This window comes from Diospyros lotus, chromosome 13 (assembly GCF_014633365.1).
Source record: "Diospyros lotus cultivar Yz01 chromosome 13, ASM1463336v1, whole genome shotgun sequence".
Lineage (NCBI taxonomy): Eukaryota > Viridiplantae > Streptophyta > Magnoliopsida > Ericales > Ebenaceae > Diospyros > Diospyros lotus.
Genome location: NC_068350.1, coordinates 6706229 through 6830771, shown reverse-complemented (window position 1 = coordinate 6830771; position 124543 = coordinate 6706229). Strand labels below are relative to the sequence as shown.

The window sequence follows — 124543 nt, the reverse complement described above, 5'->3', positions numbered from 1 at the left end:
TTGAAACAATAAGCCAAGTAGAGATGGCAATTGCAACCGAAAATCATGGGAAACCGAATCGAAATCGAACCGGTCAATGCAGTTAAAAGTCATTTGACTGTGTAATGATTTGGTTTGGGGAAAAATCGAACACTATTTTAATGGGTATGGTTTGGTTATGGTTTTCATCAAAACCAAACCAAAACCCGAATCGAAACCGAACCGAATGTGTGAGTAACCGAACCAAACCAAATTTAATATAAATATATATATATATAATATAATATGTAAAATATGTATATATAATATATACAACCTAGCCCACCCTAGCCCACTTGCCTTGCCTGCAAACCCTTCTCCCATTCTTTTATCCAGTTCTCCTTCCTCTCTCAACCTCGCCCTCGCTGCCTCTCGCTTTCTGCCTCATTTCTCTTGCTCGTCTGCGCGCTCTCGCCCTCGCTCTCTGCCTCTCTCTTGCTCTCGCTCACCCTTGCTAGGGCTCAGCTTCTCTTACTCTTGCTAGGGCTCGGCCCCTCTTGCTCTCTCTCACCCTCGCTGCCTCTCGCTCTCTGCCTCGTCTTTCTTGCTCGTTCGCTCGCTCTCTGCCTCTCTCTTGCTCTTGCTCGCCCTTACTGGCCCTCTTTTGCTCGCCCTCGCTCTCTGCATCTCTTGCCCTTGCCCATCGAAACGGCTTTATTTTTCATAAGACTCGGACCGCGTCGCGTGGGTGGGATTTTTCTAGAAGCAAATGTTTCGAAGTTTCGCTGCCCAAAAACCAGATGAATTGTCAACTCCATAGTTGTCTACGACAGAAGAAATTTCGCTGCCCAATAACCAGACCCGTACATCCGTAGATGGTTAATCACCAACGCTCTGCTAATACGGGGGAAGTCACTGTATGAACCAAGAAGAGGCGATTGATCGGTAAATTCTGCAACCCACTTCTTCTACGGCAGAAGAAGTGGGTCAGAAACCAGAATTTCTTTTTCCCCAATAACCAGACCCGTACATCCGTAGATGGTTGATTACCAACGCTTTGCTAATACAGGGGAAATCACTGTATGAACCAAGAATAGGCGATTGATCGGTAAATTTTGCAACCCACTTGTTCTTCTTGCTATTTCTGTTCCACGTTACTCTTAAGTTTGTACATGATTGGACTATCAAATTGTTTTTGAGATGCAGTGATGATGTATGTTGTTTTGCCTCAATGAATTGAAAATTATATAGCGGACTTAAACATAGTATTGGTTAATATAATTTTCAATCCAACCGAACCCAAATTAAGAATAACCTAGTTTCTGGCAATGCCATCACATTAGAGCCCTTGATGAAATCTTTCAAGAGAAGTTTCTAATCTCATGTAGGAGATGTTGCCAATGGCTTCAGTGGTGGGTTTGCAATAAATTTGTTCTTTCCCATCAATTTGGTTATATTGAGTTGATACTTGGCCTTGGTCACTTGCTAACTTTGTATGCTTGTCAAACATTGGACACATATTTGTTTTAGGTACATTTTGTGGCAACCAATATTTGGGGAGATTAGTTTCAGTACAGCGTGTGAAGTTATTAGAGTTTGTCTTTATTTATTGTGGAGTTATCAAATTTTTTTATGAATACTATTTGCAAGAATTTGTCTTTATTTGTTGGTATGGATCAAACTAAAAAAACCATGGTTAAAATCGAAACCAAACCGAAATCGAATGGTTTGGTTATGGTTTTTAATTTTTAAAACTAATGGGTTAATGGTTTGGTTTTAATTTTAGTATTTTAAGTTTGGTTTGATTATGATTTTAGCAAAAATTGAAACCAAACCGAACCATTGTCAATCCTAAAGCAAAGTAGGGCAACTCAAGAAAAGTGAGCTTACATACAACTATAATTGTCTATAGATCACCTGACTGATTGATTCAACCTAAATTTGACACAAAATTAATGGGTTTAGATCTAAAGTTAACAACTTTGGATTGTTTATGGGTTGTCCCAATAAGAGTTTGTTGGGTTTGGGCAGCCCAAAAAAATTCAGAACCAACTCGATAAGAAAACAGGTGTAAATGGTCGATACAAAATAAGAAATCAATATTGACTATTTATGACCCATTAATATAAAATATATTTATATGTTTTTGTTATTAATATTTTCATTATTTTTTAAGTTGCATCGTGAATTATAGATGTGCCATTGTGAAACTAATGGCTTAGTTAGTAATTTGTAGATTATTTTATTTTATTTATTTTTAAATTCTTAGTTAATATTTAAATTCAAATAAATATTTAAATTAAAAAACAGGTTAATGGTAGGGTTGTGCATTAGTTTGGTCTAACCGAACTAATTGAACCAATCTAACCGATTTGACTAATTCGATTGGGTTATTAAATAGTCAAATAGTGGTTTAGTTAATTTTAAAAAAAAGTTCAGTTAGTTTTTATTGGTTCGATTTTCGTTGTTAATTTAATCGAACTAACCAAATAGATCAAAATTTCAAAAGAATATTGTTTTGAGAGTATTATAAAAAGAAATCAACCTTTTGAGTTTTACTCGCCCTTCCATCTTCTTTTTCTCGGTTTGACTTGGCCACCCTTCACCACCACTTCTAATCTTCTTTCCCTTGTCACCACCACCATCCCTCGCCTCCTGGCTTACCGACTGGAGATGAAGACGAAGACAAAGGGTCGACTAGCCTCGCAAACTTCGTATTTGACATGTGAATCGGAGACGAAGACAAAGACGAATGGTCGATTTGCTAGAGACAAATACGACTTTCTTTGACACCAACACTAACCCAACATCTCTTTCTTCCTCTGATTTGCACCATCGTGCTCTCCTGTCGACGTCGATGGCCTTTTCGATAAGTTTTTCGACAACTTCTTTTTATATTAAAACCTAGATCTACTAAAATTCAACCATTAGATATTTTTTAATTTTTTGGTATGTGAGTCACTAAATCAGAACAAATTTGATGGTCGATTTCGATAGTCGAAATCTTTCGTGGATGGTGGTCGACGACAGTTTTTTAGAAACGTGTTTTTTAGTTTTTTGACCATAAAAATAATTTTTAGATCAACAAAAAATCAATTGTTGGATCAAACTCATTTTTGTATATATGAATCACTACGATTGGGGAAATCCAATGATCAATTCCAATCATTGGAATCATCGACCGACGACAACAATAAGGTTGAACTAATTTTTGGTTTCTTTGGTTATTTTGTGTATTAGTTCGATTTTTTACTTAGTTCGGTTATCACAATTTAGATTTTGGTTAGTTCAGTTTCAGTTAGTTGGGTTAGTTGGTTAGTTCGGTTCGATTACTACATGCAATTCAGTTAGTGATTTTTGATCGAGTTGATTCGATTTGGTTATAACTGATTGCACACCCTTAGTTAATGGGTCAACTTAAAATGTACATGTTAATGTAGAACCCCATGACCTAAGCACTTACCACTAGAGCTAAAAGCTTAAGCTAGTCGAAGTAGCATACCCCACCCCATTTTGCAAGAATCACTCAGAGTTCATCACTAGCACCTCAGTTCGTAATCCCTATTCCTAAGATTCGAACTTGAGACCTAGCTACTTCTCTCCCGAGCCTTGTCCTTCGCGGTTGTGCCATTTCAACTAATAAACTTAAGCTATTAGTTGAGTCAGCCATTTAATCCTATAAGCGTTATGGGCAGTGCCATCACCAGGCCAAGGCTATCTCCCGGGAATTGCCAATGTTAAACCCAATAGTTAACCGTAACAAGTATTTAACATGTTAACCTATTTACTTAATAGATTTAGGTTTAGGTTAAGGGTCCTTGACCTAAACTAATAGATTAACCTCAAGTTAAAGCTTAACTAATCACGACTCATTAGTGACCCGACCCGACTGAACTTGACCTATTTATCTATTTATGTGTACACTTTTCTCGAACAACCAATGTGCCAAATCACATGACAATGCTAGTTTATGCAATTATGAGCTATTGCAATGATTTTTAGTTCTAATTTTACAAAATATTATTGTTGTTTCATTCTTATTATAGCATTGTTTTTGAATTAAAATATTGTAATTTTTGTATTTTATCTAAAATTAAAAAGATTTGGATTGATTAATGATTAGCACGATGATTATCTTAAATATGAATAATAATAATTTCACTAATAAATTAGAATGGGTCCTTCTTTGGTCCATTCAAGACTATGTTGTCATCTTAATTTACTCGTTCTTGTTTATTTATTTATTTTCTTACACATAAAAGTAAATAAATTAAATTGATTCAAAAATATAAGTTCAGGCATATAATAAGAATAACAAAAAGTTTAGATTGTCATAAAAAAAAGTCAAAATACATATATTAAATTAATTTTAAAATATAATTAAAACAACAAAAATTCAAATAACTACACAAAAAACATAAAAATATAAAAACAAAAATATGGCTTTGGCCTTATATATTCTGTCGTTACATATAAATTTTTTAACATCTATTCGTCAGTATAATTTTTAAAATATGAAGGATACATATGCAATATAGTAAGGTATTATGAAAATAAGTCTAATTAACTCTTAATCGGTATCTTACGTTAGTAACCTTTTATGATTAGATTTATCAATAATAAGATTTGATTTAAGTTATATGAAATATTTTCTTAAAAAAATTTCAAATCACAAACTATTTTAACCAATATAAATTAATTTAATTTAATTTAGTAAACTACAAAGATTTAATAAAATTTGTTATAATAAAGGCGCAGTCAGCTGCCGTTGTAGCACGTGACAAGAGAGGAGAGAGAAACAGCGAGTGGTTCAGATATCCGGTGCCGACTTTTCGGAGGGGGGAGGATCGGACGGAGAAGGGTAAAGTGCGCTGGGGTGCGCCATACGCAGCAGGGGCGGCCACATTGGCATTGGCGACTTTGGAAGGCAAGCAAGCAAATAGGAATAATGACTAACGAGGCTTTGCCATTGCGTGCAATACAGAGAACGCTTTCTCGCTCCTTCTTCTCCTTCACAAACTTTTTGGCTCATAATTACAATAATGGAAATCTTTTTTAGTTAGAGTTTTGACTCAATCATAACTCACGGAAAGGCTCCAAGAAATCTTATTGGCCAAGGGGTCCTCAAGAGGGTTCTGGGAAATTCCTGCAAAAGAAGATTCAAGAGAGTCATGATATCGCCCCGGGCATAGTCTAGGAGTTGGGGCAGACATAATTAAAGAATCTCTATCTATAACTGCTATATAGTCGGTGAGAGATCTTCTGTTTGATTCTTAGTGGTTGCTTTTGTGATTTATCTTCTTTTTCTTTATGGAGCCGACAAGAAAGGAGCTCTTAAGGTGAGAGATTTCACCTTTGAAAGAGAGTCATAAGATCTATCGAAAGAGTTTTTATTAGGTATTTTTAAAATCCTTTCAAAAGTTACACAAATGATAAGATTTATCTATATAATTTCAAATCTTACTCGATCTCAGAATATCGGAGATGATTATTAACAATCCCCCAACTCCTCTGTAAAGGGTTAAATCGTTATTCTATAAAAGTAAGTTACTTCTACTCGAAAAAGAGTCTTATTAATTTTTCTAAATATGAGAATCTAACTTAAACATCTTAATATTTGTGTGAGCCTTATTTTTTCCAACACCTTAATAGCTTAAAGTAGGGGTGTGCAATCGGTTATAAGCGAACCGAACTGTCCAAAAATTCTTAACGAACCGAATCGAATTGTTCCTAATAACCGAACCGAACCGACCGATAATCCTAGTATAACCGAACTAACCGAAACCGAAATAACAGAAGAATAAAATGCAATAACCGAACCGAACCAACAATAGCCAAACATGAAACCAAAACCAAAACGACTTTCCAAGTCCCCAATCAGAATTTCCAAAACAAATGAGCAAGAATCAGAAATAGCTAGAGAGTTTTCCAATCGGAATTTTCCAGAACAAGTGAACAAGAATCACTGAATCAGAAGAAATACACGTACCTTTGAGTCTTTGACGCAAGAGTTGACGAGCTTCGAAGCGCTTGGGAAGAAAAAGAGTCTGGTCGACGAGCTTCGAAGCTCACGTCGCTGTCGCCGATTGCCCCTCCACCACTTCGAAAGTCGCCACTGCTAGCGCCGTCGTCATGGCCCAGATCTTGGAATAGCCCTCGTCGATTGTCCAAGCACAAGGAAAAGAAGAAACGAAGGCTGGGGATGGTGGGGTGAGGGTTAAGGTTCGATTCGGTTGGGTATGGGTGAATCGCGTACCTTTGAGTCTTCGATTCGGTCGGGTGTGGGTGAATCGCGTACCTTTGAGTCTTCGATGCGGTCTGGTGTGGGTGAATCGCGTACCTTTGAGTCTTCGATTAGGTCGGGTATGGGTGAATTGCGTACCTTGAGATCGCGTACCTTTGAGTCTTCGATTCGGTTGGGTGAATCAGAAGAAATACGCCGTCAGAATCGATATCGTAGTCTCGCCTGCGAGTGGGAGGGTGGGGGGAGATAGAGAAAGAAAGAGAAGAGGGGAGAGTATGAGTGTTGGTCGAGTTGGGTGTGTGGCCCGAACTCGCTGCTCGCAGGCGAGGGTCGGAGGGTGGGGGGAGATAGATAGAGAGAAGAGAGAGAGAGAGAAAGTGAGTGAATGGGGGAGAGCATGAGTGTCGGTCGAGCTGGGTCTGGGTGGGTTCCGTGTTTGGGGGGGGGGGAGGGGACTCACAGTTCACGGTTAGGGCGGGGCTCAACTCACGGTTAGTTCGGTTAACCGAACTGACCGAAAATTTACAATATTGTAAATCGAACCGAACTGACCAATTGGTCGATTCGATTTATCTGAACTTCTGCTCACCCCTAGCTTAAAGACGATTTCCTTACTCAAATTTCACTCAACTATCAAAACTCTTGAGTAGATAATATCTCTAAACTATAATTACAGTTGTAGGTTATATCTTTTAAAATAAAAATTTAAATAAAATGAATCCTAATATAGTAACAATAAAATTATTTTTAAATGAATTAATACTATTTAGAGGAAAAGAAATCTTGCAAAAATAATTAAATTTTATTTTTAAACAATATGTATAAAATAATTTAAAAAACACTTGATTAACTACATTTTATATCAAAGAATAAGAAAGCTTACTTATATAGCAAGTATGCATAACAATAATAATGATAATAATAGCAATAATAATGGGTGGGTTTGACACCAAACGGCCGGCGAACCGTTAGGCTTGGGTTAGTTGAAGCTAATCATTGCCGGCCTTACTGACCAAGTTACCACTCGGATCAATTATGTGGTTATTTTTTGAATTTTGTATTTTATGTTAAATTAGTTATTATATTTTAATTATTATTATTATAATTATTAATAGTCTATTTTTTTTTTTGTCGTTTTTATTCAAATTTTATTAACTAAAGTTGGCATGACATAGTAACCGAGCTTTCATCTATCAACTATTATTTAATGTGATTGTGACACGCTAACAAGATATTTCAATTCACTTATATTAATTTAACATTCTAAGTATATGTGGCATTCAATAGTTTTTTGATAAATTTAAAAATATGGATGAGAGTGTAATTAATGCATAATTTTAGATAAATCTAAAAATAAAAAGTTAAATAATGCTGTTCAACATCTTTGCTTATTGTCATGTATTTAAAATTTACACAAATGGTAAGTACATTGATTAAATAATCTCTAGTATATTAATTGTATAGTTTGGAGAGATTTTCTCAAAGAGAAGTTTGCAATTTTTTTGAGTTTTTTTTTTTTTTTTTTACGTTAAAACTATAGAAGTAGGGGGTTTATATTTTCTTCATGTGAAATGACTGATTAATGAATATCTCTTTATATTGGGATAATCCACATATATATAGAGATTGAGATCAAATAAAGTTATTAATTTTTATGATAAATTTTACAAACTACTCTTGATGGTTGCTTAAAACATCACCACCCTTAAAATTTTAAAAATAACACTAACCTTCTTTGACTTTTAAAACATAGATCAATTTGCCCCTAACGGTTATTAATATTTTCAATAACCCAAAAATACCCTCAATCCTTTATCTTTCCGTCTCTCTTTCTCTTGCTCTTATTAAAAAAAGATTGAACTTCTCTATGTTTCTCTTCTGTCATTTTTTTCAAAACTACTTTAGCAACCAAGGCGACAATTCTGGCTACTTACTTCATCTCCTTCTTACTCTTATCATTAGAAGTTTTACAAAGGGGAAGAAACCCCTTATGATGGGGTTTTTCCCTCCATGATCTTCTAAAAAGGTTTAGTTGATGTAAGAGAGAGAGAAAGAGAAAGATAAAAATTCATTTGGTCATGAGAATGGATGACACAATGACACAAGAATGAAAGTTTCACTATCTTTTTCTATCATTAATCACTCAAATCGAGATTTGGGTTTGAACGAACAATTAATCTAGACAGTTTGGTCAAATAAACTAGATTGAACCTAGTTTTGGGTTCGTTCGAGCCCAGATCTAGTTTTTGGTATTCGTTTTTCGTTCCATGAAACTTAGATTTAGATTTGATTTGGGTTTTCTATTTTTTATTTCTCGTGATTTTTTATAATATGAAACAAAAAATAGAATAAAACACGAAATGAAATTACCCAACTCACTTTCATCCTCATTTTCTTTCTCTAGATATAGGTTCGTGTTCAGGGGTGGAGCCACCTGAGGCCCAATTGGGGCAGTTGCCCTCACTGAGCCAAGATTTAAAAAAAAAAAGTTATTTTTGACAATAATTTATTATTAAAAATAAAAAATTATATTATATTTTATTACTAGAAATAAAAAATAAGTATTAAAAAAAGTAAGTATATAATGGCCTAATAGTAACCATCAAACAGTTTTTATAATTTGTTCATAATTTTATTTTTTTACAATGATGATGTAAATAAAATTAAGTATTGAAGAAAATTGTGAAGCAAAAAAATTAAGTATAGAAGAAATTTATACTAAAGAAAATAAATAAATTAACAAAGCAATAATTGAGCAAATTGATGTTACACAAATTTTTATAGATTCTGGGCTAAGAATTACAATAATGGATTATAATGTTAATTTTTAGAATCAAATTAGAAAAACCTACTTGCAAAAAGGTCTGTATAAGCCTCAAAATCAAAACGATTCATTCTAGTTTGGTTCAATAAATTTGGTGATTGGTTGAAATATAGTATAAGTAAAGATGTCGCATTTTACTTATACTGTTATCTTTTTAAAACAAATAATGGGGAACAAGGAGTGGTGATTCTTTCACGAAAGAGTGGTTCAATAATTTTAAAAAAAGGATAGATTTTAAGTTCATGTTGGAGATGTTAATAATGCACACAATTAAACTCGAAACAACTGCAAAACTTTAATGAATCAAGAGCAAAATATTGAGATAATTTTCTTCAGACAGTTAGAAAAAACACTGTGTGATTATTGAATTCGTCTAAATGCATCAATTGATTGTGTTCGATTTCTTTTATGGCAAGAACTAACCTTTTGTGATCATGACGAGTCTAAAGATTTAAATAATCGATGTAATTTTTTTGGACAATTGCAATTTATAATATAAAAAGCTGTAAGGATCAATTGTAAAAAAAAAAAAATAATATTAATATTATTTTATTTTTAAAATTATATTTTTTGTTTTTAAGTTCGCCTCCACTGAACCAAAATCCTGACTTCGCCTCTATTCGTGTTTTGTCCTTCAAACATGAATCTAGATCTAGGTTTGTGTTTTTCATAGTTTGTTAATTCTTTGTTCTAGTATTTTTTTTTTTGTGGTCCATTCATTAATTATTCATTCCAATGTTCCTAATGTATTCATTCTCATGGTTCTCAAAATCTAGGTTTATGTTTCCATGGTTCGTTCATTCTTTGTTCTAACATTCTTTTTCATTGTTTCATTTTTCGTTTTAGTGTTCTTAATTAATGTATTTATTTTTATGGTTCATCGTTTTAGGGTTTGGGTAGAATAGAAAAGAATTGATTTTGAGAGTCATCAATTGAACATAGGAGAGAGTAATAAAAAAGATATAACTTTAGAGTCACAACAACAATGACCAAGAGAGGAGAGAGAAATAGAGTTGTGTGAGCTAGAGAAAGAGAGAAAAACTGTTTAAACATAAGAATAAAATGGTTAATTTTGATATATATTTAGTTAATTGTAAGAGAGATTTATACCATTTTAGAAAATATAAAAGTGGTTGGTGTAATTTAGACAAAATTAAAAAAGAGTTCATAAAATTTAAAATTTAGTTAATGTTTGTGTTACTTTTTGGTTTTTATGATTGATTGTCCATACCATAAAATCCAAACAAATGGTATAAAAGTGTTAGTTATAACAATTATGAAATACATAAATATGTACGAATATGATTTGTTTTTCACATCAAACAACAATTTATGTTGCTTGATACTGACGTGATACTATCACATCAAGGCAACAATAAAGGGGTGGGCGAAATGGAGGGGAGGAGTTGGGACCCAACTATTGCTCAGATATGATAGTGCCATGTTAACGTTGGACAACATAATAGTGTTGTCTAATGCGGGCAACATATTAAATTTGTAATTCCATATATCTTGTAAGATCTAATTAGTGAATCATAATATATCAAATCACTTATAAGCAAGTGTTATCACAATTGCATTAACATTAATATTTTCCTAAGGAAGATTCCCAATTAATTCATACATAGTTGTTGATCAACAAGACCCTAGTCCCTGTTCACATGGCCACAATCCTTTCTAATCTCTCCTTCCTCTCCACCGACCGGGTTATTCTCCGACAGCCGGAGCAAGGCCCCGGAAAACTGTTCAAGGAAGTAGCCGTTATCACCCGCCATCTTCTCCACAAACGGCGACGTCAACGGATCAGAAGCCAGCTGCTGATCAACCAGAAGCAACCCCTTGTGCTCCAACAGATGCTTATAGTACATATTGTCCAACACCATTGGCGTATCACGATCGTTCCTCGCATACTCGACGGCTTTTGGGTTCGGCACCGGCGACGGGCAGCGCCGTTTTAGGTAGTTGGCGTAGAGAGGGTCCAATGTTGGATCGACCGACGGGTAGAGTCTTCCAACGAGGTTGACGCAGTGGACTCTCCCCACCGAGTGTGCGCCTAGGAGAGCCACGGTGCCTTCGACGTCGATGCCGACAGCCTGAAACCTAGATAGAATCAGAGGTATGCTGTCGTTGTGGTTTGGGATCATGTCGTCTACCATTTCTGCGAAGCTTTGTCGGCTGTCTTTTCTTCCCGTTTTCATGGCTATTCTTGGCCCTCCTAGCTGCACAGAGCCAAAATCATCACGCCCATTAATTAGCGAAAAATAGAACGAGAGCTGGACACGAATTTCAGACAGACTGATCAATTATATTTACATTGGTTGGATTTGAATATTATTGGGACTATCTGAATCCATGAAGACACAGAACCATCCAATTCTGATCATCTAAACTATATATTGGGCAAAATAGCCGATCGAAAGTAATTAATTACCAAGACGAAGGCATCCCTAGCAGAGAGAGCAACGACGTCGGCGCAGGAAACAGTGGAGGGGCATTCATTCTCGAGGGCCTTCTTGATGGTGTTGATGTACTTGAAATTTCTCATCCCGAAGCTCCTCTGAGACGTCTTCTCCGACGCCATGTCGCGGGTCGTCTCCAGTAGCAGCGATGCATCGCATGACTATATATATCTCTCAACAAACAAATTCATCAAAAGTTAATTAATTAACACATGATATATATATATATATAAATTAATTAACTAATTAAAGATGCATGCTGCTGCTGCAGCTGCAGCAGCATATATATATATATATATAAATTAATATAATTACATGAACCATGCAGTCATGGAAGAGATTTCTGATCCATGAAACGGCAGTGTTGCCATGCTTGTTGTAGAGCTGGGTGACTTGTTCTTGGATGATCTCCTCGGCTCTTGGGCAGCTCTCTTTGTAGTAATCCACCTGGAGTAGTTCTACTTCCGCTTCCCCTTAATTCTCAAGTTTAAATAAATACCCACAAATTAAAACACTAATTCTAAGCATTTATGACATTAATTATTAATTAATGGCCTAAAACACATATATATATATAATAAATATGGAATTAATTAGAAGATGGTACATATATACGTACCTGCAGAGGTGAAGTGGCGGCAGAGAAGGGCCAACAAGAGGAAGACAAAGACGAAGATGCTGTTGATGCCCATCTCCATCTCTTAATTTGCTTGGCTTTGACAAACAAAACCAACCCTTATATATAGGGGGATCTTCTTCTGTCTTGTTTATACTTTGGTGGTTTCAAATTTCAATATTCTAATCCAATTTTAAAACATTAATTAATTCTCCACTCCAATCCAAAGTAAAAGTTGAACTTTTTAAATTATATTTTAATAGAGGTAGATAGATGGTTAAAGAACTCCAATTTAATTTAAAATAAAAATAATTAAATGAGCATACGACATATATAAACGACCTAATTTTATTAGAGTTGTTAATCATAAATTAATGGACACTTGATAATAAAATATATAGTATTATTCTTATTCAGTATACATTATCAAGACAAACTAGTTTACATTTTGTTTTATGCTGATGTTCATGTGTAATTAATTGTTTAGGATCCCATCTAACTCCTCCCACATATGTGGTGTAGTAATTTGTTCTTAAGAGAGTGTGGATGGCAAAGGGACTAAGGGCAATTAGCTAGGTCTCCCACTCAGCCACTTTCTTTTGGAGCTTTCGGCAGTGCCAAGACTGCCAGTTTCTTCCCACGCGTGCCAACCCCCCACTTCACTACGCTTCAGTGTGTCAAACAATACCATATATTACTCACGTTATCCTCATAGACCACTCATTAATACTTATCCAACCCCTCTATTACGTACCTTATAAATTATATAATATGATTTCCAAAAAAGACCTTAATTACCAAAAGTTTTAATGAAATGAAAATGATGCTCCAAATGCAACCTTAAGTACATTGTTTTGCAAAGGAGTGAGTGAGTGAGGGGCAAGTTAGTGGCTCTGTATGTTGAAGGGTTTGGTAGGAGGAAGTGGAGTTAATTATACTCACATTGAAAACTATTAATTAATCACCAATTTTCCTCCACAAATTAATGGAGTGCTTTGCTGCCCCTCTTCACACAGATCAGTGGATGGAAGTTTTTATCATATTAAAAGTCCATATGCATTGTTTCTTATTTGTTAAAAGTCAAAATGATCCACTGATCCATGTTTTCATGAATTTATATATTCGGGTTTGATTTTGTTGTTAATTTTTATACATTTACATTTACTCGTCAAATTTTATTCTTATTTTTGTATATAGTTAGTTTAAATAAGAGAAATTAATTGAATATTAATGTTTTTTGGAAAAAAATGGTTTATTTTGTCAAATGATTTAATATATATATATAGAAATGTCCTTTTATATTGACATAAATATATATATTTTTAAAAATATATTAATTTGTATGTCTTCTGTTTTTGTCGATAAACTCAGCAAGCAATCGAGAATTCACCAAACTCTTTTGACAATATGAGTTCGTTGACTTGGATATTATTATTATTATGCATAATAGAATAAAAAATAAAAGAAGAAATAAACATGGAAAACATTTTAAAATACAAATATATAAAATTATATTTAATTTTCTGGAACTGAAATGCATAATCAAATGGCATCTTTTTCTTCTTCTTTTTTTTTTTTAACAATTTCTCAACAAGCAGGGCTCAGATAGTGCACTTCTGACTAATTCCACTCCACTATATTGAATCCAGCCCATATGAGCAGTAGCCCATTAAAACCTCAAAGCCCAGTTGTTGAAATGAATGAAAGGATTAAAAGAGCCCAGGCCCACTTTACTTCTATGCTTATAACTTGAAATTATAGTGGTGATGATCAAGCAGTATGATAAAAATTGCTTCCACTCAGTTTGAGATTCTTAAAATATGCACAAAGGATCTGATCTTCTTTGTTTTTTTATTGCTCATTTCAATGTTTTATGGGAGGTAAGTAACTTGTAAATTGGGATCCTTAATGATGCGAAGATAGGGTGAAGTGGAATAGAGTCCGAGATAAATTAAATTATATTAAGATATAATAATTCAGATATAATATAGAATTCTTCAGATTAATTTTGAATTATCACTATTGCACATTATCTTTGTTGTAGCTTATTCTTAGCTTAATTCGGATTATAATTGTGATGTATAAGTGTTCGTTTATTTATGTATTTCTGTCATTTTTAAGTTATAAATAAGTTTCGTCATGGTGGGAAGAAATTCGAAAGAGGTTAGAGACGGAAACGAAAAAAATTCCGTCTCTAACCAACATAATGTTAATTTATATTTGGACGTCTGCAGATCCTTAACCCTCTCAGGTTTACCTTCGTCACAGCTTACAGCTACACTCTCTCTCTGACCGTCCCCTTATCATCGTTCCACCTTGCCGCCCGGTTGCTTGGTGCTCAGTGCCGTCGATTCACTAGTCCGATTGCTAGGTACCGCCGTCGATTCGCAAACACAAACTCCGATTGCTCGGTGCCGCCATCAATTCAGCTTAAAGGGGTATGATTTCTTTTGTTTTTCTTCTTTTGTTTGTTTCTTGGTCTTATTTCTGGTGATTCTCGTAGTGCTTCATTTTGACTTGAAAGGGTATGATTCCTGTGCGTAAGCTAATGATTTTGCTTTCATTGTGATAATTTGATTGTGTTGTTATAATCTTTCAGAGTGATGGGAACCTTTTCTTGCTAAGGTTGTTGATTTGTGTCACCCTAATTTTGAGGCTGCCTCTGTTTGATCAAATAAACTAATTCAGAATTTTTACAAACTGAATTATTGTTGGTTTCTTTAATTTGGAAGTGAAATTTATCTGGTGGCAGTTAAAAGGGTTGTGCCCACTCTCATTTCAACCCAATAGATGCTTAGCATTTAGCAGAGCTGACTTTGTTATCCATCCCAACCCACCAACTATTGTGCTTTTAACGACTCTTGTCATTTCTCTGTCTTCTCCGTACCTCTTAATTGTACTGATTCAATTTGCTAGGCTTTAGTCTGAGAATGAATTGAAGTGTGAATTTGGTTGATGTGTTAATTAAATGATATTGGACTTGGTTGATGTCCAAGAGACCATAGAGAAGGAGAATGATAAAGTGGAGGAACTTTTATAAATTGTATTATGTTTGATTATTTTTTTTAAAATTTAATATTTATTTTTAATTAGTAATTCATGGTTCGTGGATAATAGAACTTATGTTCATATTTGTTTGAATACATTATGGAACTTATATTTATTTTTAGATTGAATAATTATTTTTTATCATTTTCTATAGTAAAAATTATATTCACAGAAATGCCCCTATATATTTTTTTTACGCATTTCCCCTGCGATTCCATTTTCTACTTTTTTGAAAAATGTTATTTCCCCGTTTCCGTTTTCTATCATATCTATTTTCATTTTCGTTTCCGTGCAATCTAGATATATAATAAAATATTATCAAATTATGATATCATGTTATTACAACAATATAGTATCACAATTATGTTAAATATTTTTTTCTCAAATAAAGTGAATTATATTCAACCTTAAAAGATAGCAAATGTAAACATTGAATTAAACCTAAGATTCAAACTATAAAAATACCAAGTGAAATGTATTTCTTAAACCCATGACATATTACCTTTGAGTGAAGTTCAGCTGTTGTGTTATGGATTTGGGAATTAGTCGAGTCGGGCACTAGCATCTCCATAATATTTCCAGAGTTGGCTCCATGCGCTAATAGAAATGCATGGGAATTGCACTTAACAGGTGTGGATAAAAAGCAAAGTGACCAGAACAATATCGACAGCACACTTCACAGAGAGAGAGAGAGAGAGAGAGAGAGAGAGAGAAGAATGGAGAAATACTTTGGAAACGCGTACAGAGGCGACCCTGGAGTTCCACACGCTGACCAAGATCGGTTCGTCAACATATGGATTGGATCCTTTGCTTTCTCTGCCTTCTCTTGGCTCAATCCCTACATTTGGCAACTCCCTAATCAATTCAAGTACTCTCCTTCGCCCTTACAATTCTATTATTCCATTGTTTGATGTTAGGTTTCTTTTATTCATTGGTGGTTTAAACTGGTTCCTGCTAACTTAACCTTGAGTTGTTGCATCTGGGCTCTGTTTAATTAATTTCGGGTTTATGTTTCTGATAGATGGGCTTGTGTTGTTAATTATGATTGATCCTGCTAAATCTGGTTGACAAGGCTTTGCAAGTTTCATTTGAATAATTGTATGTTATAGCTGTAACAAGAAAGAGTGACTAGGAATAAATTAAAGAACCATTCCCATAATGCCTTTTGATGTCTTGACTATTCATGGGTGAAAAGAAGCTTTAGAAGAAATTAATAAAATTCTTGCTAATCCTACAAGGTGTTAAAAGCATCAATAGAAAATTTATCGTGCCTGGAAAGAAGCTTGATAGTTCCTTCTTGTATAATTGTTATGAAAATTAAGAATCTAGATGGGGTTGTTGCAGGAAGTGAAGGCTGTCTTGGCATATGGTTATTAACTAGGGTTGCAATAGAGTCAAGCCAAGCTTCGCTTTGCTGAGCTTAAGCTTGGCTTGCGAGCTTGTTTCTAGGTGTCATGTACCTAGGGTTCAATCTAGGGTTTAAGAGATAATTGGAAGGAATTGGGGGGAGATACATTAGAAGAAAAGGGAAGGAAATTGAGAAGAACAGAAACAGTGAGAGAGATCAGGGAGAACCGAGAGAAAGAGAGGGAAATTGAGAGAGATTGAAATCAGATTTCATTCGATAATATTCTTGTATGACTTGAATTAGATTGGATAAGCTTTATATACTGATCCAGTAGCTAAGATTTGGTGCCAATTGGGCTACCAAATATTCAAATCAATATAATTGAAGGCAATGGTCTCTTAGGTACAAACCACTACAATTACAATGCAACTAAAGGAATTTCATCTATTATCTAATTATTACTATGTCCTTGGGTCATGACACTAGGCTCGAGTTTGAGTTCGTGTTCACCAGCAAGCTCGGGCTCATTAGAACCTATTATTTTACTTAAATCTAATTTGTTATTTTACTTTATTATATATATATTATATTATGTTAAATGATTAAATTAATATATATAATAATTTTAAACATATTCAGTGTAATTATATTATTATAATAATTTAAAGTTTGATAACTTTATATTAAATAAGATATTTATAAAATTATAAATAAATGTATTAATATATTTATAAACGAATTGTTCACAAGCTATTCGCGAACTTCTAATCGACCATGTTTATGAGTTTTTAATTGAGCTTATTAGTCTTCACGAGTCTCTAAATGTTCGCGAGTTTTAACAAGTCGAGCATTACTGAGTTCAAGTTCGGCTCGTTTACAAATCAAGCTTTAAAGTTAGGATTAAGTTCGGCTTGTTTACCTTAACGAACGAACTTGAACGAGCTTTTGTAGAGCTGAACACCTTAGTTGCTCGCAAACGGCTTGGCTCATTTGTGACCCTATTATTAACAGATAAAAAGGAGTAAACTCTTTTTAGTTATAATTCCTAGCAAGTTCTTTAAAAAAGTAATCAACCATCATTTTATACTAGTCGAGTAAATAAGCATTTGGTCCAAGTTAGCTTGAACATACAGTTTCTTGAAGGAATGTTTAGGAAGTGCTTGGGGCAAATACAAACCATGGCATAGTCACCTCTATTAAATTCCCGAGCCCTATGATGTACATCAGTAGCCAGTTTATAGTCAAGATTACTCATTGCAATTTTCCTTCTAATCTCAGCATATATGTCATGGATGTGTTGGGTAAAATTTCTAGTAGGCTAAAAAATTTGGGCATTTGGGGGTAAGGGTACAAGATCAATAGGTGTGCAGGGGGGGCGGTAAACATAAACAATTTCAAAAAGACTTTTGTTAGTGGACCTATTAACAGAGTTGTTATAGGCAAATTTAGGGCATGTTCTCTTTACTGTTTTCAACTCGTTTTGAGTTTTCAATTTTTCAAAATACTAAAAATGTGTTCTTTTTTCTATTTTCAAAAATAAGAAAAAAATTTGTAAAAAAAACCAAAACAACATTTTGTTGTTTTGGGTGTTTTATGTGAAACACACAAAAATTGAAAACACGGAAAACGCACATAGTGACACAACCTTACCCCCCCCAACCCCCAACCCTTCAATCTCGCATCTCTTATCTCTCTCTCAAGACTTGCCCAAACACCGTGCCGCCCATCTCTGTCACAGTCGAGCCGCCGTCGACCTTGCCCGCCACCGCCAAAAGCTATTGTTGACCGCTCCCCTCCCCCCCGCCATTCGATCTTCTCTCATGTCTCCTCTTTTCTTTCGACTGGCCCCACTATCTCCGTCATTGCCATGAGCCGCCATCGGCCGTGCTCGCCATATCCGTTACCGCTATGAGCAGCCGTCGACCTCGCCCGCCCCTTGCCATTAGATCTTGCTGGTTCTATCCTCTCTCCTCTCTTCTCTCAACCGCCCTCTGCCATTAGATTTAAGAAGATTTGGCCATTGGATCTTGCTAGTTTTTGGTTATGTTGGTCGATAGGGCCTTGGGTGTCGGGTGATTGCCTCTGATCATCGAAAAACACCAGCCACGATGGCGACTGGCAGTGTCGAAGATGTAGGGCGCCAAAGGAGAAGAAGAAAAGAAAAAAAAAAGGAAAAGGAAAAAAAATCAAAGGAGAAAAAAAGAATTAAAAAATTTATTATTAAATTTTAAAAATAAAATTATATATTTATTTAAAATTTTAAAAATATAATATATCTATATTATAATTAAAAATATAAGATAGGATATATTATATTATTAAGTGTATAATTTAATATAAATTAATGTTAAGATGTATGTTAATAATTTATTAATTAAATTTATTGTTTTATTTTAATAATAAAATTTTATTCAAAAGAGTTAATTTTATTATTTAATAATTAAATACATTGAATAAAATATCATAATAACAAAAAAGAAACAGTTTTTCAAAATTTCAAAACATACGCGTTTTCTAATTTTCTATTTTGTGAAACAGTTTTTCAGAATGACAAAAAGAATGTGTTTTCAAAAACCTCAAAACAGACACTCAAAATACAAAACTAAAAATGGATTGAAAACTCAAAATTCAAAATTGAAATACAAAGAGAACAAAACACCACCTTAGTAGTTGGTGAAATCAAGTCCCAATTACTGGGCTTCTCTCTTACAAGACACTTAATCAAGTCTCCTAAACTAGGATGCACAACTTCAAAATGGAAGAACAAATTAATTGGCTTGTCCCATATATTCCATAGTGTCTTCCAAAAATAACTAACAAATTTGACATCTCTATTAGATATAATGGAAGAAGGCAAACCATGCAACTTAACAACTTCTCTAAAGCAGGATGGGAAACAATTGTTGTCTTACTACAAGGAAGAAAATGTGCCATCTTAGAAAACCTATCCACTGCTACTAGAATTGAGTTATGTCTCCTAACAGTTTTGGGTAGACCTAAAATAAAATCCATACTCACATCTTGCCAAGGGGTATGTGGGATAGGAAGAGGAGTGTACAAACCTGTGTTGTTCTTCCTAATCTTAGCTAGTTGATGTGTGACACTGTGAAACAATCCTAGAGACATCCCTTTTTAATGGCAGCTAATAAAATCTATCCTCAACAAGAGTAACAGTCTTATATCTTCCAAAATGACTAGCTAACCCCCCTGCATGCATTTCCCCGTATGAGAAAGTCTCTAAATAAAGTTTGTGGAATGCACAACTTAGTTCCTTTAAAAAGATAACCATCAAGAATGACAAAATCAACAAGGGGTGACAATTACCTTGACTAACCTCAAGGTAAATGGAGCAAAAATCAGGACAATTAGGGTAAGTGTCCTTCCCTTTATCAAAACCAACAACCTTTGTACTCATCACTTGAAGAAAACTAACTACCCAGCTAAGGACATCAACTACTTTGTTATCGAAAACAATGCTAAAGGACAAAGGTGTACTCACTAAGGAATTCTAGTCACTTAGAATGCCTAGAGTTCAACTTCTTTTGAGACTACAAGTATCTTAATGCCTGTTGATTATAATATAGAACAAATTCTTGCGACAATAGATAGTACCTCCAATGGCAAAGAGACTGGACAACAACATAAAACTTTCTTTCATAAGTCGAATATTTCTATTTAGCTTCACTGATGCAACACCCACGTCAAAAGAACAAGAGTAATCCCAATTACTCAAAATCAATGTCAATATTCAATATTATTCATCAAAGTCTATTCTTCAATACATCACTAAATGATTATTTATACAACTAATGGATAAAAATCTATTCTAACTAGGATTCCTTGATATAATCTAATTAAGATAATAAAGATAATCCCAATATAATTAGAATTCTAGGAAATAAAAGAAATTAAAAGAAACTAGGAAACCAATTAAGATAAAGAAACTAATAAAACAATATTAATTTCTATTTTTATGCCTAAAATATTGTTTTCCAAAATATTTGTCTCTATTATCTTCATCAAAGTGTCTTGGAGATTGAACGAAATCATTGTTTTGGATCTATTCTGAATATGTGAAAAGTACAGCTATCAATTATCATGATAGTTAAAAGAGCAGCAGTGCATTTTCTTTTCCCTTGTTCATGTTGATTTCATTACTTACAGTAGTTGCATATGGGCACGTGCTGTTCTGTTAACAAATGATGGCCAATGTGGGTTGTTAAGTCTTAACAAGGATCCAAAATAATACAAGTCTCTAGTTTGGTGGAATGTTAAAATTTTTATATTCAAGGTAGAAAACCAAAATTTTCTTTTTTAAAAAAAATGTTGTCTTCATTATACAAGGGCCCATTGCAATTTTAGCAACTAAAGGCACATATATATACACATATATTTATATGTATTTATCTTTTTATCGTATCTAATCATCCTTTAATCCTTTTCTCCCTTAATGTTGATTTCTTTTCTTATGATAGTTGCATATGAACACACGCTCTTTTAATAACAAATGATGGGCAACATCCCTTGTTAAGTCTAAACAGATACAAAATATTGCACGCCTTTTGTTGGTGAAATATTAAAATTTTTATATTCAATGTTCCTCACCCCCCTCCCCCCCCCCCCCCCCCCAAAAAAAAAAAAAAAAAAAAAAAACAGAGTAATAAGAAGGGAAGAAGTTTTCTTTCTCTTCTAAGTCTTGCTTCTGTATTTACTGCAAATTGGTACACTTAACTGGTTGCTGAAGAATGGATTGCAAACCTCCTTATAGTTTATAGTCACTTTAGTTATTTATATTCATTTGGGCTCTGTGCATTAGTTATCTCTGTTACAATACTGTGTGAAGTTTGAGTGGCCCTGGCCTGGGGATCCATTGGATGAGCTATGAAATCTACAGCAGGCCTGATTCTTGCCGGGTCTCACTTTTGTCTAGAATTTGATTGGCTGGGGGCCTGGGGCCATCCATATTGCAGTCCAAAGCTACTTTTGAGGTAGTATACTGCTGACAAGTTTCCTACAATTGTTTTTTTTGGGTGGGGGGGGGATTGTATGGTTGTGTTTTCATATTGTATAGGTTAGTTTTGCAATATTAATTATGTGATGGAACATGATTATATAATTTATCTTTCATTCACCACCATCACGTGAAATATTTTCATTTGAAGATGGTATTTTTGGAACTTTATCTCATCATTCCTTCATTAAAGGGTTGTGTTAGACTAGAAAGGCATCCATTGAAAAATATTGTCATATTGTTCTTTTGTATAAATTTGTATTTGTCAACATGATTTTTAGAAATTAATTGACATTATAAAAGACGTGCCACAAATCCTAGCTTGGATTTGGATATAGTGAGGTGTGGTTGACAACAACAATAATGGGGTGGATGGGACTGATGCTGTCTATGTGTGCAATCGTTGTTCATATTTATAAGTATCCTTGCTTTGTTCTTGTTCTTCTTTTTTTCCCTTTAATTTTCATTTTCATTTTCTTTTTGTTTCTTTCAAATCACTATGTTACTCTGGGGGATCATCATTCATGCCTTTTCAAACACCTAAACTTGCAGCTGGCATGACAAAGCTATGTTGTTCGAGCATTACCACTGGAAGAAAGCGCTGCAGAAGAAACAGCCATATAAATTCAAGGTACATAACGTTGGCATTGCTCATGTTCTGTTTGAATTGAAGGCTCTAACTGGAACCTTTTGTTTTGTTTTGGTTTGGTTTGTTGCAGTGGAACCAGATGGACAGGGAGATTAGGGACTCGTACTATTTCAATTGGCCTGTCTACTTCCCTTAGATTTTTCTTACTGCCCTCTCTCCTGCCTGTGCCTTTCAAGCCATTTCTTTCATTTCTTATGGGAATATGCTCTCATCTGTTAAGTATGAAACTCGAGCTATGAGAAAATGTACCTTCAACATAAAAAATGGTGGCTTTCTATTGAAATAGTGTATTCTCTTAGAATTGTGGTTTTTTCATGCCCAAGATAGATTGATATGATTGGTTTGTTGGAATTTACTTGCTCCATTCCAACTCAACTCAGAGAGTTAGTAAATGGTAATGGAATGGGAATTAGTGAAATATAATTAAAAAAAATTAGCTTTTCTCCTCATCTTAGTTTGTTTGAGAGAGTAGATGATGGAAAGTAGTAAAGTACAATACTTCTTTCTATTTGTTTAGGAGATGAAGCGAAGCAAATTATCTTTACACCCCTCTAATGGAAACTGTACAACACTTGGATATTCATTGATGCCAATAGAAAAGCTATTTCCTTCTGCCTATGTATGTTTTAGCATTCAAATGATATTACTGATAAAATCTTTGTAAGGTGCCCATACAATAATGGATGATTACTTAGAAAGTGCTTGCTAAATATAATTTGTAATTATAAAAAAAACAAGTAATTCGTGATTTTATGAGACTAAAAAATGTTACCTAATTAATATTTCTCTAGTGGATTAGAGATGTCGATTAAGTTTAAGTTGTAATAATCTCCTTTTCTATTATTCCAAACATCTTTTTCCAAGCTAAAATTCACATCTATAATTTTGGATTTAGTTAGTCAAAACTGAGATTTGTTTTCTTGGCTCACATCCACTTCATAATAATCTTTGTATTGGCTCTCATACTACTAGTCATATCTATTAAGTAATATACCTAAATTTTCTTCAATAGACAATCAATATGAGATTGAATCAGGACAAATTCCCATTATCTAACTTTTAGAACCTCACCATGTTAGAAATTTATGTCAATGTCTCAATCAAACCCAAATCAATCTCAACATGTTTTTAGGTTACATCCACCTAATATATGGTCTTAAATTTACTTTGATACCACTTATAATATAATGAATTATCACTTAAATGTGTTAGTTTAATGAATTAGTGAATTCATAAGACCAAATAATATACTTAATTTTTTTTTACTAAATGATCGACGTAAAATTAAGTTGTGAAAACATAAGAACCTAATCAAATGTATTATAAGAAAAAAGTAAAACATGATATATATATATATATAACTTTATATGAGTTCTAAAAAGAAGGTGGCTTGATCCCTAAGGATACCAACAGGGACCATACTCTTTGAGTACTCTCTTTGGGTATTCAGTCAAAATTCTCTTGATGGAAAGAGTACGAGAACAAAAAAAATACTCATAGAGAGAGTACATATAAGATATTTAAAATATTTGTGGGGTATAGGTATGGTGGTGGAGTAGGGTCCCCTACTCATATTTTATCTTAAAAAATATATGTATTAGTTTTTATTTAATTATTTATTATAAGTTATTAATTAAAAAAATTAAATTAAATATATTTTTACAAATTTAAGATTAAATTTATTTATAACTTCTCGTACCTCTCATTTTTGCACGGACAAAAACCAAGACATATTTATTACATAATATATGAGAACAATCTAAAATATTGAAATTATTACTTTTTAGCCTTTGGGTTTGCATTAATATCAAATTCTTTAATTATCAAATTATTGTGAAGTTATTTAAACCTTACTTATAAATGTGATAGAACAAAATTATCACGTATATATATACCGTGTACATTTATCTAGTGATTACTTATTACTTTCCATAACGTTACGGGTAGGGATGACAATTGCAATCAAAATTATGGGGAATCGAACCAAAATTGAATCGGTCAATGCAGTTAAAAACTATTTGATTGAGTAATAGTTTGGTTTAGGAAAAAATCAAACATTGTTTCAATGAGTATTGTTTGGTTATGGTTTTCATTAAATCCTAATCAAAACCAGAATCGAAATCGAACCGAATGTACGGATAATCGAACCAAATATACATATATAATATATATATTTATTTAATATATTATATATACACATAATATATATATTGATTAATATATTTTTTTACAAGTATTTTAACTAATACATTACGAATATATAAAATATTTAGCATTTATAAAGTAATTAAAAAATAAAAATAAAAATAAAATTTAATTTTAAATTATTTTATTTTTATCAATTAAATAATTATTAATAAAAATAGCTAATTAAATATTTAAAAAGAATAAAATCTAACGTTAGATTATAGATTAAATTAAAAAAATTATGGTTAAAATCGAAATCAAATAGTTTGATTATGATTTTTAATTTTTAAAATTAATAGGTAATAGTTTGATTTTAGTTTTAATAATTTAAATTTAATTTAATTATAATTTTGATAAAAATCAAAATCAAAACCAAAATTAAAACCAAAACCAAAACCAAAACTAGCCATTATCAACTTTAGCTAGGGGTAGGGGTAAAAAAGATAATTTGAAAATATTATTGATACCCTGGCTGGTTCTAGTGGTGGTGGAGGAATATTCCATCAATGAGAGGGGGCATCAATGATGATGCATCCGCACCCCCACTTCATCCAATCCCTCAATACGCACGTGCATAAATTAAGTGGTTGAAATATATAGAATCTATAAAGGGTGTGGTGGTCTACGTTGCACGAAAATAAAAATGGGAAACATTTTTTATAGGAAATGGAAACGTGGAAACGAACGTTTTTTTAAAAAAATAAGCATAAATAGAGTCCGAGAGGGAATAAGAAACGTTTCCGAAACGAAAAAATGACACCTATGAGATATTTCTGTGTAACATAAGTAGTGGTTGTTGGGCAAAACCAAAGCCATGTCTCGATTAAAAGTTGGATTTATTTGAAATAAATTGAATTAAAATATTTAAATTTATTGATTTGATTTAATATTTTTTTATATTAATTTTATTTAATTATTTTTTTTCAAATTTTAATTTTTTAATTTTTGATTTAATTTTTTTAGTTAGAAAAATTGACTGATCAAATTTTAAAACGATATTATTTTTATATTTATAAAATGAGGTTATTTTTTTTATTATTTTTTTAATTTAATCAATTCGATTCGATTTATATTATTTAGGTTTGATTTTTTCGATTATCGATTAGTTCAATTTTTTGGATTAATTGGTCAATTTGATCATGTTTTACTCCTCGATTTGATTTAATCAGTTAGTAATACCGAACCGACCATTTGCACACTATATGCCTTCACATATATAATAACAAAATTATAATTTCCAAAAGTCTTTACATAAAATAAAAACTCACATTGTGCATGCACTATGGTAGAGTAAAGGTAATTAACGAGTTCCCAATTAAAAATAGTAGTTATATGATTTAAACCAAATATATTCTCTAATAGGAGAAGGCTTTTATGATGATGTCCAAATAGAATTGTTATGCTTCTTCTTTTTCCTTAAAAAGAAAATCTCAATTAAGCAATGTGAAAAGGAAATCAAGGTGATAGATCTATAACTTATTTCAAATAATGATAGGAATCACTTCTATTTTTAAGATATTATAATTACCACAACATGTAATTTCTTATGAATTTGGCTATCAAGTGTGTTCTCGGCACTCATTAAGGTATAATTTCTTATGAATTTTTCTCATGATAGGAGAAAAGTATATGCGGTTTATAATTAAATTTGAGAGAGGTCTTGTCACTTTTAATAGATTAAATTTAAAGTGTCACATGTAATTTGTTAAAAATTTTATTAATATTTTAAGTATATCTTAAAATTTTGAACCGTATATTATTAGTTAGGCAACATTTCTCCTAGCAAGAAAATAGAACAAATTAGATTAATTACATTTCAATAGAGTTTGTATCAAAATTAGGCAACATAGAATTTCCCAAAAATGAACACAAATTACATTTATACAAAGCCTCCATTCCGTGCATATATATATATATGTATATATATTAACCTTATCCAAACAACTCGTATGTTTTTACAGTTGCAAGTTGTCGGTGGAGGAACAATCAATAGAACCTCTAGCTAGCTGCTCTGCAAGTACTCTCTCTCTCTCTCTCTCTCAAGATTCTTGTTGAATCACAGAAGCCACGGTTCTAGCCCAGTATCTAAGATGTTTCTTCATATCAGCAGCCGCAGAGACTCTTGGCAACCTTAGGTTTAGCAATGGCGAATCTGGCCTCTTTATCAGCCAAGCTTCTGATAAATATGGCCTCAATATCACAGTACTGCCTCCTTCTCCTTCATTATCGTCTTTCTTCATTTCTGGTTCAGTACTACTCATCTTCAACCCAAGCCTTTGCAGGCCAGGCACCAGGATCATCATTCTAGGGCTCAATTGTTCCTTTCTGAAATTGAAACCCAAGTCCATGAACCCTTTTACTTCTTCAAGCTCAAGCTCTGAGAAGCTCTTGCAGCTCATGGTTTTCGTTAATACTGCTCCTCCTTTGATGTGGCCTTGATTCAACGGTGATGATAATTGTGACCTTGATTTGCTTGTGATGATTGAACTCAATGATCTCCTGGGCTTGGTGGCCTTTAGTTTAGTTTCCTTCTTATCTTCGTTGTACTTTTCATCCTTAATTACAAGAGGAAGAAACATCAGTGTTGGGAAGAATAATCTCAAATCAAGGCTTGTCAAAAGAGAGCTATATAGTTGTTATAAACAAAGGGTTACCCTTTCCCTACGAGGACTACTTTAAGGTCAACAATAAGTCATGTGGCAAAGCCCGAGCATACCTCTAAACAAAGCAGATAATGTCTCACGTGGGACATAAACAAAGCTTTGATCGCATCAATCAGCTTTCAAAGGAGGGAGAGAGAGAGAGAGAGAGAGAGAGAGAGATTATTACCTCTGAAGGAGTGAGAGCAGCTGAAGTTGATGATGAGATTTGATCTTCTTCAAGGCGAGGCGGTTCATGAGAAATGTCGGATGATAGATGTGAAAGCGTTTCCGAAACGGGTTCTGGCTGTTTTAGGATTTTGGGGAGAATTAGTGAAGTGCGATCAGAAAAAAGAATGATTTGGTGAAACCAAAGGCGATCCATGGCTAGACATATGGCACGGTTATCTGCTATGGAAGAGAAAGAGAGAGAGAGAGAGAGAGAGAGAGAGTGGCTGTTTGGGAAGAAAGAAAATGTGAAGGAAAATGCTAGCTAAGATTAAGTGGGCATAGAGGGGGGTGGTGGTAGTGAAAGAAAGAGGGAATATTATCATGGCAAATTAACACATAAAGATATGAGGGGGCCATTGGGACAACAGGCGAGATGTGGCCATATATAAATCATGTAACCTCATCATCATCAGTCACATCTTTGGCTTGTAAATTTAAAGACTAGTTTGCCCATATCCCAAATATGCACACGATTGATTCTGTGATATTGTTCCGTGGTGCAAATTTGGTGCAGTGGGGCGCCACCAACAAGAAATCCAAAGCTACTTTTTTGTGCATTTCATATATAAGCCTCATCAAGCTTGACAACATATTTGCCGCTGTGTTTGAATCTGATTCTTTGATCCTTTATTATTTCTAAGGGAATATTAGCAAATGTAGTGGCCTAAATTAAATTCTATTCTCCATTTGTACGTACGTGGTTTGTTTAAATCAAAGAGAGAAAGGCCTCTTGTATTCTTCCCTTCTAATAGCTATGAAAGAGCCAGCTGAAGGTTCAAATTAACACATCATTGGATAACGAGAAGGGCATAATACTGACCAAGTGTGAAGAGATTTTGGGTAAGTTTATTCTCCAATAATTTTTGTACAATTTTTTTATTAACAAGATTAGATTTATAAATAGGGGTTTAGGGTTGCTTTATTCTGTGTTTCGTTCCTAACACGAGATTTTTTAAATGTCTCAGATAAAGTTAAAGCTAGTATATATATAAATTGACATTGAGTTAGAAGACAACAAATTATATTTTTGTTTCCCTTGTTATAATTCAAGAAAAATACCCCAAAGGACCTTAAAACATTGAGTTAGAAGTTCGTAGGCCTTATATTGATAGAAATCATAAATCATATTTTTTTATGTAAATTCTAACCTATACCAACGAGTGTATATATATATATATATTGTCTATATAAGTCATAATTTATAGTAACAGATTGTACTAGTGCCGCTAATTAGCAAAGGTGCTTAGTTTATATCTGATGACCATATATAAATTCATTAGTAAAATTATACGAAAATGCAACTTCTATTGGCGGACAGATTTTTATGCCTTTTTGTGCATGTCTGTGAATCGATAACATATATATTTACTTAACCAGACTGAATTAGTATATAATTAAGTGACTTTCTAAATGATCAACTTGTGTACAAAAGATAGCTGAAATTTCCCCATACATGGACAAAATTAAGATTCACTCTCTCTCTCTCTCTCTCTCTCTCTATATATATATATATATATATGTAGGTAATTGATCATCTTCAAATGTTGTCTCTCCTCACTTCTGGCAACTGTACCAGCTGGTCTGGCACCCAAGCTCGATCGATCGATGATGAGCCTGCAGCTGCAACTTCTTCTTCTTCTTCTTCTTCTTCTTCTTCTTCTTCTTCCCTCCTCCGTCGTCTAACTTGGGCATGCCACTGCCTTATAATTCCCGCAACGTGCTCTGCTAATGCCTTACTCTTCAACTGTGATCCCATCTGTCAATTACCAAATTGAAGACACCCCCTTTGTCATGCCCATTCAAATTTGAAGTGGCTCGATCTTGTGCCAAGTCCATCGAGTGGGAGTATGAGAAACATCAATTGATGACATTTTAATTAGGAGATAAAATTTAGATGGAATAGCATTTAATTTAATTTAATTTACCTGTGTGACAAGTGCATAGAGGGGAAGTGTGATGTAGCTGCATATAACCTGAACTGACACCCTGAGGAAAAAAATAAAAACATATTATGCTACCAATAGTCGAGCAAATTAGTGTTTGAATTAATTGTACAACACAATTTTTGAACTAGAGATCAAACTTTTTAACATTAATTAATGAAGCAGAAGCATCAAATTAAGATATTGGGGGGAAGAAGATTAATTGGCTCTTACGCAAACACCATTCTCGTTACAAGAATCGTTGTATGCTCATGGTAGCAAGAATCCAATCCAAACTGTATCTGCAAATTCAAAAGAAATATTTAATTAATTAAGCAGCATAGTAGTCTTTAAGTGCCCGTTCATGAAATTACTTTTGTGAAGAATATTGTTATAAAATTATTTTTAAGGAAAAATAGTTCCATGTTTGCATGCCCAGATCATCTGAAAGTACTTTTAATCATTTAGTGTTGATACATATTTGGCCAATTATATATTAAAAACAAAAAAAATGTGTGTTTCCAACAATAAAATCATCAAAAAGGGTAGTATTAGTAATGATTTGTTTGTCCTATCTGGTGGTGATTTGACTAGACAATATATATTCCGTATATCTTTGTATTTATTTTAGCAACTACAAAATTCGACCACCGTGACAAGTTAAATGCAAAACATTAAAAAGAAAAATGAATTGAAGAAGAAAAGGTTACCGTGACCCAGATGAAGAAGGCGACATCGAATGCATTCTGAAATTGGTCCATAAAATGTACAAATTGTTAGAATTCTAAATGAATGATATTGAAAATTAAAGTGCAGAGTTAGAAGATATGATGGTTAATTTCCTAATTGTTAGCAGAGTTTGATGGTGGATGGGACGGATGCATGCATGATGAGGTGGGAGAAAGCACCACGAAGAGAATGAGATGTAGGAGAGTGAGAACAAATCTGGGCCGTGCAAACCAGAAGAGATGATCATCAGGCTGAACAAGCGGTGTTCCTATGATCACATTGTTCTGATTGTTGAGTTGAAGAGCCATTCTTGCTAGTATCACTTCAAGTTTGGTTCCCAACATAAGCACCGTCTACATAAATATTTAGTTAATGGAATCACCTAGCGCAATTAATTCACTAATTAATTTCAAACAAGATATGCTTAATTTAATTACCAGAAGAGGAACATGAGATATCCAGACATAAACGTTCCAACCTGCATTCAATTCAAAACAATATTAATTCTAATTTTATATATATATATATGTATGTAATTATTAAAAGAAAAATAGTAAGCAAAGCAACACGACCAAGGGTTTAGTTGATAACAAGTTATAATTGTAATTTTGTAATTAATTAGAATTTAATAAAATTTATTAGGAGCGAGAGTCTACACATAAATATTTAAGAGACCCTGCCAAAACTATGATTCTTATAAAAGAAAAATAATAATAAATTAAATAAAAATGAAGCTAAAATTAAGCCAAACCAGATACGATATATATATGCACACCCACCATGGACATCCACAAGCATGAAGATGACTACTATTAGCCACATGTGAGGCCTGCAAAATTAACAGAGAAGTTGGCTGTTGTTAATTAATGATACGAAGCAGTTGATGCCATAAGGGCTGAGAATAGAAAATCTAGGCATGGAATTACCTGATGCTGACCACCACTTTAAAGTCTTGCTCTAGAGATCTCTGTATGTACTTTTGGAAATTGAAGTTGTGCCTTTCTGAAAAGTGAGCCTTGAGGATTTCACAAATTAATCAAAATTAACCAAACTAGTTTCTATCTCTCCAAATATTTTATGGAAGATATAATCAAGTTTAATTAGAGCTAATTAATTAATTAATTACCGCTATAAAACCATGTCTCAATGTGATGTAATCAACCTTTGCTACTGAATGGAAGAACTGTCTGAAAAAACATCTCTGTTTCATTTCACAAGTAATGAGTACTGATCAGCCTCTTTAATTATATATAATATATATAGCAGCCATGCATATCCATGCAAATGATACGTAATTAAACTACACTACCGTTATTAACAGTTTTAATCGTATTAGCCATATTAGTCCTATATATGATAATGTATTGGCAATAAACAACCGGCTCCAACTCCAAATTTAATGTTCTCATTCGACGGGCATCACTAGAACTAGAAACTAATAACTTGGGTGTTAATTAAATATATTTGAAGTTACTATATATATATATATATATCAAATAATTGAACTACAAAATGGGAGACTTACAATCCACAGGTGAAGTGATGTTTCTGTAGCATGAGTCATATGTCTTCCCACAAATGTTGTTTGCCTTGTGAATCTGAATCTGTTTGGATCTGATGAAAAAACCAATATATATTATGCTCTGCTAAAACAACTCATAATGATTGGACTACAATCTAATTAGATTAATTAGATTAGATTATTCCCCTTTCACTCTTTAATACACCAAAATCTTACTAAAATAAATGATAATTATTTTTATTTAAACAAAGTGATAATTAAAATATGACTTTAGTTTTTGTCATTTTAAATTAAATTGTTTATTTAAAAATTTTAAGGAATTACATTCAATACCCCTGATTTTACTATAATATGTACAGCAGGTATCTTCACATTTACAAAACTGTTAATGTCTATAATTTCCATAAAATAAGATATACTTGATTTATACTAAACCACAAAACTCTGTATAGTTTACTCTTAAAGTATTTTATGTAAAAGTTATACATATTGATGTGACAAATTATCTATCGCGAAGATATTTTCAAAGACACGTATAATATATAGTTGAAGTATAAAACAAGAAGTTCCTAAGTCCTTGTAAAAGGTCCCAATTAAAGATGTTCAATTAATGGCCCTAATGGCCTACAGCCATTGGTTATTATTGACAAATGATGTCACAAATAAATTTGACAATAATATTTATAAATTAATGTGATATATACAGAAATTTATAATAATTTTATTTAATTAATAATAATTTATAATAGTTAATAAATTTATTGTTAATTTTAGATGAAATTATTATAAATTAGATAAAATTATTATAACTTTACGTGTACTATATTGATTTACGAAAATATTTACAAGAAAAGTCAAAGTCATGTTAACCAAACTTTGTAAAGTCAGATGTATTGAATTATATAATATTGAATTAGTGAAAGATATGTAGTTGAAAATTAGCACCCCATCTCGGACTCTTTTAAGGGTTTCTAGATCTCCCTGTACTTTTCCCTTAGTCATGGGCACTAGAAAAATAGAAAATTGTGTCAACTTGTGTTTGTGTTAATTACATGCTACTAATCTGAGGTCAATGCAAGACGTATTAAGGCAATATTAAAATCTTTCAAACGAAATTCAAAATCAAAATTAATGACAATTAATTAGTAGACTGGGTATTATCTCATTGTATCTTCTCTTAAACCAGTATCCCTTTCTTAATTAATACCTTATAGCTGTACATGAATTTGCATCCATGGAGTAATATTTGCCATAATTTTTCTCTTATTATAGTGCATGTGATTGTGTGAACTCATGGGGTGTCGCAGGATATATAGACCTACATGGTCTGGGGTCAATTTCGTATGCTGGAAAATATAGCAGTCTAATTAATGTTGAAGAATATATATGAATGAGAATGTGTGTATATAATTACCATTTGCAACCTGGTACTCAGTTGTTTGAGTTTCTTCCTCCCAAGCTTTCCACCGCCTCATCTATATATATATATGTGTGTGTGTGTGTGTAATAGGGAAGATGGAAGAATAAGAAAAGACATAATTAACAAAAACAATTTCTAGTTCCAAAATTTAGTCTTTAGATACCCATTCTATCATTTAATTAAGCAATATTCATGAAGTTGTTCACCTAAACTGAAATAATAATACAAGCTTAATTTGGATGGAATTTAATTAATTTTTAACAGTGCTAGTAATTAACTTCACTTAACGAAAATGACTATTAGAAAAAAAATAAAAATAAATTACACAAGACATTAATCATTTACCTTAGCGCTGCCCAAACCCATGGTGATGACACTGTAAACAATTTGCATGGCAGCCAGCACAAAAATGAATATGTGAAGCTGATGAATCCCTTCCATTGACACTAATGGAACCTTTCCCTGCCCAAAATTTTCATCATCACCTCAAATATTTCACCACTTCGTCCATAACGTCCACTGAGAAATGAAAAGCACAAGAAAGGAAAGAGATTTCCCAGCGTTTCTAAAACGCTTGGAAATCATGAAATGGAGATGTTGGGGGCAGAATAATATGCTCAATCTAATTAATTTGATTGTTAAAATCAAATAAACTTTGATTGGATTGGACAGATGTTTAATTTGTTTACTCCAACCAACCAACGATTCCATCGAATAAATCAGCATGAATATCATATTCATTGTTCTTATTATCATTTCTCACTTGCCTTGGAGCTACAAGAATCGGTGGCAGCATCACTGGCGTCTTCGTTGTCGGCTAATCCTCGGCGTGCCAGCATAGTCCATGGACTAGCACTAGTAGTATAATTCATAATGCCCGCCGGCGACAGAGCTCCGGCGAAGCCATTAACAGAGAAATGCTCTTCAGTGGTATGTTTACGGTGGTCTGTCCGCTTCCGGCATGGAAGCATGATATCGGCCAGCCGTGTGGGTATGCAGATGCCGGAAATGTGCTCCTGAGCCACCGCTAATATCAGCGACATGAACCCTAACAACATCAGCTCTGAAAACCAAATTACAAGAGGAAATTAAGATGAATTTAAGAAAACCAAATCAAACGATACAAAATTGATTACGAGTTCCAGAATAATCTTAATTTACCGGATTTCAGCCTGTAGACAGCTTCACAAAGAGCGGTTTTCCGGTGCCTTCTTAGCCACTGTACGTACGTAAAATCAACCAACCAATGGGTCCAGAATTTATCAAGACAAATTAATTTAATTCTCTTCAACAACAAACAAGTATACATAGACATATACGTATAGAAATAATGAAAGTACTGTTACGTTGATGAGAAGGTGAATGGCGTGCTCTAGAAGAATGGAGGCGAATATGATGAAGAAGCAGACGGTGGATAAAGCCCACGTCGGAGTTTGTGGCAGCGACGGTCCCGAAGAGGCTCCGACCGCCATATGGGGTGGCGTTAATGGTGGTTTTTGTTTCTGCTCTGGGATCAAAATTGGCCAGATAAGTATATATATAAACGATGTCGACATCAAGCAGAAGAGATATTTATAAGCAAATAGCAGGAAGAAACAAACTTTGAAGGGTTTTTGGTTTTCAACTTTGTCAAGTTCTTAGTTCACATTACGTTCCAACTTCCAACAGCATGCATTTTTTTTGGATTTAATTTTTTATTTAATACTAAAAATAGAATTCAAAATTAAAAAATAATTATATATTTTTTTAAAAAATTAATTGCTGGTAAACAGAAATTGAATCAAGAGAAAATTCACATATTTATCAGAAATTTTGATAAATTAATCTATTACTCACGTTAAGTAATAATTATATTATTCGATACAAGTAACAAATTAGGTTATAGATATATATATATATATATATATTTCAAGTCTTGTAAGTCTTCCTCAAAATCCCCATCTCTTACATTGTTGTAGCCATCTCCTAATTAAGTAACAAATCACTTTCTTGTTGAATATAATCATATCTGCATTAATTAATTATAAGCTGGCTCTATATATTATTGAGTACTAGTAATATCTTCACTAAATGCATTGACAAAATTTCTTGTGACCACAATATCTTCAAACATTATGTCAAGTTTATCTTTAAGATCCTGCTTAATACCATTACTTTGAAATCTAAACAATAAATATTAAGGTAGCTAGACAAATCACAATTGAATACATACATATATATATATATATTAAAGTAGTGTTTGTTAATTAAAATATAAATTAAAAAATGTAAGATATTGAGACTTTTGTCCTTTCCAATATATTTGTTAAACTTATTTGATGATATTTGAAAAAAAAGTTACGTGACTTCTTATGTGGTGTTTTCTAGATATGTCTCAAGATAAGGATACTTGGATCTTACAGATAAGAAAAAATGACGCATATATCATTCAATGCATTTTAAAAAATTTAATAAACAGTTTGATAAAAATATTATAATATTTTTCAACCTTATCTTGATCATTCTAATATCTTAGTCTGAAAAATATTCTAATTTTATCTTAATACAATTTTATCTTACTCATTTTAACAAACATACTTTAACGCTACCTAAAGTAGGTTTGTTAACCAAGATATGGGTTGAAAAAAGTAAGATATAGAGAACATTTTAGACAAAAGTATTTTTTATTATATTTGTTAAATTTATTTGGTAATTGTTTAAAAAAAAAGTTACTTGACTTCGTATATTGAATTGTTCAGATAAATTTATCTCTCTATCTCTTTCAGATAAATTTATTTTGGACATTACATATAAGAAAAAATGACTTATGTGTCTCCTAATGCATTCTAAAAAATTTAACAAATAATTCGATAAAAATCTCAAAATATTTTTTAGATTTATCTCATTTATTTCATATCTTAGTTCAAAAAATATTATAATCTTATCTTACTCATTTTAGTAAACGCTATCTAAATATGTATAAGTGTGACAGAATAAATAATAAGTATTATATATATTAAAATCAATCAAAATAATACGTCCAAATTTGACACAGTTGAATAGAACAAATTTGAATAAGAGGCATGTAATTTATAACAAATGAAGAAGCATGTACTTGTTAATATTAAAAAGATAAATATAATTTTCAATTAAACTAAAAGTAATCTACAATTGAAGCTACATATAATAAAAATAAAAAGAAATTAAAAAAGTAGCAATACACTAACACTCATATAAATTTAAGGATCATGCTATGGGTACTCCATGGGCAAGGCTCGCGCAAGGGTGAGTGCAACGAGAAATCCCTAAAATCGAATAGCTTGACCATAGGGAAATGAGAAATCCATAAGATTGGTTATACTATGTATCATAAATGACAAAAATACTTCTCACGCTTCATCGTTTTGGATGAGAGGTATTTTAGTCATGCGCCTTATCGCTTTACGTCACCTTAGTGCATCACTTCATCATATTGAGTGAGGAGTATTTTAAATATTTTAATTATATTATATAGCCATGGTGTAATTCATAAAATATTAATAGTATTTTTTTAAATTTAAAAATAAATTAATATAATCGCTTACCAAAAAGGTTAAAAAGCAAAGAAGAATAAAAGTAAAAGCATATTTAATTGGCGACTTGTGAGGAATTTACAAAGATAGAAAATGAGAAGAAGATTGTGGAAAGAAAAATAAACATTGAAATAATTTTTTATTTACACATAAGTATGCTAAAAAATTATATATAAAATTATAATATGATCAGATGGGTCCCATAAAAAATTGTTGTGATTTTTTAAGAAGCATGTGAGGATTAAAACACAGCTTAATCAGCTGCTTTCATAGAAAAACACACTTAACCAAACACTATATTTATAAAAAAATAAATATAAATAATAAATAACTATTAAAGCAAAACAGTACTAATAAACATCTTATAAATAGCTATTATTATGCTTTCAAAAGGGCTCGATTTAAGTTCGCCGTCTGTTTCTATTTGAACGGTCCAGTGGGATGCGAACTGCGGGAAGGGCATTTGGTCTAGTGGTATGATTCTCGCTTAGGGTGCGAGAGGTCCCGAGTTCAATTCTCGGAATGCCCCCATTCCGTTTGCTGTTTTCTTCTCCTTCCAGCTTGGGCGGATCTTTGGGCTCGGCCCAAACGTTTCGGCCCGTTCTCAACCATTTTGGCTTGGCGGCAATTTATTTTTTCTTTTTTTTTTCCTATTTGCTAAGCATAGAGTAATTTATTTGTTCGTGAATTCTAATAATTAATATCCAATAGAACATATCAAGTTTTAACTTCCCTAGCTAATTTACCTGTCCCCTCCCTCTAAATAAATAAAATTTTAGATTTGATTAATTACATGAATTTTAACTTGTTAATATCTTTATATATGATTATATTTTCTACTTTTTGTTTTTCTTTTTCTCTTTTTTTTTTTTCGTGGATAAAATGATTGTATCTTATTTGAGACCAATATAAAGTACATCATGTGTGTTGACGTTTGGAATTGGTCGATTGTGATTCGTCGGCTTGCATTGGTATAATGAATCCGAGAGAGAGAGAATGGGTTATCTGGTTCGATTTGTTAACCCGTCAGCCGATCAATGCAATATACTCCGATGCTCAAGTAAGTGAACAAGTAAGTAAAATTGCAAAGTATCAGTAAGTTGGCCAAGAAAAGCATACCATAACGCTGAAAATAGCTGGCTAATATATAGGAGGTGATGAGATGTCCTCCAGTCTATGCTGTACATCTGCAAATGGTGGGACAGAATATTAAACGCCAGCAGAAACGCCCAAGCAACAGCAAGGTGCCAATAAAGACTCTCATTAATATGGATGGGATCTAAGGTGAATGCGCAAAAATCTAAATGTGGTTATAATGATGTTGCAAAAGGCCAGGATGAGACTGTCGTGGGCCGATCAAATGGGCCAAGAAGGTGGGGCCAAGTTAGGCCTGAATGGCCTAGCTGGGACGGCCCATAGCCCATAAATATTCTCCGGTATATGACCCTCTCGTTATACGAACTGATCGACTAGGCCGACAAACTACAAGAGTTTGCTAAGAGCTTGCTCGAAGTCTGGTTGGGGGCTCGTTCGAATAGGTCGGCGAGCTAGAGGCATTCCTAGGAGCTCGCTTGGCCCTGCGATCCAAGCTCAGGCTCCAGCAATGCGTGAACTCACTTCGACAGATTCAACTCGAGGTCTACTGGACCTTATGCGATTGGGCTGGCCTGTTGCTTTGAGCCCAATCCGTAAAGAATAAAACGGGAAATACCTGTAACAATGCGTAAAGAGTTTTTTACTAAATTTTATTTCCTTAAATCTTCTTCGTTCTATTAATAAATTGGGTAAATTGCAATCAAACCTTATGAGGTTTGGGCATTTGTATGAAAAGCTTTTGTGGTTCAATAATGTGTTCATAAGTCCCTACAGTTTCATTTTTTGCAGTGACATCCCATCCTTAAAACATCTCTAGTTAAACTCAAATTAGGTTAATTATGAGTTTGAGTTTACGCAAATCTCTATATGAATGTGGACCCACAAATTATTCTCTTAGATCATGTTTATTAAAATAAGTAAGATAAAATTATATCAAGATAAAGTTAAAATATTTTCTGAATTAAAATATAAAATGATCAAAGATAAGCTTGTGAAGCATTCCAATATTTTTATTAAAGTGTTTGTTAAATTTGTTAGAATGCACTAGAGGACATATGCGTCATTTTTTTTTTTTTTTTATCTATAAGGACCAAGATAAATTTATCTAGAAAAATGAGAGATAAATTTATTTGAAAAAAATTCTTGAGAAATGAGAGAGAAATTTATTTGAAAAAATTTAGATAAGAAGTTATGTAACTTCTTTTTCAAATGTTGCGAAATAAATTTAACAAAAATAATAAAAAAATATTTTTATTTAGAATACTTTTCATATTTTATTTTTTTTATTTTATATTTTGATTAACAAACGTTATCTAAAACAAAAGTGATGATAACAAAGATGAGGGTAAGGATTCAATATTAAGAATAATTTATAATTAGACCAAAACAAATGTACACAATCATTTTTAATCACCTTTTTGAAAAATGTTTTTAGTCTTTCAAACAAACTAATTATATTCTATAATTACTCAAACAAACTAACTACACTTTATAACTACTTTTTTTTTTCAAGAAAAATACTTAAACTAGAACTGTGATAGAGTCAAAATTGGCTGGATTAAAACTTAAATAAAATGACAAATTTATAAAATTAGTTGACATGATCAAAATTGGTAAAGTGGCTATAGAGTACAATTAATTTGTTTAAGTGGTTGAAAATAATTTTTTTTTAAAAAATTGACTAAATACAATTTTTTTTATTTGAGACATGGTTAACTTTTGCAATTTCCAGTGGTGGTGGTTGAGCCTGGAGAGTGGAGATGAACTCTTCTGATTCAACTGCCTTTGCCTCTTCCTCTATCTCTTCCACTTTGTCCCCTCTCAGGCACTTAATTATCAATTCTTCTTTCTTAATTCTCTTCTAATTAACTTGCCAGACTCTTTATGAATGAATTTGGGTCAATATTAATTAATTAATTAGAAATTTTGATTTCACTTGCAGAGTGCATTTCAACTGGCATTCTTTGCATAGTCATGGATAAGCTTAATTAGGTTGTTGCCTGCACCTTTCACAAACCAACTTCATGTTCAAGTTAATGGCTAATTCTTAGCTATGATTAAGGAACTCATCCTTTTTCTTTTTCTTTTTTTAAATATGAATTTGGGTTGCATTCTTGCTTTTGCGAGATAGCAAAATAATAGAATGAGAATTAATATTTACTCATTTATCCAAAACTTTTAAGACGTTTAGGTGGTGTTCTCTTTGTGTTTCAGTTTTGAGTTTTGAGTTTTGAATTCATTTTGAGTTGTGTTTTGAGTGTCTGTTTTGAAATTTTTAAAAACGAGTTCTCTTTGTTATTCTGAAAAATTGTTTCTCAAAACATAAAATTGGAAAATGCGTTTATTTTGAAATTTTGTAAAATGTTATTTTATGATAATTTATTTAAGAAATTTGATTCAAAATAAATTATAAATTTCATTTAAAGAATTTCAAATATAATACAACTTATATAATTTAATCATATATAATATATTAAAATTACAAAGTACATTCTAAGTCATTTTTAATTTCACTCAACTATTAATTTCATAATAAATTTATTTTTACCTATAAATTAAATTTGATATTAATTTTGAGATTTAAATTATTCACAACATAAATATTTAAAAAATATATAAAACATAAAATAACAAAATCTATATTAATTGGGCGTGGAGACGCGGAAGGGAGAAATGGCAGAAGGCGGTGGCGGGCGACTGGATTTGGGCATGGCAGGCGGTGGCGGTGGCAGTGGCGGTGGCGATGGCGATGGCTTGGGAGTGGAAGGCAGTGGCGGGCGAGAGCGATGGCTGTGGCGGTGGCAGATCTGGGCGTGGAAGGCAGTGGCCGGCGGTTGCTGTGGCAGATCTGGGCTTGGAGGGCAGTGACAGGCGAGGGCGATGGCGATGGCGGTGGCCGATCTTGGCATGGAAGGCAGTGGCGGTGGAGGATCTAGGCTCGGAGGGCTATAGCAGGCGAGGGAGATGGCAGTGGCGGGCGGATTTGGGTGTGGCAGTGATGGTCGTGGCGAGCGATTGCAGTGATGGTCGTGGCGAGCGATTGCAGTGATGGCGGTGGCATGGACGATGGAGGCGATCGAACTTGAATAGAAAAGAAGAGAAAGAGAAGAGACAAGAGAGGTTGAAGAAAATGGATAAAAATGGTGGCTGTTTTCCGTGTTTTGGATGGAGGCTGGTTTTGGCTGAAAACAGCCAAAATGTGTTTTTGGCATTTTGAGTTTTTTGTGTAAATTTTTTGTGTGTTTTGCAAAATGCGTTTTTGAAAATGAGTAAGTAAACGCGTTTTGAGTGTTTTGAAAAACTGAAAATGCCAAAGAGAACAGCCCCTTAGCTTTTAAGATTAAAAAGAGTCTTAAAAGCACAATGAACTTTTGATAATGGGTTAGAAGTTTAAAATTTATGTAGTTAAACTTGTTTAGCAAGATTCTAACTTGCAATTATTGTTGTTATTGTTACATACCAAAACCGGCTCTTCAAGTAATTGAATTTGTATGGTTAAGATCATCTCAAAATTGATCTGATGATTGTGGTAAGAATTCGTGAATTGGCCAGGGTTCTCACTCAAATACTTTGCAGCTACGTGACTCTCCCACTCTATGCCTTGGTCAAACAGGTCAGATTTCCAGAACAACAAAAACTGGCAAGAATATCGTAGCATAAGAATTACTCAAATCCAAGATTTAATAAGAGGCAAAGTAATCAACAGTTAATGTGATTCTTTTATCACTTCTTGATCACTGGTTGCCTGAAGTTTTGCAAACGAAAACAGAGGGTTCAAGCATGAGGCCTCCCACCTTCATTGAGCAAAGTAGCCGAAGGGCTGAAGAATTGGCAGCATGATGCTTACACTTCTCTGTCATGGGGCTTCTTGCTCCATGCTTTCAGCTCCTGATCATCGGGCTGTGTGCTCAAGCACAAAATTGGCATTCACTCATCGACAACTCAGTTGAAAAAGCACAAAGAATTTGAAGTCATAAAGAGATGAATAGGCAGATACAGATTCTAAGTTTGTCAATCATCTCTATCATAAAATCATTATACCAAGTCATGCCTAATCAAGATAAAGAAATCCAACAATCACAAGCAGCTATAAGACTAAGGTGAAATCCGCTACATGAAATTGAAACTCCGATGTCCTCCATTATGCCTGATATATGCATACCATTTTACCAACACATAACTCAGAATTTCTACCTACCCAATGTAACCCTAAGTTCAAAGATATAGGAGTAAATTGACCAAACATTCCCTTTGAAAATACCCTGAACATGCTGATTTTCCTCTTGTTCGAGGAACATCATGAGATAATATTTACAAGAATGAAACCAAACAGGAACATAGGCCCACTGGATAAGTTTTGAAGTAAATAAAACAAAATAATTGACATTGGCCAAACATTCACTTTACAGATTCCCTAGACATGTCATTTTTCCTCTCATTTGAGGCAATATCCTGAGATATATTTACAAGAATGAAGCTAGACAGTTAGTTACATAGGCCAACTGGATTAAATTATTGCTGCTTCATATTATCAGGCCAAAGCAGAAGCTTTGCAGATTGGACACAAGTTCTTCATTGATAACCATTTCCTAATACATCCCACATGGAAGTCATGGTTGCAAGTTTTCAACGTTCCAACTTCGTCCATGTTCTTGTACTCTTCCTGTAAAACCACGGTTATAAACACTTGCAGAAATCACAATCATTCAATTCCTGTGACAAAACAATAAGCCTTAACAGACCCAACAGAGTTTGGCTGTAAAGAAGATGAACACGAGTGTCTCAGCCAAACCCATTATAATAGGGGTTGCCATTCGATGAAATAAGACTCAGCATCCCGTGAGCACAAAATTTTTAACTCCTAGCTCAAGAAATTGACTTTTAAGGATGTTTAGCTACTAACCAGGCAGATTACACATCTTCCCTCATCTTGGAGTTGGTCTGATGAACAATATATTGATTCTGTCAAAGACTTGGAGATCATATCTTCAGACAAGCCTGTGCTAACATTTCCAATTCTTTCCCCTAGCGCAAGTAGTTCCTACTCTTGACAATAATTGACATTAATTTAAGTGTTCTCAGTAACAAAGACAGGGTAACTAGGAGAGGGAATTGGAAAATAACCTCATAGCTCATATTGTCAATGTCCAGCCTCATGTCCCTATGCTGATCAAGCAAATTCCTGGACCCATATAATGCTGAACGATCCACAATCATAAGACCCTGCAAGGACATCAAAGATATCGGCAACAACCAACAGGCACATGGGAGCTCCAAGTCATCGATTCCATATTCAAGAAACAACTTAGGCTTATGCAAGTAATCCTATCGCCAACTATCCCAAGATCTAAATCTTCCTAATATTCTGAACCATTCATGAAACCTCATCAACTATCACTAAAATATTTATAGTTCTAACATAAATAAAATTTTTACAGCAGCTAGAAAATGGAGCTAGACAGAGATGTAGAATAAGGATATAACCAAACACACACACACACGTCCACTGAAAAGGAAGAATAAATTTTATGGAATTTGCCAGATCCTAAGGGAAAAACTTCTTTCCCAAGTTAAAATGTTGCCACAATGTCCATGACCCATTGATATTTCATTTTCTACATGTTTTTGAGGTGCAACAGTTGGCTTTAGATGTTTATAGGAAACCAACAAAAAGTTCATAATTCCACTAGTTCTAAATGTTATTTTTCAACTGGTTTTAATCATTATGATGGGAAAGGAAAATCTAAATCCTGGAAGAGACAATTATAATATCATCCCCTAGGATGCAAAGTTTAGTCCGAGTATAGAGAAAGATTGCAAAAAAAAATGCAATTTTTAGAATGTTAACTCCAAAAAGGGAACTCCTTTCTTGCCCCTACTTCAGTATCCATCTTATCTCTTACTGATTTTTGCCTTTTGATGGTGCAACAGTAGGAGAACTTTAATTGCCAGGGGCAGAGATTCTTCACCAGGACTAGCACAGGAGGGCTTTTCAACATAGAAGAAATGGCTGATCCACCTTACCAAAAGAACTTATACAACTGCTGAAAAATCATTGCAAAAGCACTCTAATGGTGCACGGATAAAAATGGGATTCCAATTTTAACTAGTCTATCGTTGCACCTTTAAAATAGATGGCATACATTAATACTACCATTCCTTTTGGTTTCTTCTTTTTCTTTTCTTTTCCTCTCATTTCTATTGAGAGGTGCTGTTATGGCCAATACCTCTAGACCTCCAATTCATAAAATTTATAAGCATAGGACCAATAAAACCAAAACGGAATAGGCTTATTCCTATTCCAGTTTCTTATTCCTATTTTTGTCAGTTTTTCATTATGACTAAGAGTCCTTGTATTTTAGGGGACTTCAATTTTGTTACTAGTAGTGTCCTAGTAGGAGTCTTCTAGGAAGCGTTTGGTACAGGAGAAATTTTAAGATTCTTGAGAATATTTGGTTGGGAATCTATATTCCCATGTTTGGTATAACTTTTTTATAAAAAGAATCATGAGAAATAGGATTCCCGGTAATGATTTTTAAGCAATTTTCCCACAAAAAGATTTCCATGGGGGGGGTTGGGAATCCAAATTTCCCATGGACTTGGGAATGTTTTTAATAAAGAAAAAGACAAAAACACCCCTTATCCTTTTATAACTCCATACAAACATATTATATATATGTAATATATTTATATATTATATATTAAATATAAACATATATATTATAATATATTTATATTATTTATTATAAAATATTATATATATATTAAAGTAGATATTCATACAAACATATATATTATGTATATATATAATATATATACATAATGTATAAAAAATAATATTTTTTTGACTTTCTAAAGATTTTGTGGGTCCTAATATTTTATATAGTAGAAAGAATTTATTATTTTTAAACAAAAAATCAAATAAGGGTAATTTTAGAAAAAGAATATGAATTTCCAAGAATATTGCATTTAAACCAAACATAGGAATGTAAAATTCCTCGAAAAGAATACTCAACATTCCTGAGAATGTTTAAAACTAACCAAACATAGAATTACACAAATCCTGAAAATCTTTGATTCAAGAGCATTTCCAAGAATTATGAATTCCAGAAATTTAAAAACTTCTCCCGTACCAAACGCCCCCCTAGGGATTGCTCATAAATATTCTCTTGTAAGTGAATGAAGGTAATCTGAATAATAAATAACTTTTTTCCGCATACTTGTATGCAAGAGATCAAAGGGTTCACTCTAACGAGCCCTAACTTCAACATAGATCAGCAAGGACATAAGTCTTTGAAGGGATTAGCTGCAGATTTAGCTAATCGCCCATGGACTTGATCCATTAACAGGTGCATACCACTCTGCCTGCTGATATATTAGGTTAAGAAACAGCAAGCAAGAAAACAAAATCTGACTTCCTATTCTGTCGCTGAACTACTGTAATCACCAGTCCTCACCAAGGCTGCACAACATTGCTTGATTGGTGTTAACCACTGAAGAAAAATAATGCATGCTAACAACGCTTAATTACTCATTCATATCCAGAAGATTATGATAGCAGACTTTGTAAAAATGTGGCACTCTAATGGTAAAAAAAAATGTGATTGCAATGAATGTAGAGAAGCTAGCCCCTCTACAAATTTCCTCAGAAAAAGATGCATACCTCAGGTGTCAGTCGATCACGGAAACTAGCCTCATCAGGAAGCAGCCGGTACCTATCACTTGATATCCTTGTTCGTCCACTACGGTCGCCATTACGCCATCCTATGCTGGACAAAGGCCTTGGTTGTCTAGATGAAAAATTTTCTGCGACTAGCTGTAACCCTTCATCTGAAGTTGATGAATGCCCCATGTGCAAATTGCTTGAGGAAGCTCCTCTAAGAATTGGAGCAGATCTTTGTGAATAACTGCTTCTAACTCCTCGCACAGATGGGTTTGATGTACCTTGCACATTTTGAGGCATCGGAGTTCTACTTGAAATGACATCATCATGGTATCCACCAACATCAGCAGAAGCATTAGTGCTACTGCTTCCTGTTATGTAGTAGTTTGCCTCATGACTGAAAACATTAGCATCTGCAATTTGCCAAAAAGAACTTTGAGAAACAATGGCAAAGGTAAAGAATGCCACAAATATGGACAAATAACAAACCTGGATGCAAAATCCTTCCATGAGCAGCAGGAGATGGGTGAATATGGCTCCAGTCCCTCATTGGAGCATTAGAAGTCTGAGCAAGTAGATCCATAGGACCAGAATGATCAACATGATTGCCATTTGTGTACGAATGGTGCGATGGTGTGCTTGGTAAATGGGTCCTAGCTTGGTTGGATTCCATATCAACTGCAGCTCTGCTTCTAACATTTCTCAGAGTAGGATCACTTCCAATTGAGAGGCTGCTGCTCCTATTATGACTAGAGCCAATAACAGGATAATCCCAAGTTGTATGGTGAGAATCTGTATTTGGCTTCTCTTGCCATATGTCAGATGGAATGGGGAGATCAGAAGAACTTCCAGCATTATAGTATCTACTGGAACTGCCTCTCTCACAGACTGCAGGAACGCTGGGGCTTTTCCGCTTGTATGGCCCTCTTCCATTGCCCAATGTAGCGTCATCAAAACCACCATCAACCCCAGGAAATGTTTGGCCTCCAAAATTTGATGAAGAGGCAGGGTGAGCATAATTTTCGGGGGCCATAGAGAAGCTTCCAGCAGCAGATGGATGCAAGAAAGGATCGCGAGAAGGCCCTGAAGCATCAGTCTGGTAGCATGGCATCTCATTGCTGTGACTAGAGGAAGGAAACCCATTTGACCTAGGAACAGGATTCCAGTGAGGAGCATAATGCACACCATCTATTGACATATTTTCAACAGGATAACCAAGAGAACTGTTTTCAGCAGCACCAGCCCTAGCTGCCATAAGTAAAGAGAAAACAAAAATAGGAGATTTTGAGCATTAGTTGATATAGAGAGTTTTATAGGTGCAAATTACTATAAATTTATCACAGGCAGATCTTTGTCCCAATTATAAGGATCATTTTAAGTTCTTCAAGATATTAATCTGAGCACACTACAATAAAGCACTGCTCCACTTTTAAATAAAGTAAAAGTACTTCTTTCAGCACCTTGCTAGTATAGGAAAATTAATGGATAGCTCACCTACCAATGGAAGGTAGCAAACTAATGATTACCTTACAAATCTGTTAAACCTTTAGTGGAATAAAGCCATATCCTAGACTACAAAAATCTTGCTTGGACTGCAAGACCAAATTACTATGCAAAGTATTAGTGATGTAAAGTCAGATCCTACCCTACCAATCATATGCTTGAACTGTGAGGTCAAATTACTACAGAAAGTACCATGAGTTTATCTGCATACATGCACGGTTGTTTTCATTCTTTTGCATGCCATTTTGTAATATATGGTCTAAGATTAGAAGAATCCTTTAGTGTAGGAAAATTAATGGATAACTCACCTACCAATGGAAGGTAGCAACTAATGATTACCTTACAAATCTGTCAAACCTTTAGTGGAGTAAAGCCATATCCTACACTACAAAAATCTTGTTTGGACTGCAAGATCAAATTACTATGCAAGTATTAGTGATGTAAAGTCAGATCCTACACTACTAACCATATGCTTGAACTGTGAGGTCAAATTACTACAAAAGTGCCGTGAGTTTATCTGCATACATGCATGGATGTTTTTGTTAGAATAGTGTATAAATATTGTACTACATTAGTACACTTGTACTGCACGGTTACTTTCTGTATATAATTAACTCAACAGTATCAATAAAAACAACACAAATCATTCACCCATAGGGTTTTCCATGATATCAAAGCCAAAACCCTAGAGTCACGCTGTGTTTCTTTCTCTAGTGGCGTCCATACTCAATTTTCTCTCTCTTCCCTCACCTGTCCGGGCTTGTTCATCCACTTCTCGGTATCGTTTGAGAAATCCAACCATACCATTGTGCTTAGCAAGGTCCAATTGGCCTGACCTAAGAAGCTCGTTCCCAGAATCGCTGCCTCTTTCGCAGCTGGTGTCACAACATCCAACCCCAAATCCGGTGATGCTGACCTCTGATCTCACTTTTCGGTGGATGTTTCACAGCACCAACCACACCACAGGAACCAGATCTGGCTCATTCACCAGATCCAACGTCTTCGTCACAGCATTCACTAGATCCGGCGTCAGCGTCCCTCTTCCATCATTGACCAACATCCCTCTTTTGACATTGCCCAGATCAACCCTTTTCCATTGCTGACTGACATCCCCCTTCCGTCACTGACCCAGATCAAGAGGCTGCCCCAACAACTGTTCATCGGTCTGTTCGCCTTCCCTCTCTAAAGTCGAAGCGTTCCTGCTCCGATGACACTGCTGCAACCATTGATTTACAATTGTTGCTGCTCCAAGATACGTAGAACTGCCTTCCATCCAAATCATGTCCAGCACCAATTCCTCTATTGATTCAGGCTCCAAATCGGGTACCATTATTACTCCTCCAGCCATTACCTCTGAAAAACTGATTGGTAATTGTTGAATGAATCACGGGATTACACATGATTTGGAGAGAAAGATTGCAAGCAGCCTTTCCAAGAATATATTGGATTCTCTCCAAAGATTAGGAATGTGATCATAGTTTAAAATAGTTTCCTAAATCTGTAAAGTTGTATATATGGTTTCCTTGTTTATTGTGTAGCATATCTTTCCCTTCATAGAACTTTCCTATAGTGTATCCTCTTCCCTATTAATAGGGAATGTATCCTATTGTTCAATACACGATTTTGATTCTAAACTTCCTTTTTGCTCATCGATTTCTACATGGTATCAGAGCCAACCTAAGGAAGTCCTAAAATCATTTTTCCGGCCTTCATTGCCCCTGCTACGATCTTGTTCTTTTCGGCCTTCATTGCCCTGTTTGCTTCCTGTCCTTTCTTGATTAATTATCTTCCTATAGAATGTCGGAGATCATAGAAGCCACATCTCTCACGCCAACAAAAGAGATGATACCTATTGAATCTACGAATGGAGACCCATCTTCTGGTGAGTTGCCCAACATGCATCAATCATACTGATTGGATGGTCGCAACTACTTCCAATGGTCTCAATTGGTAAGGACCTTTTTGAAGGGAAGGGGGGAGATCTCCCACCTCACTGGACCAGCCCCTAAGTCCTCAAATTCTATGTTTGCTGCTTGGGACATTGAGGACTCCATATTAATGTCATGGTTGTGGAGTTCAATGCAGCCCGAGGTAAGTAAAAATTACATGTTTTTATCTACGACTAAGGATATATGGGAGACGGTACAAAGGACATATTCAAAGGTGCAAGATGCATCTGTTGTTTATGAGATTAAGACCAAGATTAATGGCACAAAACAAGGATCTATGAATGTGACAGAATATTATAACAAGATGAATGGTTTTTGGCTTGAATTGGATCACTACCAAGACATTAAAATGGTATGTAGTTAAGACACTATTATTCTAACCTTAATGCTAGAAAGAGATAGAATAGTAGAGTTTTTGGCTGGACTTAACCTTGAATTTGATCAAGTTAGAGCACAGATCCTTAGCCGAGAAAAACGGCCATATTTGAATGAGGTCTACTTTATAGTTTGGAGTGAAGAACATAGAAGGGTTGCCATGTTTAGTGATAATCATATGAAAGGTTCTGCTATGGTTTCTAATAGAATGCAGGGAACATGGTCATAATCGTCTCAAGCCAAGGAGCAATTCTCTTCAAAACAGAATAAGGAAGGCGTGTGGTGATCTTATTGCAAGAAACCTAGACACACATGCGAGACATGCTTCAAATTAGATGGAAAAGAAGTAGTCTTAAGCAAGATGGGAGGAGGATTCAAGGGTTTGCAGGCCAAACAGTCCATGGAAGCTTATTTGACCACTAAAGAAGGAGAAGAAACTGCTGGAAAAGAAGAGGCTGCAAACATACCTGATTTAGGAGGACTAAACATTAAGGAGATCAGTAAGTTGAAATCTTTTTTGAAAACCATTCGCGGGGATTCATGCTCTCTAGCTCAAGCAGGTATGTGCTTCAATTTTGAGAATTTTATTGCCTTCAAAATACCTAAGAATGAGTTATGGATATTGGACTCTGGAGCTACTGATCATATGACTCCTAACCTAAATTTTTTTGAAACATATGAAACCTTGAATTGCTCCAGAAACATTACAGCTGCCAATGGCCAGTTTGCTCCTATTGTTGGGCATGACAAAGTGAGCCTCACTCATGTTTTTAAAGTGTAGCATGTTCTTTATGTTCCTAGACTTTCTATCAATCTTCTTTTAGTCTGTAAATTAACACAAGACCTCAATTGCAGCGTAATCTTTTCACCCTATGACTGTGTGTTTCAGGATCTAGCCATGGGGAGGACGATTGGTGTTGCTAGAGCACACCAGGGACTATACTACTTGCAGCAACAACAGATGATTTCCCTGCAGGAGATCAACCTATCCTAACCCATGTTTCCACATCAAATTCTACAAAAGAGGATGTATGGCTTCACCATCTTAGATTTCCTTTTTCTCTATTGAAATCTATGTTTCCTAAACTCTTTCATGATCTTAATATTAGTGATTTTCACTGTGATGTGTGTGAAAGTGTCCAAAGATCATAGAGTTCCTTATGCTGTCAGTAATAAATTGTCCTTGTTTCTTTTTTCATTGGTGCATTCTGATATATGGGGACCCTAAAAAATTCCTAATTGTTCAGGAGCAAAATGGTTTGTTTCTTTTATTGATGATTACACTAGAATGACCTGGGTTTACCTATTAAAAGAGAAGGCAACCCTTAGTAGTGTCTTACAGTCTTTTTACATGATGATTTTCACCCAATTTGGGGTATCAATTCAAAAATTCCGAACTAACAATGCCCGAGACTACTTTAATCAAATTCTCAACCATTTTTTCCCAAAAAAAGGAATTCTCCATGAATTCTCTTGTGTTGACACCCCCCCAACAAAATAGGATTGCTGAGAAAAAAATGAGGCATCTTCTCAATGTGACTCGAGCTCTTTTGCATAAGAGTTATGTCCTTAAGACCTTTTAGGGTGAGGCTATGCTAACTGCTACCCATTTGATTAATCAAGTCCCCTAGTGCTTGGAAATCTTAGTCTCATCACTGTCTTGCTACTCATTTTCCAGCTCTCTCTCTTCATTCTCCTCTCCCACTTAAGGTTTTTGGGTGTGTGGCCTTTGTGCATGTGTCTAAACAACTTCGGGACAAATTTGACCCGAGGGCTCTTTGTTGTGTCTTTCTTGGTTATTCTTCTACTCAAAAGGGCTATAAATGTTACTATCCTCCCACTCGAAAGTTTGTTATCTCTAAAGATGTTACCTTTGTGGAAAAACAAGCCTTCTTTCATCCTTGTGTTTCTGGTCACCAGGGGGAGAGTCTAGATGGTACCCAGGTCTTGACAAGTTTGGAATCAGTGTTTGTGTTTCTGGTCACTAGGGGGAGAGTCTAGATGGTGCCCAAGTCTTGCCAAGTTTGGAATCAGTGTTTCAGCCATCATCCACTCAATCCTATGACCCCCGGTCCACAATTTCTCTTCCCACTGACACTGAGTCTTCTCTTCCCACTAATTCTTTGTCTCCCTACCTCTCTTACTCCATATCCAACTCAGGTAACATCTCAAGAGTTACTCCCTTCTATCCCAGGTTCTCCTGCAAGGTTCAAAGGGTCAGCCTACATGTATAAAAGGAAGAATCAGCCTACTCAATGTGCTCAGCAAGAACCAATTTCCTCCCCATAGTCAGGTATGGAATTCTCTCAGTCCATTGAACCTTTGTCTACTACTGATTACACTAATTTGGACCTGCCTATTGCCATTTGAAAGGGAGTTAGGAGCTATACTAAACACCCTATAGCCAATTTCATTTCCTACCATCGTTTGTCTCCTAAGCATAAGTGTTTTATCTCTTCCCTTGACTCTATAGCTATTCCTAAGACTATGGAGGAGGCATTACATTATTAGAATTGGGTGCATGCTATGCAAGAGGAAATGAGGGCCCTAGAGAAAAATCAGACATGGGACATGGTGCCTAAGCCAAAAGGGGTGCAGCCTGTGCGTTGTTGATGGGTATTTAATGTTAAGTATAATGCAGATGACACTTTGGAGAGATATAAAGCTAGATTGGTTACCAAATGATATACGCAAACATATGGTATTGATTATTTAGAAACTTTTGTACCAGTAGCAAAAATGAACACTATAAGAATCCTTCTATCCTTAGCCAGTTGTTATGGTTGGCAATTGATACAATTAGATGTTAAAAGTGCTTTCTTACATGGTGATCTAGAAGAAGAAGTCTTTATGGAACCACCTCCAGGTTTTAATAATGGTGTTGCAAGGTAGATTTGCAAGCTAAGGAAAGCTCTTTATGGACTGAAACAATCTCCAAGGGGGCTTGGTTAGACAAATTTTCAAAGGCTATGAAGTCCATGGGGTATTGGCAAAGTAGGGGAGACCATACCCTCTTTATCAAACACTCAAAGAAAGGTAGTCTAACAGCTTTATTGGTGTATGTGGATGATATCACTGTTACAGGGGATGATATTGAGGAGCAACAAGAACTAAAAAAGGATCTAGCTCATGAATTTGACATCAAGGATCTTGGTAAGCTTAGGTACTCCTTGGGGATAGAAGTGGCCTACTCTAAGGATGGCATTTTTCTCTCCTAAAAAAAATATACCATGGAATTGCTAGAGGAAACAGGGATGCTTGGTGGCAGGACAGCATGCACTCCTTTAGAGCCTAATCTAAAGCTGGGAGATTCTAATAGCCCAATTGTGGAGAAAGGAAGGTATCAAAGATTAGTGGGACGTCTGATTTACTTATCTCACACTAGGCCTGACATTGCATTTGTTGTTATCTTGGTGAGACAGTTCATGCATAATCCCACTGAAGAGCATATGCAAGTAGTGAGAAGAATAATATGCTATCTTAAGACAACTCCCAGAAAAGGCTTGCTATTCAAACCAGGAAAGGAAATGGAAGTAGTAGGATATACAGATGCTGATTATGGGGGCTCATTGGTGGATAGGAGGTCAACTACAGGATACTGTGTCTTTCTAACCTAGTGTCTTGGAGAAGTAGAAAACAAAATGTGGTGGCTCGGTCTAGTGCGGAGGCTGAGTTTAGAGCAATGGCTCTCGGTCTATGTGAGCTACTATGGCTAGGGATAGTGTTGGAAGATATGAAAATTCCTAGCAATGGACCTATGAAGCTGTGTTGTGACAATCAATCCGCTATCAACATTGCACACAACCCAGTGCAACATGATAGAACCAAACATATTGAGATTGATCGTCATTTTATTAAAAAGAAGTTGAAATCCAAGGAGGTATGCATGCCCTTTGTTACTTCAGCAAATCAGATTGCAGATGTGTTAACAAAAAGCCTACCTATTAAGAGATTTGAAGAGCTTATAAGCAAACTAGGAATGATAGATATTCATTCACCAGTTTGAGGGGGAGTGTTGAATGAATCATGGGATTACACATGATTTGGAGAGAAAGATTGCAAGCAGCCTTTCCGAGAATATATTGGATTCTCTCCAAAGATTAGGAATGTGATCATAGTTTAAATAGTTTCCTAAATCTGTAAAGTTGTATATATGGTTTCCTTATTTATTGTGTAGCATATCTTTCCTTTCATAGAACTTTCCTATAGTGTATCCTCTTCCCTATTAATAGGGAATGTATCCTATTGTTCAATACACGATTTTGATTCTAAACTTCCTTTCTGCTCATCGATTTCTACAGTAGTGCCAACTATACATCTTGGGCAGCATCTATTGAATTATGGTTTTTGGGTCAAGGATATGAGGATCATTTGACTACAAAGGTAGATGATATTCCTACAGCTGAACGAGTTACTACTAGGAGGAAAGTTGATGCTCTCCTTTGCAATTTACTATGGCAATCTATTGATCCTAAACTTTATGTTATTTATAAAGCTTATAGGACTTGCTATCAATTATGGAACAAAGTAAAAACTCTTTACACTAATGATATCCAACGACACTATAATGTTTTGTTCAACATGGTTCACTTAAAGCAGCACGATCTCAAACATGTTTGAGTTTATTGCCAGACTTGAATCACTTAAAGAGGAGTTTAATTCTCCCATGCCCGTTGGGACTGAGGAGGAATTTAATGTCGAGGAATAGATACAACATAGAGACAAGTTCTTTATGGTACTGGGGTTGACAAGCCTTAGATTTGAACTCTCTTCAATTCAAGATCAAAACCTATTAGTCCCACCGTTCCCTCTCCAAAGGATGTTTTTGCTAGACTACTTCGTGTCTCTTCTCTGATCACAATGCTAGAGAGCCTTTCCATAGACTCTTCAGTTTTGGCCTCCCATACTAGTATTAAAGGAGATAAAGGAGGACAACAAAGTGGTAATTCAAATAGAGAAAACTGCCCCAAATGCAATTATTGTCACTGATGGGGTCACACCAAAGAGAATCGTCATAAATTACATAGTCGACCTCCTCGTGTTACTAATGTGGTTCAGGCTGTTAATTCTGACCATCGATCTGAAGCATCAAAGGGTCAGTCATCGCTGTCTCTTCTCCTAACTGGAGCTAATTATGAGGAATACCTCGAGTATCAAGCCACTAAGCAATCCACATCCTCTATTGCTTTGATAGCTTACATTGGTAATTCTATTGCTTGCTTCACTCAATCCTCCTCACTTGGCCCTTGGGTTCTCGATTCTGGTGTATTTGACCATATCTTTGGTAATCAACGTCTTTTCTCACATATTAATCATTCCACGTCTTCCTTGTGTCACTCTTGCCAATGGCTCTAAAGCAGTTGCCAAGGGCATTGGTCAAGCTCAACCCCTTCCTTCATTCACTCTAGATTCTGTTCTTTATATTCCTAGATGTCCTTTTAACCTTGTTTCAGTTAGTAAACTAACCCATGCTCTTAATTGTTCTATTACCATTGTTGATAATTCTTTTCTTGTGCAAGACCGAGATACGGGACGGATGATTGGTATAAGGCGTAAGTCACAAGGCCTTTATCATCTTTCCATGCCTCCATCACCAGTTGCCTACACTTCTTCTGAGTCTCTAGCCCTTATCTTCAATTGCTTGGGGCATCCTAGCCTTTCCAAACTCCAGAAGATGGTTCCAGGTTTTTCTAGTTTGCCTTCTTTAAATTGTGAGCTGTGCCAACTTGGTAAACATTGTCATACTTCGTTTCCCAAGCATGTCAATAATTGGGCTACGTCCCTCTTTGAATTGGTTCATACCGATGTTTGGGGTCTTAGTCATGTCCTTTATGTTTTAGGATTTCAATATTTTGTAACCTTCATTGATGACTATTCTCGATGCACTTAGTTATTTTTAATGAAAAATCATTCTAAGTTATTCTTTGTTTTTCAAGCTTTTTGTGCTGAAATTCAGACCCAATTTAAAAGCTTCTATATGTGTGTTGCGCAATGATAATGCTCGTAAATATTTTTTTTGCTCTTTTCACTACATTTATGTCTTCTCAGGATATTCTTCATCAATCTTCTTATGCTCTCACACCAACAAAATGGAGCTACGGAGCATAAAAATTGTTATCTCATTGAAACCACCCGCACTCTTTTGCCCCATAATTATGTCCCTTCTCGTTCTTGGGCTGATACGGTTCTTACTGATTTATTTGATTAACTGGATGCCTTCATCTATCTTGGAGCACAAAACTCCACATTCCATTTTATTCCCTACTCAGACCCCCTATTTTCTTCACCTTCATGTCTTTGGTTGCACTTGTTTCGTTCATTATCTGGCCCTTGGGCAAGACACACTTTATGCTAAGTCCATTAAGTGCATATTCTTAGGTTTCTCTCACCTTCAGAAATGGTATAGGTGTTATTCTCCCAACACTCAGCACTACTTCATCTCTGCCAACATTACATTCAGAAAGTTTTCTCCTTCTTCACCTCCCCTAGTACTAAGGGCACTACCATTTCTGAAGTTCCTCCTATTCCTTATCTTGGTCCTCCCCTATAGGTCTATCATTGTCGTTCACATCCTAACCCTCCTGTAGGTATTGTTGATGTTCCAAATGGCTCACCCCCTACTCTAGCATCTTCACCTACCACGAACCTACCACTACTTGACCCTTAGCCCGATATTGTTAGGAAAGGTAATCGTTCTACACGCAATCCTCATCCCATTTACACTTTCCTTAGTTATCATCGTTTAGCTTCGCCCTATTATGCATTTGTGTCTACTTTATCCTCTATGTCTATTCCTAAAACCACCTCCTAAAACCACCTGGGAGGCACTTTCCATTCCACCCTTGTATCTATTACACATTTGGATAAAATGATCACCTTAAAGCTCATCTAAGGGCTACACTCAGATTTATGGATTGGATTATGGCAACACTTTCTCTCTTGTGGCCAAGATTGTTTCTATTTGGTTGTTTCTTCCCATGGCTCCTATGCGTCATTGGTCTCTCTATCAACTGGACATCAAAAATGTTTTTCTTCATGGCGATCTTCAAGAGGAGGTCCATATGGAGCAATTGCCAGGCTTTGTTGCTCAGGGGGAGTTTGGTTTGGTATGTCAACTCCGCTGCTCCCTTTATGAATTGAAACAATCTCCACAAGTTTGGTTTGGACAATTTAGTGCCGTTGTACAAGAGTTTGGCATGATTCGCAGTGAGGTAGACCATTATGTTTTCTTTCATCATTCATCACATGGAAAATGCATCTATCTTGTTGTGTGTGTAGACGATATCGTCATCACCGGAAGTTATCAGGATGGAATTCTGCAATTAAATCAGCATCTCTTTAATCATTTCCAAACTAAAGATTTGGGCAAACTTCAGTATTTTCTTGGTATTGAGGTAGTTTAATCTAAAAATGGTGTTGTCATCTTCCAAGATAGGGGGAGCCTTTGGAAAATCCTTGAAGATACCGAAGACTTGCTGAAAAGCTAAACTATCTCACCATTACTCGGCCAAACATTTATTTCGTTGTGAGTGTAGTTAGCCAATTCCTACAGTTTCCATGTGACAGTCATTGGAATGTTGTGATTCTTATCCTTAGATATATCAAAGGAGCATCAGGGCAAGGATTGTTGTATGAAGACAAGGGGCATACTCAGGTGATTGGTTATTTTGATGTAGACTAGGAAAGGTCTCCTTCAAACAGACATTCTCCTTCAAGGTATTGTATTCTCATTGATGGCAATTTGGTATCTTGAAAAAGTAAGAAGCAAGATGATGTTGTCAAGTCAAGTGCAAAAGCTAAATATAGTGCTATGGCTCTGGCAACGTGTAAACTTATATGGTTGAGACAATTACTTCAAGAATTACAGTTTAGAGAGGTGGTGCAAATGAAGTTAATTTGTGATAATCAAGCAACGTTGCATATAACCTCTAATATAGTTTTTCATGAGTGACGCAGTGTAGGAAGCAATTTGAACCAGTTTCACATTAAAATTGAAGACGAAATCGAATTTAAGAGAAGAATTATGATATTATTCAAAAACTACTCTCTAATATGTAGAGCAAGAATATTTATAGGTTAATCCTAAGCTTTAATTCACAAGAAGAAAAAGAATTCCTAGTTGAATCAGGAAGAGAAAAAAAGAAGTCAAATCCTAATTAAAGTAGAAAACTAAAAGGGCTCATCAAGCTTCTTTTGGACTCTTTCAGGCTGGATGTTCCACGTCACGTCATGAGCCCTTTCAGTTTTCTACTTCAATTGGGATTTCAATTTTCTACTGCAATTAGGATTTCAGTTTTAGACTTTTAGTTTTCTACTTTAATTAGGGTTTGACTTTTGTTTTCTCTCCCTGATTCAACTAGGAATTCCTTTTCTTGGTAAATTAAGGTTTAGAATTAACCTATAAATATTCTTGTTCTAAGTATTAGAGAGCAGCTTTTGAATAATATCATATTTCTTCTCTTAAATTTGATTTCGTCTTCAGTTTCTACATGAAACTAGTTCAAATTATTTTTAGTTTCAACATGAAACTAGTTCAAATTGCTTCCTACGCTGCATCATTAGGCTCCTTTCAGACTCTTTCAGGCTTGATGTTCCATGTCAGAGAGGACCAAACACCTTGAAATCAATTGTCACTTTATATGAGAGAAGATTTTGTCCAGATGTATTGCTACTATTTTTGTCAACTCAGCTGGCCAACTAGTAAATATCTTTACTAAGTTTCTCACAGGTTCTCGCATTGGTTTCATTTGTAACAAGTTTGGTGTATATGACCTATATGCCCCAGCTTGAGGGGAGTGTTAGAATAGTGAATATATATTGTACTTTACACTTGTACTACATATACTACCCTTGTACTAAACGGTTACTTCTTATATATAATTGACTCAGCAGTATCAATAAAAACAACACAAATCATTCACTCATAGGGTTTTTCAGTTTTCATTCTTTTGCATGCCATTGTGTAATTATATGGTCTAAGATTGGAATAATCCTTTAGTGTGACACAATTGATATATGTGACAGTATCAAAATTAAAAAATCAATACCTAAATGCCTGTAAGATTGCTCTGCATGGATATGATTCCAGCTCTGGTCATCATCAGTTTCAAACATTTGTGCTGTGTTGAATATATGTCTATGCCCCATATTGCACCACCTTAAATTTCAGAAGTGCTGCGTTATAGGGCTACTGGAGATGAGAAAGCAGCAGCCTGCACATGAAAATAATGTCAGAAATTGAAGTCATTCCAGCCAAAATACCTCAAAAAATGAATGTGTGCTTTCACGATATAACAAAACAAAGGCCTCAATTTCTGTTGCGAAAAGAAATATTTCATCTCACTGAAATTTATGGATACAAATATACAAAAAACATATATTCACATACATTATCCTGTATGTAGAAAGGCACAAAATTAAGCTAAGCAAAATTTAAAGAACCTAAAAATATACTTGAAAACATGTTTAAAAACAAATTTACAACTCATTAAATGCATCAATTCACTCAATACTATTCTCCAAAGTAACATATTCCACACATTCACAAGCTGTCCAATGGTCAAACTTGAACAACATTAGAACACCTAACAAACTCGAGAAACAACAAGCCAGACAATGCCCATACATTGGGAACAATTAACCAACTCAAGTTTATCCATGCTGGTCCTCCATTTCTTCTTAATAGAAAATATCTTTGTTTAACATATGACAACAGATCTGTTAAGATGGTGAGGCAGCAGAATTTTTTTAATCACAAGCCAATTGAACTGAACTGACTGCAAATCAGATATAGTTTTGATATGCCGGATTCTCTTCGCACAAAGAGCTCTTAGCTCAATGTAGAAAGGGAATCAACATCATAGTCCTCAGGGTTCTAGTATGATGATGAAAAAGAACGCACATTAAGCACCTCCTCAAAAAGAAAATACCTCACCCTACATCATCTGACTTCACCAGCCCAACCAACTTCTAATGTTCCTATTCTCAGGTGAATTCACAACAAGAAGCCTTTATCACACAAGCCTTCATTCACAAATAGAGCACCCTAGCAGGATTGCTTGTAGAAAAGCCATTACTTTAGAATGGAAAACAAAGCCACTCAGCAGAAAGTAAAAGGTCTGGTTGTTTTCTTTTTTCTTTTTTCCTGGCAAGTACATGCCCTTTCCAAGTAGCTCCAATTGCTGAAAGTCAACTAGAGGTGTCAAGGCAGCTCTTCAACAAAGAATGCAATTTTAGATGCAACAGGATCCAATTACAATTGAGCAGAATAACATAAGAGGATCATCTAAAACTATTTTGAATACAGGTAAAAGGAATAACTGTTTAACATGGTAAGCAAAAGAAGGATAATCTTGACTCTCCAAGTGACAACCATTTGGAGATTCATGGAAAACAGTTCACCATATGATGTCCTGAAAGGATGTGATTCTCACCAAGTGATGCCAATCATGATGAAGATCTATTGATCATTTAAGAGGTTCATGTAGCATATTTTATCATAGAAATTGCATTTTTTCCCTTTTTGGTTCTCTGATTAATATGTTAAATAGACACCACAAAAGGGCACAATCCTTGGAGACACAAAGTATAAAACACAAAAATACAAAGTTCTATATATAAACATATAAAACACAAAAATACAAAGTTCTATATATAAACACAAAGTATACAAGGTAAAAATACACAACTATATATCAACACAGAGAATCAACCTCCCCAGGAAGGCAAAGGATTAAACGAAAAGGATGTGGGGTGACTTAACCAAAAATACAAGACTGCGACTTTGAAACCAGTTGTACAACTCCATCAGAAGAAAGCTGAGAATGGCTCCCATACAAGTACCAGAACAAATATAATGGACCGGGACATCTCTGCTCCAAGAAGCCAGAAAGCTCCCTGCCCATCTAGGCAACATCCATTCCACTCTGGAAACTAACAGAACTCATTCCAGAAAGCCTAGCAACTGGACAATGTAACAGAAGATTTTTCAAGGTTTTCCATCCTTCTTACACATGCAGCACAAAATTAAGCCTCTTCCTGAGAATACTAGTAGTGGATTCAAATTCATGAACCTTTGTGCACATAAAAAATGACAACTTAAAAGAAGACTCAGCTATCAGACCCCTTTGTACTTAAAGGTGGAGACTCTCTTCCCCACAAGATCCTGAAAATAGTTATTGAACATCTCATTCTGTAATACCTGACAAATCATAACAAATCAACTCATCTTATGGCTTACATTTCCGAACATCCCCAAAAAGGCCTCAACTACCTCCAATTTATAATCTTACAACAACATGGAGAATATAGGAGACCATTCCTACATCGTATAAGATAGAAATGGCAAGAGAGAAGAATCTTTCCTTTCATGATGAGCACCAAATGCCTCAATCTAGTGCTTTCTATGTTTCTCAACAATCCACCCAGTCCTAGAGACAATCTCCATGAACATTTTCTTAAAAGAATCAAATACTACTCTCATGAAATCAACCCCCCCCCCCCCCCCCCCCCGCGCCGCGTGCACGCGAAGAAGAAGAAGATATCTCCAATCAATTTCTCAAGCCTCCGCATCAATAATAAGGGAATGGTTATAGGGAAGAAGGTCAATCTTTTCTCATCTCTCAATACATGATCCAAAATCCTTGGCAGCTAGTTAGTCACTACAACCAGTGGACCACAAGCAAAGAAATTACAACCAATATTGTGAGGAAGTGATGAGTTGAATACTTTATAACATTCTGCAATCACAAAGGTCACTCGAACTGTGTTTACAATGTGAAAAATTACAGCCAATGCCTCAAATCCAACTGGACAACTGTATGAGTTGCAATTTCATGATACATGTAGCCACAATGATGGCCCAAACAAAGTTTCAGCATTGAGTGAAGAGCTTTATTTTGATGCATAATTTTATCTCTTTATCAGTTGGTGTGCAGTCAGAGAAAGTCGAGAAGTGCATCTAGCATTTTATGCAAAGTAAAAATCACTTTAAAGCTAAAAGGGAAATTTTATTAGACGGCTACAAGACCATTTTTGTTGTAGGGCTCAAAAAGTGGGGTAAAAGAGATGAAGATGTTGAGGTGGGTGCGTGGCCATACATGAAAAGATATGTCATGACGCCAAGGGTAGATTAGGTATAGGATATTACATGTATTAGTTAGTGGTTGTACCTTATTGCTTGATAGTTTGTACCTTTACCAAGAAAGCCTATAAATATGGTTGTAACCTAGAGAATTAGGCATGTTGTTGAATGAATTGACTTCTGATTTTCCCTCTCAATTGTTCTGTTCTCCCTCTCAATTTTCCTCTGTCTTTCTCTATTCTTGTTGTTTCCCTCCATTTCTGTCTAATTCTTCACCATACTCTTCTCAATTTCCCATCCAAACCCTAGGAAAACCCTAGGTCATCACAAGATAGAAGTTTAAAAAAAATAAAAATAAAAAAACATTATACATAATAAGGTCAGAGTGGCAACTATTGAAGGTGCATAAGATGTGATTACAATAGGTTGAACATGCAAGAATTGATGCAGAATGGTAGAAAGAGAAGAAAGTAGAGGAAGAAGAAGAGAAGAAGCTTGAGAATAAGTAGAAGCAAAGCCAACAGAAAAACAGAGGAGAGAAAATAGTGGGAGAGGAAATCAACGCCAATTGTATTCAATGATCAAAAACTGAATAAGTACATCATGGGCCATATTTATAGGCCAAATGTAATCCTAACCATAATAGAATTTCAAATCCAAGTCCAACCATAACTATGAATTAAGATCCTATCAAAACTATAATTATCTAAAAATGAAAACAAAAACAAAATAATGAGATCCATCCTAATCTAAAGCTAATTTCTAAAATCAAAATAGGCAGAATATATCTATCAAAAAGGCCAATGAAAGCACTTGTGACAAGTTGATTGAATAGAAGTTTTTACCAAAAGCGGTAAGAGGAAGATTTAAAAAAAATAAATAAAAAAACTTAATGGGAAATTCTTAAACATGATATAAGGTATGTGGCATTATAAAAGATATGACCATGGATAGAGATTGCTGGAAAGCTAGAATTCAAGCAGCCAAACCCACCTAGTGGGATATTAAGGCCTGTGGTTATCGTCGTTGCCGCTGTTTTTGTCAATTGGTGTGCAGGCACAAAGGCATGTAAACAATTTTTCCTCATGAAAATAAACAGAATGTACTCTGGAAGTTTCAAAGATGGTGACAAGTCAAATTTTGCATTGTTGCTTGGTAACATAGTCAAGAATAAGACACTTGGGAGTGAAAATTTTGGAATACAACCAAATAGAGCAAACAAAAATTCATGCATCAGTAGATATCATTAGTAAACAAACATGTCAGGAGAAACATGTCCTAAAATATGCCTAGGATTTTATTATTATGCATCCCACCTCCTAAAATATGCCTAGGATTTTATTATTATGCATCCCACCTATGGTAATCTCCTCCAATATGAAGCTACACAGAGAAAGTCCACCACGGAAGTGATTACTAACAGTAGAGGTCATCCAGCTTCACATTTGATCTTTAAAATTACAAAGAAGAGAAGACGAGGAAAATAAGAAAGAATCAAAACATTCCCTGCTAGTTGTATCTATCCACCTAGGTTAGTTACCAAACAGGTGACCATGTGCAAAGATTACAACCACCTATAGCATGGAAAAGCCTCCAAGTTTTGCTACATCAGATCAGCTTGAAAGCAATAGATCAATTGCCTAGCAGGCTTCAATTTGAACTATGTCAGCCCTGAAATCAGCAGAAAGACCAGATTCTTCCTCACAAGGCCAAGCTGCAGTAATCTGCAAAGATCCCCAACCCCAGGACAAGTTATTAACTCAATCACAAACTCACTATTTTATGCACAAGATTCTGATATCACAATATCTCCTCAGTACTCCAGCATGCTATACATAATGGTCTCCGATGGATTGCTCCCAAACTATTATTTGATAAAAAAAAATCAGTACAAAAATAAACAACCAGTTGATTCATAAGCAAGGTCCATAGCCCATGCATCAAAATAAAAGCAATAAAATCTCCACAAATGAGAACCACAAGTAGACAATAACAAGTCTTGGGAATCATGGAATTTCCAAGAACATCCGAAATTACAGTAAGATTCAATTGTAACAATCGGTCTCATTAGGATGCCAACAAAGCCCAACTACTCTCAGCGTTGCCAAAATATAGCACCTCTAATGAAAATCTCCAAATTCTAAGGTTCCTAAATACTAACAACCCTTAGATAAACTACAAGGTTTTTACAACAAGAAATCTCTGGAGTGGCACGCTAATGACAAAAAGAAAACTCCACTGGCCAATGCCTAAGCTTTTTCAGCCCTTATATCAACATAAACTTCAGTACCCTACAGGTTCCTCTCCCCAAAGAAAGGCCAACACATTAGACGCTGCAACTGAGTAGATCACTATGATGGAACTTGATGAGAACACCGAATCTCAGACCCAAAATCTGTTCGTCAGTTCTCCAATTTACGAGTGTTGCCTGCAATACCATTTGTAATACAGATGTGGTTAAAGAAGCAAAACTAACTAGTCCATCCACTAAGCTTCATCCTATATATGGCTATGGACTGTGGGGTAATCACAGTTCCCCAAATTAATCTCAACTTAACATTAAGATGAGATTGGGCAAAAAAACAGGTTTTTTACAGCCCTAGCCATAGTAAGACAATCCAGAAGGGTTTGGTCTAGTTAAATGCTTATAAAAAAAATGTAGAAGAAAATGTATCATGTCTCCAACAGAACCAGTTGGAGAACACAAGTTGCTCAGATAGAAAAGCAGGACAGTAAAATAAGTTAAGATCCTACTGTCAGGAATACTAACCTGCCGCAATTATGCCCTCACTCCACATTAACGAGCATGCATCATCAAAAATATGATGCAAATGAGAAAGATACCACCACCACAAGTCCCCAAATCTCAAAAACTCAACTCAACAATGGTCAGATCCCAGCTAGTAGGGCCAGTCAAAATAAATCTTTCTACATCTCTGAGGTCATATCCCGATATACATACAGGCCACCAGTGTCTGCAAACCTGCACAAACAATGACCATCTAAACCTAGTTGTAGGAAGGTAATCCAGAACAATGGTAGCACCAAGGGAGTCTGTACTCAGCCCCTCAATGATAAACTTAACCAAACAATAGGGGAAAAGCTAGGTGACAATAAAAATAAATAAAAAACAACAAATGGTTCGGCTATCAAATGGCACTTGTGCCATGACAATGATGTTAACAATTTAGATAATTTCCTTTACTAAAATCTTAATCATTTTAATGTACAGCCTTGACATAATTATAAATTTCGGATTTACATGATAAAGAATCGATGATGTTTACTAACTACATGCAACCCAACAGTGTATATCAGATTGGCTGAATGATGATTAAGATCAGAAAAGTATACAATCATGACATGGATTAATGAACTATAGGTTTGCTGTAATCTATAGAAATTACAAAAAAGAACAAGGTTGTTCAGATATTGTGAAATAGTCCAGCTCAAAGAAGAAACAAAGACAAAATCAAGCAATAATAGAAGTTTAATTGGTTTAGATGTGATCTGGGAGAATATCCATGACAAAGAAACTGACAATATGATGATGTAGTTGACTTCTATTGCATGATAGAATCACTGGCTGGAGTTCTCCATTCCTTTTGAAATGATGCAACAGATAATCAATGAAGAAAAAAGGAATTAGATGAACATTGGAGAACATGATGCAAAAGCAGAATGAGATCATAATTGAGGACGAGAATCCAACCAAAAAAAAAAAAAATTAACTATCATAGCACGGGACAGTATACATCAAAAACTAATTAGTATCCCTGAAGAGCAATTTCATTCCAAGTTTATCCTAATATCGCAAAATATGGAGGGCAAATCACATCACGGACCACATATGTTAAAAAGACTTAGGTGTCTAACCTACATCTATCTTCTTCTCCTCCTCAAAATTCTACACCAGTCTGCTAGCAACTTTTGAATGCATTGCCTTAAAAAAATTCTCTCAGTTTCAGTAGACCATGCCACTCACTCTATATTACTATCTGTTTCTCAAAGAGTTTTTGTGTATGTACTATCTCTTGAAGAATATTCTAGTCACCAAGACATGGTGTCAGAGCTTAATGATCAGATGCTGGAATTCTCAAGAATTCTGGGGAATAGAACAGAGAGGGGGAGATAGAATTAGGGGGAGAGAGAGCAGAGAACTGGAGGGAAAGAATTCCAAATTGGAAGTGATTTCATTCATATCTTTCATCAGGTGAGATCAGTCTTATTTATACTGATCTCCCCACAATCAAATGGGAAATCTCCCGCCCAACGAACAACCCGCATCCTAAGTGCCAACGCCACTTGCAACAAGCATGTGCGCGTTTGTTACCCCCTTTCCCTCCTATTTTCCCGAATTACAATCAATTATTTAGGCGGTACATGACAATTACCCTCCCCTTGAGGAATTTCTTGTCCTTAAGAAATACAAAGTAAACTCGCTACCCTAGGAAACTGCTTGAGTAAATCTGGGAGATACTCCCATGTGTTGTCATCAGTGGGCAGCTGGTTCCATTTTACCAGCACTTGAATTAGGGGAACCCCTTGTTGATATATAACCCTTTGGTCAAGAATAGAATCTAGCTCTGCTGTAGGCTCCTACCTCCAGTTACCTGTGGGCAAATTGAGACTTGCTGGCTGACTCCCCGCATACTTCTTTAGTAGGGACACGTGAAATACTGGATGAATTTGAGAATTCTCCGACAGTTAGAGCTTGTAGGCCACTTTGCCCAACCTTGCTATGATGGGAAAAGGGTCGTAGTATCTCGGATTTAGCTTAGTTATTTGCTCATCTGTCATGGGCTTAATCTGTGAGGGTCTAAGCTTTAGATACACCTTTTCTACCACAAAAAACTCCCTTTCACTACTTCCCTTGTCCACCTGTTGCTTCATTCTATTCTGCGCCATGGCCAGATCTCTTTTTAGCTACTAGAGAACCTCCTTTCTTTGCTGGAGGTGGTCATCCACTGCTACAACATTAGTAAACTCCTAGGGCACTGGTAAGAGAGAGAGAGAGATGGGGGGGGGGGGGGAGTTGTATCCACAGGGGGCCTCAAACGGTGACATCCGGATGGAGCTGTGGTGGCTGGAGTTGTACCACCACTGGGCTAAAGCTAGCCACTTATGCCACTTCTTGGGTTGTTAGAAACTCAGGCACCTTAGGTAATTCTCCAAGCATTGGTTAACCCTCTCGATTTGCCCATCTGTTTGAGGGTGGTAGGCAGACAACGTGCTAAGCTTGGTCCCCATAGACTTTAGTAGTGTCTGCCCAAAAAGGTTGGTGAATACCTTGTCCCGGTCTGGGATGATAGTTCTAAGAACCCCATGCAACTTGATGACTTGATCAAGGAACGCCCTAGCAACCTCATAGGTGGTGTAAGGATGAGATAAGCCAAGGAAGTGGGCAAACTTTATGAACCTATTAACCACCACCAATATGCAGTCTCTACCCTCTAACTTGGGCAGCCCTTTAATAAAATCCATGGACACTCTCTCCCAAGCTTGTCCTAGAATGCCTAAGGGTTGTAATAACCCCAATGTGGCCACAATTTCATACTTACACCTTCTGCAAGTGTCACAAGTCATTACAAATCTGATCACTGCCTCTTTCAACTTGGGCCAAAAGAAGAGTTGCCTTACCTTGTGGTAAGTATTTTGAATCCCCGAGTGTCCACCCAAGGGAGACCCATGTAGGGCCTTGAGGATCTTCTCCTTAACCTGCGGGCAATCTCCAATCACTATCCTCCCCTTATACCTTAGCACCCCATTTTGTAATGTATCCCCTTTTGTTGTTAGGATCTAACACCAATTGCTCCAGAATCCCTTTGATCTGCTCACCTGAGTCTTAGCTGCTGGCCACCTCTTGGTACCACTCTGATATTAATGCAGTAATGGCTGCTACCTCTCCTTCCCGACACCGAGATAGGGTATTTGCCACCACATTGTCATTCCCCTTCTTATATTGTATAATGTAATCAAGACCCATCAATTTAGCTATACCTTAATTTTATAGTTGCATATGGAGTTTTTGTTACAGCAGGTACTTCAAACTTTGGTGGTCAGTCTTGATCACGAATTGGTTACCCTCTAGATAATATCTCCACTTTTCTACCGCCATTAAAACTGCCACAAACTCCTTCTCGTAGATACTCAATCCCTCATGACTTGGAGCCAATGCTTGGCTGAGGAAGGCTATGGGCCTGTCCTCCTATGTCAATACAACCCCCACACCATTATCACACGCATCGATCTCTTCCACAAAAGTCTTGTTGAAGTTTAGTAGCCCCAACACTGGGGCCTTGCTCATGGCTTGCTTCAACTGCCCAAAGGCTGCCTCAGCTTTCAGTCCCCATCTAAACCCTTCCTTCTTCAACAACTAAGTTAGTGGCCTACTTATAACTTCATATACCTTCACAAACCTCCTGTAATACCCTGTTAAGCCTAGGAATCCCCTCAAGGCTTTGAGGGTGGTAGGTCTTAGCCACGCCTGCATGGCTGCCACTTTGTTCGAGTCAGTGCTAACCCTTGCACCAGAGATAATATATCCCAAGTATTTGACCTGCCTTGGAGCAAATGAGCACTTTGACTTCTTAATGTACAATTGGTTGACTCTAAGGATCTCAAAAGTAGCATTTAAGTGTGTAAGGTGTTGGTCAAAAGTGTGGCTATACACCAGTATGTCATCGAAAAACACAAGGATAAAGCTTCTTAGGTGCGATTCAAATATCTAGTTCATTAGGGATTGGAAAGTGGCTAGGGCGTTGGTAAAGTCAAAGGGCATTACTAAGAATTCATAATGGCCCTAGTGAGTTCGAAATGCAGTCTTCGGGATGTCTTGTGGGCTCATTCTAATCTGGTGATAGCCTGAGATCAAGTTTGGAAAAGATAGTAGCATCCCTTAGTTCATCTAGGAGATCTTCAATGAGGGGAATGAGAAATTTGTCTTTGACAGTCATGGCATTCAACTGTCAGTAATCCACACAGAAGCGCCATGAACTATCCTCCTTTTTGACTAATAGCAAAGGGGATCCAAAGGAGCTGTAGCTGGGATGAATTAGAGAATGTTACAACATTTCTTTAACCATCCTCTCTATTTTTGTTTTCTGTGTTGGGGGGTAACGATAGGCTCAAGCATTACAAGGTTCAAATTGAGGCTTTAGGCTAATGGAGTGGTCATGGGATCGGGGTGGAGGTAAGGTTTTAGACTCTTTAAAAAGATCCTCATATTCAACCAAGAGTAAATTGAGTAAGTCAAGTTGGTTTACCTCCCATGTCTGTTGGGGTGGACTACTGACAACCAACATCAGCTCACTCCTTGCTCCTTGCTCCTCTTCTTCTTCCAATGCTTGGATAGAGAAGAGCTGGGCCACCTTGTTCTTTTTTTGCTTAAGGATCTTCTACAACCTTTTTCCTATAATAATCTTACACATTCCCACTTCCTTGTCGCCTACTAATGTCATCCTTCTCCCTTCCTTTTCAAACGTCACCTCCATTCTATTGAAATCAAAGCATATGGGACTCACATGTTTCATCCAATCCACGCCCAAAACCACATCACATCTGCCCAAGTTGAGCATCCTTAGATGTGTCTCGAAGTTTTCTCCCTGCATTGCCCAACAGAAACTTGCACAGGCCGATTTACTCACCACTTTGCTTTCGATTGCCACAGTCACCTTGAGAGGTTGTGTATTGATTAGGGAACACTTCAACCTCTTAGCAGTCCCTTCATCTAAAAAATAGTGGGTGCTCCCACTATCTATGAGGATCATCAACTTGTATTCTCCCACTCTCCCTTCTACCTTAATAATCTTAGTAATGCCCAACCTTCTCAAAGCATGCAATGGAATCTAGCCATTGTCTTCCTCTCCTTCTTCAGGTGCCTCGATTATTTCTTCCTCCTCCACATTCTCCTCTTCACCTTCCAGTAGAAGCAATTGCTTCTTGCATTGGTGTCCGGGGAAATACCTATCCCCACATTTGAAGCAGAGGTTAGCCAACCTCCTATACTCTATCAACCTATCCCCTTGTATTTTAGGGCCCGGAAGGGGTAAGCTCTTCATCCCCTGCACTCCCTTGAAAATCTCCCTTCCTCGACTCTTCCCAATGGGCGTCAACACATTGTGTGTTCCTCCCCTGTTCATCAGCCTCTGCTTCTTCACAAACGCGTCCACTATCAGTTCATGTAACCTTGCATTGTCGGCAGCATGCTTGAGGGTCTTTGGTTGCAAGACCTTCACCATAGGTCTTAACTCTTCATTCAATCCACTTATAAAGCTAGAGACAAAATAAGCCTCCGTGAGGTAAGGATTATGGTTGAGCATCAATGCCTTTAACTCCTCAAACCTCATTTGATAATCTGCCACTGATCACCCTCGTTGGATCTTGTTAAACTCCTCTACTACATCAATCATCCCTCTTTCTCCAAACCTCTCACATAATTCCTCTACGAACTCAGCCCAATGGCATTCCTCTTTCACCTTAGCCCATCCTTGGTACCAATCATCCCCGGCTTCATTGAGGTAAGCTGCAGCTAAAGCCACCTTCTGTTGCTCTAGTACCCCATACCACTCAAAGGCTCTTTCACACCTTTTAATCCATCATCTAGGGGTGTTACCATCAAACATGGGGATATCCAATTTCGGCATAGGAATCCCCAGGTGGCCTTAGCCCCCAATTACCCCCCGCCTTCTTCCTACTACATTTTCTCCCGTTCCCACTAGTTCCTCCCCAATTTCAGAGGTTTCCAGTCTCCCCAGGTGGCCTTAGCCCCCAATTACCCCCTGCCTTCTTCCTACTACATTTTCTCTCGTTCCCACCGGCTCCTCCCCAATTTTAGAGGTTTCCAGTCTCCTCTAACTCATCCTTTGACCAGGGAGAATCAGATCCACCCTTTCTCTAAGAGGAAAATCTGGGGATAGACTTATCGAATGTTGTCGAGCAAACATCACCATAAACCCCTACAACTGCTCCCTGATCTGCACGCTCACTTCCTCACGTATGTGTCACCTCCTCTCAGATCTAATTAACTGCTCCATCCAGTTTGCGATCAATGGAGATGATCGCCTCGTGATTGCGATTGGATCCGAGCTCCAACTAATCCACTCTTGCCTACAGATTTGACACTATGGAACCAAATTGTTGTAACTGCATCTCCATATTCTTCATCCGCATACCCTCTGCCATCTATCTAGATTCACCACGATCGGAATTAACCCGGACTGACTCTAATACCAAATTGTCAGAGCTTAATGATCTAACGTTGGAATTCTCAAGAGTTTCTCAAGAATTCTGGGGAATAGAACAAAGAGGGGGAGATAGAATTAGGGGGAGAGAACGATAGAAATGAGGCAGAGAGATAGCAAAGAATTGAAAGGAAAGAATTCCAAATTGGAAGTGATTTCATTCATACCTTTCATCGGGTGAGATCAATCTTATTTATACTGATCTCCCCAAAATCAAATGGGAAATCTCTCGCCCAACGAACAACTTGCATCCTAACTGCCCAGCGCCACTTACAACAAGCATGTGCGCATTTGTTACCCTTTTCCCTCCTAATTTCCCAAATTACAATCAATTATTTAGGTGGTACATGACACATGGGAAAAAAAGAAAAGCAGATTAATACCCATCTATTTCAATAAAAAATACAGTATAAAAGCATATGAAAATACTTCACCTTAATTTTAAGTTTAACAACCTAATTGCTTATGAAACAACGGTGGAACTGGTAATTGTTCAAATTGCCTGATTGTCTGAGCATCATCCAAATCATAAAGATGTCCAGGATCACATTGCATACCAACCAATTAATAAAGTAGAAACAACGTTCCATAATGCAGTTCAAACTTCAAAGAAAAAAAAATCAATAATAAGGGCAAGATTGAAAACCAAAAGGTGTCATATTCCTCCAGATAAGGATGCAGCAATTAATGGCTGAATGAAGATAGGTATTAATGCATAGTACGTGAAGCATTTAAATTTTGGCATTGTCACTAGTACATCACCCTGGCAAAATCTTTAAAGGTCCTAGCAAGGATCATCAGTATATGTTCATAATTGAGAATGACAACATCATTGTTTACCTGTGTCAGGACCTTGGGTGTGTTAGCTTACAGTAGGGTTGAATGTACCTTATTATTTCTTAGGAGTAGTAGTTATTTTGGTATTTTAGTTGTTGTATTTTCTATTTTACTTTGTAACAGAATTATCTATCCAGGAGAAGTAGCTATATAAATGATACAGCGTGTAGCGCGAGTGTGAAGAAAATACACCAAAATAAACTCTTGAAAGAACAAACTTCAATGGCCGAAGCTTGGCTTTCAAGAAGACGCAAAAACAAGACTATTTTGCTAAGAAAACCCAAATGGGTTGCTGAAATTTGATTGAGAAAAACTTGATTACAAACTCTAGATCCTAGGCATATTTATAGTATTTGGCTAATCCAAATCCATCTAATATTTGGAAAACAAAATCCAACTAGAATTCTAATAGAAATAAATCTTAAATAAAAGTCAACTAGAATCCTAATAAAAATAAAACCCTAATCAAACATGAAGTAGAATCCTAAATCAAGTAGAAACATGAAATAGAATCCTAAATCAAGTAGAAATATAAAGTAGAATCCTAAATCAAGTAAAATTCTAAAACCTAAGAAGTATTAAAATAACATTATGGCACTACTATTTTGGTGATACTGTTCCGGTTTGGTTGGGTTGGCCTTGGGCCGAGTCTTGATTGGTGACTGCGTTATTAGGTTTTAGAACAACATTATGACACTACTATTTTGGTAATACCGTTCCGGTTTGGTTGGGTCGGCCTTGGGCCGAGTCTTGATTGGTGACTGCGTCAATAAAGCTACTAGAGCCGTAAAGAAATCATTATGTGAAATATTAAATTCAAACTTCTAATTTTCTCTCTCCATGTTCTCACCCTCTCGGATCTGACTACTTTTCCTCCCTCAGCTTCTCTTATTCTCTCTTTATCTTCTTCTGAGTTCTTTCTCTCTCGCCTCCTCTGATTTCCCTCTCTAATTCTCTCTTCTAATTCTTTTAACTCTCTCTCAATCTTTCTCTTTCTATCTCACCTCCTCCTGCTTTCCTTTTCCAATTGTTGAATCTGCCCTAACTCTGCCAAAATTCTGCTTAGTTCTCTGAATCAATAGAGAACTTTCCTTGTTAGCATCTGAAGATCCTGACAAATTGGTATCAGAGTAGCCACTCCTAGATTGGTTTTGTTACAGCTCTCAGGAGGTTGTAACAAAACCAATCGAGTCACAGGAGGTTGTCGATTCAGGTGATCCTTATTGAAGGCGAGCAAACTGAATTTCGAAGAAGTTGAATTGTGGAGATGGATACAGGAATTAAGGAAGAATTTGTTAATGTCAACCAAAAACTGGACAACTTAATGATTATGATTGCAAAGAGGTTTCAGGTTAGTCTTCTAGCTAAATTACTTTCTAAGAAATATTCTGATCCAATTATTCAAAGAAAAAGACCAGTCCCTATGATAGTATCCATACATTACTTGTACATGGAATTAGTATTCCATTAATAGTCCATGGAATCAGTATTCCATTAACAAAATAGAGAGTTCAAGGAGGAAAGAAGTACTAAGAAGGATGTTGTGAACGATGTTTTCCAGTCTCAAGAGTTTCTTCAAGTAAAGTAGTACTAAGAGAAGTCAGAATTGTGGAGAAACAATTCTTTGATTATTTCCGATCTTGAGAAAGATGAGTGTTTTGATTCAGAATGTATAGATGAGGAGGATGACAGCAATAACAATGGTGAAATTGGCAATGAAATTCATTCTCCAAATAAAAATAATAAGGTCCAAGATGTTAAGATAGCAAATCTAAAGGAACAACCAGATTCCTTAAAAAGGAAAGTTTCTGAAGAAGATGCTTAAGATGACTATCTCAGAAGTTTTGATCATGAGATGATTGATTCAGACAATCAACCATTAGGATTGAAAGAAGTTAACAGAGTATTTCTTAAAATTGAGAAAGAGACATATGGTTCTTTTGGAATTGAAATTGAGCCAGCCTTTCGCAATGAGAACTTGGCTCAATCAATTTCTAAAACAAGCAGCGTTGAAGTGAATTCTGTTGCAGTTGCCAAGAAACCAAAAGAAGAGCTAATAAATCATGATGTTCCTATTAAGAGGTTGCAGGAGAAAAATGAGAAATTGTTCGATGGACTGACAAAGAAAGCAAAGTCTATTACATTACCCTTGGTGCCTAGTCCATTGTCCGAAGGATTGGCTAATGTACAAGATTGGCACCTTAGGAGGAATGGTTCCTTTGCCTTTGGCTCCGGAAAAGGCTGAGTCCATGGCTTTGTATAAATCAGGCATCAAGAAGGTTAAGACAATTCCAGCAAGAGAATATCTTACTGCTATTCTGAATGTTTTTTATCCTGAACAATATGATAGTCTTGTTGTCATTTCAGATGACGTAGACTAGTTTCTGGTGCTGGTTTTAGTAGAAGCAAGTAAAGTAGGTACTTCAAGAGAGCCTTGCATACTTGCTAAACAAAAAGATGTTTCCTTTTTCATCCATAAGATAGAGCCAAAGAGAGAGATGAACACTATGTTTGTTTTGCGTGTTAAGATTTTGTATATAAGATCTTTGCTTGCTCGATTTCCATAACTAAAATCAATTAAAGCATGTTCTATTGAGCAATCTAGACAAAAGACTAATACAGAATGCAATGGAAGCTCCAGTTAGGGAAACAACCATGGGAGGTCGCCTGTGCGCTATGATCCTAACAGGAATTCTCTCATTAATGAGAAGATTCAAAGTTTTAAGGAAACTTGGAGACAACATGTAAGTGGAGGAAAGCAAAGGAAAATAACAGAAGAAGTTAAAAGTTTTGTTGTTGGAAACAAGGATTTGCTGCTTTGTTTGTTCATACTCCAGTTGGTGAGCTATAGCGCCAAATTAGGTCTTGGATTCCAGAGAACCTTGAGTTCCTTTCTATCACTAGAGATGATATTGTTGGAGGTAAGACAGGTTAATTAGTACTACTTTCAATTGCAATAATGGATGGGTGGATGGCTGGACTTGGTGTTACAACAACTCCTAGTACTGTTGATTTTGGACAGCTTTTGTCTGAGTACTTAAAGTAAGTCTACGTTTCTCAATTGCTGCATCTGTAGGATATTGCAGATATCTTGGCAGCTAGCGATGCAGAGGATTTGGTGCAAGTGGCTAAACTATGTTCGACTCTCGAGTCTATTGACTACAAGAGAAGGAAGTTATTACAACAAATGAGAAATGATGTAGTGCCGCTAGCACTAGAAGAAGGTAGTTTGCCTGTTTGGAATTTTTCTACTACAGCCGAGGATATAACAAGACAATCCTCTGGGCTCAAAACAGCCAACATCAAAGGTTATGTGATGAGGGGATTAGGGAACATATGTAAACAAAGGTTGTGTCCGATCAAAAGCTTTTCTTGTGGTAACTGTCGCTATTACAAGAGGTGGTTATATTGGGCTTGAATTCAGTGAGGTTACTTTCATTGAAGTTTTGGATCAACTTATGCCTGAATTTGATCTTGAGATAGGGAAGTTGGCCCAAAGAGTTTTAATAAATCCAAGGAAAATTGTCTACTACACTGGAGTGTTTTCATCCAAGGTTATTCCAACAAAGGATGGGAAACCAGCCATTATTAAGCTCATTGAAGCCAAGACATAACAACACAAATACACCTTGAAGGTAGATGCAACTCTAATCGCAACTAGAAGAGCAAGATTTACAAAAGACTTTGGACTGGAGAATATCGGTGTGCTAACAAATCATGGTTTTGTTACTAGTTGATGAGCACATGAGAGCTAACGACAATTTGGTATGCTTACAGAGGTTTTTCAAGATTTATCCATACAAGCTGTGGAAGAGAAGGGAAATTAAAAAAAAAAACTAAGATTTGAACGTTGTAGAGATTAAAAGCTATTTATGACACTGTTTATACTTATTCATTCTTCCTGAGGATTGTTCTAAGAGGTCTTTGCATTTATTGAGGACAAGAAATTTTTTTAAGGTGGGGAAATGTTAAAAGCTTGGGTGTATTGGCTAACAATAGGAAATGTAGCTGATTATTTCTTAGGAGAAGTAGTTAGAAGTAGTTATTTTGGTACTTTAATTGTTGTATGTTTTGTTTTACTTTGTAACAGAATTACCTACCTAGGAGAAGTAGCTATATAACGCTAATAGAGTTGTAAAGAAATCATTTTGTGAAATATCAAATTCAGACTTTTGATTTTCTCTCTCCATGCTCAGATCTGACTGCTTTTCCTCCCTCATCTTCTCTTCTTCTCTCTCTTCTTCCCAGTTCTTTCGCTCGCCTCTTCTGATTTCCCTCTTTAATTCTCTCTTTTGATTCTGTTCTCTCTCTCGATCTTCCTCTTTCTATCTCGCCACCTTCTGCTTTCCTTCTCCAATTCTTGAATCTGCCCTAACTCTGCCTAAATTCTGCTTAGTTCTCTCAACTAAAAGAGAACTTTCCTTGTTAGCATCTGAGGATCCTGACAACCAGGACTAGGAAAAGTCACAAATATGGACCCTATGGCCATTCAGCACTAATTTATTAGTTTTTTCTTGTAAAATATGAGAGAAGCCAGAAAGCAACATTATCATAATCAAATTCCACCTTTACCAATGATGGCAGTCGCATTGGTGACTATTGTTTAGCGATTATTCACAAAAAAACTGTTGAAGTTTGCACAAATTAAGTCTTAAAGTCAGAATAAAGGCATTAAAGAAATCAGAAGTTATGTTTTAATTTTTAAAGCCATTGTAATGGTAACTAACCATGTAACGGTTAGTACCGACTTTTTGTTTTTTCTTTTAAATGTCTTGTAATTGTCGCCTGCTCTATCCTCTATAAATAGAGGGGCCGGCTATGTTTCTGATGCGCATTTTTCTTCAATTTTCAATGTACATGAGTACAGAGAGAAGCCTAGGTTCTTAGACTTTGTAATCTTTGTGAGGGAAGCCTGTGTGATAAGGCTTTGTGTGTGTACCTATTTGTTCTATAGTGGATTTTGTGGTGTCGCCTTCAGTCTAGACGTAGGACTTTGATTCATTCAAAGTCTGAACCAGGATAAACCCTTTTGTCTCTTGTTTCATTTTTGTTTTCGCGTGAGAGAGTGAGAATTGTGTACAAAGTGTTCGGTTAATTACTCAACAACTTGGTATCAGAGCTAGATTCACAGGCGCACAATCAAGATTCACTCAAAGAAGTTAAGACAAAAACTGCAATCAAGAAATGGCTCTATCGGCATCATCCTCAAGGTATGATATTGAGAAATTTAATGGCAATAACGATTTTGCATTGTGAAAAATTAAGATGCAGGTGCTTCTTGGAAATCTTGGATTAAAGGAGGCGCTAAAGGAGGAGTCAAAGGAAAAGGTTGGAGAAGGGGTCAAGATCCTTTCAGCAGAACAGAAGGTGGATATAGATAGAAGAAAAGGCGTACAACACCCTTATTCTAAGTTTGGGCGATAAGGTCCTCCAAGAGGTCTCCAAGATGACTAAAGCATTGGAGATATGGAAGAAATTGGACAGCCTCTACTAGACAAAGACGCTGTCAAGCCGATTATTTCTAAAGGCAAGATTCTTTACTTTTAAGATGAAAGATAATCAGAAATTGCAAGATCATATTGACGAATTCAATAAGCTTTGTCTAGACTTAGAGAATATAAATGTTAAATATGATGATGAAGATAAAGCTTTGGTTTTATTGCATTCTTTGCCACAGTCATATGAGCATTTTGTAGATATCTTGCATCATGGTAGGGCAAAGTTGTCTTTAGATGATGTAATTGGAGCCCTAAATTTTAAAAACTTAAGATTTAAACTGAAAAAAAAGTCCTCCACTAGAGATGTGTTGACTGCTAGATCTAGGAACTCAAAGAGATACCACAAGGCAAAGGGAAAATCTAGGTCTAAGACAAGAAATGGGAGGAATCCAGTTAAGTGTTATTACTGTCATGAAGATGGGCACATTAAAAGAAACTGTCCTAAGAGGAAAAATGACTTACAAGATAAAAACATTTCTGATGGTGGAGCCTTGGTATGTGAATTTGGGTATGGTCGTTCGGATGCTTTAGTTGTGTCACACAAAACTGAAAAAGAGAGATGGATAATGGACTCAGGATGCTCCTTTCATATGACACCAAATAAGCACTAGTTTGTGAACTATCAGGACACTAATGGGGGTAAAGTTCTAGTAGGAAATTACCATGAGCGCAAGGTTCTTAGTATAGGAGATGTTAGATTAAAGATGCATGACAACTCCTATAGAACCCTAAAAGCTGTGAGACATGTCCCTAAGTTAAAGAGGAATTTGATTTCTCTTGGAGAATTGGCTAGGAATGGTCACTGCTTTAAGGGAGAGGGAGAAACTCTAAAAATAACTAGAAGATCCTTAGTGTGTATGAAGGCCTTACAGCAAAACGGCATATATGTGTTGCAAGCTACTGCTTTGAATGGAGAAGCAGCAGTGGCTGGAGAAAAGGCAGTCACACAGGCAAGACTTTGGAACCTTAGAATATCACATATAAGTGAACTTGGTCTAAAGGAATTATCAAATCAAGGGATCTTGGAAAAGGATCAGGTGGTAGGATTAGATAAGTGTGAGTCCTACATTTATGGGAAGTCTACTAAGGTAAAATTCAGTAAACATGCCATATGCTCATCAAAGACACCTCTAGACTATATACACAGTGATTTATGGGGACCTTCCCAGACTCTCACTCATGGTGGAGCTAGATACTTTCTATCCATAATAGATGATTATTCAATGATGGTTTGGGTTTATGTCTTGAAGTCCAAAGAACATACTTTTGAAGCTTCCAAGACATGGAAGATCATGATAGAAAATCAGAAGGGGAGGGAAATTAAGACAATCAGGACCGATTATGGCCTTGAGTTCTGCAATCAGGACCGACTAGGCATAAACCTAGTCTAGAACACTTGAGGGTATTTGGGTGTATTGCATATGCCCATGTAAAACAAGGAAAGTTAGAACCCCGAGCAAAGAAATGTATTTTCATTGGATACCCAGTTGGGGTAAAGGGGTATAAGCTATGGAATTTGGAACCTGAAAGCCAAAAGATCCTCATCACCCGAGATGTCATTTTTGACGAAAATTCCATAGCTAAAGACCTGCAGGAAAAGGACAATGAGGAGCCATCTCCTACAACAGAAATGGTAGATATTGAGTGGCAGGATGAAATCCCAAGCATCAATATTGATAACCCTCAAAGTTATGATTTGGATCATCAAGAGGACGTTGAGGAATCAATGGCAGACCAGGAATTTGACACTTAAGAGGAGAGTAGGGAGGAATTAGATGCTGACAGTGAGCTTGACTTACAAAGGTATAATGTTGCAAGGGATAGGCAAATAAGGCAAAGTAGACCTCCTAAACGTTATGGTTACTCAGATCTAGTATCCTATGCACTCACAAGGGCATCAGAGGCTATTAGAGATGAACCCTTGACCTATGAGGAAGCAGTCTCCTCAAAGGACTCACTTAAGGGGGTTGAAGCCATGAAGTCCAAGATAAACTCTCTTAAGAAGAGTGAGACCTGGATTCTAGTTGAAAGGCCTGAAGGACAAAGAGTAGTGAGTTGTAAATGGCTATATAAGGTAAAGGAAGTATCAAAAGAAAATGCAAAGCCTAGATATAAAGCTAGGCTGGTTGCAAGAGATTTCACTCAAGTCCTGGGAGTGGATTTCAATGAGGTATTCTCGGCATACCTCAATTAGAGTCCTCCTAGCAATGACAGCGCAATTAAATTTGGTTTTGGAGCAGATGGATGTTACAACAACATTTTTACATGGGGAATTAGATGAAAAGATCCTCATGGAGCAGCCAAAAGGGTTTGAATCTAAAGGAAGAATAGAACAAGTTGGCCTATTGAAGAAATCCTTGTATGGACTGAAGCAATTCCCATGTCAATAGTGTAAGAGGTTTGACACCTTTATGATAGAACATGGGTTTGCTAGGAGCTCATATGACTGTTGTTTATATTTTAAGGGGGCATTTGTTAAAATGAGCAAGATAAGGTTAGAATGTATTCTGGATCAAAATATGGAATGATCAAGATAAGGTTAGAAATAAAGGATACAAATGTCTTTTTTTTCTTATCTATAAAGACCAAGATATGCTTATCTTGAGAGGGGGAGAGATAAGCATATCTTGAAAGATCAAGATAAGGGGTCATTAATGATTTTTCTAAGAATTTTCAAATAAGCTTAACAAACATGTTGGAAATGATAGAAGTCCGGGATGCATCACATATCTTGGCTTTTCCATTCCATATCTTGATTAACAAATGCCCCCTAAGCATATATCCAGCAGCATATCAATATAACTCCTATTGTATGTTGCCGATATGCTGATTGCTAGCCAATCAAGGAAAGAAATTCAGCAGTTAAAGCTGGATTTAAAGTCAACATTTGAGATGAAGGATCTAGGAGAGGTGAAAAATTTTGGGAATAGAAATTACCAAAAACAAGCATAAGAGAACCCTATGTCTATCACATAAAACATACTTAAGAAAATTAATTCAAAATGGCTGAGGCAAAGGCTGTAAGTATTCCATTTGCTCAGCACTTCAAGCTGTCAGCAGCCTAATCTCCTACTGACAAGGACAATCAGGAAAAAATGAGAGAAATCCCCTATTCAAGTGCGATAGGAAGCCTGATATATAGTATGGTATGTACACTGCCAGACCTAGCACATCCAATGAGTGTGATCAACCGATTTATGGCAAACCCTGGAAAACCTCATTGGAGTGCAGTTAAATGGGTATTTAAGTACTTGAAAGGATCATTGGATACGGTGTTAGTTTATGGTGGAGCCAAGGTGGAAAGTGAGGCTAGTATCCTAGGATATTCAGATGTTGACTATGTAGCAGATCTGGATAAAAGAAGGTCCACAACCGATTATGTCTTCAAGGTTTGGGATGCTACATTAAGTTGGAAAGTAAATCTACAACATGTAGTAGCCTTGTCAATACATTGCTATTTTAGAGGCAATTAAGGAAGCATTGTGGATAAAAAGATTGCTAGGAGAATTACTTGGAAGGGAGATAGACACTACTATTCTGTGTGACAGCCAAAGTGTCATTTATCTATCTAAGAACCAGGCCCATCATGAACACACAAAGCACATTGATGTGCAGCATCATTTCATTTGGGAGGTACTAGACAAGAAGGATCTTAAGCTAGTAAAGGTAGCTGGTGAAGACAATGCAGCAAATATGTTCACCAAGGCCGTTCCAGCAGCCAAGTTGAAACACTGTTTGAAGCTACTCTAGATAGCTTCAGGAAGCCTAAGCAGTCAAGCTTAGGATATGGAAGAAGGAAGGTAAGGAAGAGGGCAGATGCAGAATCTACAGGAGAATTTGAAGATTGAAGACTCAACTTATGCAAATGGTGGAGAAATTGTTGAAGTTTGCACAAATTAAGTCTTAAAGTCAAAATAAAGGCATTAAAGAAATCGAAAGTTATGTTTTAATTTTTAAAGCCATTGTAACGGCAACTAACCATGTAATGGTTAGTACCGACTTTTTGTTTTTTCTTTTAAATGTCTTGTAATTGCTGCCTCCTCTATCCTCTATAAATAGAGGGGCCAGCTATGTTTCTAATGCGCGTTTTTCTTCAGTTTTCAATGTGCACAAGTAGAGAGAAAAGCCTAAGTTCTTAGACTTTGTAATCTCTATGAGGGAAGCCTGTGTGAGAAGGCTTTGTGTGTGTACCTATCTCTTCTATAGTAGATTTTGTGGTGTCTCCTTCAGTCTGGATGCAAGACTTTGATTCATTCAAAGTCTAAACCAGGATAAACCCTTTTGTCTCTTGTTTCATTTCTGTTTTCACGTGAGTGTGTGAGAATTGTGTGCAAAGTGTTTGGTCAATTACTCAACAACTCCCGAATAGTTTGCCATTCAAATTTCATATGTTACATATGAAGTACAATATAATATTTTAGCACAAAAAAAACCCATTTTAACTTTCCAATGCCAAGAACATGGGTTCCTACATGAGTGCAGTGTATAGTGAGGGCAGCTAAAAGCTACAGTACCACAGCTGAACTGTGCAACTACACGGACTATAGTATTGTAACTAGGGGCAGTCATATTACTGTCAATTTTACCCACTTAAATTTTGATTAAGCTTGTTCTGATCAAGTAGATAAAAAAGAAATATATGGAAGAAATATATGGTCTTACCTTAGATGCTAATAGGTTTTTTACGTTTAACGCTTAACCAAGAGAGCAGACAAAATTACATAAACAGTAGAGCACCAACAAAGATATTACTTTTGGCTTAGTGTTGCCCCTTCATTCAAACAACAATCATAAACTAAGAAACCAAAAAATCACAATGATCAGATGTGCCATGGACAGGACCACCACAGGAGAAATAGGGGAAGACATCCAGTATCGCATTAACCAAAATTATTCAGTCTTATTTTATACTACTTACAATCCAATTCTCTCAGTTAGGCAGAGTGGATTCTCCCAAGTTCCTAACCCAGAATCTATCATCTGCAGCTCTATTACAAAACAAAGTTAAATTCAGTTCAATCCAGCAGAAATACCAATCAGAAAATTAGCGAATCAGCACAAGCACAAAATGGTTGTAAGATATGCAACTCCTTCAAAACTAGAGGGCAAAACTGATAGATCACCCCCTTTATCATCAATCCATACGAAGGGCCAAAATTCTTCCAAGACAAGACATACACACATACAGACGAGCGATCAGAATCGATGAAACAAGAACAACGATGAGAATCGATGAATAAACTACAGAAGAAGAACGACCATACATAAGAAAAATCTGCCAAAAGGCACCCAAACTAACAGCACAAGTCAATCAAGCGATGATCGGCGATGATGACGAGGAAAATCAAACCTTCGACGGTCGATCGGCGGGCGATTACCAGTGAACGATCAATGCGATATGCATAATATCTCTAGAGAGAGAAGGATGTAAATTTATAGAGAAGAAGACGGAGAAGCATAAAGCGGTTGGGTTTGGATTTGGATTTGGATTTGGGTTTGGGGTTGGGGTTTGGGTTTGGTCGCAAGCAAATATATAGAAGAGGGCTCTGCCAAATTGGCTGGACAGCCCACCGTTACCGACAACCGCCTATGCACATATATGTATATATATACACACGCCTATGTAATATAATTCATGATTTAATTATTTTCTTGAGTATTTATTTTATAATTCACTAAGTTTTTATATATTGTAATAAAAGTAAAACATTATTATACATGAATTAAATATAAATTTTTAATCAAAAATAACGATAGTTAATCATCAAAATATGACACAATTTAAATAATATTTATTATTAACTCGTGTCTACTACTTATTTTTTAAAATTTATTCTTCAAAAATTAGTTTTATAATATTAAAAAATATATATTAATTTGGTTAAAATAATATTATATATCTGTAACTTATGCGATATCATTTAACTTATTTATAGAAAAAAAAAAGATATCATTTAACTTAAATTCAAAAAAATAAAAGGATATAAGGTGTGGTTACAGAATTTCTTTTCAAATGAAAATTATATTATATAAAATAAATTAAAAATATAAGATAATTTATTTATATTTAATATTACGTCTAATCTACAATGATAGATTAAGAAACAAAAATAAAAGGTTGAATCCGTTAAGTTAGACACCATTTATTGCAAAATCAACTCTCTTTTTTTCACCACTAAATTTTGAATTAATAATTTTCGTATGATATTTATAAAAAAAATAAAATAAAATCATAGAAGCGGGGGGGGGGGGATGTAAAATAGTTTATGGTAAGAGGGTAATTGAGTAATTGGCTTAGACTTAGATGTCAGGAGGAGGAGGAGCTAGTGGCGTGCAACAGCGTACGATAGGGTTCCGCTCTCTTCATGCAACACGTGTGCCATGATACAAGGGAAAAAGAGAAGAAGGAACTCTAATGGCCGTCGTATATTTTATTTCCTCTTTTTCTGTGGAGTTTTCTGGATGGAATACCAAACAGGAGAAGAAGTTGACGACATCTGAGTTGAATGGATGCATGCACCCTTCAATCTTCCAGGCTGTTTCCGCTCTACGAATTCCAAACGCAACGTGAAAAATGTGAAGCTCTAAGTTCCAGGTGGGGAGCTGGTCGTGCTCGTGGTCATGGTCCCCACTGTGACCAATAATGGCCACTTTTGTCTCTAATTACTTGTCAGAATACATTAATTCTGGATTAATTTGCCTTAATCCACTCTAGTTTGAGTCATATCTCAGTAACACTTGCACTTTACAAAAATTTCTAAGATTTAAATTTAAAATTTAAGTTTTATTCAAGACAATGTTATTTTGATAAATTCGTTCAGTGACCATAAATTTCAAACTAACAAAAAGCTGTCTGGGAAAGATACAAAAATCACAAGAACTATCAAATGCTTAATTTAAATCAAATGAGATTGTCAAAATGATCTAAATTACATAGAATTTGATTAAAATTTATTCTTAATTCTACACAATTATTTCTTTTTTAATTTTTCTTCTTTCATAAATAAAACACACACCCCCTCCCCCTACCCTTTAAATACAAATAGATTTAAATCACGTGGACCTAAAACGATGAGCACAATTTATATTTAGATTCATGTTTAAACCACCTAAAAAAAGAAAAATATCCAAACCCTTTATAACACATCCCTAGCCCACAACTCTCTCTCTCTCTGCCTCGTGAGACTCTCCACTTGGAGAATGTCCAGAAAGGATCACACTGTACACCGCCTTATTTTACAAAGACAATGTTTTAACAACTCAAACTTACAATCCTTAGACACGAGATGGTAAATCTTATCGTTGCTACCAAAATTTACAATCGAGATAAAAAAAAAAAATAATGATTTATAAACTTCCTAGGGAAAAAGTGACAATATGATCATAATGTCTTTAATATATAATTTTCAATGAACCTTAATTGTTTGAGATTGGTGGACGAAGTCAACAATTGCAGCTTATGCATTAGATGCCCCTATCCAATAAAGTTCCTTCTTGGTTTGGTAGAAGCGAGCCAAACAGATACCAAGCAATTTAAAAGCTACTAATTGTGGTACCTGATAAAGAGTTCTACTTCTACATAACAAGCGAGGAAAACTTGTCCTGGAGGACTTGGACTTCGAGTAGCAGCTTAATCTACAGGCCTTTCATTCTGCTTGAAGACACAGTTCAAGCTTTTGTCCTGTATGAAAAATTCGCATAGTCGATAATCTATCAATCAAATTACCCCTTGAGAGCCGAATACAACTTGGCCAGAGGGTATTCCAATAGTTACAGAAACAGGAGGACGCCAATTGTGACAGGTGGAACTATAATGGCACAGCTCTTGCCTTTCTGTTCTGCCGTCTTTATATGGTGTACTGTAGGGTGGCCTAACCTGCAAGAGTTAGTGCATCAGTAAATCTTGTGTCAGTTTAAATGTCAATCGATAAAAAGAATCAAATTAAGTGCGTTTGCTACTACTCAGTCTTGAAACAACATAAAAGGGAACAAATTTTTTCTTCCTTGTGATAAAAGGTAAATTAATTTGACCCATCATTGATACATCTTTCTTAATCCACCTCAACCTCGAAGGATACTTTTAATTTGGATACATTAGGAAAATGCTAGAACACTTCTAACCAAAAAAGAAAAAGGAATACCAAAAGTTCTCACTTTTGGTTGCATGTTACAGCATAAAGGTAATAACTTCACAGAAAAATCCTAGAGCAAAAACCAAGTGAGAGAGAGATCAGAATAAATGGGCATTCAAATGCACAAGAGGCCCGCTTTGAGAGTACTAGCTTAGCTAGATCAAGTATTAACCACTGCCATTTGCATATCGACATAATGACTACGCAGATCTTGTAACAGAAGAATCAAGAGGAGAAAAACTAAAGGGCAAAAAAAAAAAAGAACAAAACGTGAGAGACAGGAAGACAGGAAGAGGGAGAAAAAGAGCAAGCAAGAGAAGTGTTAAAAATCAGAGCAGATTTCTCCAAAATTCCAACAAGCATTTGAAAATCTCAAATTAACTATGAATAAGATTAGACTCGACTTTTACCATAACCTGTAGCACAGTGTATCTTCCATCAGTCCCCTCCCCCCAAATTAGGGATGACAGCGGACCAGATATGGACCAAATATACCTTCATCCTTATATGTACCTGTACCAAATCCTAATACCCATCGGATAATATATTTAATCCTCCATCCCAATATCCATCAGGTAGCAGATATCCATTGAATATCCTCTAGCCATTCAATTTAAATTAAAAATATATATTTATTTTATTTTATCTCAAATTCATAATCAAAATTTAACACAATATATAACAAGAAATGAAAATATATATAAATTCCATATAACATTTTCAATTACATACAATATTTTCAACCATATAAATCCACACAACATAAAATGTTTCCAACACAAACCAAGTCATTATCTAAATAACCCACAACCCAAAACATCTCAAACATAATAAGTAACTTTTGGCGGGGTTTATTGGGGAGTAGGCTGAGCTTGGCTTTAGCCTTCTGTTTAGAAATATAAGTATAAAAACTGTAAACAGAAAAATATATAAAAAAAAAAATAACAAAAACATATATAATAAAATTTAAAAATATTTAACAATTTTATATACAAGTGGGATACGGATCGGATCTAGCTTAACTCCAGCCCCTACCCATACCCACATGGGTTCTTTAATTGTCCATCCATACCCGACCCATCAGATGAGATTTCAAGTGGATTGAATTTGTCAAACATCCATCAAATCAAAAAAAAATTGCCTTCCTACCCCAACTGCTTCAGATTGCACTCCACTCCTCAAATGGAAACACTAAAAACCTCTTACCTGTTACTACTTTGCGTTTGCAGGAACCATGAATACTCCAGTGGAGTTATCTGGGACATAATACCACTTTAGAAAAAAACATCAGTAAAGCATTCAACTGAAATTTGCAAGCAAGAAGTTCAACGATTATTGCACAAAGAAAAAACATTGCACAACGATATGAGAATGGCATTTTCATAATCTATTCTTGGTTCATTAGATGCCATCCACGGGAGTAGATATAACAACAATCTCAATGAAGAAGGAAAGATCCCAACAAAAACGATCAACGTTGAATAACAACTGAATTGAAGTTCTAAAGAAGGGCACGTTCCCTAATGCACAAGGCTGCCTACTTCGCAAGGGCCAGGGGAAGGTCATCTTCTATGCAATTTTACCCTTACTTTGCAAAGAAACTATTTACCAGCCTGATCCCCTGGCCGCCCAATCACAAGAGAGCAATCTTACCATTGCTAGCAAGGCCCACCCTCACAAACTAAAACACAAAAACAAAAAATTGACCTAACAATACCACACCTAAATCTTCAGATCCTTTCCCTTGGAAAAAAATCAACCTTCATCCTCTCCCCCGCAAGCCTATAAATGGTACCTAAATCGATTGGAACTAACAAATCCATATCCAAACCATTTATTAGATGACCGAGTTCGAGTGATCAAATATATATTTACTACCAGGCCCACAATAGATCGAAACCAAATCCAATCCGAATGTTAACTAGATCCGTTGATAGATTCATCTGTGAAATAGCTGATATATGTATGTGAGTGTGTTTGTGTGTATGTATATATATACAGAGAAAGAGAAACACAATAGGGTTTGAACTTTGAATGAAATGGATTTGAGATGGGAGACAATGACAATCAACTTCTTTTAATGGGTTTGAGTATTTGAGATGGGTTGATCAATCTCTTTTAATTATTTATATTTATTATTATTGTTTTTTATGCATAGTATAAACAGTATATTATATATTTAATTTTAAAGGATTCCGATCCTAATCGAATCAAACTAATAAATCCATATCCAAACCATTCATTATATTTACAATTGAATCTAAACTAGGTCCAAGTAATAGAATATAAATATAGTATCAGACCCTAAACCCTAAATAAAGGGATTGGAACCGGAGTTGATCCTAGGTAAACCCAATCCATTTACAGCAACCCAACAATGACAACACCCCCCCCCCCCCCCCCAACCAACCCAAAAAAAAAGAAAAAATGAAGAAAAGAAGGGGAGAGAGAGTTTTCAAAGTTGGCTAACTAACAAAACCCAACAACTGTCTCATCTCTGGAAACATATTCTTTTGCCAAAGTTGTGTGTAATGCAGAATTCAGTTTTGAAGATTAATTTTGGTTGGGATAATAAGACCTACAATGATTCTTTTAAGCAGTCCAGAATATATACATACATAGTCATTCAGCCAAGTCTGGAATGAATGTTTGCATTTCCAGCTCCTTTTTACTTCTCTACAGCAGCAGACCCCTCAGTATTGCAGATGCAAAAAAAAGTTACAAGCCCTTCAGATCCCCCCCCCCCCCCCCCCCCACTTTTCTCTTTTCCTTGACCCTCATTTCACATGGCTAACAGGATTGATTCAGGGAAAAGAAGCAGAAAAATATGGAACTGAATTAGGAGTATAAATTGTTAATAATCTTTACTAAACTCCAATTAGCAACAAAGTCCTGAAATCTTCAATAGGTGATTCAATACAACAATTACATGTGATTAACTCAAAAGAATGGCGAAATTAAAACAATACCTGGAGAGGAATCAAAAGCTCCTTGCAGTGCCTGCCTACTCTTAGCCAACTGCAAACAAAAATTCTTATTGGGCTAAGAATCCTACCAGAAATCAGCAACGCTTGTCTTCTGATTCCTGTTCAGTGAGAAAATTACTCTGCCTTTCCTTCAGACTCATAACTACTATCACTAGATTCATCAGTAAACACATTCTTTATTGTATCCTCCGCTAAAACTGCACCCATATTTCTCTTGAACAAGCCCCTACTCCTACCAAGGAACCCTTCTAGCATCATTTTTGAGTACTTTTCTCTAATGTCTACAAGGGGGTGTTTTTGGAGGAGGAATTGACCATCATAGGCTTCCCTTAGAACAACAGTCTGGGTGTCACACTTCTTAGAGATGTAGAAGATGCCAGGATGCCGCTCAAACACCTTTGTGAATTTCTGAGGCAAGGCTAGTGGCTTACGAAGGTTGCTCACATTCTTGCGTTCAGTTTTCTTTTCCAGGGTAAGATGAAGTAACTCATGAAAGACTCCAACAATTCTCTTCTCAGATATATCTGTACGGGGATCCAAATGGGAGGCATCCGAGTAAGGTGAAGTATACGGAAGACTCTGCCACTCCTCTAACCATTCCATGCATTTTCTCTTCAATCCAAAACCTCGTGTGAATCGAATCGGAAATGATAAGCAGCCATTTTCCATGTCTTTCTTTTTTTCTGAAGCAGCATTTTTTTGCAGTTCAGAGATAGTAAGAAGGTCATCCCACATTAGAAGTCTTAAGCCAATACGATCATCTGAAAGGTGACATAAAGAAAATAACTGTGGGTGATTTGGAATAAAGGAATGCTCATAGTCATATGGCAAGCCCATGTCCCATTTTAGCTGGTCAATTGTTTGTAAAGGAAGTGTCCTTTCTTTGGTGAGCATGAGGAGCTTACAAAGTCTATCAAGAAGGTCCTTCCGACATTTTTGTCTGATGATCAGTTCCTCTTGGTGGAGCTTCAGGGCTTCAGGGGTTAAGCAGAACCAGGGGACAGGTGTGCCACCACTGTCAGGGACATGAAATTCATTGAAAATATTGGGGTATCTCCTGACAAGGGTAGAAAGCCTGTGATCATGTGTAACACCAAGTTGTCCTCGAGAACGAGAGAGGTGGTAGACAGGCACACAACATTGAGGATTAGAAACTATGATGGAAACAATGGTGCAAACTGCCCTCAGATCCCTCTCACCAGCAACAACAGCATCCAACACCCTATCTTTCACCGATTTTAACTTCACATTGACCAGAGTAAACTTTTGCTGGTAAATGAATCCTCTCTGATGCTCATACAGGGAACCATAGCCTCCTGCCCTACCCCTCAACCACCGAAACATGTAAAAGGGTTATAAATCAACACTGTCCAGTTAGATCAGGAAATATGTCCTGGACACGCAACACCATTGCTCCATGTCCTGATGATAGCCAAAAGCACAAAGAACAGAAACATTAGAAGCAGCATTTTGTGCATGGAAAGATAGGTTATTCTAGTGGTATTCCATAATCTTCGTACCTTATTATACAACATCCGCTAACTGCTCAAAATTACGACAAGGTTAATAATTTTCATTGGAAATGTACATGTGTTTGCAATCACTGTGTAGTTTAGATATAGTGGGATGGAGATACTATTGGGACTTTAAATGATCCATGCTTATTAGTTGCAGAACTGTGCTATAGATAGCATAGCAAATTGGCAAGTTACTTTTTCCCAAATATTGATGCATTAAAACCCATGTTTTGATTTTTAAGAACTGCACACATGCATTGTTAACCTAGATCTCACCCCTAGCTATGATCACTCAAATACTCTTTTACGGTCTCTCTAATCCGCAACGAATTGAAACCAGAAACCAACAAGAAAATAATCAAAAACTGCAAACAGCACACACAAGTTTATCCTGGTTCAGTCTCAAAAGAGACCTACATCCAGATTGGCTTTGCCCTTGCTTTCTCCACTATCTTGAATACCAATACATGATTACATGTGCTATAAAACCGAACTCTCACCTAGCCCATAAACCTGAAAGCTATATAGAGTTGTAAACAAGAAAGATATACCCTCCTTCTCACCGCACATACTTGCACAAGACAGATTGTAAACCCACACTGAAAGCTCTGCAAAAGCCTATCTCTCAGCCCCTATTTATAAGCTATAGGGCCAGGAGAAATCCTTCTGACCGACTGCCCAAATGGCAGTTACAACAATCTCGGTCAGCCTTCTAGAAACATTTCCCTCCTAGAAGAACTAATACAGAAAACAATACAACATGATTCTTCCTCTACAATACAAGCTCTAATCTAGTACAAATGTATTTTAAGTTTTAACATGCATGATATAGAAAAAGAGAGATCGCATCTTTCTCAAAACCTCTTCACACAAAGACCCTTGAACTGTTTAGGTTTAAGAGAGGCATCTAGCTGAATTAGAGTCTGGCTAACCTGGTATCATAATCATTTATCTTGGATTAATTGTCCTCGTAATTTTACACAAGAACAGCAAAGGAAGTTAAGGTTTTGAAATGCTCCATTTTAGGTCATAATTTTAGAATTGATTGAGATCCCTTCCCCAAGGTCCTCTCTCTCTCTATATATATATATGTGTGTGTGTGTGTGTGTGTGTGTGTAGATAGATATATAATTTTAAGTGATTTAGTTACATGTGATTTGATATGTGTATATATATATACATATATAGAATGCATAACCTAAATGTTGAACCATGTCTCTTGGATATTGACAACTTAAAAAGCACTTGACATTAAGGTGTTGATGGAGAGTGAAAATAAGCTATAGTGAATCAGAAGTCTAATTTAGGATTAAATTAGACCATCGCCTTCGGGGTCATGATACTCTCAGATTATTATTTTGCTATAACTACACCAGGAGTATTTATCTATATTTGCTTCCACTTCTTGTGGTTATGGAAGATTGTTGATGTTTTGCATTGAGAAAACAGTCCAGAAGGTTAAGAAGAACAAGAGATGTCTCGAGTGTTTGAAGCAGCTAGTTTTATTCTAAATTAGAAGAGTCTAGCTTAGGTGTTTTATTATAAGGGGTATTTCGGTCTTTGTGTAGTCTAAATAAAAACCTTGTAATTACCGCCCATAATGTCTATAAATAGCAGACATAGGGTAGGGCAGTCATAAATGATCATTCATTCTCTATGATCGAGTGCAGTGTGTGTGAGAGGAAAGGCTTGTGTCCAAGAAAGTCTTTATAATCTCCAAGAAGATTGTACTCCGGTGGAATAGAGATGGAAGAGTGAGATATTGATCATTCCAAAAGTCTCTGAATACGAGTGAGACAGCTGTAAAAAAGAGAAGAAATACTTTGTGTAAAGAAGAGCGATTGTAATCTCTTGAGTGCAATGAATTCGTGAGTCAGAGAGGAAGAAAGAGGGACTTCTTGTAACTGTTCTACACTTGGAATTGCTCTTGTTCTTGGTGGCTGGAGGTAGGGCCATTTCCATGGCCTGAACCAAGATAATTCTTGCACCTCTTGTGATTGTGGTTTGATTGTTTCATTTCTGTTTTCATTCCTTTAATTCTGTCTTTCATTACAATTGCATATTTTCTGTTGTTTGAAATTGATTTCGGGTGAGGAGTGTGAGTGAATTGGCAACAAGAATCATTGATTGAGTTATCTAAGAGCCCCTAAACCTAACAAAGATTTTACAAGGGTGTCTTGGTGTATGATATTTGTAAATGACATAGCATAATTTCTTTAATTCCTTCCATTATTAATTAAAAACTTTTCCATTTCTAGCTGGTAGTTTGTTAGGCTGTTATGCCAGGTGTAAAGGAGGCTAGAATAGAACAAAAGAATCTATTAGAGGAGAGAAGATCTACTGTGACAGCACTATGGGTCCTATAAATTCTATGTCAGTCTACTGGAAGAACCATGAATGAATTAACTAATTTCTGATTCCATTCTCTGTATTCTCTCTCTTTTTCTCTCTTTCTTCCTATTCAAACCTCACTCCTCCCTCACGGTTCTCTAGCGCTGCTCACAATTCACATCGAGTTGGAAGTTCGGCTGTGGCCACAACGCAGCTGTGACATTTGGTATCAGAGCATCGGTGCTGGCGCGAAGCATTAAGACCGCAGAAGATGGCCGAAGGAACACGCATGAAGAACATGGAGTCGCAGCTCCAGCAACTCAGCTCAACGGTGGGAGAATTTCAGGATCGGGTGGACCGCTTAGAAGTCAGCAACCAAAAAAATCATGATGCGGTCATAACAGTAGATCGCAGGGTGGAAGGAGGACTTAACCAAATGAGAGAAGATATCAATCAGATGCAGGAAGAGATGGGTAATCAGCTTCAACAGTTTATGCTGATGTTTACTCGCCAAATACAGGTTAGCTTGTCTCCCGATTTTCCTCATAGAGATAGAAACGACCCTATATTACAAATTGAGAGGATGAATCCAGAAAATAGAGCCCGTGAGATGGTGGTCGAGCAAGGTGAGGACGCTGAGGCATTATTAGGTGGGGAACGGGAAAACCGAACTGTACCCCCACCACAAGGGTTTCCCATGCCTCGAATGGAGATACCCGTATTTGAGGGAACCAATCCTAGGTGGTGGGTTCGCAAGTGTGAAAGGTTGTTTGAGTGGTACAATGTACCAAGAGAAAAGAGGGTTGCTTTAGCGGCAACTTACTTTGATGACGGGGTGGATGCATGGTTCCAAGGGTGGACTCAGGGGCGAGAGCACTACACCTGGAGGGAGTTCTCTGAACGTTTGTGTGAGAGGATCGGGGAGAGGAGCATGTCGGACACTATTGAAGAATTTAATAAATTAAGACAAGCGGGTGATGTTGGAACCTACTTGAGAAGATTTGAGGAGTTGAGATCTTTGATGAGTAGCCATGATCCTCACCTAACAGAGGCATATTATGTCTCTAGTTTCCTCAGTGGCCTGAGCGAAGAACTGAGGCCTATGGTAAAGATGATCAAGCCACGAACCTTGGAGCAAGCGGCTGAGAGTGCCAGGTTGCAAGAAATGGTAGTGGAGGCCCTGTTAAAGAAGCAGAAGGTGCAGCAACAAAGAACTGCACACGCGGGGAGTTGGCAACAAGGAGGAAGTAGCAAAGGGGTCGACAAGGAGATGGTGAGGAGTAAGGTCGAAGGAAGGAATTTTGCTAATTCCAACCTTGGTGGGAGGCCTAATGATCCTAGACGGCAACCCGATTCCTGTTACAGGTGTGGGGACAGATATTTCCCGGGGCACCAATGCAAACAACAGTTGTTGTTATTGGAGGGCCGAGGGGAAGAAGAAGTAGACAACGAAGAAGACATGGAAGTAATCGGTGATTGAAACCGAGATTGAAGAAGAAGTAGACTTGGACCATGCCATTAACCTAAAACCAAACACCGAGCATGTAAACATCAGATCCTACCGCTACCCCCCTGCCCAAAAAATCGAGATTGAAAGAATGGTGAAAGAAATGATGAGCCAAACTTTCATTAGACCGAGTCAGAGTCCCTTTGCCTCCCCAGTTTTGTTAGTTAAGAAAAAAGATGGGTCCTGGCATTTTTGTGTAAATTACTGCCAGCTTAACACTCTAACCATCAAGAATAAATTTCCCATACCCCTTATTGAAGACCTATTGGACGAGCTTAACCTGGCCCAATTCTTTTCCAAGCTGGACTTGCACTCGGGCTACCACCAAATCAGGATGAGGCCTAAGGACGTCCACAAGACTGCCTTTCGTACCCACCATGGCCATTTTGAGTTCTTGGTGATGCCCTTTGGACTCACCAACGCCCCGACCACCTTCCAATCCTTAATGAACCAGGTCTTTGAACCCTACCTAAGAAAATTCATACTTGTGTTTTTTGATGATATCCTTGTTTATAGCCCAACCTTGGACCAACATATTAGCCACCTAAGAACCACTTTTGATGTCCTTAGAAACAACCAACTATTCATCAAAAAGTCCAAGTGTGCATTCGGTCAAAACCAAGTGGAATACTTGGGGCACCTAATCTCGGGCAAGGGAGTCAGCACCGATCCAAGGAAGGTGGAGGCAATGCTCAATTGGCCGAAACCCACGACCATAAGGTCTCTTAGGGGTTTCCTTGGGCTTACCGGATATTACCGCAGATTTGTAAAGGGATATGAGATTATCAGCAAACCCCTCACCAACTTGTTGAAGAAAGGGAACTTCCATTGGGGGCAGGAAGCAAAAGATGCCTTTGAAAGATTGAAAGTGGCAATGAGCGAGGTTCCCACGATGGGACTGCCGGATTTCAGCAAGCCTTTTGTGTTGGAAACGGATGCATGTGGAGTGGGAATTGGGGTTGTGTTGATGCAGGATGGCAGGCCAATGGCTTTCGTAAGCCAGGCCCTTAGTCCAAGACACGTAGGCTTGAGTATATATGAGAAAGAGTTTTTGGCTGTTCTTATGGCTATTGAGAAGTGGCGGCACTACTTAGAAGTCGGAAGGTTTGTGATCAAAACTGATCACGGGTCCTTGAAATTTCTGCTACAACAAAAGCTCCAAACCCAGTTGCAAAAGAAAGGGATGGAAAAATTAATGGGGTTAGATTATTCCATACAATATAAGAAGGGGAAGGAAAATGTGGCCGCTGATGCCCTATCAAGGTGTCAAGAGAAAGGTGTTGCAACCCCCATAACCGTGGTGATTCCCAATGGTGCAAGGAGGTAGTGGATAGCTATGAAGGAGATGAACACATCCAGAGCCTGCGGGAGAAAGTAGCCCTGGGCAGCAAGGAAACGAAAGACTACACCATGGTTGATGAACTGTTAAGGTATAAGGGAAGAATTGTAGCGGGCCACAATGAGGAACTCAAGAAAAAAATCCTACAGTCCCTGCATGACTCTCCCCTAGGGGGGCATTCGGGTATCCAAAACACTTACTTGAGGGTGAGGCAGTTGTTCCATTGGCCGCAACTTCAGAGGGCAGTAAAAGAATTCGTGATGGGGTGTGATATATGTAAAAGGTGCAAGCAAGAAAATGTGGCCTATCCAGGGCTGCTGCAACCCCTGCCAATACCGGCACAGTCATGGACAAGTGTGTCCATGGACTTCATCGAAGGTTTGCTAAGATTAGAGGGGAAGGATTGAATAATGGTGGTGGTAGACCGACTTACTAAGTATGCACATTTAATAAGGCTGGCTCACCCCTACACCACCCAAGAAGTAGCCAGGGCATTCATGGATAGAGTGGTAGCTGTGCATGGGGTTCCTCAATACATTATATCTAACCGAGACAAGGTGTTCACCAGCCACTTTTGGAGGGAATTGATGAAGAACCTGGGCATAGGACTCAACCTTTCAACCGCCTACCATCCTCAGTCCAATGGGCAAACAGAAAGGGTCAATCAAAGCCTAGAAACCTATCTTCAGTGCATGTGTGTGTTGCAACCTAAGAATTGGCATAGGTGGCTGGCATTGGCACAATGGTGGTATAATTCCAGCCACCATGCTTCTATAAGGAGAACGCCATTTGAAGCAGTGTTTGGGTATAGCCCACCGACCCTACCAGCTACTGGAGGGCACACCACGGCCCCAGCAGTGGAAGAATACTTGCAACAGCGAAGGGAAGTGCTACAGCAACTCAAACAGAAGCTGGCATTGGCCCAAAATCGAATGAAACAATATGCTGACAGGCGGAGAAGTGATCGAGAGTTCAATGTGGGGGAAAGTGTTTACCTAAGACTCAGATATCCACACCTTAAGTCCATCTCCCAAGGGCCAGTCTCTAAACTCAGCCCTAAGTACTTCGGGCCGTTTCCCATAATCGCTAAGATTGGCAAGGTAGCTTACCAATTGCGGCTGCCAGAAGGGTCAAGAATTCATCCAATCTTTCATGTGTCTTTACTAAAATGGACTACTGGCAAGGAAAGGGTTAACCCCGAGCTACCCGCACTACCGAAGGAGAAGGAAAGAGAGAAGGAGCCCGAGACTATACTGGAAAGAAGGGTGGTCTACCACCAAGGAGCCCCCCTCATCCAAGTGCTGGTAAGGTGGCAAGAAGAGCCCTCGGAAAGGGCTACCTGGGAATATCTCCCCCAATTACTACAAAGGTTCCCAAGGGCAGCCAGCCTCTTGAATATTTCTTGAGGACAAGAAATCGCTGAAGGGAGGGGTATTGTCACGAACAAGAGGCAGGCCGAACGTATGAGAAATTTTGCTGCGGATATTAAGTATAGTTTAGTTATTTTCCTTCCATTATTAATTAAAGACTTTTCCATTTCCAGTTGGTAGTTTGTTAGGCTGTTATGCCAAGTGTAAAGAAAGCTAGAATAGGACAAAAGAATCTATTAGAGGAGAGAAGATCTGTTGTGACAGCACTATGGGTCCTATAAATTCTATGTCAGTCTACTGGAAGAACCATGAATGAATTAACCAATTTCTGATTCCATTCTCTGTATTCTCTCTCCATTTCTCTCTCTCTTTCTCTCTTTCTCTCTTTCTTCCTATTCAAACCTCACTCCTCCCTCACGGTTCTCTAGCGCTACTCCCAATTCACACCGAGTTGGAAGTTTGGCTGTGGCCACAGTGCAGCTGTGACATAGGAGACATAGGGTAGGGCAGTCATAAATGATCATTCATTCTCTATGATCGAGTGCAGTGTGTGTGAGAGGAAAGGCTTGTGTCCAAGAAAGTCTTTATAATCTCCAAGAAGATTGTACTCCGGTGGAATAGAGATGGAAGAGTGAGATATTGATCATTCCAAAAGTCTCTGAATACGAGTGAGACTGCTGTAAAAAAGAGAAGAAATACTTTGTGTAAAGAAGAGCGATTGTAATCTCTTGAGTGCAATGAATTCGTGAGTCAGAGAGGAAGAAAGAGGGACTTCTTGTAACTGTTCTACACTCGGTTTCTAGTGGAATTGCTCTTGTTCTTGGTGGCTGGAGGTAGGGCCATTTCCGTGGCCTGAACCAAGATAATTCTTGCACCTCTTGTGATTGTGGTTTGATTGTTTCATTTCTGTTTTCATTCCTTTAATTCTGTCTTTCATTACAATTGCATATTTTCTATTGTTTGAAATTGATTTCGAGTGAGGAGTGTGAGTGAATTGGCAACAAGAATCATTGATTGAGTTATCTAAGAGCCCCTAAACCTAACAAAGATTTTACAAGGGTGTCATGGTGTATGGTATTTGTAAATGACATAACATTGGTGGATGAAATAAAAGGAGACATGAATATTACCCTCGAGTTTCAAAGGAACATTTAAATTGGAAACTAAATATTTGTCTAGAGTATTGAGGCAGCAACAGCAGTTTTGTTTATATAGGTTATTATGCGGTTTAGAGAGAACGGATGAGCGGTGGACTCACTTGTAAATAACTATCAAGTTGGGGGGGTAAAACCGGTAATATCCAGTTGTGTAATAGCCTAGGATCTGTCGCCCAAATATTTTATAAATAGAGAAGGAGGTCTACGCATAAGAGGCGCATAATTCAGTTGTTTCTCGAGAAAGCTTTGAGAGAGGAAAGGTTGTGTTTTAGAATAGCTTTTGTAATCTTGAGAGAAGGCTTGTAATCGAGGGGTGCAACTGGTGTACTGATATCATTCTTTCTTAATCAAAGAAGGCTGCTCTTGTAGGGTTCTTAAGGCTGGACGTAGGATTGCATATTGCAATCTGAATTAGAATAATCTTGGTGTCTTGTGAATGTTTGGTTTGTGTATTCTTACTCTTAATAAATTTGTTTCTGTTTATTATTTCTGTTGAATTCATTTAATCTGTTCCTAAGATCAAATCCGTGAGTGTGTGTGATAGAGTGTGGCAGAATTCTTGTCCAAGAAATCAATTCCAGTGACCCTAGGTATAACAAATTGGTATCAGAGCATGTTCCTAGTGTCAAGATTCATCAAGATTTCTTCTGTTTTGATTCTCGGTCATAGAATAGTGTCAAATAATGTCTACAACTAGGTATGACATAGAAAAGTTTGGTGGCCAGAATGATTTCGGCTTTTGGAAGATGAAGATGAGGGCTTTACTAGGAAATTTAGGGCTGGAAGAGGCTTTAGACAGTGAGAAAAAACCACCAAAATCTCTAACAGAAGAACAAAAAAGAGAAATGTCTAAACAGAGAAAAGAAATCAACAAGAAAGCATTTAATACCTTAATTCTAAGCCTGGGAGACAAAGTCTTGGGGGGGATGTCAAAGATAACAACCGCGGAGGACCTTTGGAATAGGCTAGAAACCCTTTACATGACCAAGACTCTTTCTACCAAATTATACTTAAAGACTAAGTTCTTTTCCTTCAAGATGGGTGAGAGTCAAAAGCTGCAAGATCACATTGACAGCTTCAATAAGCTGTGTTTAGATCTTGAGAACATTGACATTAAGTATGATGATGAGGATAAGGCATTGGTCTTATTGCACTCATTGCCAAAATCATATGAGACTTTTGTTGACATCTTGAAACATGGTAGGGATAAATTGTCTTTGAATGATGTAGTAAGAGCTTTAAACTCTAAGGAATTGCAGCTAAAGGTAGATTACAAGAACTCAGTAAGTGATGCCCTCTCGGTTGGATTTAGATCAGATAGTAATAATCCTAAACAAAGAGGAAGGTCTAGATCAAAATCTAAGAATGGAAGGAGAAAAATAAAATGTTTTCACTGTCATGAGGAGGGCCACATCAAGAGAAATTGCCCAAACAGAAATAAGGAATCCCAAGAAAGAACCAGCCCAGAATGTTCTAGTACCATGAGTGGATTTGGTTATGAGAGTGCGGATGCCCTATAATTTTTCTAGAAATGCTGGAAAAGAAGCATAGGTTCTAGGTTTAGGGTGTACTCATAAGAAAATGGTATTACTAGGCAACTCTAAAGAGTTAAGGTCAAGGGAATTGGAGATATGAGATTAGGATACACGGTGGAGCTATTCCAAAATTTTTAGAAGCTGTAAAATATGTCCCTAATTTAAAAAAAAAAAGCCTAATGTCCTTGGGAAGGATTAGATAGTAAAGGATTTCTCCTATAGAGGAGAATGAGATTTGGAGTCCTAAGAAGTTGCACAAGAATCTCTTAAAGAGATGAAAGCAACCCTCAAGAATAGGAGGTTATGAGGTGCATGCTTGCATTTATATGTGGATAAGCTGCAACCACTAAAGGATAGCATATGATAAGGTTAGACTGTGTCATTTGTTGAGGATGGCTCACAATGGTGAGCAAGGGACTAAGAAAGGTATCTAAGGCTAGGGATATGATAGGCCACTGGTGTACCGGACCTACCAAAGACGCCACAAACAGAAGCATGTATGAGGTTAGAATAAGGAATTAACACATGCAGGTTGTTACAACCAGCATGTGCGCATGAAGGGGTAGTTTTGTAATCCACATGCTAAGGGAATAATCTGCATGTGCAAGGGAATTTGGTTAGAGTAGGGCTGAGGAGAAGTATAAATAGCTGAGAAGAAGAGGGAGAGAGCAGCTGGTTTTTGATAGAAGAATTGGGAGAGAAAGGGACTCTCGAATGCCCTGGATTGTACTTGTTTCCTTTCTGAAAAGTATTGATAGCTATTGATATTGATTTGTTGTTTGGATTTCTATTGGGGTTCCTATTTAGGAGGAGGAAAAGTTTACAAGTATAAGGGAATAGGAACCATGTAGTTTGGTAAGGTTACCAAATGTAGAAGTCTCCAAATCAGACCTTTCATATGTCAAAATCACATTAGAGATCAGCTTCTAAGATCTAGGGGGACCTATCTAGGCCTTGTCTCATGGTGGAGCTAGACGAAATGAACCTAGTGGAGATGGTGTCCCTAAGAAATTCCCAAGCGTATATGAGCTTGCTGGAATTAAAAATAAACTTGCCGGAAATTGCTTCTGGTATGAAAGGTTAGGTGGAGTAGAGTTGTGGAATAGGTATGCCTAGGTCTTCTGAAGCTAGGGTTCTTACCTATGTGGGAAAACTCTACCAATAGGACATAAAATTAGCTGATGCTAAGGGCAAGGGATGGAATCTGGGATGCTGGAAAATAAAACAGCATGTATAATCCTTTGGGAATGTCCTAAACTAACCTATGAACCAGGGTATAGCAATAGGGAAATCTGGATAAAATTATCATAATTCATTGTGTAAGCTTGGTCTGGATTGTGAGAGGGAGGAAGCTAGTGTTTAAGATAAGCTTTGGCTCTTGCAGTGAGGGTCCTTGTGAACAGTGAGTGGAAAAGGGTGTGTGCAAGTATTGTCTTGTAGCCCATGTTGATCAAAATCCGGGTTAAGCAAGGAAAGGAAAGGAGAATCATCTTGTAGGTAATGAGCAAGGGAATAGAAGATCTAGTGTTGCCTAGGATGGGTAAAAGATAGAACATAAAGTGAGTTAGCAGTTAGACATGGAAAGAGATGGGTTTAAGATACTTGTGCACTGGTTTTGAGTGCTAAGGAACAGGCTGGAAAATAGAACCTCTTGCATGAGAAGAGGGATGCACTCTTGTCCAAATGAATGGCATGGAGCCATGTAAATTTGGGGAGAAATGAAACTTGGACTTAAATGGAAGATCCCTTAGGTTAAAGGGGAGGAGTGCTGTGAAGTGTTTATTTGAGAATTAAGGAAGGTGCTGGAAATGGGGAAAAGTCTAGGAAAAATGTGTCATGACCCTAGGAATTACCCAAGGATATATTAGTAAATATAATAGTAGGAGTTAGCATATAATATACAATCATTGTAATTTCTTTTCTTTCTTTCTATTATAGTGTTTTGTCCAATTCTATAAACAGTTAAACTAGTTGTTATATTGTACATGGGAGTATGTAGGAGGCTGTTAGGCTATATATAAGCCTCAGTTGTGGTTGGATGGGATATGCTTGAATTGATTAATGAAACCCTCATTCTGATACGGTCACCAATCAAAACTCGGCCCAAGACCGACCCAACCAAACCGGAACAGTATCACCAAAATAGTAGTGTCATAATATTATTTTAATACTTCTTAAGTTTTAGAATTCTACTTGATTTAGAATTCTATTTTTTATTTCTACTTGATTTAGGATTCTATTTCATTTTGTACTTGATTTAAGATTCTACTTCATGTTTGATTAGGGTTTTATTTTTATTATGATTTTAGTTGACTTTTATTTAGGATTTATTTCTATTAGAATTCTAGTTGGATTTTGTTTACAAATATTAGATGGATTTGGATTAGCCAAATATTATAAATATGCCTATGATCTAGAGTTTGTAATCAAGTTTTTCTCAATCAAATTTCAACAACCTATTTGGGTTTTCTTAACAAAACAATCTTGTTTTTGCGTCTTCTTGAAAGCCAAGCTTCGGTCATTGAAGTTTGCTCTTTCAAGGGTTTATTTTGGTGTGTTTTTTTCACACGCGCGCTACACGCTGCGTCAGGTGATATCAGAGCGGTTAATCAACCAATCAGATGGCCAATCTTGAAGGTAACGGTAGCAACCAGCCTCGTGACGATGATCAAGGGTTGTCCGCAGTTTGGAGAGCAATCAAAGAACAACGGGAAGTAACTCGTACTATCCAGCAGCGATTAGAGCAACATAGCAACCAATTGGGTACCTTACTACGAGTTGATGATGACAAGAACCTGAATAATGGGGTGAATCAAGCCGGAGCGGGAAGACCACCCATTAATCATGTCCTTGTTAATCCTAGAAGACCAGTGATTGAAGATAGCGATGAAGAGGATGATTTTGGTCGAGCAATAGCTAACCCTGGTGGTAGAAGGGTTAGGAGAAATGCGCATCAGCACAACCACTGGGGCAACGATGAGTATAAACTAAAAGTTGATATTCCTACCTTTAGTGGAGATCTTAATATTAAGGGGTTCCTGGATTGGATCACTGAGGTTGACCGTTTTTTCGAATACATGGAGATCCCAGATGAACGACAAGTAAAGTTAGTGGCTTACAGGTTGAAGGGTGGTGCATCTGTTTGGTGGGAGCGATTAAGAGAAACGAGATTGAGGGAAGGCCGACAGCCAATTCAGACATGGAGACGAATGAAGCAGTTGTTAAGAGGTAGGTTTTTGCCCCCTAACTATGAACAATATATGTTTGAAGCTTATCAAAGATGTGCATAGGGAATGAAGAGTGTGAATGAATATACCTCTGAGTTTCTGCGATTGGCGGAGAGAAACTAATTGTCAGAAAGTGACAATCAACAAGCAGCTCGTTACTTGAATGGATTGAAGCCTGTTATTCGTGATAAAATTGGGGTTCAGATGGTTCTGAGTGTGCAAGAAGCAAGGAACTTAGCTTTAAAGGCTGAGTTAATGTTGAGTGAGAGATCTCGTAATGACAACTATCGTTGGTATAGTGGGAATGAAAATAAACAACCAGCTTTTGATAAAGGCAAGTCGGTTCAAAGAGCGCAACCCTCTAATCCACCCCATACAATCAACCCTAATAAGGCTACAACGGGGGGAAACATTCGAGGTACTACTTCTAATCTTCCAAAATCCCCTAATCCTTATGTAAAGCCTATTCTTTTAAAACGTTTCAAGTGCAATGAGGTTGGGCATCGATCTAGTGATTGTCCAAGGAGGAAAACAGTTAACATTGTAGAAAAGGAAGAGGAAGATGTTGCTGAAGAGGAAGTATATTACGGGCCTGATGGGGAGGATGACGAAGAAGATTATGGACATGGGGAATATACGTGTGTAGTGAGGAAGTTAATGCTATCTCAAAATAATGAAGATACTACTCAACGGCATAAGCTTTTTCGCACGAGGTGTACTGTGAAAGGAAAAATCTTTAAGTTGATTATTGATAGTGGAAGTCAGGAGAATATCATAGGAAGAGACGTGGTGGCAAAGATGCAGTTAACTTCTGAAAAACATCCAAGCCCTTACATAATTGGATGGATCAAAGAAGTTGGTAGAATACATGTGGATGAACGTTGCAGGGTGCCTTTTTCTATTGGTAAGTACTCCGACGAAATCTATTGTGATATTGTTGATATGGATGCTTGCCATATTTTATTTGGGAGGCCTTGGCAATTTGATGTGGATGCTAAGCACTCGAGTAGGAAGAACACATATCAGCTTAAGAAAGAAGGTGTGCGTTATACTTTGTTACCCATAGTGGAAAAGAATCAAACCAAAGCTTCTAAAGTGGAGCTTGATTTCGAAGATTATGTTGTCTCAGCAACCTCAACGTTTGCAAACTCAGGTCTGATTTATCCTGTTAACATGGCAGAAACTCCAAGGTTATTGACTCATATTAGGGTATTTTCTAGTCCCGATGGCTCAAGCATTGCTTCGCAACGCAAGGATTATGGTGTTTCTTCTGATCGACTTGCGACTGTAAAGAAGATGGAGGTCATGGTAGCAAATCCTTTTACAGTTTATTCAAGCTCTGGCATGGTTGAATCGAAGGCAATAAGATCTACCAGATTAGAGAAACGCTCAAGATGGAAGGTTCAACGTTCTCAATCTAACAGTAATAATACAATGGAGGCGGAGGGCAACAAACATGGTGATGGTTGGACCCATGCCAACGAAGATAGGGCTAAGAGGGGAAGGAATGTCTTTGCTCATGTTCCCTTAGCAGAAAAATTCAAGCAGTTCAAGAAGATGTCAAACAAAAGTTGCACAAATAAGAAGTACAAGGCGACAGCTAACAAGCATAGGAAGCACAAGGTATTTGAGGTTGGAGATGAAGTCATGATATTCTTGAAGAATGAACGGATTCCAGCAGGAAGGCAGAACAAGTTCAAGCCAAAGAAGTATGGTCCTTACAAGATTCCAAAGAAGACCAATGACAATACTTATGTTGTGGATTTGCCTAATAATATGGGTATTTCTAAACATTCAAAGTGGCTAATCTCTCTTCGTACTTATCGGATGTGGATTTGTCCAAACAAAATCAAAATTCGAGGTCGAATTTTTTCTCAAGTGAAGGTGAATGATGCTGTCACCAATCAAAACTCGGCCCGAGACCGACCCAACCAAACCGGAACAGTATCACCAAAATAGTAGTGCCATAATGTTATTTTAATACTTCTTAAGTTTTAGAATTCTACTTGATTTAGGATTCTATTTTATATTTCTACTTGATTTAGGATTCTATTTCATGTTTCTACTTGATTTAGGATTCTACTTCATGTTTGATTAGGGTTTTATTTTTATTAGGATTTTAGTTGACTTTTATTTAGGATTTGTTTCTATTAGAATTCTAGTTGGATTTTGTTTACAAATATTAGATGGATTTGGATTAGCCAAATACTATAAATATGCCTAGGATCTAGAGTTTGTAATCAAGTTTTTCTCAATCAAATTTCAACAACCTATTTGGGTTTTCTTAACAAAACAGTCTTGTTTTTGCGTCTTCTTGAAAGTCAAGCTTCAGTCATTGAAGTTTGCTCTTTCAAAGGTTTATTTTTGTGTGTTTTTTTCACACGCGCGCTACACGCTGCATCACATTCTCTCTCTAAAAATTCTCTCAAATCTCCCTCTCATTTCTCTCTATTGCTCTCCCTCAATTCTCTCTAATTTCTCCCCCATTTCTGTCCCATTTCTCTCTTGAATCGTTACGTTTTAGTCCTATTCAATCGAATCCTTCCGATTGCCAATTCCAACCATGTTATGAACCCTAAGTTCATGACAAATGGTATCAGAGCGGTCAATCCTTGGTTGTGGTTCCGATTCATTTGAAGACTAGTGAAATCAATTTCAATAATTCAAGCCCAGGCTTCGGTGATTCAACGGACTTGGCGAGTTTAAGCATTCCAGCGAGTTTAGGGGGGTCTCTCGACTGAGGATTGATTTTCGGCCATTGATGCTCAAAATTAGATTCCGATGCATGGAGGTGATTGACGGCCGTTGTACTTGATTCTCGGCATTTGAAGAGAATTATGGTCAGTATCAACAGGTAAGTTCAAGCGACAATTAGTGTTGAGCATAGTTGTGCGAAGGCACTCTACAATTAAGTGAGCGAGCAACGAGTTGCCCGCTTTCCAGATCTGAGTCGAAAGGGAACAAGGAGTGAGCAAAACTGAGAAGGCGCAAGCGGATCTTGGCTCAAACTTGTAGGTGGAGTCCATTGCGAGAAGCAGATTCCTCCGACTCCTTTGCTCGTTGATTTTCGAACCTTAGGTGGTAGAAATCGATCAATTGTTAAGCAATCCTTGGCGGCAACAGAATTAATTGAACTTTTAAGAGGTGATTCCAGAAATAGCAGAGAGCTGACGGAGCGAGGATCCAACTTTGTTATTTGTTAAAACCAAGTGCTAAAATGATCCAAGAATCACTCAATAACCTCACCGAAATCAATCACGATTCAAACAAAAAGTAAACAATTTAAAACATATTTGAAATAGAATAGAAAAGCAAACCAGATTGCAGAACACACGATATACCCTGGTTCATGCCATTTACATGGCACTACATCCAGCAATCCAAGAAAAAACCAATCCACTAAGAATGTATGAAATCAGTACAAGAATATCACTCACTCGCCTCCACTTGCCTCTCGAATACAATCCTCTAAACGAAGACAACAAGAACTATATTTTCACAGCTCTCTTTCTCGCTTCTCACTGCACTCAAACACAAGGGAACGGAATGAAAACTAATTGATGATCTATCCAACCTCCGCACCCTTCTATTTATAAACTAGAGGGGCGAAACTTCCTAAGGGAAATAACTAACTTATATAAAGTCTAAACTACCCTTATTAATTACAATTAGTTACATTTGAATCTTGCAAACTAACTGCCACCAATCATCTCTATTCTTTCCTGATTTCTTCTAGAATTCTAGCATACAATTACTTCGGGCAAAACAATAACATTATTGATCTCCGACGGTGACTGATGTTAGCGATTAGGTGAAGCAATTCCAGTAAATTACGAAACCGAGCCAGTGGTCGGTGATTGGGCAAGGAAGTGGGTGTTGCAGAAGAGTTAATTGCAATAGGTCTAGCGATTGTGCAGCAGGTTCCTCACGATGGTGCAGTGGGTGTCGTGGCTATTTTCAACGGTCGGTGATTGGGCAGAACCAAAGGAAGGATCCAAGGTGAGTCCAGCAGTCCGGGCGAACAGATTGAACACCTCCGATCAGAAATATCGCCCAATTGGGATTGGAAGGAGTTCCACTGACAAAGGTTACTGAACGCTAAGGATCCCAGTAAGCAATCCTAGACGCAACAAGGAATGGATTGAATAGTTGAGTCGATCCATTCGGGAGGCTGTGCTGGAAACGACTTGGCCAAGTGGTTCTGACAATGCATTTGGTGGCTCTCGGTTTGAAATTCAGTAAGTATTGGTCGGAGCTTGCGAACAAGCAGACAAGACGTCTCCGAAGGAAGGTTCGACGATTCATCGAAGTGGAAGGGTAGGTTGATACACGATTGATTTTGCTGAGGCTGTTGCAGGTGTTGTTAGTATGGCGAAGCAAATTACTCCAGCGAGTTCGATTGCCAATCATAACCGAAGGGGAGAAGTAACTGTCAACTCGGAAGGTGCAATTAGTTTTAACGAAAATTTCAGACAGCAACAGAAGGGAAGTGTGGGGAATTATGATGGAAAGAGCTGCGGTTTCTTGGCCTATTGCTTTTCTAGCCAATAAGATTTCGGTCAGGAGGAGTAGTGCACAAAGGAGATCAGTGGAGCCTCAATTGCAGCAAAAGAATGCTTCATTTTCAGTTGGAATGGAGCCTCAATGGCAGCCAAGGAGGCTGCATTTTCAGTTGGCAGCAACAAGTACAAAGAGACAAGCAATGGAATTCATGAAGAGTGTGAGGAATTTGGCCATATGTCCCGCGAGAAGTTGCAAGAGGTTGCGATGATACTTATTAAAAAGTATCATTACAATTTTCCAATGGAATACTTTGATGATTATCACGAAAGTTTTAACAGGGAGGAATTCCTTGCAGTGGAGTGGAAGAAGGATACTGGTTTTGGTGGAATTGACAAGGATGGTGGCTGTCAGGAAAGTGCTGGCAGCAACAATAGAAAGTCTGAGGGCTTGGCTCAAGTTGTTTGGATTAAAGAATAATTAAATGAGTACTCTGATTCCTTTGGAAAGGAGGTTGTTGATGAGGATGATCCAGATGATAATATCGGAAGTCCAAAACAAGAGATGCTTGAGGCATTCAATCAGTTGGCAAGAATGACAGAAGACACCAAGGAATGTCTAGAATTGGAGTGTGATTCAGCTGCAGTGATTGAGGAGTTAGAAGAAGAAATAATACCTCAGGAAGAACCTACTGAAAGGCTGGAAAAGGAAAGTGGAGAAGATAAGTATGGTATGTGCGGCAATGATCAGGAAACAACTCTAGGAAAGGAGTTTCCTGCTGTTGCAATTGTTCAAATTTCGATTGTAAGTTGCAATATCAGGGCTAGTTTTGGTTGGCAAGGAAGATTGAGTCCCTTACTATCACTGGAAATGGCATGATTGAGCATGAATCTCCGGTGGAAACATCTTCTAACGTTGTGAAGATGTGTGGATTGAGTAAGGAATTTCAAGGACAACTGATAATTGGTGGGAAGCTAAGAGAGATAATTGAAGAAGTCAAAAGTTTGGTAGAAAGGGATGGAACGACAGCTGCTCTAGTGGTTCCTGCTCTAGCAGGAAAATTCATGTTTCTGTCTACTGTATTGACAGAGGAACCGACTGCTAGAATTGGGGTTGTGGCAGCACCTAGTTCTGAAGCTCACAAGCAAGCCTCGTCTAAGTATCTAAGGCAAGTCAGCAATTTCCCATTGCTGCATTTCCAGGATATTGTTGGTAACTTTGCAATAGAACATGGTAATAGGCTAGATGGAAATGCAATAACTGCAGCTAGGGATACTTGCTTAACTTACTTACTTGTATGGGACAGGGATGGACTATCCAAGGAAGCCATGGGTACAGTTAACTCTTCCTTTAGACTCCAAGTTCCAACTACTAACCATATTTGGCCAGGTGTGGTTGATCATGTTTTTCAATGGAAGGCCGAAATTGATTGGATAGCTATAGGAGGAGGTGATTGTATGGGACTTGCATTCGATAAAGTTTCTCCTATGGAAGTGGGGCAACTTAGGCTTGGAGTTGATCTTGGACACTTTAGAACAAGGAAGAAGAAGAAGCCTAGAAGGAGAAAGAAAGAAAGAAAGATAGATCAGATAGCAAAGGCGGGAATTGGATGAAGCAATGGCTACTTGCTGCAAGTTCTTGAGGACAAGAATTCTCTCAAGGATGAGGGAATTGTCATGACCTTAGGAATTACCCAAGGATATAATAGTAGGAGTTGGCATACAATATACAATCATTGTAATTTCTTTTCTTTCTTTCTATTATAGTGTTTTATCCTATTCTATAGACAGTTAAACTAGTTGTTATATTGCACATGAGAGTATGTAGGAGGCTGTTAGGCTATATGTAAGCCTCAGTTGTGATTGGATGGGATATGCTTGAATTGATTAATGAAACTCTCATTCTCTCTCTAAAAATTCTCTCAAATCTCCCTCTCATTTCTCTCTACTGCTCTCCCTCAATTCTCTCTAATTTCTCCCCCATTTCTGTGCCATTTCCCTCTTGAATCATTCTATTTCAGTCCTATTCAATCGGATCCTTCTGATTGCCAATTCCAACCATGTTATGAACCCTAGGTTCATGACAAAAGGCTAGACAAATGGCCATTGGTTAAAGCAGCACATGAAGGCTTAATTTGGGTCGAATAGGTATCTCTAACAGCCATGATCCATGTGAAAATTAAGGGAAAATTGATCTTATAGAGTAGCCCAAGGGAATAGAGGCTAGAGGGAAAGGTAAGCAAGGTTGATTGCTTAGAAGGTCTCTCTAGGAATGATAGTAATTCCCAAGGTGAAGGTATAAGGAATCGGATCCCTTTAGGATAAGTCCAAGGGTTAAAATTGAGTGCATGAGGAAGCTGTGAGTATTCCAATTGTATACCTAGTGAAATGTAAGGCATCCTCACCGGAAATTTGTCCATGAGGACTCTCAAGGTGTAGCTAAGAGTTTAGGTCAGTGTTTGAGAGTGTAGGATAAAGGAGAAGCTGGAAATACTAAGGCATAGAGATTGGAATAGGGTTTGGACAGCTTATGACAGCCTAGGATTACCCAAACTCAAGCATATCTTGATAGGGTGGTAGATAGAAGAGGCACAAGAGAAATGAGCAGTCCTTTGAGTTTGAAGCAAACATAAGAAAGGGAAGACAGTGGTAAAGCCTAAAAGGCCGGTTTTAGGGAGTTAGGAATAAAGTCTAGCAGTGAAAAGGCCAATCCGGGTGAGGTTCACTGTGTTGTGATGCTGTGTAAAAGGATGAAACCTTTGAGATTAAGGAATAACATTGAGTATGGATTTGTTTTATGGTGGAGTGTGCCCAGATGAATAGTTATGAATTTAGGGTATATATATTGCATTTTGTATGCAGCAGGAACCCTAAAGAAAAGTCTAGGTAGGAGGAGTTGAAACAGCCAATGGGCAGTCCACTTGGCTTAAATTCAGTCCCACTATGGAGAGACCAATCATATTGATGTTAGGAAAGTTATTTATTAGGAAAACCCCTTGAGAAGGTAGATAATTCTAATGAGAGTTGCAGTTTTAGTGCAGCTGAAAATTATCCAAAGGTGTTTCACTGTATCAGTTACAGCATTGTTTGTTTTCCTTTAATGTGTTTTGTGTTTTGAATGATCAGGTATATCATGCTGAAACCAAAGGGAAGAGTAGGCCAAGGCTTTGATGGACAAAGAATGAAATGGATCATACTCAAGACAATGGTGGAGAATTGTTAGAGTTTTGTCTAGAGTATTGAGGCAGCAACAACAGTTTTGTTTATATAGGTTATTATGCGGTTTAGAGAGAAGGGATAGGCGGTGGACTCACTTGTAAATAACTGTCAAGTTGGAGGGTAAAACCGGTAATATCCAGTTGTGTAATAGCCTAGGATCTGTCGCCCAAATCCAAATATTCTATAAATAGAGAAGGAGGTCTAGGCATAAGAGGCGCATAATTCAGTTGTTTCTCGAGAAAGCTTTGAGAGAGGAAAGGTTGTGTTTTAGAATAGCTTTTGTAATCTTGAGAGAAGGCTTAGGGTGCAACTGGTGTACTGATATCATTCTTTCTGAATCAAAGGCGGTTGCTCTTGGAGGGTTCTTAAGGCTGGATGTAGGATTGCGTATTGCAATCTGAACCAGGATAATCTTGGTGTCTTGTGAATGTTTGGTTTGTGTATTCTTATTCTTTTTAAATCTGTTTCTGTTTATTATTTCTATTGAATTCACTTAATTTGTTCCTAAGATCAAATTCGTGAGTGTGTGATAGAGTGTGGCAGAATTCCTGTCCAAGAAATCAATTCCAATGACCCTAGTATAACAGAGGTAAAAGAAGACTAATAAAAACTTGGTGGAGGACTCTTAGGTTTGACATGAGTTATAAGGATCTTATAAATTAAAAGGCCATGGACAGATGACTAGCAAGCTAAAATTCATGTAGTCTGTTAGAGTAAGAACACAACACCCTCTGTGACACTCACACTCCACCAAGTCACGGATAGAGTCTCTCAAAACCTCACAATAACAAGAATAACAAGAACACGATATTAAAGAGCATAAACAGAATCAAGAACACCACAAGAATTATCCTAGTTCAGTCTCAAATTGAGACCTACATCCAGATTGGCTTGGCCTTCACTCATCCACTATCTTGTATAGGTTGATTACATGTGTCGTTTGATAGAACACTCTCATAGCTCATATAACTTGAAAACTATAGAGTTCCCCCAGAGAATACACAGCAACATCCCCGCCTCACTCTTCAGCACACAACCAAAACAAACCCACTTGCTTACAAGATAGAATTCCGCACAAAAGCACAAAATGAAGTACCGCCTTAAGCCCCCTCCTGACCCCTATTTATAAGCCATAGGCGCGGGAGTTACAACAACAGAAAACTGACTGTTACATAACAACCGGCCAGTTGTCCTTCTAGAAATGTTCCTTTTAGAAGACTTTCCCAAACCAACTATACAGGACATAAACATCACTAATTTTACATAGACTTTCATGTTATCTACATCACTAATCTAGTACAAATGTTCTAACATAGTCAACCGCATATAGTTCAACCAAGCTTGAAAAATTGTTCTATTTGCAAAAACATAGATAACATGACTTTTGAGTGATTGTAATTAGAATAAATGAGTCCTCTCTAGAGAAATATTACTAGACTTATCTAGATTGGCTATGGATATCGGATGTAGATATAAGTCTCTTGTAGTTGCCTTACACTAGATTCATTGATGCATATAAAAAATCAATCATGTTAGGAATTGGTTGTTAAGGGAGTGATGCTAACAAGGTATGTATGTTGAAGAGTTTAAGCAACCTTTTGAGAAGGAGTTGGTTCCACTTGTAGTGAAAAGCTTGAATAGCAATAACAATCCAAAGTTTGTGAGATCAAAATAGCATTGTGTTAAACCCTTGGGTAGAACTCACCCTCAAAAGCTAATTGTTAAGGGGAGGGTGCCTAAGAAGTTATAACCCCACACCAAAAGCCTGAACTTCCAATGTGGGACATCCTATACCCTACAGTGAACCATAATACATTGGTTCAATGGCTTCAAGTCCAATTGAGTCAATTAGTGTGATGGTATCAAAAATATTAGGAAAATATGACTCACATCGAAGCAAGTTCCATGGGGGTAGCAAGTGTTTTAGATCAAAGATATAATACAACAAGCTCATATTCATAGCATATTTTCTCCAAGGCAACCTTAGCTTTTTGGTGAAAACCCCAAGCAATGCATTCAAACAAAAAAAGGACAGATCACACAACACTATAAATTCAAACAATTAAAAGGTAAATAAATAAATCCAAAGTGCAACAAAAATTATTCCTACCATATCAATCAAAAAAGATCACACTTTTTTCCTTATCTTATTCTCCTTTCCTTCTTTTTCTTGTACATTGGCCCTTCTAATTCATGGCAATTGCATTCAAAATGCTTCCCAAGTTAAACCCCATAGAAATTGTCAAATGTTTGGTTTTGACCATATAGTAACTGAACCAAAAAAAAAAATCTTTATTCAAGTAACTTTGAAATATTTTACTCAAGTAGGAAGAGACCTACTTGATGAAGGGAAGCTTGAAGCTTGATTTATTGATCTCTCAAATGGGGTATTTATACAAGAAATATCCTACAATATCTCCTAAAAGATAGGAAAGAATTTTTGAAAAAAAAGGGGTACATCTGTTACAGCAGGTACAGCAGGGTTTATCACTTGATTTTAATCACCAACTAACTTTATTTCTTGATTCTTATCTCTTTATTCTAATCTCCTCCTTATCTCTTTATCCTAATCTCTTAATTTCAGCCATAGGATAAGAGACCATAATTTTTTACTCTTGAATCCTCATTCTTCATTCTCAGTATTCTTCAACAGCAACTGTACCATGGTAGAGTTATAGAAGGTCTGCTTCTATACAGAGTGATTCACAATTGCGTACAACAAATTATTGACAGAATATCCCTTGTGTCATTACTTTAGACATCCCAGGCAGATGAGCCTGCAGAAACTCAATTAAGAAAGAACCTCACCTGCTAGAGTACCATGTCCTCCCCTTTAGTGTCTTTCTCGTACACAGAGGATACAGTTATCTGTCTATTGCAAAGATATTGGCCATTCATCACCTGCACAACCAGAAAATGGTCAATCTTTTAAGACTACTGCTAATTTTATCAAATAAAAATCTCACTGAACTTAACTCCACCAGAAACTCAATACAAGATTTAAGGGTGATGTTTTCACTTAACTAAACAAACATCTTTACTTAGCCAAAAAAAAAACTGAACATCTTTCAATCTCATTAGATTTAGCTCTCAATATAGTAACTTTATACCGTAGCAAGGCCTGCCTATTCAAGAAAATATATAGAGAATATTTTCTCCAAGCCCTTGCCCTCACTCCCAAGATATAAATACAGCAAGCTCATAAAGTTTGATAAAATTCAGTTTACTCAAATTTGGCCCAAAAACATACAACAATCTCATAAACTTTAATACAAATGATGACATAACATGTATATCATCAAGGTTTTGCATCTGGTGGATTTGGCCTGCAAGGAGTGGGGCACGAACGACAATTATGGCCCTTTTGCCTACACAACGAGCATTGCACAGCTGAACGACCCTCCTTGGGATCCATCCCATTGTATAGTTTGGATGACCGGGGTTGACCTCTGGTAGCCCGCCTTCTATGAGGATCTGGAACCAATGTGGGATCACTACCAGGAGACCAGTAGGCCTTGTCCTCAATGGGCTCAAGCGTCAACTTCCATGTCTCTACATATGCATCCAAGCTGTAGAAGTGACTTACGTGCTGCTTCCAATCTAAGTTCACACTCTTGAAAGCAGCTATGGCATGGGAACATGGATATCTCCACAGCTGCCATTCTGACAAGAACATGTTTGGGAGTTAAGCCTCACCTGATGGTGCTTAGGCCCTCTATCATTATTCCGGTTCCTTGCAGTCTGCACATCAAATATGCCCCCATCATAATCTAAGTGGGTGACCATGTGTAAGTTGGACTTGTTATCATATGCTGCCAACTGGGTGCGTACTGCAGGTGTATATTCATGGCCTGCTGCCTTTTCTGTCATACTATCATGATTTTGTTGTGCAAAGTAAGGTGCCACTCCATAGAAGGTCACTGGTCGACAATGTTGCCAACCACTAATAGATGAACCAAAGGACCAAAACATACGGGGAAAAAACCTCCACACCTGGCAATGGATGGGAAGATGTCTGTATAACATAAATAGTCCCAGGATTAGCTCTAGAAATGGCTCGCATAAGAGGGTATAAACCATTATATGACTTTTCCCAATCACCAAATAGTAAAGCAATGGCTCTCTGCTTCGCATCCCAAGCCTTTCTATAGCTAACTCGATACTGATACACATCAACAATATGTTGTTGCAACATTGAAATGGCCAAATCCGGCTGCTTTTCAACCACACCCTTCACCACATGAGCAAGAAAGCTAGAGTCCAATTGTCGATGGTCAGCGCTCATGTTGGCATTCACACAACCGTGTGAATCCTTTAGTACTACAATCTCCCAATAACCTAAGTTCGGCTTCCTCGAAGCCCTTAATCTCCACAAGCACGTCTCAAACAACTTGCACTTTATAGACCAACATTGGGAGTCTGAATTTGAGACCACATACATCCGTCGATCCCACACAAAACACGTCTTCACATAGTGCATCAAGTTCTCTTTGGTGTGAAATCTCAAGCCTTTTTGAAGTTTGCCACTAACATGAGAATAAACATCCCCTACACCATGCATTTCATTGTCCCAAACTACTCGGCTAGCCAAATCCACATTTGAAAATTCAAGCACAGGACAACTAGCATGTTGGACATGGGGTCCACCACCCTCATCATTATCACAATCATCCTCATCTCCTGATGCTTCCAAAGTCGCGTCAAGTGCATCCACATCTTCATCCTCACTGCAGAAGAAATTGCCATCAAGGGGGGTGACGTGTGCTCTCTCAACCACAGAATCACCTTCCTGATGAACCATTTTCGCCACATTACAATAATTGTCCTCGCTATGACGACGACCTCCACTAGAGTTTGCATGCATGGCACCAACACTCCGTACGTTACACTTACCATGGACAGTCACAAGAGACGACAACCCAAGACTAGTGACAAGGGGTTTGATGATGGGCAAATCAACTGTCCTAACCTGTGGTCTACATGAAGGTGCACTGGCCATCTGCTCAGTTGTTTGACAACCTTGCATTTGAGTATTTTGTTGCTCTTGCTGCCTCAATTCCATCTCTAAACCAATATCTAGCCAAGCAATGCCTAACCCATCCCATATTTTCATTGCCATCTCCAAAGAGGTGTCATTTCATATGGTGAAACACTCCCACATCCCATCACGACACACTTTAATCTAGCCACAACCTTGATGTCATAATCGCCCACGTCAACTCCACATTTGTTGCATATTGTAGCAAGCAATTCATCATATGTCCCCCCACGTCGTATGTAGAAGTGCACCTCATGTCCACCAATGTATTTCATGCCACGGTGGCATCCTCCCACTTCCCATTCCAAGAACATTGGATCATTATCATCTCACTACCCATCTTGCACATATTGTTCCACATAATACTCCTTGTTAGAAAATGCTATTCCATACATGCATATATCTATGCGTTCATTATTTTTCTGCATTTATTCAAAAATTTTATTTGAATATAAACAACAAAACTCTATTTATTAATTTTATTCACCACATATTCTGCTTTTATAGCATTTTATTACTGCAAAATAAATATATATTCAACATTTTCCATTATTTTTCAGCATTTTCATCAAAATTCCCATTTATTTTCAGTAAAAGAACCATTTTCCCAAGATGTATGCAAATAAACAAATATTTTCATCTATTTTGATCTTACAACCATATGTGTAAGCACATACGTGCATATAACCATATGCATGTAGAAACACAAAATAATCTACCAAGTTTGAGTTTAAGCAATCACCTTGTGCAACGAGATGTTGAATCAAGGGAAAAACAATGAGGAGATGGAGATTTTGCTAGATTTTTTAGTTGGGTTGCAGCACTAAGCTGTTTCAGGTAGCAGAGGTGTAAAGGAAAAGAGGCATGTTAGGGAATTAAGGATCCTAGGCTCAAACGGCACCACTTAAATTAATAAAGAATCACTTGTTTGAAAAGTGGTTCTTTGAAAGAACAGATTGTGACAAGTGGCTTTTTTAAGACATCCATGAATTTCTCCAACACTTGCAGAAACTCACCTACTGTTGACCGTTGAATAGAACCACTTATTTGGCAAGTGATTCTACTTTTTTGAAAGCCACCTTGGCCATCCTCCCAGCATGGCAAGTGATGTGTAAAAGATCGTAGTAATTATTTTGCAAACAATGGTACTTTAATAATTTTTTAAAATTGTGGTAAATTAGTAAAAAGAATTCTGAAAAAGATGTATACAATAATACATCAACAAAATAACACATCAAAATTGTACACGTCAAACTCTTTCATTTCTTTTAAAGCTATTACTTTGTCGCACCATGATACATCTCTTCTAAATCTTAATATTACAAATTTTTCTTTGTCTTAGAAATGATTTTATTCATAATAAAGCTAGAATGGCTCTGTTATATCTAGAGTTGCTGGAATAATTTCTTGGATAGAAATTCTACCACACTTACTCTCACACACTCACGGATTTGATCTAAGGAACAAATTTAATAGAATCAACAAAAAATAAAATAGAAAACAGAATTAAACCAAACAAGAAACACAAACCACACATCCACAAGAACATCAAGATTATCCTGGTTCATGCCATGTGAATGGCACTACATCCAGCCTCTAAGATCCTCCTGAGAGCAGTCTTTATTTCCAGAAAATGATCAGTACAGTAGCGGCCCTTCTCTCCCTTCTATTCCCGAGCGCCCCAATTGTTTTCCCCCAAGATTACAAAGCTAACAGCCCTAGCCTTTCTCTCAGAAACAATCAGCACTCGTTACAAACAAAAAAATGAAAACTCTCTCTCCATTTGCTACCCCTTGCCCTCTATTTATAATAGTGGGTGGATGTCCCAATGAATATTATAGATATTTACAGTTTAACCCCCAAACTATAACTAATTACAATTTAGGTTACAACTTCTATCTAAAATCTTCAAAAGGAACTCTAGCAAACTGACATCATTCACTGCTACTGCCATCATCTTCTTCTTATACCATATACTCGAGACAACCTTTAACAATTCTCCACCATTGTCTTGAGTATACTTCAACCTTCATCCATCCAAGCTTTGGCCTTCCAATAGATGAAATGAACCTGCTCTCATAGGTTCTTCATGCTGCACCTGATCACTCAAACACAAAACAAACATCAAAGAAAACAAATCAATGCTGTAAGACATAACAATGGACCACCTTTGGATAAAGTTCCAGCTGCAATAACTAAACCTGCAACTCTCATTAGATATTATCCTCCTCAAGGGATTTTCCTAATGGATACATTCCTAACACCAATATGATTGGTTTATCCATAGTGTCTAAGTACACTCCACCATAAACCAAATCCATACTCAATGATACTCATTAATCCAAAAGTGTCCAAACTTTTTACACAGCATCGCAACACAATGAACCTCACCTGGATTGGCCTTAACTTTACTAGACTTCCTCCTAGCTCCCAAAACCGGCCTTTAGGCTTTACCACTGCCTTTCTCTAATGTTTGCTTCAAACAAATAGGACTGCTCATCTCTACCTACCAGTCTACTAAGATATGCTTACAATTAGGGTAACCTAGGCTGCCTTAAGCTGTCCAAACCCTATTCCAATCTCTATGCCTTAGTCTTTCCCAACTTATCCTTCCTCCCACACTCTCAAACACTGATCTAAACACTCAGCTACACCTTGAGAGTTTTATTTTGGAGAAAATACCAATAAAGCTGCCCATCAATATACTAAGCATACCACTGGAATATTCACAGCTTCCCTATGCACTCAATTTTAACCCTTTTGGACTCTTCCAATCTTATATCTTACCTAAGGAACTACTATCATATCTCATACCTAGAGAGACCTTCTAAGCAACCAATCCTTGCTTACCTTTCCCTCTAGCCTCTTATTCCTTGGCTATACTATAAGATCACTTTTCTCTTAGTTTCCACATGGATAATGGCTGTTAGTGATACCTATTTGATCCAAATTAAGCCTTCATGTGCTGCTTTAATCAATAGCCATTTGTCTAGAATTTTTCCCAGACTTTTCCCCATTTCCAGCACCTTCCTTAATTCTCAAATAGACACTTCACTGCATTCCACCCCTTTAACCTAAGGGGCCTTTCATCTAAGTCCAACATTCTCCCCAAATTTACATGGCTCCATGCCATTCATTTGGACAAGAGTGCATTACCCCTTCTTATACAAAAGGTTCTATTTTACCAGCCTACTCCTTGGCACTCAAAACCTGAGCCTAAGCATCCTTCAAACCCAACATTCCATACCTCACTGGTAGATTACTTGAGGTTCTATCTTTTACCCATCCTAGGCAACACTAGACCTTCTATTCCCTTGCTCATTACCTACAAGATGATTCTCCTTCCCTTTCATTGCTTAATCCAGATTTCGATCAACCATGGGCTTCACCATACAAGACAACCCTTGCACACACCCTTTTCCCCTCACTGTTCACAAGGACCCTCAATGCAGGAGCCAAAGCTATACTAGCTTCCTCCCTCTCACAATCTAGCCCAAGCTTACACAATGAATATGACCAAAAAAATTTCAGATTTCTCTATTGCTATACCCTGGTTCATAGGTTAGTTTAGGACATTCCCAAAGGTGTCTCCTTGCTGTTTTCTTTACACAGCATCCCAGATTTCATCCATTGCCCTTAGTATCAGCTAATTTCATGTCCTATTGGTAGAGTTTTCCCACATAGGTAAGAACCCTAGCTTTTGAAGGCCTAGGCATACCTATTCCACAACTCTACTCCACCTAACTTTTCATACCAGAAGCAATTTCCAGCAAGCTTATTTTTAATTCCAGCAAGCTCATATACGCTTGGGAATTCCTTAGGGACATACCATCTCCACTAGGTTCACCTCACCTAGCTCCACCATGAGACAAGGCCTAGATAGGTTCCCAAAACATCTTAGAAACTGATTTCTAATGGGATTTACTGATTTTGGAGACTTCTACATTTGGAGACCTAGTCAAACTACCTGGTTTCTATTCCTATACACCTGCAAATTTTCCCCTCTCCTAATATCCCTAGCCTTAGATACCTTTCCTAGTCCTTGCTCACCATTGTGAGCCATCCTCAAGCAATGCCCTAACCTAAGTTATCATAGGCTATCTTTAGTGGCTGCAACTTATCCACAGAACCTGCAAGCATGCACCACATAACCTCTATTCTTGAGGGTTGCTTCCATCTCTCTAAGAGATCCTAGCAACTCTTAGGACTTCAATTCTCACTATCTAATTATTCCTAAGGACATTAGGCTTTCTATAACAACAGGGATATATATTACAGCTTCTTAATAATCTGGAATAGCTCCACCATGCATCCTATTCTCCCATCTCCAACTCCCTTAACCTTACTTTGATGCCTAGACAAACCATTCCCCCCTCCACCATGACTCTATGGGTAAATACCCTTTTCCTATGAGAATTACACCCTAACCCTAGGACCTATGCTATTTTTACTGCATACCTAGAAAGACTATAGGACATCCGCACTCTCATAGCCAAAACCACACGTGGTGTTTGAACATTTGGGGTTGGTTCTTTCTTGGGATTCTTTCTTCCTATTTGGCCAATTCTTCTTCATATGCCTTCTTCATGGAAATGAAAGCATTTAATCACTTTCTTGTTGATTTCTTTTCTCTTATCACAGATTTCCTTTTTCTGTTCATCGGTAAGGGATTCTGGTGGTTTTCCTCACTGCCTAAGGCCTCTTCCAGCCCTAAATTTCCTAGTAAAGCCCTCATCTTCATCTTCCAAAGGCCGAAATCATTCTGGCCATCAAACTTCTCTATGTCATACCTAGTGGCAGCCATTATTTGACACTATTCTATGACCGAGAATCAAAACAGAAGAAATCTTGATGAATCTTGATACTAGAAATAGGCTCTGATACCAATTTGTTATATCTAGGGTTGCTGGAACTAATTTCTTGGATAGAAATTCTACCACACTTACTCTCACACACTCACGGATTTGATCTAAGGAACAAATTTAATAGAATCAACAGAAAATAAAATAGAAAACAGAATTAAACCAAACAAGAAACACAAACCACACATCCACAAGAACATCAAGATTATCCTGGTTCATGCCATGTGAATGGCACTACATCCAGCCTCTAAGATCCTCCTGAGAGCAGTCTTTATTTCCAGAAAATGATCAGTACAGTAGCGGCCCTTCTCTCCCTTCTATTCCCGAGCGCCCCAATTGTTTTCCCCCAAGATTACAAAGCTAACAACCCTAGCCTTTCTCTCAGAAACAATCAGCACTCGTTACAAACAGAAAAATGAGAACTCTCTCTCCATTTGCTACCCCTTGCCCTCTATTTATAATAGTGGGTGGATGTCCCAATGAATATTATAGATATTTACAGTTTAACCCCCAAACTATAACTAATTACAATTTAGGTTACAACTTCTATCTAAAATCTTCAAAAGGAACTCTAGCAAACTAACATCATTCACTGCTACTGCCATCATCTTCTTCTTATACCATATACTCGAGACAACCTTTAACAAGCTCCAATTGAAGATAAGATGTGCAAGACATAATTAAGATGGTTTAGTCATGTGAGAAGAAGACCAATAAAAGCCTGTACGAGGAGAGTGGACGGAATGGAACAAGTATTTAGCAAAAGAGATATAGAAAGACCAAGAAAAACTTAGTGAAACACACTTAAGTTTGACATTTATTATATGGGTTTTACAGGAGATAAGTTCATTTATAGAAATGAATAGAAAGCTAGATTCATATAGCCAAATGGCAGTATAATAGTTTGGTATGTTGCCGTACTCATTTTAATTTATCATCTTAACCCCAACAGCACCCACAAGAAATGCCCCGTCATCTGGTCACCTTTCAAAGACATTTAACAAAGAACTTGGAGAAATCTATAATATTGTATTCCTTCAGCAACCAAATTTACATGAAGCGTTCAAAAAACGTGTTGATAAGTTTATGTGCAATAATTTTTTTTAATTGTCAAACAATTTAAACATGATATGGTAAAATCAGTTTTGATCTTCTTTCACTTTGTTGAGTTGTATATAGAGATAACACTTATGTGTATTCTAGACTTAGGGTTAGCCCTATGTCATGACTTATGTCAAGCTTAAGTCACGGCTTATGTCATGACATATGAATGATTTTGTATAAATATGTGTACATTCTAATAGTTAAGATATGAAAATATTTCCAATCTCTCTAAGTTTCACACACTTTATCTCTCAGGGTCTCAACATTTTAAACTCCCAGCTTATCTCCACAAAAATCTGACAACTCGCTTCACTTCTTTTTCTTGAATTTCTTATCTTCCCCCAATGCCAAAATCTACTTCCAGCAATCTTCTAGTTGACATAAATCCAAATAGCACCAAACCAATCAAAGTAATCAAATGTCGACGGATTGTGTAAGAAAATTATTTAAAAAGAAGAGGCAAAGTTCTTACCTTCCCAGAACCGAGAAAACCAGTGATTATAGTAGTGCGAATTCTATCATAAAGTGAAACATTGGAGCTCCCACTCTGCCCCGTTGCCGCCTCAATGAACAGGCAACAGCGATGGTCTAAAAGCTCGGAGCGGTGCGATCTTTAGGTCTGCGTAGGAGTAAAACCGAGGTTCAGAAGCGAGGCACAGTGCTGCGTCGGCGCTAGATCTGGGAAAGAGAATGTGATAAAATATAAATAGAAGAACAAAAGTATTCAACCCTAGACATACATGTCCGGTACAGATGATCATCCCAAATCTATAGTGCTGACAGCATCCGATGCATCAAAATCACAAAACGCTTTACCTTGCTGATTATAGGTGTGCAAGAGAGATGGGCAGCGGCAATGATGTGGGGCTCCGGGGAATAAAGTCGCCGACGGTTGGGCTTCAGCTGCAAAGAAGCGGGGGAGAGTTGAGGAATACTTGACGATAATGAGCTCTTGATGTTTCGTATGAAATGGTTTTGTAAATATGAACAATCCAGCGGCAAGTTCTGTAATTAAAAGGGAAGCGGGTTGGGTTGCAATCGAGCCGAGCCGAGCCTCCGCAAATTTGAGCTCAGGCTCGAGCTCGAGTCGAGCCTAGAAGCTCTGTTAACATAGTCCAGTCTCAGGCTCGGCTCATCAATTCGGTTGACGATTGGAGCAGAGTCGGCCCTACTATACGGCTAAATAGGCGGTTGTCTATGGCCCCCAATTGTGAAAGGACTCACTTTTTAAATTTTATAATTTTTATATATTTTTTATTTTTTAATAATAATACTTTATTAAAAATTTAAGTTCAAAATTTTATTTTTTATATATTTTTATGTGTTCCGTAACTTTGATTTTTTTTTTTAATCTAACTTTTATTTTTGGGTGTACAACATATGTTGTTTTCTAGATTTTTGTATTCTTGTGTGGGTATTTTTTTGGGTTTAATTTGTTGATTGTTGTGTCATGATTATTGATTAATAGCTAAGCTAATTATCTTTTTTTTTATTTTCATTACTTTTCAACCAACATGTATCTCTAACTATTTTTATTTAACATAAATGATTTGAGATGGAGTCTAATATAAATTTATAATACATTTTTCATGAGTCTAATGTAAATTTAAAAAAAAATTATTAGGTTATTTTTAATATTTAATTAAATTACTTATCTAATTTATAACTAATAATTGTAATGATTGAATTAATGTAGATCTACCAATAATATTTTTTACCCATAGTATGAATTTGATGTTGAATACAAATTTAGTAAAATTAAATGATGTTTTCAATTTTTATTTTAAAAAAATTAATAAATAAAAATAAAAAATGACATCAATTATGTAATTGATTGAAATAAAAAATTAATCAGTTTTATAGTAGATTGAACTTCTAACTTTTTTTTAATTTAATGATGTAATGAAATTTTCTTGAAAAAATATATATTATTTATTTTTTTATAAAAAAATTAATATTTTTGAAAAAGCCTAAAAAAAATTAATTCTCCTAGAGCCCCCAAATTAGTTGGGCTGGCTATGGAGCCGAGCTCAGGCTCAAGTTCGAAGGAACAGAAGATTTCATAGTAAGACATTTCAATTTTCTTAGGGTTTCTAAGGAATAAAATAGGATCAAATTTTGTATTGAATCAAACACACACTGTTCAAAAAGATTGAGGAACACTTGCAAAAATGACGAGCAGCTGATTACACATAATAAATTGAAGATTAATGGAAGAAAAGTATTACCAATGTGCAGAGTGGATGGATTGAAGAAGAAGAAAACCTTCTCTCTCTACGACAGCGAGGCAACGAAAGGGGCGAGTGGTGAGTACGATGGGAATAACTGCCTTCGGCTAAGAAACCAACGACGCTTCACTGGAAAGCACAGTCAGCAGGATGGGAAAGGAACCTTAGATTTCCTTCCTTATGTGTCTGGACCTTGGCCTGTCCACTAGTTCAAAACACAACGAGTTCTACTATAGGGCCATAAAGTCTCATCGAGAGGCTTACATAATAAGGTCGAAAAGATCAAAATACCCTCGCCCCAATACAATTTTACAAAGATGCCACTGCACAGCTTCGTTTTTCTCCTCTCTCACTTCTTCCATGGTCGCGCGGCGGTCAACGGTGACACGACCATGAGAGAAGGGAGGGAGGAGAGAGGTGAGGGCTTTGCGCGCTGCCATGGGAAAAGGGAGAGAGGCGAAGGCTGGAGAGGGCATTTGGGTCTTTTCGACCCTATTCGGTAAGCCCGTCAATAACCCCTAGGGCAAAGTAGTGTTTTCTAAACACTATTGGGTCAAATTGGCTCCAAATTTTAGGCAATGTGATTTCTTAATAATGTAAATTAATAAGGGCAATTGAAAAGTTTTATAATTAAATATATTATAATATATATTTTATTTTATTTTGATAATCATACAAATAGATCTTTTTAAGTGTGAAACTATTTAATAACAAAGAAAAATTTTAAAAACAAATCTGGAATTTTTATTAAATTAATAGAGGTTGTATTGGAAATAATTTAATTTATTCTTAATATATCAAGCAAAGTAAGGTAGTAAAATTTAATTTGTATTGGTAAATATAAGTATGTTAAATAATATATTTATAAAATATATATCTAATATATTATACATACATAAATTATTATATCTAATCACTAACTTCTAATCTTGCGTGCCCACGAACTAGCTCGGGAGCTAACGAGTTTAACTTTTTGAGCTCAAACTTAGTTCGTTTACAAATCGAGTTTCAAAGTTAAGTTTAAGTTCGGCTCATTTACCTTAATGAACAAACTCGAGCGAATTTTTATTGAGTCGAACACCTCATTTTCAACCCTAAGCACAAAGGTGAATTTGTGATTTTGGAGAATTTTTTTTTTATATATTTCTTATTAGATGAGTAATATTGTGTATTTGATTATTAATTTTGTACATATATGTATTTGATTATTTATTTTGTTTATGCGTGTATATGATTATTTTGTGTATTTAGTTATTGATTTTGTGTATGTGTAAATATTATAAGTAAAGTAAAATAAATAGAATTGAACATTATTAATAAATAAATAAAATAGGTAGTGAAATAAAGAGAAAAATAAAAAGTGTGATTGGAGTAATCACAATTTTTAGAATAAAATTAAAAGAAAGAACCATCCACGAACCATTTTACTTCTACTAATAGCTTTAACACAAGTAATTTGGTTTGGTTCGAATTTTAGTGCAAGCATGCTCATATGTCAATCTTAGTCTTATTTCTAAAGATTTAGCTATTAAAATTAAAACTATTCGATTGATTGTATAGGTGGAATTATGAATGGAAGAATCAATAATTAAAACTAGAGACATTCAACGAGCTCACCAGATAGTTTATCTAGAATTTTTTTTTTAAAATTTAACATCTTTAGTGATAAAAAATAATTTAAAAAATGAATAATTAACTATGCAATACAAATCCCTAGAGATAAATATCATTGTATCTATTATGATTACACGAAAAGATCAAATGAATCATATAAAGTGTCATAAATTTTAAAAGACTACCAAATGCCATTCATCTTAAAAATTAATTGTTTTTACCATGAATTATGTTATTTGGCCTTATGAGTTGACCCAAAATGGTAGGAAAATAGA

The 124543-nt window shown here is 36.7% G+C and overlaps 6 protein-coding genes and 1 non-coding gene across 24 annotated transcripts; 2 read left to right on the top strand and 5 right to left on the bottom strand.

Annotated features, from left to right (window-relative positions):
- Positions 1-10591: 10591 nt before the first annotated feature.
- Positions 10592-12195, bottom strand: LOC127789032 (peroxidase 21-like). Its single transcript, XM_052317780.1, has 4 exons — positions 12105-12195; positions 11801-11958; positions 11458-11646; positions 10592-11245 (listed from the first exon to the last, which is right to left on the bottom strand). Exons 1-4 carry the CDS (start codon positions 12181-12183, stop codon positions 10673-10675), a joined length of 999 nt encoding a protein of 332 aa, XP_052173740.1. The 5' UTR covers positions 12184-12195; the 3' UTR covers positions 10592-10672.
- A 2186-nt stretch (positions 12196-14381) lies between these two features.
- LOC127788954 (uncharacterized) lies at positions 14382-22458 on the top strand. Its single transcript, XM_052317672.1, has 4 exons — positions 14382-14539; positions 15780-16017; positions 22061-22139; positions 22228-22458. Exons 2-4 carry the CDS (start codon positions 15866-15868, stop codon positions 22291-22293), a joined length of 297 nt encoding a protein of 98 aa, XP_052173632.1. The 5' UTR covers positions 14382-14539; positions 15780-15865; the 3' UTR covers positions 22294-22458.
- Positions 22459-26182: 3724 nt separating this feature from the next.
- Positions 26183-27577, bottom strand: LOC127788988 (uncharacterized). Its single transcript, XM_052317709.1, has 2 exons — positions 27174-27577; positions 26183-26899 (listed from the first exon to the last, which is right to left on the bottom strand). Exons 1-2 carry the CDS (start codon positions 27366-27368, stop codon positions 26384-26386), a joined length of 711 nt encoding a protein of 236 aa, XP_052173669.1. The 5' UTR covers positions 27369-27577; the 3' UTR covers positions 26183-26383.
- Positions 27578-28599: 1022 nt separating this feature from the next.
- LOC127788992 (MLO-like protein 3) lies at positions 28600-34300 on the bottom strand. Its single transcript, XM_052317712.1, has 15 exons — positions 34154-34300; positions 33969-34026; positions 33575-33870; positions 33153-33269; positions 32802-32862; positions 31391-31479; positions 30992-31066; positions 30792-30880; positions 30645-30694; positions 30303-30343; positions 30045-30218; positions 29847-29882; positions 29371-29438; positions 29140-29200; positions 28600-28970 (listed from the first exon to the last, which is right to left on the bottom strand). The coding sequence occupies exons 1-15, from the start codon at positions 34277-34279 to the stop codon at positions 28752-28754; spliced, it is 1560 nt and encodes a 519-aa protein (XP_052173672.1). The 5' UTR covers positions 34280-34300; the 3' UTR covers positions 28600-28751.
- Positions 34301-36815: 2515 nt separating this feature from the next.
- Positions 36816-36887, top strand: TRNAP-AGG (transfer RNA proline (anticodon AGG)). Its single transcript has one exon. It is a non-coding gene; the product is annotated as a tRNA-Pro (tRNA).
- Positions 36888-41800: 4913 nt separating this feature from the next.
- LOC127787810 (probable E3 ubiquitin-protein ligase ZFP1) lies at positions 41801-82170 on the bottom strand. 10 transcript variants are annotated; one of them, XM_052315823.1, is made up of 10 exons: positions 81953-82170; positions 81521-81590; positions 63796-64008; positions 62600-62749; positions 57991-58155; positions 45606-46364; positions 45117-45529; positions 42578-42676; positions 42357-42494; positions 41801-42116 (listed from the first exon to the last, which is right to left on the bottom strand). In XM_052315823.1, exons 5-10 carry the CDS (start codon positions 58088-58090, stop codon positions 41985-41987), a joined length of 1641 nt encoding a protein of 546 aa, XP_052171783.1. In that variant the 5' UTR covers positions 58091-58155; positions 62600-62749; positions 63796-64008; positions 81521-81590; positions 81953-82170; the 3' UTR covers positions 41801-41984. The 10 variants fall into 10 exon arrangements, with proteins under 10 accessions (XP_052171783.1, XP_052171780.1, XP_052171786.1 ...); XM_052315820.1 differs by lacking the exon at positions 62600-62749; XM_052315826.1 differs by lacking the exon at positions 63796-64008.
- A 2014-nt stretch (positions 82171-84184) lies between these two features.
- Positions 84185-121408, bottom strand: LOC127788925 (protein WHAT'S THIS FACTOR 9, mitochondrial). 9 transcript variants are annotated; one of them, XM_052317631.1, is made up of 8 exons: positions 121243-121408; positions 120899-121104; positions 112231-112323; positions 87704-89143; positions 87317-87524; positions 85941-86006; positions 85145-85247; positions 84185-84478 (listed from the first exon to the last, which is right to left on the bottom strand). In XM_052317631.1, the coding sequence occupies exon 4, from the start codon at positions 89063-89065 to the stop codon at positions 87836-87838; it is 1230 nt and encodes a 409-aa protein (XP_052173591.1). In that variant the 5' UTR covers positions 89066-89143; positions 112231-112323; positions 120899-121104; positions 121243-121408; the 3' UTR covers positions 84185-84478; positions 85145-85247; positions 85941-86006; positions 87317-87524; positions 87704-87835. The 9 variants fall into 9 exon arrangements, with proteins under 9 accessions (XP_052173591.1, XP_052173592.1, XP_052173589.1 ...); XM_052317632.1 differs by having other exon boundaries at positions 85151-85247; XM_052317629.1 differs by having other exon boundaries at positions 85145-86006.
- Between the last annotated feature and the right edge of the window lie 3135 nt (positions 121409-124543).

Bases quoted from the DNA above. Each gene is read 5' to 3' on its own strand.
- LOC127789032 (XM_052317780.1), bottom strand. From the start codon at position 12,183: ATGGAGATGGGCATCAACAGCATCTTCGTCTTTGTCTTCCTCTTGTTG. The intron at 11,647-11,800 runs GTAATTATATTA...AGATATATATAG, and splicing joins TCCATGACTGCATGGTTCAT to TCATGCGATGCATCGCTGCT. The intron at 11,246-11,457 runs GTAATTAATTAC...GGCTCTGTGCAG, and splicing joins CTAGGGATGCCTTCGTCTTG to CTAGGAGGGCCAAGAATAGC.
- LOC127788954 (XM_052317672.1), top strand. From the start codon at position 15,866: ATGGAGAAATACTTTGGAAACGCGTACAGAGGCGACCCTGGAGTTCCA. The intron at 16,018-22,060 runs GTACTCTCCTTC...CTAAACTTGCAG, and splicing joins CAACTCCCTAATCAATTCAA to CTGGCATGACAAAGCTATGT. The intron at 22,140-22,227 runs GTACATAACGTT...GGTTTGTTGCAG, and splicing joins AACAGCCATATAAATTCAAG to TGGAACCAGATGGACAGGGA.
- LOC127788988 (XM_052317709.1), bottom strand. From the start codon at position 27,368: ATGGATCGCCTTTGGTTTCACCAAATCATTCTTTTTTCTGATCGCACT. The intron at 26,900-27,173 runs GTAATAATCTCT...CTTGTAATTAAG, and splicing joins CTGCTCTCACTCCTTCAGAG to GATGAAAAGTACAACGAAGA.
- LOC127788992 (XM_052317712.1), bottom strand. From the start codon at position 34,279: ATGGCGGTCGGAGCCTCTTCGGGACCGTCGCTGCCACAAACTCCGACG. The intron at 34,027-34,153 runs GTAACAGTACTT...ACGTACGTACAG, and splicing joins CCATTCACCTTCTCATCAAC to TGGCTAAGAAGGCACCGGAA. The intron at 29,883-30,044 runs GTGCTTTCTCCC...GACCAATTTCAG, and splicing joins TACATCTCATTCTCTTCGTG to AATGCATTCGATGTCGCCTT.
- LOC127787810 (XM_052315823.1), bottom strand. From the start codon at position 58,090: ATGGGGCATAGACATATATTCAACACAGCACAAATGTTTGAAACTGAT. The intron at 42,677-45,116 runs GTATGCATCTTT...ATGTCCTTGCAG, and splicing joins GTGATCGACTGACACCTGAG to GGTCTTATGATTGTGGATCG. The intron at 42,495-42,577 runs GTTATTTTCCAA...TGTCAAGAGTAG, and splicing joins TTGACAATATGAGCTATGAG to GAACTACTTGCGCTAGGGGA.
- LOC127788925 (XM_052317624.1), bottom strand. From the start codon at position 89,065: ATGTTTCGGTGGTTGAGGGGTAGGGCAGGAGGCTATGGTTCCCTGTAT.